General features: G+C 49.2%; 4 protein-coding genes and 1 pseudogene across 5 annotated transcripts; 3 read left to right on the top strand and 2 right to left on the bottom strand.

Annotated features, from left to right (window-relative positions):
* Nucleotides 1-2,496: 2,496 nt before the first annotated feature.
* On the top strand, nt 2,497-9,055 carry SLC35E4 (solute carrier family 35 member E4). The gene is made up of 2 exons (XM_016198569.2): nt 2,497-3,679; nt 8,087-9,055. The coding sequence occupies exons 1-2, from the start codon at nt 3,061-3,063 to the stop codon at nt 8,518-8,520; spliced, it is 1,053 nt and encodes a 350-aa protein (XP_016054055.1). The 5' UTR covers nt 2,497-3,060; the 3' UTR covers nt 8,521-9,055.
* A 9,428-nt stretch (nt 9,056-18,483) lies between these two features.
* Nucleotides 18,484-22,279, bottom strand: DUSP18 (dual specificity phosphatase 18). Of its 2 annotated transcripts, none has more exons than XM_016198567.2 (2): nt 22,178-22,279; nt 18,484-19,169 (listed from the first exon to the last, which is right to left on the bottom strand). In XM_016198567.2, exon 2 carries the CDS (start codon nt 19,097-19,099, stop codon nt 18,533-18,535), a length of 567 nt encoding a protein of 188 aa, XP_016054053.2. In that variant the 5' UTR covers nt 19,100-19,169; nt 22,178-22,279; the 3' UTR covers nt 18,484-18,532. The 2 variants fall into 2 exon arrangements, with proteins under 2 accessions (XP_016054053.2, XP_087684804.1); XM_087828678.1 differs by lacking the exon at nt 22,178-22,279 and adding an exon at nt 21,913-22,103.
* Nucleotides 22,280-22,474: 195 nt separating this feature from the next.
* Nucleotides 22,475-29,208, top strand: C20H5orf52 (chromosome 20 C5orf52 homolog). Its single transcript, XM_016198640.2, has 3 exons — nt 22,475-22,743; nt 24,812-24,920; nt 29,029-29,208. The coding sequence occupies exons 1-3, from the start codon at nt 22,475-22,477 to the stop codon at nt 29,206-29,208; spliced, it is 558 nt and encodes a 185-aa protein (XP_016054126.2).
* Nucleotides 29,209-34,832: 5,624 nt separating this feature from the next.
* OSBP2 (oxysterol binding protein 2) lies at nt 34,833-128,031 on the top strand. Its single transcript, XM_087828728.1, has 14 exons — nt 34,833-35,476; nt 47,031-47,239; nt 101,685-101,941; nt 111,246-111,441; nt 111,581-111,698; nt 113,889-113,940; nt 114,141-114,287; nt 115,435-115,680; nt 118,145-118,265; nt 118,551-118,654; nt 118,729-118,824; nt 118,905-119,089; nt 126,155-126,386; nt 126,501-128,031. The coding sequence occupies exons 1-14, from the start codon at nt 34,833-34,835 to the stop codon at nt 126,639-126,641; spliced, it is 2,748 nt and encodes a 915-aa protein (XP_087684854.1). The 3' UTR covers nt 126,642-128,031.
* LOC148090801 (charged multivesicular body protein 1b-like) lies at nt 91,030-94,067 on the bottom strand (annotated as a pseudogene).
* Nucleotides 128,032-136,835: the final 8,804 nt, after the last annotated feature.

Below are 136,835 nucleotides of genomic sequence, written 5' to 3'. Positions count from 1 at the left end.
ATTTAAAAATTCTTTTGTATTGAAACAAACATCAAAGTATCAGAAAGCCAAATGACAAAGCAGCCTCTCTTAAGGCGAGTTGTCTGTGCCCAGAACCCAGGATGCTTGTTCACTTGTCCTTCCTTTTTTTTTTTTTTAAATATATCTTTATTGATTTCAGACATCAATGATGAGAGTCATTGATCAGCTGCCTCCTGCATGCCCCCGACTGGGGATTGAGCCCGCAACCCAGGCATGTGCCCAGACGGGGAATTGAACCTCGATCTCCTGGATCCTAGGTCAGGGATCAACTGCTGAGCCACGCCCGGCTGGGCCACTTGTCCTTCCTTATCACTGCCTGGTGTACATCCAGGAGGATCCAGGACCTGCCCTGTGACTCTTCCCTTTACAGCCCCGTCGCAGGAGAGTAAAGACTCAGAGAGGTGTGCAGGTTGCCTCAGGTCACACAGTCTGGAAGTAGCAGAGCCCAGACCCTCATCCATCGACTCCAGCCCTCAAGACTTTCCACTACACCCCCCTGCCGCCTCCCCACTCCTTGAGACACCAACTGAGAAAGCCACAGACCCCTCCCATACTTGATTCCTTTCTGTCACTGAGCTCTCTGTGGCACCCAGCTCAAGGAGTAAACTGCAGAGCAGATGGGATGGAGCCCTCTGTCCCTGGCAGCCAGTGGTGGTATCTTTCTGCACCCTGGCCCTTCTGGACTCCCATCTGGGATCATCTGGTGGGTCACCTGCTTTGGGTTCTGTCCTCAGCCCCCCCCCTCCACCCCCAAGTGTGCAGCTCTTTCCATCCCATCAAGGCACCCATGCCTCGTCTTGGTTAACCTTCATTCTTCATAGCCCACCCCTCTCCAGGCAGAGCAGGGGCAAGCCACTTGTGGCAATCTCAGAGCAGATGTAGACAGATTTTTCACTGCCCACCACTCCTCACCAGTTCAGCTCTGAGAAGGTCTATTTTTTAAAAAAAATTTTATTACAGTTTTTTATTAAAGGAAACTTACTGGAAAACTGACAATCCCACAAAGAATATAACCCTTAAGGGACCCTGATTCCTCCTATTCAGAAAATGGGGGGAGGGGCATGCTCCCTGGACTGGCTCAGTTTCCCTCCTACAACCCCTTCTGAGAAACCCTGTCTAAATACTCCCATATTTTTGTCCTTGGCCTGGCAATCCCCTGCCCCACAGTGTGGGATACTCAGCAGTGATTTGCAGGCTCCGGCGGGCGTCAGAATCACCAGACACAAATGTAAAAATGCAGATTCCTGAACCCATATCATAGAGCGTCTGATTGCAGGCACTTCTAGTGAGGCTGGGGCTTTTACATCCAGATCCAAGAATTGTTAAGGGCGCTGGGCACACTTGCAGTCATTCTGGGGTCTGACCACCAGAGGGCGCCGCGGCCCGGGCTAATTAGCCGCCCTGGGAGGCCTTGTGGCTCCGTACAGGTTGCTGTCATCACACAGGCTAGGGATGAGCTGTGTCCAGTGGGGACGCAGAGAAAGAAGCCCCACGTCAGGAAAGATGCTGGCAGCCGGCACTGGGCACCTGGCTAGGCTCTCAGAGAGGCCAGCGCCGAGCCTGGCATCAGATCAGCCTGTCTCGCCCTTGAGCATCCCGCGTCCAGATGGGAACGCTGAGCCCCAGGAAGGGGCCAGGGCTTAGTGGCAGCTGCTCGGCCACACAGCCAGCCCAGGGCTCTTTGTCCCGCTAGGGCTGGGGCCAGAGGGTGGACCCCAGGAATTCCAGTTATGAGTCAGCCCTGAGTGCCCAGGAGATGGAACAGGGCAGGCCAGGGGTGGATGCTGGCCAGCGGTACCCGGCTTCCGCAGCTGCGGTGGCCGCGGTGATTCAGCGGCCACTGCCTGCCCAGAGGGGCCCGCCCTGGGACTGGGGGGGGGGCGATGGAGAGGCCTAAAGGGGACCCCATGGTCCAATTCTTTTGGATGCTGAGGTCCCACGGATAACGGTGGCCAGGGAAGGGAAGGTCCCTAAAAAGGTCCTGGAATGGGGGCCCCCGGTAGGGTCCTAGAAGAGGGAGCCTCCTGTGAAGCTGGGGGGTTTTATTGTGCTCCCTCGGAAAGATACCCCAGAGTCTCCCTCCCCGTTTTGGTCTCTATGGGGGACTCGCCTTGGCTCTGAGTGAGGAGGGGTCTGATCCAACACCAGTGGGGGGAGGGCGGACAGATAGGCTGACCACTTCGGGGGGGGGGCGGCGGGGAGGATGTCAGCTGATGGAGGGAGCGCGAGGCTAATCCAGGATGGTGGCGGGGGCGGGGCGAGACCTCCCCCGGGGCTCTGGGCTCCGGGGGCGCGGCCTGGCCGGGGGCGGGGCCAGGGACTCGGCCCAACTTTCCTGGCGGGGCGCGGGCGGCGGCGGCGGAGGCGGGGCCAAGAGCGCGGGGCCTCGCCCCGGGAGCCCCGCCGGGTCTGGATCCGGGAGCGAGCAGTTGCCGGATTCACGACCGCAGCCCGAGCCGCAGCCGAAGCCGCCGGGAGCTGGAGGACAGGCCCTGCCGGAGCCGAGCCCAGCCGAGCTCACCGCCTGGCACTGGCCAGGGCGCGGGCCTGGGCACTGTCGGAGGCAGGGAGCCGCCACTGCTGGGCACCACAGGATACCACGGGGCGCAGGAGCCTGGATTGCCCCAGCTAGGCCCGGGCATGGCCTGAACACGCAGGAGATCCCGGAATCTGGACCGAAGAGGAAAAGGAAGGTGGATTTCAGCTAAGCATAGCGTGGGCACCAGGCAGGGAGAAGAGTAGAGGCTTCACCTGGCACGGGGCAGAGGGGCCCGGAGCTTACTAGGCCAGCGTGGGCACCAGAGAGCCTGGCATCCGAGCAGCCACGACCTGGGCTCTGCCCTGCCTGAGCAGGGAACGCAGCATAGCTCCTGGACCTGGCTGGCACAGGCCTGGAGCAGAAGCAGTTATCTCACCTGTCTGAAAGGAAGGTCGGGAGCTGAGAAACCAGGATCTGGCCTGGCCCAAAGTGGGGCTCTCTGGTGGCTCAGAGCTGGGCACCTGGGGAGCTAGCCTCCTGCCCCAGTCCCACTGGTACGGATGTGCCGCTGTCCCCTGGAGCATCATGACAACAGGATGACCTCTGCTGAGGCAGCGGCAGTGGCTGGTAGTGCTCGGGTGGCTGGGTCCCCCGAGTGGCCCCCCGATACCCCCCAGGCCCCTGGGCGGCCTGGCCGGGTCCGGGTGGCCGTGGCAGCACTGGTATGGCTGCTGACCGGAGCCAGCATGTCCAGCCTCAACAAGTGGATTTTCACGGTGCATGGCTTTGGGCGGCCCCTACTGCTCTCAGCACTACACATGCTAGCAGCAGCGTTGGCATGCCATCGGGGAGCTCGGCGCCCCATGCCCAGTGGTACCCACCGCCAAGTGCTGCTGCTCAGTCTTACCTTCGGCACCTCGATGGCCTGCGGCAACGTCGGCCTGAGCTCTGTACCCCTGGACCTGGCTCAGCTGGCCACCACTACCACACCATTGATCACACTGGCCCTGTCGGCGCTGCTGCTCGGCCGGCGCCACCACCCACTGCAGTTCGCTGCCATGGGCCCACTCTGCCTGGGGGCTGCCTGCAGCCTGGCAGGTGAGCTCCGGACACCACCCGCTGGCTGTGGCTTCCTGCTGGCTGCCACCTGTCTCCGTGGCCTCAAGTCCATTCAGCAGAGTGAGTGCCCGGGTCACTGTTTGAGGAGGTGGGGATTAGGGTGGGTGTATGGCCTGGGTCGCCCTGTGAGAATTATGGATGTTATCCCATTTTACATATGAAGAAACTGAGCCTCATGGTTTAGGAAGAGGCAGAAACTGTGGCTCAGAAAGAGGGAAAAACTCAGTGAGTTCCAGGCCCCAAACTTAGACTCTAGAGACCCACCTAATATTTAATAATAGTTGCCATTCATCTGTTTCCCATGTTTTGTCTCTTTATCCCACTGAATCTCCCCATATGGCCCCGATCAAGGAAATAACTATATTGTCCCCATTTGACTGGTAGATGGGGTTGCCTGGGCCATGTGGCCAGTGAGCAGCAGAGGTAAGATTTGAACCTGGGCAGCCAATTTTCATGTTGTCCAAGATGTAGCATAAGGTTGTGGCCCCAGATGGGGACCTGACAGTGGGGACCAGGGAGAGAGAAAGAGGGCAAGGCCTTGAGCTAGGATTTGGAAGGCCAGGGGTTTTGCTAAGTCTGGGAAGGGTTCATGTTTACTGGGAGCTGCAGTGTAACAGGCCCTGTGCTGGGTGTTGACCTTGAGTCATTATGGCAACCACCACCTTCACTCCCATTTTATAGATGATGAAACTGAGACTGGGAGAGGTTTGTGATTTGCCCAGGGTTACCTCACCTCTGATGAAAGGAGACAGAGGGTGGGTAGAGGTTCCAGGCCTAGACCCTGCTAAAGCACCTTCCAACTTGTTCTTCTGAGGGGAGTCTGAGTCTCAACCCCACTCTCTCTCTCTCTCTCTGCCTAAATCGAAGGGAAATATAGGGGAGGCCAGGGCACTCACTCGAGGCAGGGAGATCACACCTCTGCTCATACTGGGTGACCTTGGACAGGTCTAGGTCTTTCTGGGCCTCATTCTCCCCATCTGTTTGGTGGAGAAGGGTTGGAGTTGATGGAGTCCCAGGGGCCTCTGGCTCTCCCTCCCTCCATCTCTGAGATCCTGTCACCCAGGCCTGTAAGAAGGAATGGGTGCTTCAAGGGCACTGGGCTGGGGTTGGGGCAGCCTGCAGCCATGGAAGGTTGAAGTCAGGATTCCGCTCTGCCCTGGCATCTTCAGAGGCAGGACCCAGAGGCCCTATCCCCATCCTCCCAGGCCCTGTGGCAGGGCCAGAGCCTAGTTCTATTTTTGCCCTCAGGTTATATGAGAGTTGGTGACTGAGCTCAGGCCTGAGTTCTGGGCATGAGTTGGCAGTGGGAAACCTGACCTCATGGACACACCCACCACCCACCTCCCAACCCAGGCAGAGCCACAAGGCTGGGAAGGCTCCAGCCTTGAGGCCCACACCACACTTGCTGAGGTCCAGAGCTCCTCACCCAGAAGGAGCCCCCACCTGCAGAATGGGCTATGGCCGGCCAGAACCCAGGTACACAGGCACGGAGTGACAGGTGCCTGGATCAGGCCACTTTTTGGCCTCTGCTAGCTCCTTCCCTCTCCTGTGTCAACTTCCTGGTCCCTAAGGTGGGTTGGGTGCTTGCTTCAAGGTCCCACAGCATCCTCTGCTTCCTCCATCAAGACTCTGAATGCCCTGTATTATAGCCATTTGATTGCCTGTGTCCCATCAGATAGGGGCTCTGAGAGGCATAGACTAGGACATCTCCATGTCCCCGGGACCTGGCCTGGGACCTGGCAGGTACTCCTTAAGTGGTAGATTTATTAATGGCTCTGCTAGCAATATTGGCAGGTTGGTTAGGCTACATGGCTCAAGGTGCTCATGAGGAAACTTAGGAGGCTAGGGGGCCCCACCAACAGAGAGGGAGGCCCAGCAGAGGTGAGGAGGAACAGATTGGAGCCGGGGGTGACAAGGGTTTTGGACAAGAGGATGTTTCTACTTCCAGAGGTTCCAGAAAAGGTACCAGAGCCAGATTCAGATTAGAGTATAAATGCCCCAAACCAGCTCCTTTCGTGAGAGCAGATTCCATGGGAGCAGAGGATGCTAGTCCAGAAAGAGGAGCACCCAGGCAGCCATGGGCAGGCCCAGGGGACAAGGGGAGAGGAGTGATGCCAACTTCCCACTCACAGAAAGGCCGGGAAGTGGGGTATGAGCTTGTCCTCAACTGTACTGGCCTGCATCGGGGAGCAGCCTGACCTGATCCCTGTCCTCTGAGCTCTCAGGCTGGTGGGGAGACGCCCTCAGAAACAGAGATCACATTGGCAGGAGAGAAACCCCAGAGCCAAGGTGGATACAGGTGTGGTCCAGGCAGTTTCTTATAGGGGAGACCAGAGAAGGCTGCCTAAGGGAAGAGGCATGCAGTGGTGGCAATAACAATAATATAATAATAGTAGCAAACACTTGCTGAGCCCTCAGTGTGTGCCCATGCCGTGCCCAGCTCCTCACATAGCAAAAGCAGGAAAGGGCATTTTGGGGGCAGGAAACAGGCCATGCCAGGACACAGAGTATCAGCCAGCAGGAGCAGAGTGTGGGGGACTGAGACAGCTGCCATGGCGAGCAGTTACCACTGGGCATCAGGCCCTGCACTCAGCACCTCACATGGCCCTGAAAGGGGAGCGTTGTCACGCTCCCTGTGCTACGCATGAGGAGACAAGGCTTTGAGAGAGGGTGGCCTGCCTGATATCGCACAGCTAGTGGAGTAAGGACAGGATAAGCCAAGAGCCAGCAGAACAGGGTCTAGAGAACATGTTTGTCTGCATGGGGCAGAAGCTTGGGTGTGTTCGGGTGCTGAAACAAAAATGCCTTTGGAGAGGGAGAGGTTGAAATGGAAGATTGTGGGATGGGGAGGGGTAGAGGAAGGGTCGCTGAGGAAGCAGGATGACAAGCTGACATTTTGGGGGCCCTGGGTGGGGTGAACAGCCTCTGACAGAGGATTACTGCTCTTTCCCTGGACTGCAGGGAGGTGAGCAGAGAGCTGGGTGGGATGCAGAACAGGCGCAGAGGCTGGATAAGGTGGTTAGGACCTTCCTGCCTGTCTTTCAGAGGTGAAGTTCACCTGAAATTTTAAACACCTTCCGGTGATTGGGCCTTTAGCATGCAGGCCACAGGCAGCTCGTAATGGTGCTATATTTGGAGCGAACGAGCAGGAGGTATTTCAATTATCTGTTCATTTCTAGAAATGCTCAAGCCAGAGGGCCTGTTGCCTAGAGAACAAAGCCAAAACATCAGAATGAAATAGAGATTTCCTATTCTGAGCATAGCCTATGAGTAAGCTCCTCGGTGACTCTTTGCAAAGTGTGTGTCAGAAAATGCATGAAGGCTCAGAGAACCTCTGAATCAATTACTCATCTCTCCTCACTAAAACTTGGACAAGTCCCCAAAACATCATTGCCTTCGTGCAAATACTACCATCCGCTGGTACTGTGTCTGGCTTTGATGAGGGGCACTACTTCCTTTGTGAACTGGCTGGGTGGTAATGTATATGCACGCACACACACACACACACACACACACACAGGCACACATTCACACACATGCAAGGCAGTAGGATCCCCTCTTTCTTCGAAAAGCTGCAAGATTTCCCTTTAGTCCTGGGTTCACCTTGATGAGTTGAATAGCAAAAGATGCTGATTATCGCATGACAGCCAAGCTCAAACAATGACTTTTTTGTTCTGTGTCATTCCAATGTCAGTGGTCATAAGTGAATGAAGCAATGAGTGGACCCAACATTTAGCTCAAACAATTTATTATTTAAAAAAAATTTTTTTTTTTTTGGTAATGTAAAGCCCACATAGCTAGTAAGTGGCAGAGCTGGGAACTTCTGCTGGCCTGTCACTGCTGTGGTGGTGGGATCTACACTCTGGGGTGGTGGGTGTGTTAAGGGCTGAGATCAACAAAGGTGGGTCAGGACCACTTAGTGCAGGGCCTTCAAAGCTGGTGAAGAACCTAGGATATTGAACTAGGGCCTGGGGAGCCCCTGAAGATTTTTATTTTATTTTTTTTGGAGCCACATTTCATTTTTATTGATCATTTGGATATCACTTGTAGGTCATTGTTTCAGCTATATGGAAAGCAGTTTGAAGTGGGTGATAACAGGCCTATATATTTTATTTTATCTTATTACATTTACTGAGCACTTACCTCATAAAGGGCTTTATGTATGTTATCTATTTTAATCTTTATAAAAACCCCTTTGTATTAGGTTTTATTATCTCCTGACTTTGCAGGTGAGGAAACCTAGACCTCCAGAAGTTAAGTGCCAGGTCACAGCTAGTAAGGAGTGGATACAGGTCACAACCCCGGCAGTCTGATTCCAGATTCTAGACTATCATGAGCAGAAGCTCCTGACTCTGTGGGAGGGGTTGGGGCTGGCTTCCTGGAGGACCGGCCTTGGAGGTCATGCTGGGTTGGTGAAGTGGGGGTTTTCTCCCCACCAGGTGCTGATGTCTGCTGTCCTGGTTGCAGGTGCCCTGCTGCAGGAGGAGAGGCTGGATGCGGTGACCCTGCTGTACGCCACCTCGCTGCCCAGCTTCTGCCTGCTGGCAGGTGCGGCCCTGGTGCTGGAGGCTGGTGTGGCTCTGTCACCTGCTCCCACTGACTCCCGCCTCTGGGCCTGCATCCTGCTCAGCTGCCTCCTGTCCGTGCTCTACAACCTGGCCAGCTTCTCCCTGCTGGCCCTCACCTCTGCCCTCACAGTCCACGTCCTGGGCAACTTCACTGTCGTGGGCAACCTCGTCTTGTCCCGGCTTCTGTTTGGCAGTCGCCTCAGCACCCTCAGCTATGTGGGCATTGCACTCACCCTTTCAGGAATGTTCCTTTACCACAACTGCGAGTTCGTGGCCTCCTGGGCTGCCCGTTGGGGCTTCTGGAGGAGGAACCAGCGTGACAAGGGTCTTTGAGACCTAGGTGAGCACCTGGGCTATCTGGGACAGCCCCAGCCTGAATCCACCCATGGCCAGTGGCCAGGGGAAAAGTGGAGAGCAGGCAGCCACTGGGGCCGTGGGAGGGAGAGGCGCCTTCGGGAAAGGCCACCTTGGGGGCTGAAATGGGGTCTCCTAGAGAGACCCATCTGTCCCTACCTGCCTGTCCTCATCACAGACCCCACTCACCACTGGATGGTGGGTCCAAGCCTGGCACAGTCACTGTGCTTGTCAGAATAATTATTATTAACATCAACGACTATGCCGAAAATTGCTGGCCAAACTTTGAGAACCTCACCGTGTTCTGATGACGATGACGATTCTTAGTGGTTGCACAATCTTGACTCCAGGAAATGGGGGAGGCAGCTAGGAGGCCCAGGGAGGGGCTTCTTGCTGCTGGGCTCCCCTGGTGAGGTGGGGTCATCTGTGCCAACTCCTGGCAGCTGCTGTGGCCTCATCCCGGGGCCCCCAAATTGTGGATCTTCCATCCTCAAATAAACTATTTTTGCTTGTACACCTGTGTCATTTCTTGGGGTTATAGCCAAGGAAATATAGGGAGAGAGATAGGCCCACTGGCCTCTAACCACCCACAGAAAAATGAAGATATCTCCCTTGCCCACCGTGACCTGTCCAAACCCCAACCTAGTCCCATTCTCAAGTCCCTCCACTGGCCAGGCCATGATAGCCCATCTTCTGCTTCCTCCCTGCTCTGCTCTGGGTCCTTCACTCCAACATCCATGCAGCCCCAGAGGGATCTTTCTAAAACACACACCTTCTGTGGCTCTACTGCTATTGGGACAAAGTCAGAACTTCCTGCCCCAGACCACAAGGTCCTCAGGATCTGGCTCCTGCAGCCTCACCAGGCTCCTGTCTCACTTCTCCTCTCCTTGGTCTCCACCTTCCAGCCTCACTGACTTCCTTCAAGTCCCCCATGATTCCAGGCCCGCTCACCAGAGCCTTTGCACATGCTGTTCCCTCTCTTTGGTGTCTTCTCCCTACATATCCCCCCTTTCATGGCTAAACCCTTGCCTGGGGGAAAAAAACCAAACATGCATCTCTGTAAAAGAAAACCAGAAAAAGGAAGCCCGATGAAGAAAGGGACTTGACAAGGGGTGTGGGTGCTCAGGACTGTGGGTGCAGAGGGCAAGAAATCAGGACGGCTTCACAGAAGAGGGAGCACTCAGCAGGAAAGACCTGCTGGGCTGATCCAGGGGCCTTGCAGGGGAGCAGGGCTGTCATGTTGAGGACATAGGACAGCGGTCCTAACCCCTAGAGCTAGCCCAGATCCCCCCTGACCCACTGGCCAAACTCAGCTTCGTCACTTCTCTCACATCCTTTCCTTGGCCCTGTGCACTTAACTCTCCCCACCCAGCTGCCTCTGCTGCAGACCACCTGTTAAAAACCACAAGGACCCTGCCTGGATTAGGGAAAACGGGCCTAATCCTGCTCTGCTCTCCTCACTGTGTACCTTAGGTAGGTAGCCTCCCTTCTGTGAGCCTCAGTTTTTGTATCTACAAAATGGGGCTGATGATACCCATGGAGAGGGTTCCAATGAGGAGCCCGGTGAGCAGGGCCAGGGAAGATGGTGCCAGCTGGCTTGGTCCCTATCTTGGGCTATCATCTTGTCATCCGCTTTCTCTCAGACTCCAGGACTATCGGGAAGGCGGAGAAAGTCTCCCCCTTTTGTGTGAGGATGAGAGCTAGGCCAGGTTGGGCTGCGATCTAGGAAGCCTGGGACTCAGGGAGGAATCATTCATTCCTTCACACAGCCAGAATTCATGGAAGACTGCTGTGCCAGCCAGTGCTAAACAGGGCTGCATGAGGGATGAGCCCAAGGCTGGGGATGGAGGCAGGAAACGCCTGGGAGTCACCTGGCCCAGGAAGGACAGTTTGGGGTTTCCTGGCCTGGTCTCCACCCAGGCTGGCCATGCAGAGGGAAGTGGGCCCAGGCTGAGTCACTCACCACCCACCCTCCTTATGACTCAGAGATGCCAATGGCTCAGCCCCAGCCTTGTGTAGCCTGGATACCTCCAGGATCCATTCTGAGGCTTGGTGACATAGGACAGAGGACAGACAACTTTGGGTGGGCAGAACCTCCTTGGTACTCAGCACTCTTCCCCATTCAAGGGGGCTCACTGTCATAGCAGCAGCTTCCCTGCAGCACCCTTGCCTGGGCCCAGTGGAATACTTGGCTTAAGAGCGAGCCTCTAGTCAGATCAAAGCCAGCCCCTGGTGGTTGTGGGGCGAGGCAGGGCAGGGGCGAATTGGAGCTGTGCTTGACCTGGGAGCTGCCTTGTCACAAACTCAGGACCATCCAACATTGAGGTGATTTCCCCAAGGTCATAGTTGAAGTCCTCCCTATCACTCCTCCTAGGAGTGGACAGAAAGCCTGGATTTGACTCCCCTTTCTCACAGTGTGACCTGTCTAGTCTCTCCTGGCTTCCCAGTGTCATTGGGAGAGAGGATCACAGGGATAACTAGCAGGAGGGGCTTAGAGGGTGAATCCCACTGACAGGCCACTGTCCCTCTAGGCTTTGTCTCTTAGTAGTTCTATCGCCTGGGGCAAGTCACTTCCCTCTCAGGGTCTCAATATTTGTACCCAATCCTTGTTGCTAAGCCTCTTCAGAATAACAGATGTCACCTTCCTTGGGAAGTTCTTCCCCACCTCCACCCCTGCTCTGCCTCATGCCAAGCTGAGTTAAAGGTCACCCCAGAGACTCCCTGCACTTCTCCAGGCAGGGCCCTGGGCACATTTCATTCTCAGAACTGATTTATCACCTTTTCTCCAACAGGCTGGGCTCTGGGAAGGCTGAGACAACTGTACCGCTCACCCTTCTCTCCCCGGCACTGACATTGATGAAGTGGGCAGAAGAGAATATTATTAGTCAAGAGCAGGGGCCAGACCTGGGTTCGAATGTCAGCTCTGGTATGTCTACACAGTGTGACCCTGGGCAAGGACCTTCACTTCCTGTGCCTCTGTTTGTGAAGCAGGGACAGCAGTAGAACCTAACCCCATGTAGCTCCCGGGGGCTCCAAGTGTTTAGCAACAGTGCCTGGAACCAAATAGGTCCTCAAGAAATGTTAGTAGACTGACTCACTACAGACCCCCAGCTCCTCCCCCAGGTTTCTCATGCTATCCCTACTCCCAGCCTTCCATCGCACACTGAAATCCCCCAGAGCATGCTCCTGCTGGGGCAGAGCAGGATGAATACCCCAGCTCCCACCACCTTGCCTGGCCTTGGAGGAAGCCGGGAAGCTGGGTCTGTGCTGGGCATCCTGCCATTGTGAATTCAGAATAAAGCTGCTGCTTTGTCTCAGCCTCAGCTGCCAGGGGCCCCTCCTGCCCTCCCCAGGGGGCCCTTGGATAGATTGCCATTCCAGGGGCCAGGGCGAACAAGGACTTTTCTTGCTTCCTGCTCTGCTCCCAAGTGAGCTCAGGGATGCCAGAAACTTGCACTGTTTCCGCTTGGTTGCAAATATTTCCTGGAAACAACACAAAACACAAAATAGAGAGCCATGGAAGGTTTTGAGCATGCAAGAGCCATCATGTTTGATAAACATGTCTTGATAATGGACCTTCAGTTTGGTCTGGATCCTATATGGGGGATATATTGAAGGGGCGGGGAGACCAGGGAAGAGCTATTGTTGCGGTCCAGGTGAGCAGATGACAATGGGCACAGTATCTTGGGTATAGCATCTACTAGAATCAGTTGTATTGATTTGGTATAACAAATTATCCCCAAACATTATGGCGTAAAGCAACAAATATGAATTATTCCACAGTTTCTGTGGATCAGGAATTTGAGAGTGGCTTTAGTGGAATAGTTCTGGCTCAGGGTCTGTCATGAGATTATAGTCAAGATGTTGGCCGGAGCTGCAATCATACGAAGGCTTGACTGGGGCTGGAGGGTCCATTTTCTAGATGGGCCATCCACATGGCCGTTGGCAGGAGATCTCAGTTCATTTTCATGTGGGCCTCTCCACAGGGCTCCTTATGACATGGCGGTTGGCTTCCACCAGAATGAGTGCTTCAAGAGAGCAAGAAGCCACAGTATCCTTTTGACCCAATTCCGAAAGTCACGCTCTCATTTCTCTAATCTTGTCATTTATCATTTAATTCTAATATCTTCATTTCTCTAATATCTTACTGGTTACGGATCAACCAACCCTATTTAATGTGGGCCCTCCCACCTTTGACTACATAAGGGCATGAATATCAGGAGGAGGAGATCATTGAGGTCAACTGAGGCTGGCTACCACGTCAGTGAATGTTGAGTGACTGAGGACACAGCCTGGGGTCATGGGGCATTAGTCTGGAAGCTTTCTGCTCCAAAATGGAATATCTTGTCAGCCACACCTCTGCATCTTCCCTGACACTGTACTATAAAATCCTGGCCTACAGCGGGCACTTAGCAAATGCTTGCTCAGTGAGGGCTGAAGGCTTCTTTCTTGTTCCCCACTGCACACAGAAGAAGGCCTGAGCTCCTTGGTCTGTTATTTGAAACCCTGGAGGCTCTGCTGTCTCCATGCCCGTTCTCTGTGACTCCTCCAGCTATATGAGGTCACCCCTGCTCCTGTGCCTGATGGAATCTTCCAGTATCTAGGCCTCCTTCTGCTCCTTCCTTCCTTCTCTAAGCACTGCCAGCACTCCAGCAGGGTAGATGTTGGCCCTGCATTACCTGCTGCCTAAGTTGGGCATTTCTCTTTGTGTGCTTTAACTTTATTTGGTGGAGAAATCCTTATCCATGCATCTTATGCTAGAGCCCAATATTAAACAAGCTAAAGCAGTTGCCCTAGATAAACCAGGAACCTCCTCAGCCCTGAGGCACCTCTGCCAAATTTCCTAGGAACCTCATTTGAAAACCACAGGTCTAGTTCAATCCTCATCATATATGTGAAGAAACTGAAGCTCAAAGAGGAGGAAGAACCGAGAGGACTGTCTTAGTCGTTCAGGCTGCTATAACAAAATACTCCAGACTGGCTTATAAACAAGAGAAATTTACTTCTCACAGTTCTGGAGGCTGGAAGTCTGAGATCAGGTTGCCAACATGGTTGGGTGAGGACCCTCTTCAGGGTCCCAGACTTTGTGGTATCCTACACAGCAAGGAGGGGCAAGCTGGTTCTCTAGGGCCTCATTTATAAGGGCACTAATCAATTCACGAGAGCACCACTCTCATGACCTCATAATCTAATCACCTCCCAAAGTCCCCACTTCCTAATACCATCACCTTGGGCATTAGGTTTTTAACATGAATTGTTGGTGGACACATTCAGACCATAGCAATGATCTTGTGCAAAGAGGGAGCAGCAGGGCTAGGAGTTCATTTCCTAATTCTTGCCATTTCCTGCTCCCCACTGCCGTGAAGAACAGATCCAGGGTGTAAAGTGACGGGTTTCTTCAGGGTCTGGCCCAAGTTCACAGGAGTGCCTGCCACAAGGAGGGGACAGCTGTGCATCCCCTAGCCTAGTCAGCAAACATTTTTTTCTTCAGATGAAAGGCATTACAAATATTTTGCCAAGGGCAAGTCGAGAAAGATTTGTAAGAGGCCTTTATGTGTGTTTAAAACTTTCTTGCTTTTGAGTGTCTCTTGGCACCTCTGAGAGGTGGGCAGTCAGGTCCTCTGAGAAATAAACACGAAGATGGGATGAGAAGTGCAAGGATTTTATGAGGGCAAACACTAAACCTTCTAAGGAAGGTTCGTGGGCAAGGCCATCGGAGTTCTTGAGGCAAGGAAGCCAATCAGAAGAGGCCTGTGTGTCCCTGAAATGGGCCTGCCTTAATTTCACCGCCAAACTCAGGAACTGGCTAGAAGGAGCTTGAGGGAAGTCTAGTCTGAGCAAAACCATGGTGATGGATTTCAGAGTGCCACATTTGTGGCCCTTGGTCAGTTTTTTTTTGTAATTGGAGGCCTGAGGGGCACATTCTTAGGGCCACCACAGATGACATTGTGACTCCTATTTTACATAGTAGGGAGAATTCCAGAAAAACTCCGGGGTCCGCAAGAAGTCACATAGCAGGACAAGAACCCACAATTCTTGACTCATCCCAGGCTCCTTCCTAGGTGATATAGGTCCTCGGTCCAGAGATGGAGGCTGATGGATTCTTAGGGCTTTTGGACTTAACATCCCAGGATAGGCATGCAGGGCTGTGTGCTTCAGGGTCAAGAGCTACCTGTCACTAGGATTTGTAAAGAGATCACCATCTCAACAGAGGTCATTCAGGGAAGTCCCCAGGGCCACCAGCATGTCCCTATTTATCTGACAGGGTATTTATTATAAACTTCACAGAAACTTCTCAAACTAAATGTAATTGACTTTAACTCATCATAAAGAAAGAGACTCTGTACTTTCAGAGTGGAAAAGTTAAACGTTCATGAAGTCAAACAGAGGCCTGCGATTCCTTCTCCAAGCCAGGCTGCTGAGCTGCGAGGACCATTTTATTTTCCCGTGACAGAATTGCGTTAAAACTCCAACATGACCTTCCTTCCCTCGGTTGTCTGAGCAAAAGGCCACTCTACTCTGAGTCTGAAAGGAACAGAGTGAGCCATTTGGGAAAAGGACAAGGACCCTCTCAAGAGCTTTCCACCTCAACCTCTCCCACTTACGATATGAAATCCTGGGCCCACCACATCCAGTTCTGAATATCAAAAATATAATTTAAAAAGGAGATCCAAAATTATATTTTCTCAGCTTTCAAATTAAACATAGAAGGCAGGAAATATATCACAACCCCAAATGATGACTTGGTTACTACTTGAAGATAGTACTGTAGATGAACCATATTTGTTTTCCTTTTCCCACAAATGAGCATGTATGTTTAGAAATAAATTTCTTAGGGCTCTAGTGCTGAGTAAGAGTAAGCACAGCCTGTCCTTCCCCCCCGCATACAATGTAAACCCTGGACAGAATGTGCGAAGCAGCTATCAGAGGACTCTCAGGAAGAAATGGTCGGTGGCCTGGGACCAGAAAATCAGAATTTGAAGTACAAGGAATCCGGTGGCAAGCTTCCTGTTTTTTGTTCCTGTATCTGCTGGCCTCGTCTCGAAGGCAGTGTGAATCCAGGAACTGTGCACTACACACAAAAAGAAAGAACTGGGAGGGAAGGCCTGTCTTTGCGGGTTCGAGGAGTAGGAAGGAGGGCCCTCCCTTCAGGGCAGACAGAAGGAGGGAAATCTTTTTTCTTTCTTTTCCATCTGGCCCTGCCCCCAGGTAAACCTCACACTGAAGCTGAAACTTGGCACCAGGGTGGCAGTGGCATCTGGAAAAGTACCTGAGGGGAATCCTTTTCTCCAATCAAAAGAACTGTGGCCTGAAGGGTGTGTGTGGGGGGGGAATCCCCATTTCCTTTTTTCTCTCTTCATCTTGTCGCTTGGCCCCAGAGCAGATTGTCACAGGTTGTATGCAGGACAGCAGGGAGGTTGAAGGCCCTGATTTCTAGTTGGAGGCCTAGAGAATGAGTGGTCTTGAAAACTGGAGTTGCGGGGGTGGGGTGGGGGGGTGGAGAGGAGGGAGCTTGAGAAATAGATCTCATAAAGTTGCAATATGACCTGCTAGGCTCACATGCATGGGTCTGACCTTAAACAGTATTCCAACTAAACTTTCAGGTGGACAACCCAGATTTCAGACTGGCCCCTGGGTGGCACAAGTTTAGGACAGATCTGACTTACACTGTAAGTTTCGAAAATGGAACTGATATTGGAACTCTGGGCCTGTTAAAAAAACACACACAGTTCAACTGAGTAAATTTTTAAAGATCTTATTGGCTTTATTGAACGATTCATGAATTGAGCAGCATCCAATCCAGCAGATAGGAAGGAGCTCTGAGGAACTGTACAAAATAAAAGAACTTTATAGGCAAATGGAAGGAGGAACAAGGAAGTTATCCTAAGGGAAAAAGCAGGTTTGTTAGCAAGGTTATTGGGGATAGTGGTGTCCATCAGACAGATCACTTAACATTGTAAAAAGAATGACTCTCAAAGACATTACACTGGGAGAAGGCATATCCAGTCTCCAATGATTCTATGTATTGGAAAAGGCAAATCTGTAGGGACAGAGAAGAGCTCAGTGTTTGCCAGAGGATGGGATGGGGTGAAGGTTTGACTGAAAAGGGGCAGCATAAGGGGGGTTTTTTTGGGTGATGGAACTGCTGTGTCCTGACTGTGGAGGTAGTTAGACAAATGTGTTTAAAACACACAAAACAAGACATACAAAAAGGTTAATTTTATGGCACGCTAATTTAAATTTTTTAAAAATGAAGACAAAATATATTCAAATAAATTTCTCTTTAAAAATGCTTGAGAAGAAATTTTTCAGTGGGGTTTCTTCTAGAAAGGCTGCTTTGTGAGGGCTCTGCAACACCAGCCCCGGTGCTTGTGGGTCTGTTTGTTCAACTGTAAAACGAGATCAGTCTAAAACAGTGGCTTTCCTTCTCCCCAACCCTAAAATTGCACCCCTGGGCAAATGCACTCCTTTGTGGAAGTGAGGGTAGGTTTGGAGAGAAAGAACATTTGGCTGGCACTGAGTTCTGGACCCACAGAGCAGTTGTGCTTTTTTCTGTTTCATATGTTTGCCTAGAAACCTCTGTATCAGAATAGCTGGTCTTGAGTCAGATCCTCAGGCCCCTGGGGGATTTGAACAATTCTGGATTTCAGGGCTACTGGTGGGGCCCACTCATTTGTCCCTTGGGCACATACCCCCGTGGACCCCAGTGCGTGAACCAGACCAGGGCACTGGCCCTAATGGTCAGTGACCTAAACGAGGACTTTGGGGTGAAGCTGGAAGTGTGCTCCTTGCTTTAGGACCCCCAGGTCATACATGGATTGAACACAGTGAGAACTCCGGAAAGGTTCTGAAGTCTAGGCGTCCTCCGAGGTAGGGTCTGAAAGGATTTAAACCATTTTTCCCCCACCACACAGGATGACTTTTTGGAAGAACACTTAGTAAAGGACTATGCACAGATGGGGGAAATGCCATCATGAGGATGACTCTGCTGACTTGGACCAGCAGGACCACAGCATCATTCATGAGAACTGCCAGTTACACTAAGCACCTACCTTGTGCCAAGTACCATGCTAGAGAATTGTTGAACCTTCATGATGACCCTGTGATAAAAGGGCTGTCATTGCTTGGACAGATGAGGAAACAGACTCCAAGAGGTGCAAAATCACATGGGGAGGAGGTGGCAAGGCTGGGTTAGGGTCTGCAGCTCCAGCCTTCCAAGCCAGGGCCTGTGAGAGAAACCCTTAAAGCCTGATGTCAGGCCTTCTCTCCACCGGTGCCCAAGAGAAAACTAATGCCATCTTTCATCAAAGGCTGGTGGAGGATTGCCAAGGGCACTTTGAGACCTTATCATGTACAAAAGCACTAAAAAAAAGGTTTGAAAAATTTTTATATGGTGGAATGCTTTCTTTGAAATTATCTTGTGTGTAAATCCAATCCAGAAAACCAGAGTTGGGCCCTATGGTTGAAGGTGGGAGTGGGGTCGGCCTGGAGCCCCTAGGGTTCCCAGAGCACCATTGAAGATCACTTATCCAGTAAGTTGGCACGTACTGTGAGAAGCAAGGAGGTGCCATGATGCTTAAGGCTCTGGCTTTGAAAGAATGAGGTGGGACTGTGGCAGACTCATCCCTGGGTTAGTTGGTCTGGGGGAAGGCTGCAGGAGTCCAGTCTTGCCATATGCTTTGGGCTCTGGTCCATTTGACCCAGACACTACCTGCCTTACTCTCTCTCCACTCTGGCCAATAGCCATGACCTGTCACTCACTGGATAGAAAACTTATCTTCACTATTTTACACCCAGTGAATTTAATCTTTAAAGATATGGATTACAAGATTAAAAGCTACAGCACTCTTCCTTTTTATTGCTCTGATAAAAGGCATCATCTGTTTTTTTCTGTAGCACAAAAGTCGAATGTTTAAGTTCAGATCTTAGTGTAGCATCAACAGCAGATCTGCAGCTCTGACCCCGATGCAGGCAGGGGCTGGTACATGGCTCACAGTGGAATCATTAAACGAACCTCCTTCTCGTAGATGTCAGGGATCATTCCCATAGGGGAGTGGACCATGTGTACGGTGTTCTTACCAAACAGCTGAAACTCATAGTGGATAAGCTGCTCCCAAAAGCCGCTGTTGGGCCGGATGATGGGCCGACATGACTTGGTCCATGTGTGGGCATCCAGCAGGGACATGGCGTGGTACTTCATGAGGTAGGCGAGGCAGAGGGCAGCCGAGCGGCTTACACCGGCTGCACAGTGGAGCAGTGTACGGCCCTGCTTCATCTCGACACTGTGGATGTGGTCAGCAATGGGGTCAAAGAAGTCACAGAGACGTGACGTGGGTATGTCAGCCACAGGCACTTGTACATACTGGATATCTTCATATAAGGTATTCACCACCTCCACGGAGACATTGATGACCGTGGTGATCTGGTTGCTGGAGAGCATAAGTTTGTTGTTGGCGGCCACCCCATTGCTGATATACAGGCTACTGGTGATTTGTGAGAGGCCACTGACTGAGGGCTGTCGGAACTGAACAGGGAACGTACATGGAGATGCTGTCATCAGGCCGGTGGTTCAGTGGCCAGTGAGACATAAAGGCCGCATCTTTCTGCTAGGCTGTGTCCATGGAAAACTGCAAGGAGGGAGAGAATGTTTAGAGGGCAGGAGCCCAGCTGGGCCAGCAGGCCAACCCCAGAGGATTTCTGGGAAATGGATGGATGGGCCTATAGCAGGATTCCCCAAGGTGGTCCTCTGAGCATCACAGTACAATGACCCAGGGAACTTACTAAAAATGCAGCTACCCAGGCACTGCCTCAAATCCAGAGTAGGATCTGGGGTGAGGAGCATAAATCTACATTTTCAGCATGCTTCTCAGGAGACCTAATGTGTATTGTAGGACAAAGGACAACCCCCTGAGCCTGGCACTGAAGGCTTCCCTTGAGGGGCCCCACATTTTTAGTTGGGCAGGCTGACTTGTGTCCCACATCTGAGCCTTGGCCTAACTCTCCACCTAGGCTCACACAGCTCTCTTCTCTTCAATATCCTCTCTTTCCTTTCAGCCCCTCTAAGTGGGAACCACTCACATGGTCTCCCTCTTCTTCTGACTTAATGCTCAAATCATGAGACTCAGAACCAGTGACATGAAACCAGAGCCCACTGTGCTGAGAGTCACTGGTGATATGGGAGAGAAGAGGGTCTTAGCTTCCCTTCTCCAGGAATCATCTCTTTGAAGAGACAAAATGTACCTATGTGCAGTAGTCCTACATCATTAATTATGCTCCTAAGGATGGCCTGGCAAAGAGAGCTGCTGAAAGCTTCCTGGAGGACAGAATAAGGGGCACCACAGCCTCCCCCCCCCCCCGCCTCCGCCATGCAATGGCAAGTGCAGAGAGGCAGAGGGACTTCAGGTAAATAAGCCATACCAGTGTGATGCTGTGTATAGCAGCATCCCAGAGTGGGGCAGGACCCCCTGCCTCCTCTACTTGAATAAAACTGTAAAAATAGCACATCTTCACATGTTTCACTGAAATAGGAACATTCAGATTTAGAGCACACCTCTCAAACGAAATAGCAGACTTTATCCGGCACAAACATATAAGGAGCTCAAGTTCTGTTCTCTTGCTTAATATATTTCAGTGGCTACCCACTGTCAGGAGATGGAGTCCCTTAGCTTAGCTGTCAAGGCCATTTACACCCTGGCTGTTGCCCCTCTCTCTAGCTTCCTGTTAGCCTTCCCTATGTCCTGAAGGGCCTCAGCTGGGCTGAGCCACTTGCAGTTCCATGTAGACATCTGGTCCTCTCTGGCCTTTGCTGCTCTCAGTCCCTTTTCTTACAAGCTTGTCAGATCCTAGTCTGTTACATTCAGCAGAGGACTGGTGAGCCTGTGTTCTTAGCCAAGGGTCACTTCCTGAGGGAAAACTCGCAGGATCACAACCCTCCCCTACATTTGATTACGTCCCTGCTCCAGGCTTTCTAAGCCCTATATGCTCTCCTTCCTAACTTCCTGAAGACGTGGTTTTGCCTTGATCTGTGAGTTCTATTGGGACATCACTGTGACTATCTTCACTCCTACTGTGTAACCTGTGCCAAGCTCTATGTCTCCACAAGCAGGTGCTTGATAAATATTTGTTGAATGAGGGAATGCTTCCAACAACCACGACTCTGCCTTCTGAGAAATCTGGAAAGGATGAGTTCTCTGGCTATGTTTCTCTAGAATTTGGAGGAGGGGCTGGGTGGAGGTGAGTATGGTTCCTAGGCTGTTGGAGAGGAAGGACAAAGACTGCATAGGCAAATCCTACCTGCCAATGCTCCAGAATCAAATGCATCAGGCAGGTGGGGCTGGTTTGTTCTAAAGGTCATGTGCAAGCAGGGAAAAAGCCTCCCTCTCCCAACCCAGTTGGAAGTCTAAATATTCTGAATCCTCCTCAACCAAAAATCCAGAGAGAAGTGGCCTGAGCCCCTTCACCCCCTTAGTGCTTAGTGGACAACAGAAATACGGGAGATTGCTGTTCTCATCACAGTGACAAAAAGTTGCAGAGGAAACACTGCTCTTGAAGGTGAGGGTAATGACCAGAGGAGAGTCATTTTCATTAGGTGCTGGGGATACCGAAATGTACAAGACTGCAATGGCTCTTCTCTCACAAAGCCCACAGTCTAGTGGGAGAGACAGACATTAAACAGGCAATTACAGGGACAACAGAGCTGGAAAATAGACATAACAGTGCCAACCTTTTAAGGATCTTCTGATGATTAAATGAGGTAAGCCAGGTAAAGTATTTAACACAGAACCTGGCATAGAGTGAGCCCTCTGGAAATGATAACTATTCTTGCTTTTGTGAGGGAAGTTAACATGCAGGGCATTAAGGAAGCGAAGACTAAAGGGATTTACTTCCAGGGCTAGGAAGCAGCAAAGATCGCCTGAAGAAATGACACAAAGATCTGAAGAACGTTTAGAGAGGGAGGGAGGGAGGTGGAGAAACGGCAGCTCCACTGCTGCTCAGGGTCACGGTTTTATAGCCTACAAAGCCTTTGGCTTCCCTCATCTGGTTGGATCTTCAAAGCAACATAATAGACCCATGTCCGGAGTTAATATATACATTTTACACATGGGGAAAGTGTGACAGAGAGGGGGAAAGGACCTGTCTAGGGTCACAAAGGAAGGTCCGAAAGCCGGTCTTTCTGGTCTCATTATGTGTGGGAAAAGTCAGCAGACACCGCGGGGCGTTTGTTAATTCTGGGTTAGAAACGAGGAACAAAGTTCGCGGGTTGACAGGAGCGAGGCGTCCCTTCCGGAGTAGAGCCCGACAGGTTTCCTTGTAGCTGGCATTGTAATGGGATCCCTCATCTGCTGGGTATCCAGACCCAGATGGTCTTACCTCTCCCGCGGGCGCGAGGGCAGGTTCGTTCAGGGGGCAACCATGCCCGAAGCCTAAGACCAGGGTCTGGGGGAGAGAGATGACCGATCACAGCGAGGGAGCTACGATCCCCCGATCACAGCAAGGGAGCTACGATCCCCCGCGGCCCGGCGCCCTGGTTTCCATAGTAATGGTCGCTCTTCGCGGGGAGAAATCGCAGTGCCGAGTCTGCGGAGAAACCCCCGGCCTCGTCTTCCCGCCCTGGAGCTTCCCCATCCCGACTCACCCGGTTACCCGCCCCACGATCCCGCGGGGCCCACAGCAGCCTTAACCGAGAAGAAGTAGGGTTGGCTCGGCGCTCTCAGCCCACGCCGCCCACAGAGCTCGTCTCCATGGCAATGCGCCAGACCGCACAACGGCAGCCGCCGAGGGACAATCGTGCTGCGCTCGCGGCCTTCCGGGCACAGCGCGCGCACCGTCCTCCTGGTCCCGCCCCCCTCGCTCGTCTCGGAAACGGCGAGGCGGGCTCAGCCCACTGCGTCTGCGCAACAGCTCACTCCACGTCTGCGCGCGCCCGCCGAGCATGGCTGCCTTCCCCGCAAGTCTGCCTCCGCCGTCCCCTAGTGAGGAGAACGCGGCTACCCAGCAGCACAGGCCCTCGGTCACATGGAACTTAACCTCGCCCATGAGTAAAACGGCCACCGCCAGGTCGAGCACCAGTACCGCCATTTATCCGGCCTCAATCGTTCTCCGGCGCCATAGGCTCGGCAGCAGCCCCGAAATCAACTTAGGGACCCAGCCGCAGATCTGCTTCCTGCAGCCGCGGACCTCGCAGCCGCTAGTGCTCTTCAGGTGCGGTCGGGTGCCCAGAGCGTTGGTCAGACACCGTGGCCCTTGAGGGAGCGCGAACTCCCTCAGAACTCCCTCCGCCGGCCCCAGAGATCCTGGCTTTGTCACTCCCAGAGCCCGGCTTTTTCTAGACCCCAGGAGAGTCTCGATTCCTCACAGACCCGGGACCGGCTCCTTCCCAGTCCAGCTCTTCTCAACGCCAGGAGCCCGAATCCCCAGACGCCAGGGAGAAACAGGGAATCCCAGCTCCAACCCACAGACCCACCGAATCGTCCCAGCTGTGTAGTCTCCCTGGGGTGATATCATGTAGCCCGGGGGGTCCCCAGCGCCGAGCCTTGAACTTCTTTAGAGCCTGATGAGGCGCAGGTCCTCTCAAGCCTGACACCCCTCTCCTCAGCTTCTACGTTCCCCAGTGGCCCTGGGAAAACCCCCAGTTCCCTCAGCCTGGCCTCAGTCCCCACGGCCACCTATTTCCCCTCCCCACTTCGATTTCACACCCCCTGCCAGCATTCTCCAGGCGCCCACAGAAGTCTTGCTTTGGAAAACAATTTGGTTCAAAATGACCTTTTATTACTTGAGAGGAAATATTTCCAGTCACTGCCTTTTTTTCTTCCTTCCCAAGAAGTATTGGTAAATTTGGTGCACCACTGAATGGGCGAAGAGTGTTTTATGTGTCTTTAAGTATTTTAAGCCTTTTTTTTTTTTTTAAACACCAGGATTTGGGGAACTTTTGCATGTGAGCATCCTTTTTCATCACCTCATGCCTTTGCTGTCAGGAAAATGTAAATGGGAGATAGCAACCATTTGTTTATTTCTACTACTTTGTGAATATAAAAACATTCATAAAACCATGGTTCCAAATTGGCTGAAATGAATTAGAAAAAAAATGTTTTAATTCTTCAAAATGTTTTCTTTTAAAAATTGTCTTTTTTGTCCTATGAAAGTAGTATACACTTATAGAAAAATCAGGTAAGACAGACAAGCAAAATGAATGGCCAGAGACAATCACTGTTAACATTTTGATGTATATTATTCCAGATCCATTAACACATATGTACTATAACATGCTTGCACTTTTTTGGAGGAGGGACGTCACCAAAAAGCTCACTTATTTTTGTAGCCCTCTTTCTCCCCATCCAATACACGATGAATGTCTTTTATTCATAACTGCAGAGTATTTATTGTAGGACCTAATCACAATTTATTCAGTTGCTTCCCTACTGTACATTTAGTTCCCAAATTTTAGAAAGAAAATATGAGCAATTATTTTGAAGTAGGCAAAACCATTTAAAGGTACATAATTGCAAAATCACTTCATGGTGTAACCAGATTATCAAAAAGTGAAAGGAGAACTCAGTGCCTGGTATTATCCATTTTTGACCAATTCCTCATTTTGACCAAATCATTATCTCTAGTTTTGCCTTGCTCCAATTCACTCCACCCTACCCCACCCCACAGCATCTTCTACCTCTCACCCTCCAGATTCTCCTCAAATGTTTGTCCATAGTTCCCTTACTTTGACTTGTTTCAAACCCTTTTCTCTTAGAATTCCCCTATTAAGCAACCTAACCTCTGTCCAAACTCTTTACATTTTCTTTTCCCCTGCTTCCTCTGACCCCTCCCCCAAAGATCCCCCTTAGATCTAGGCTCTGGAGCAAGTACCCCCACTTCAGCTCCCCTCAAATTCAGCCCTTTGAACTCTACAATACAACTTCTCTTCTTCTCTAAGACCCCTGCTTCCCATTTTGTCCTGCATTTTCTCCTTAAGATGGCTGCTCCAGCAGACAGTTCTGAGTCCTTGTTGACACTTCTCTTGTGGACTGCTCTTTCTACATCCTTCTCAGGACAGCTTTTTTTCTCAGCATTCAAGGAACTACCCTTTTAGTGCACATTTTCCACAAGAAGAAACCTAGGCCTCCTTTGCTTCTCTGACAATTATGACAGAACTGTGCCTCTCCCAAGAAACCTGGGGAGGCCTCAGCTACTATCCCAGGACTCTGTCATATCAGGCCCTTCCCTAGCCCTGGCCCCAGCCATCTCAACCTGTACCACCTTCCTCTGCCCCCTCCAGCTTAATGAATTCCAGTGAAGCAGCCGTGACAAAATTTTTACCCAAGAGCCAGTTATCTCGGGTGATTATTCGTGACAACCTCAGTGCACAACGAATCTATGAGATGGAGGTAAAGTCCTCACAAGCTTTTGTGTTAGAGGGTGTTAGTGGCTTGACCCAGGTTCATGTCACTCTCCCTTACACCTTAGGGGAGTTCACAGGTCTTAGAGGTGATAGGGAGCCACCAACATGCACTAATGCAAGTCCCATTTTATAGAGGAGACTGAAACCCTGGGTTACTGATTTGTCCAGGGGGGTCACAGCTGTTCCTATGCTGAGGGAGCCTAGGGGAAGGATTTTATGTTTTGACTTGTGGCATTTTTTTCCCCCCTCAAAGCACATTACTTTTCTATTTGGGGAAGCTGAGTGGATTCCTACTATCTCCCATAAAAAGAAGTCTTGGGTCTTAGAGTTTGAAGTGGCATCAACACAGTTTGGTCAGTTTTTTCCCTTGGGGGTTATCCCCCATTTTTCATATGAGAATTGAGGTTCTTCTGCTTTTTGCTTATGGACAACTAGGGTTTGACCTGCTTAGCTGAAAGCCCCCAGAAGAAGAGGGAAACCACAGTGCCATCACTCCACAGACCCTGATTGATGAATTCATTAAGTATATCTTTAGGGCCTGCTTGGGACAGACACTGTTTTGGGGAATGGGAAGAAATGAATGAATATGACAGATTCCGAAAATGTACTCATTTCTTCAAGTAAAGCAGGCAGCCTGGGATTGAGCTGCTGCTTCCTTGACTGTTGAGTCTCCCTCCATGTTCCAGGGCCAAATCTGGATGGGCCCATGGGATTCTGACATTGAAAAGAGGAGGCTTAAGAGATGGTGCCAGGCCCTGCCAGGCGTGGCTCAGCTGTTGAGCATTGACCTACGACCCAGGAGATCTCAGTTTGATTCCAGGTCAGGGCACATGCCTGAGTTGCAGGCTTGATCCCCAGTCAGGAGCGTGCAGGAGGCAGCCAATCGATGACTCTCTCATCATTGATGTTTCAACTCTCTCCCTCTCCCTTCCTCTCTCTCAAATCAATAAAGATATATTTTAAAAAAAGAGAGAGAGATGGTGCCAGATTCTCTTAAGGGCCACAGAGACCAAAAGAAAAGTAGAGGCCTGGGTGTTTCTCCCACTGCTAAACTTCCAGTGGCCTGCTGTACTAGAAACAGGATAGACTTGGAGATGGGCAGGCCAGCTTTGTGTTACCTTGGACAGTCACATTTCCTTCAGTATGCTCTTTTCTCCTTTGTAAAACAGGATCTATTAGGATTCTCTCAGTTGTAGGTACAACAAACTGAACTTGAACTAGTTCAAGCAAAATAGAGAACCATGAGTTTACATAATCTAGGATGGGTAGGGCAGGGTCACCAATGTTTGGGATGAAAAAAGCCAGGGGCTCCAACTCTCCCTCTTCATCTCCTTTTCTGCTTCTTTCTGCGTGTTCGCATCATCATCAGGCTAGCTGTCTCTGGGAGCATGGCCACAAGAAACTATGGCCTGTAGCCCAGAAAGGAAATGGAGTGCTTCCTCTGTTCGAGTTAGACAAATCCTAGAGAAGGACTCCAGCTGGCCCAGGTTGGGCTATGGGTCTATCCCTGCACCAATCACTATGGCCAGGTGGTATGGGCTATTCTGACAGGCCCAGGAGGGTCTGGTCCAACCCCTATAACCAGTGCTTGGGGGATGTTGTACCTCTGGCAAGTGGGGTGAGTATCTCTGAGAGACTAACTGAAAACTCCCCCAAGTTTTATATGTACCAGAGGGCTGTGCCATCCTCCAGTTATCCAGAAGTCCTTTTAATGTTGTCTTGAGCCCTTAGTATTTTAGGTACTCAACATCCAGTATGTATTACAGTGGTACCTCGGTTTTCAAACGTCTCTGTTGATGAACATTTCAGTTTACGAACACCGTAACCTGGAAGTAAATGCTTCGGTTTTGGAACACGCCTCAGAAGTCGAACATGCCCATGGCTTCTGCTGAGTGCAACATCCTGAGGCCTAGCTGTCGTCTGTTGATCCCTTGGTTTTCGAACATTTCAGAACTCGAACGGTCTTCCAGAACAGATTACATTAGAAAACTGAAGTACCACTGTATTACCCCATTTAATAGTTCAGGAAACCAAAGCTCAGAGAGATGAGTAACATCACTAAGGTCACAGAGTGTATCACTGCCGAGTTGCAAACCTGGGCCTGACTGACCGTGGTGTTAGGATGATCTCCCATAAGGACAGGGACTTGTTTGTTGACCCAGTGGCTGGCTGAGGGCCCAGCTTGTAGGAACTCAGTGGATTTGAAGCCTGAGTGGCAGCGTGGCAGTGTTTCTGTCTTCTCTGAAAAAGTGATCTCTTTAGGGGAAGAGGCAACTTTGACTAGCCAGTGATTTGTAAGGACCCCAAGGAGGACAGCTAAGGTCTAGTGTCTAGGAATCCCCTGAGCACACTCTGAGAACAATGATGGCAGATATCTCTTCATTTATTGCCACAGTTCTCAACTAGGGACAGTTTTGCCCCTCAGGGGACATTGGCGATGTCTGGAGACATTTTTGGTAGCACAAGTGAGAGTGGGGTGGTATTACTGGCAGTTAGTAGGTAGAGGCCAAGGATGTACAGTACAGCTCCCCACCACAAAGAATTACCTGGCCCCAAGCATCAGAGTGCCAAGGTTGAGAGACCCTGATCCATAGTAAAAGTCAAGCTCAAGCCTTAGCCAGTTTGACTCAGTGGTTAGAGTGTCGGCCTTCAGACTGAAGGGTCTCAGGTTCGATTCCTGGTCAAGGGCATGTACATTGGTTGCAGGCTCGATCCCTGGCCTCAGAGCCCATATGGGAGGCAACCAATCGATGTGTCTCTCTCACATTGATGTTTCTCTCCCCCCCCCCCTTCCACTCTCTCTGAAAAGCAATGGAAAAAATATACTCAGGTGGGTATTAAAAAAAAGTTAAGCTCAAGGTGAAATCACTAGCTTAGAGAAGCTAAAAAGCTTGCTCCCAAGGGGATGCACTAGAAAATAGTGATATGAAGCAGCCACTTAACTTCTCAATGGCTATATCAGCATTATCTCAGGTACATAAGAAAAATATAGATTCCTGGCCTCGATCCAAACCCTACTAAGCAAGACTCTCTGAGGGCTATGTTTTTATCAAGTAACTGAAAAGTTTCTGATGCTCAGCTACTGATTTGAACTATGTCTTTTAGTGTCCATATTTTCTGCCATCCACCCTCCCTCTTTATGCTTTATTCCCAAGATCCACTCAGTCACTAACTCTCTGTGTCAAATAATTATGGCAACATTGACTGGCCTTATGGAGCTCTCCCTTGCTTACACTGTACATATTTTGAGACAATGTCAGTGCTTAGAATCCCCAGGAGAGTTTATTAAAGTGTAGACCCTCAGGATTACCTCCCACCTGGTTCTGTTTCAACATGCCCAACATTTCCCCATCATTCAAAACCCAACCCCCATAAATTAAATAAATAAAAATGTAAAAACCCAAAACAACAACAACAAAAAAACAGTCCCCCAATTTTTATGCCAACTCTCCACAAGGCTTTCCTCGCTATCTCCCTTCTTTGAACCCTGCTTTTAAAAGGGATATATCGCTCTCTGCCTTGCTTAGAAATATTTGGGCATGTGGCCCATCTTCCTATCTATGTTGTAATTTCTGTGAAGACATGCAGCTGATTTTTCTTTGCGTCCTCTCTGCAGCTAGCTCACTGCAATAAATAAATGAGCAGGTAAGATAAAGGATGTGCCTTCCCAAAGCGCATCGTCTTGTTGGGGACAGACAAAAATGATGTACTAGAAGAAATAGAGTTCAATGTGATGTAGGAGATGTCACATACAGTATGTGGGAAGCATCAATGAGTAATAGGGACAGGGTGATAGAAGTTAAAGAATGGGGAGGGGAAGGAACAAGATGCACCTCTTTCTGACCAGTCTTCATATAGAGGCATTGAGGCCAAAATCAGTGTCCTAGGCTGCAAACTCTCAGAAGGTACCATAGGAGTTATCTAGCTCAATGCCCACATTTTACAATTAGGGAAACTAAGAGTCCCTGTGAGTAAAATTATTTATGGAATATTGGGCCCAGCTGGCACATTTTTCACCCCCATATCAGCAACATAGATGCCTCTCTTGTTATGAAGTAGTTTCTTCATCCTAACCTCATTTGTTTTTCTGTAAGACGAAAACTTCAGAAAAGACCAAGAAAAAGATGAGCCACTTGTATGACCACCTGAAAAAAAAGTTCATGATGGACCAGCTCAGAAAGCTGGGGCGCTGGAGACAGGAATCCACGAACTTCCGGCAGTACCTGAGCAGTATCCGGGCCTTCCATTCTAAGAAGAAATCCAGACCACCCTAGTCATCGCAGATGATTTGTCCGGGGCCATAACAACACTAGACTGACAGGAGGAGAAGATGTAGAAGCTAGCCAGCCAGTACCACCATGGAACAACAATAAACCGAGACCAGTGAACAGTGGAGCACAAAAATCCTAGCAATTCTAATATTCCTTGCCCTGCCCCATTCATTCCCTCTGTTCTGGTGAAGGAGATCCTGATAGTCCCCTAGCTGCCTGAGTGGAGGAGCTTAATCAAACCAGCTTTCATGGTTAAAGCAAAGATCGATCTTCGGTATCCACGTGTCTGAGGTCAAATGCCAGGCCAAGTGCACTGAGGCAGGTGGCTAAGAAGAATTGTCACCCATTCTGGTATGAATTGGCTGTTAGGGAGAGTTAGGCTGGGCTCTCAGAGGTGTGGACGAGAGAGATGTTCACTCGGGAAGTGGAAGAGTGGAGCACAGGAGTCTTGACCACTGCCCATTAGCTGTGAAAAGTTGTCCTCAGTTTTGCCCTCAGGAAATCTTTGTGGAATATCTTTTGTGTCTGAAGAACTGTGCTGATGGCAGGGGACAGGCGAATGATACTCTCTTTTAAAGGGATCAACTATTTTTGAGCATACCTTTAATTTTTGCTGAAAATACACTTCATTTCCTCCCCACCATCACCAAATGCATGTCACTGCTTTAGAGTTACTTAGAAAAACTTCTTAGTTTAAAAACCTTGCTGGGTACCCAGTGGGCCTTGTTCCTTCCCTCTTCATAATTTCTCCATGACCTGGAACAAAAGGAGGGAACTTCTATTTACTGAGCACTTGCTACATGCAAGGTATTTTATATCCTACCTCATTCAGTCCTCACAACAACACTTGTCAGGTATCATACACATCTTTCACGTGAGAAAACCAAGGCACAGAGAGGCTAAGAAACATGCTCAGAGTCACTAGGTTTGAACCAGTCACCCTGGTGATCCTCAGCTTTACTGTGAGCACTGAAAACAACTTGAGCCATTTTTGGTCACAGGAACTGCTCTGAGGGATGTCCATGTTTCAGGCCTCCTGTTTATGGCTCTTGCCCCTGACTTTTTCCTATGCTACCTCTGTTGACCGCAGTGGTCATTGACACAGCAGGGAGGAAGTTTCGAGTGAGGACTCATTTCTCTTATCGCAGGTCCGAGCTCCAGGTTGTCAGGTGGGGCAGTGGCTTTGGAACCCCAGCAGGTGGATGTGGAGTAGTCTATCAAAGGGCTAGGCAGCCCAGCTGGCATGGCTCAGTGGTTGAGCATCGACCCATGAACCAGGAGATCAGGGCACGTGCGTGGGTGGTGGGTTCCATCCCTTCCTCTCTCTGAAATCAATAAAAACATTTTTTAAAAAAGGGGAGCTAGGCAGCTGGAATTATAGAGGCAGCTGGCCAAGTAGCAGGGGAGGTAGGTAGCTGCTCCAGTTGCAGCTAAGAGTGATCCTAGTGTTCTTACATATCTGCCCCATGTATCCGTCCATCCATCCATCCATCCATCCATCCATCCATCCATCCATCCATCCATCCACTTACCTATACATTTGTCTATACGTCCCTTCAGCACACAAACAGAACACGAAGGTGGAGGAAATGATTTTCTTGTTTGCTGTAACACCTCTCACTTTTCCTGATCAGTGTGGGTGGAAGTGGGGTGACCTGCCAACAGGGAGTATCTCTGACCTTGGGAAAGTTACGTCTCCACTCTGAGAGTTTGGGGAAGTGGAAAAACCTTAGAGCTGCCTTGTCCAGGTCACCTCTCATATTTCACCAAAGGATGACTGAGGCAGGGATTGGGGAATTGACTTGCCACCGTCAGATAAGGAATTGGTAGATTTGGGACTGCATCCCAGGGCGCTGTGACTTATTTGTAAAGTAGGAATGGGAATCCTGGTTCTCCTCACCTCCTTCCCATGAGGTCAGTTGTGGGAAAGCGCCTTGAGAAGTGAGGTCATAAGCGAGAACACCCTAGAGGTGTAACACAGACCTTTGGCTGCTGGGCCAGGACAGATCCCACAGTGACCACAAGGGGTCAGCAGATGTTTGTGTGCTCAGCTAGGATCTGCTGGAAAGGCAGATGCCTGTGTGTCCTGGGTCTGGGAGGGAGGCCAAATCATTTAACTCCTAGGGACCCTGAACACAAACAACAAGCAGGGACACATCCTGGCCCACCCCTTGTTGAATCAGGAAGCGTTACTCTGGGTATATACAATTTACAACTTAGTCCAACTGCTGACTTTGGAACTCTGCAGGACTGGGGGCAGAGCCAGCACAGGCCTTGAACCGGGATCCCCTACCTCCCCCAGTAACTTTTCTCTGGGCTTCAGCTCTCCTACCTGCAACTGGGGTGGGTGCTGGTGGCTGATTTCCTTCCAGTTCTCAGAACCCAAGATGTGGCACAGAACTTTGCACACATAATGCTCCATAAATATCTGCTGAGTGGATGGAAACAACTCCTGCTCTGAGCAAAGCCAGTAAAATCCAGGCTTACACAAAATGATAATTTGGGGTTGAGTTTTGCTTTACTAATGTATCACTTGACAAGATGACTCCTGATGGAATTCCTTTGGCCAACCTGCTCATTGGGAGCATTTCAAATATTCTTTCATCAAATCACTGTCATTCAAATACACGTCCCACTGGGTTGAGTTGGGTCTTTCAGTTGCTGGAAGTACCCCAACCCAGAAGCTTTGTGTGATGGTCTTTCTCAGTTCTCCCTGTGGCTCCCACTCTGGCAGATTACTTAGACCTGTCATGAATTTATTGCAGGAGTCAAAACATATCATTAAGCATTTATTTGCTACTTGGCTTCCCTCCTCGGGGGTTGCAAACACATCTAGCACAAACAGCAGGCACTGAGTTTTTTCCATTGTTGCGGCTGTCAGCCACGAGTGTGTCAACCTTGGTCTCATCTCTTTCTTCTCTGGCCTCTGTTTAATTCATTTCACCAAACTTTTCACAGAGCATTCTTTAGTTTAATAACTAGAGAATATTTACTGAGCACCTACTATGCCAAATGTGCTTTACATACATGTTTTGATTACTTTTAACCTGTGAGGTAAGGATTATTATTCTCATTTTACAAATGAGCAAGAGAAAGCTCAGTGAGGTAGCTGAAGGTCCCACAGCTAAAGAGTGACTGGGCTAGGGCTTCCATATTAGATTTGACTCCCAAAGCCCAAGATTTCCCCTTCATGTCACTGTCCATCAACATGTGGTCCATGATCCACCCACATCAGAAATGCCTAGGGTACTCATTAAAATGCACGCTCCTGGCTTCCACCTCAGACCTACTGACTCAGAATCCCAGGGAGAAGGGGATGGAAACTAAATTTCTAATAAGTTTCCCCAGAATGATTTTAAACATTTTTTTTTTTTTTAAAGCCTGCAACCCAGGCATGTGCCCTCACTGGGAATCAAACTGTGATCTCCGGGATCCTAAGTTGACGCTCAACAGCTGAGCCACGCCCGGCCATGCCTAAACATTTTTTAAATAGTTCCAAGGTTCAAAAGGGTATAAGTGGAAAGCAAACACCCCACTCCATTCCCCAGTTGCCCAGTTCTCTTCTACCTTGCACCCAGATACAATCGCTTTTTCTTGGGGTGTTTGAGGACCACCTTTATACTTATGGGACAGACCAAGGTGGGCGGGTCTGAGATTCCAAAGCTCAAAGCAAAACTGCAGGTAAGACCACATTCAGGGGCAGGTGCCCCAGGAAGGGGTCCAAAGTTACCAGCAAAGATGTCAGGGACTTCTGCTTAGGGGAGTATCTGTACCTCCTAAGATACTCTTGAATCTAGAATCTCCCAGTCTTTTCAACTCCTGCCATCACTTCATGTGGGAGGCTGGTCCCTGTGTTAGTGGTGGAAAAATGGCACCAGGTGTTAACCTGAGTTCAGCAACCTCAGTCCTTTAGTTCTGGCTAAGAGGAAGTTTACTTAGCAAGTCAAAGAGATGGAAGAAGTGGGCCATAAAAGGAATAGGCCCTTGAAGCTTCAGGGAAAGAGAGGAAGGGAGGGAGAAAGGGAGGGATAGAAGAAGAGGAAGAGGGAGAGGAAGAGAGAGGGAGGGAGAGACATATGGAGGTTGCACAAGCACACCCTGGGGAAATAAGGGGGGTGGGGCAAGGCATGCTTTTTTATCTGAGGTCTCTGGAGGATCTCAGTAGAGTATTCATCAGCTATCCCCCCCCCCCCTCCAGGTCATGGTCTCCACTGATTGGTCAGCCTGGGACCTGGTTATTAGTCATGGCAGCTGGTGCTGACATCACCAGGGCAAGCTCCGCCTGGTGTTGCTGCTTTTCTGGGCCTGGAGTTCAAACACAGCACAGGCCTAGATGTCATCTCCAGGGGTTAATGCTTAAGGGAGTGGTCCTTCAAGGGCTTGCAGTTTTGCACGTTGCTAGGCACCTGGGGCTCTCCACCCTGGTGACCCTCTGCACCTGGCCCATCCTCTGGCTCTGCTCATGCCTATCTAACTGCCTACTACACCTGCACAGGCAGTCTTGTCAGGAGCAAAGATTAGGAATAAACCCTGGGTAAGGGGAGAGTAAGAGTTGGAATGAACAGAGGGGAGCCTGCCTGCCCAGAGGGCTAGAGCTGGAAGGGTCTGGGCAGAAGCTCAATATCCAACCTTTCAACATGTATTTTTGATGTGTGGTAACCATTGATCTTTCCCTTTAGGGTAGATTCTTTTAAAATCAGTGATGTTTAACCTTTCTAGGATCACAGACTCCTTTGGGATTCCCATAAAAACTATAGACCTTCTCCCCAGAAAAGGTGCACAGACACGCAAAACTCCTCAGAGTGTTGCAGAAGCATCACAGACCGCCAGCCAAATTACTCGGGGATATCTTGTAGGTGCAAGCTAAGGATCCGCTTTTAGACAAAAACTCTTTCTATATTCGTTTATAGAGCCGAACTATGTTGCCACTCGCAGCGCCCTGGCACGAACCAGAGACCAGCTGGCCCAGGAAGTGAGCGAGGCGGTGGCTTTGGGCCACAGAGTCTGGTCGCCGAGGAAAGGACCCGCAGGCAGGTGATGGCTGCCGCGGGGGGCGGGGGGCGTCCTCCTCAGCTTTTAGCGTCATCCGCCAGGCCCCCGCGCAAAGGGCGCGTTTACTGGTCTCCGAGCGCAGCACCTGCTCCCCGCCCACCTCATCCCGGCTTTCCCGGGTTTCCGGAGTGAGCCCCTCCCGGGCGGACGGCAGGCGCTGGGACCCGCGCGGGCAGAGGCTGCGCCGGGAGCCGGCGGGCTCCGCATTCATCGTTGTTACCCCGGAGCCTGGCACGGGTTGGGGCGCAGGCAGGGACGGTGGCCTGAAGCCGTCCCTTCCCGTCGCCCGCCCTCCAAGCTCTGGCCCCACAGGTGTTTCCAGCGCGCCTTCCAAGTGCCAGACCCTGAGCCGGGTGCTGGTGACGCTAGAGAGACGCCGGAGTCGAGTCCCTCCGGCCGAGCGCGAGCAGGACAGCAGCCAGCGGGCGCCGGCGGCACGGGGCTGCGGGCACCGCCGAGGGACCCGCGCACGCCGCCGCCTCGCGCGCGCGCTCGCGAAGCCCCCGGCCCCGCCCCCGCCTCCCGCTGCCCCCTCCCCCCGGCTCGGCCCGGCCGCGCTCCGGTCCGCTGGCTCTATGGGGAAAGCGGTCGCTCTGTGCCGAGGCGGGGGCTGCGGCGGCCGCTCCCGCGGGCTCTCGTCGCTGTTCACGGTCGTTCCCTGCCTGTCGTGCCACACGGCGGCGCCGAGCATGAGCGCTTCCACCCCCGGCTCCAGAGCGGAGCCGAAGCCGCCGCCGCCGCCAGTGCCCCAGCCCGAGTGGAAGCCGGTGTCAGAACAGGTGGCGGAGCCGGGGCCGAGATCGCAGCCTGAGTCCCAGAAGACGTCCTCGCCGAGGCCGAGGCACAAACAGGAATCGGAACTGCTGCCGGGGTTGGGGACGGAGGCAGGGCCCCGGCAAGGGACTGGCTCAAATGTAGGGGAAGGGCACTTCGCCAAGGCCTCGTCTGAGCCGCCGGCGCTGGGGCCAGTAGCGGGGAACATGCCCTTTACCAGACCCGAGTCAGGGCTGCAGCCAGTGTCCAAGACCCCACCTCTTCTGCGACCAGGACAGGTGAGGATGGGGGTTCCAATGTCAGGGACTGGCACTACCTCCAGCGCCCCAGTGGCCTTGCTGCCTCTGGACAGCTTCAAGGGCTGGCTCCTCAAGTGGACCAACTACCTGAAGGGCTACCAGCGCCGCTGGTTCGTGCTCAGCAACGGCCTGCTGTCTTACTACAGGTATGGAAGTGCCACCGTGGGCCATCTGAGTTTGGAGGGTGGTGATGCTGCAGTGATGGTGACAGAGGGCATCCGGGGTTGGAGGACACCACTACTAGCCTAGGGATATTTGGGAACATGCACTCTAGCAGAATGCTTTCAGCCAACCTCCCAGGGCTGTGGGCCCTGACTGCTGGCAGGGGAGCCCCCTGTGGACATGACCTCTGGCAAGCCAAGTGGGTTTAGGGTGTGAGCAGAGAGGTGACCTGAGGGAGTGAACTGGGGCCTCAGGGCCCTTCTGGTCTTGGTAGTTGTGGGACATGGGGCAGTTAGCTAGTCAGCCACCCAAAGTCCTTGGATTAAGGAGCTTCCTGGTTCAGGAGCTAAGATTATTATATTAGGGATTGAGGGGGACAGTAATCTTGTTTGGTCCTTGGGACCCATTCATGGTTCCCTCCTCAGTTGGTCACTCTATTTCCCACCTTTCCTGATGCCTGCTAGTTCCCAGGCCTTGGGCTGGATATAGCAGACTCCCAGATGTATGAGACACAGCCCCTGCCCTTCAGGAGCCCGTCTTGGCATTCTGTGGAGACTCAGGAAGCATCCTGCTTTGGCCTTTATTATTCCAGAAGCAGCATGGGATTCAAAATTGGTCAGTAGTGGGATAGCTAACACTGAAATGGTTGAAAAGAAAAAGATACTGAATGAAGGCTTTCTTTCCTTTCTTATTGGCTATTGTCTCGACATGTTTCCTGGAGATGGTTGGTTTAAACTTTGAGATCTCAGATTACTCTACATACCATTGGTTCTTAAACCTGAGTGAGCATCAGATTTCCCTGAAGAGCTTGTTGAAACACAAGGTGCTTCATCTCCCCCCCCCCCCCCCCCCCCACGTTTCCAATGCAGTGGATCTAGGAGGGGCCTGAGTTTTGGAATTTCTGACAAGTTCCAGGTGATGTTGCTCCTGACCATAGTCTGAGAAGCACTGCTCTATTTTCATTGCACACAGGAGGGCCCTGCCTTGCTGTTTGCTCACTTTACTCAGCCAGGCAGTGTTCCTTCAGGTCACCCACCATAGGGCTTATATGGTCTTGCCTAGCCTTCTTGGAACACAGCTTCTAGAGGATGGTTGAGTCTATGATGCCCTGAGAATTTGGGAACTCCACTGAACTTAAGTGATGGTTCCCACTCCAAAATGGAAATCATTGTCTTTAATTCCTGGCAGAGGAGAAAGCTGACATGTGTTTCTAATATTCCCTTCTCATGTGGCGTATTGGTGCCCCTCAGGCAGTCGGCTGTACTAATACACATCAATCAGAACATAGTGTTCTTGGAGTTAGGCAGCTGAGCAAAGAGAGATCCTTTCCCCTTTTGGAAAGATCACTCTCTAATTTTTTGTAAAAACTAGGTGAAGCCCGCTGTTTGGAGAAAATGTGGGTACATATTTCTTGTGCTCCTGCCCCCATTGCATCCACCAACCGGCCTCCCTGCAGAATAACCACCATCCCAAGTCCTAGTCACCATCCCCTTTCTTTCCTTTTTATTTACATCTACATGCAATTAAAAAAAAAAAAAATTATTTCAACCATCTTTAACTTTTTTTTAAATCCTCACTCAAGGATATTTTTTTCATTGCTTTTCAGAGAGAGTGGAAGGAAGAGAGAGAGGGCCGGGGACGAGCCTGTAACCTAGGTACTACGTGCCCTTAGCCGGAATTGAACCTGGGACCCTTCAGTCCACCAGTCGATGCTATAACCACTGATCCAAACCAGCTAGGGCATTTTATTTTTGGAAAGGGTATTTTACAGCATAAGATGTTTGGGGACTTATTTTGACAACTTTAAACAGTCCAGAATGTGAGTGTACCACTTTTAAGTTTTCTTCTTGATGGGTGACTACGAAATTTCTTGGACACTCTCTTGGGCGAATTTGCTGGGATGTAGACAATGTGAATGTTCGCCTTTCATAATGCCAAACTTTTCCAAAATACTTGTACCAATTTATACTCCCACCTGCAGTTAATAAGGGATTTTGTGGATCTATATCCTTTGCAAAACTTGATATTGTCAGCATTGACTTTGCCAATCAAATGGGTATACTGTGGCATCTCACAGTCTTGACCTGCATTTCAATTTGCATTATTTTTATCTTAACAGAAAATCATTAGGGGTTTGGATTAGACTTTCCTCATTAAGTGTGGCTTCCTGTGGTACTTCTGACCTGGATGTTGCTTGAGAAACTCATTTGATCACTTAAGCTTATTCTAAGGGAGAAGCTGGTCTTTAGTAATATTTATATTATCAGGAATAAAACATGCTTTTTGTAAATATTGCCACATATAGAAAGAATTTCTGGGAAGAATGGGTAATTGTTAGCAGGCTTTTACTTCTCAACAATGTGGTAGGAACATAAATACAAGAGACGAGCTGCTCATTCCATTGCTTGGCATTCTTAATCACCTGTCTATTTGGGTACCAACAAGGAGAATATGGTTTGGGGCTCAGCTTTCTTTTTCTTTTTTTTGGTTGTTAGTTGTCATTAAAAAAAAAAAATCATCCCCAGTTCTTATCTTAGAGGGAACATGTAGTTACATGAAATTGGGGGGAGGGGCGGATCATAAATGGTGTGGAATTTTCAAAAGTATTCCCTTCAGCAAGTCATTTTGGAGAGAGTGTGCCAGACATAAGCTTTATCCATATTAATGACAAAATGGATTCAGTTAAGCAAAATTTTGTTTTATTGTATACCAGTTGTCTATTTGGTGACATTATAAATGACATTTGTTTACCAGGAAATAATTTCAAACAGAAACATTTGTTTTAATTAATTGATTGTTGAGATTGATCTATAGATAAAAGCCATTTAGCAAGGTAGGCCTGAAAGTAATTTGTCTGGGTCTGTAAGAAAGAAGGCTGCAGGCAAACGAAAGTAAATTTTGGAAGTCTGGAAAACCACTGGACATTTGGTGAACTGGACCCCTGTGTTTTTTTTTTTGTTAATCCTCACCTGAGGATATTTTTTCCACTGATCTTTTTTTTTTTTTGTAGAGAGAGTGAAAGGGAGGGAGGGATAGAGAGAGAGAAGCATGATGTGAGAGAGAGAAACATTGATTGGTTGCCTCCCACACACACCCCTGACTAGGGCTAGGGACCAAACCTGCAACCCAGGTACGTGCCCTTGACTAGGAATCGAACCCATAACCCTTCGGTTTGCAGGCCAATGCTCTAACTGGATCCTTTCTGGGGTGTTGGCCAGGTAACAGAAGATGACACAACAAGATATCGTTGCCTCTAGGATGGATAATGTACTCATTCTTCTAGTGAGACTGGCTCTCAAAGGCAAACTCTCATGGAGACTGTGCACCAAAAGATAGTGTTTTCAATGTTAGTTTAGGTCAGCGGTGGGGAACTTCGGGCCTGCGCACCCTATACTGCCTGCAAAATCCTTTGGTCTGGTCCTGCCAAGGCAACTGCCAGTGGAACTCGAAATTCAATAAATCTGAGAGCTTTTTGCATAGCTAATTTTTAAGTTGATAATTTTGTATGGCCCACAAATGATGTTCTCAGTACCCAAATGGCCCTTAGCAGAAAAAAGGTTCCCCACCCCTGGTTTAGGTAACCCTTGAAGGATGGAGATAAAAAAGACTATCCAGTTGCAAAGTGTCCCTGAAAACTTGAAACTGGGAGTGCAAGTCTGCAGACTAGGCCGATGGGGCCTCCACCCTAAAAGGTGCCCTTATTATATTGGATTCAGCTTTAATTTGAAATATCATTCAGTGTTTTATACTGTGAGACTATTAGGAGGCTGAAAAGGAATGCACAGGTTGAAAATATGTAAACATTTGTTTGAAGTATATTTTCTTAGCATATAGCACAAGGGTGTTGCAAAGAGGTCATGAGTGGACTAGCAGCATGTTTTGGAGAAGCACAACGCACAACAATGTTCTTAGCAAGGTCTAGTGACACAAACTGTAATTTTCCCCATAAAACCTGCTCCTCCTAACTTCTCTCTTTCCATGAATAGCTGAAAACCTCTGAGTCATGCTTGCTGCCTCCTCCCTCCCTCATCCCACGTCAGATGGAATTGCCACACCCTGCCCGTCTCTTTCCTTGGTCTCTCCTCTCCGCTCCTAGTGCCGCATCTGTGGTTCAGGTCCGCCTTCTGCTTAACTGGTGTCCCAGCTTCCAGCTTCTGCTCTGGACAGTGCATCCTCTCTATTGTGCCTGCTCCCCACCGATGGCCCTGAATTCTCTTTCAGTAGTTCCATGCTCTGTGTTAGCTCCTCAGCTTGGATTTCTCCCATTTGAAATACCCGTAGTGGCCCTTGACTGATCCAAGAACCACTGGGAGTTTACAGGAAGTATATGTAGGCATCTCTGTAGACAGCTTTGTGCCAGTGGGACACCATGGCCAAGTTTGGTGGTATCTTTGTGTTCTGCATAGAGCCTAGCGTGGTGCTTTGCCACTGATTAGCGCTCGGTAGCTTGGTTAGTCTGAATGGATGAGTGAGTGAATGAAAGAGTTGCCTGTGAGTCTGTGGGATTTCAGAAAGCCAAGTATGTTAGTGCAACTTTGATTTTTCTTAATTTGTTTTCAATTACCAAAACTTGTTTGCTGAAATAAGTTGGAGATTGCTGGCTTAAGCCAGGAGTGCTGGAAAAGAGTTATGCAATGCAGATTATCTGGGTATTTCATGTTGACAGATTTGAATGTGTTGAAATAGCTTACTCTGTGAAGCAGTAACCTATATCTGTGGTTCTCATTTGTATTTAATAGGGTTGCAAGAGTCTGTGCATGTGGTCTGTATAGACCTAGCTCTTTAAAGTGGTTTCACGTGTGCCTGATGGTTTCCTTGCACATGTTAAGTATTAAAGACCCTGTGGGAGGAAAGCCATGGGTCAGAGGTGAGGCCTCCACCCTATGTTAGATCCAATCGGCTAATAGGCCCTCACATCTGTGGGGTTCTCTGCAGGTGTCAGAGTGATTTCTAGTTTGCAGTTTTGGTGAGGAGTGAAGGCTCTTCCTTATTTTTCTGTTAAATGGAGGAAGAAGTGGGAGCTCATGGGCAACACTGGGACTCAAACAGCCTTCTGATTCAGCCAAGGTGTCCACCCACCACACATCGTGGAGACTCCTTGCTGGGGTCCTCTGTCAAGGTCTCGCAGACTAACCCCAGGTTCAGTGACCACCAGGACTCCAGGACTCACCCATCAAGCTGTGCTCACAGCTGTGCTTTATGACAGCAAAGCACAATTAGCAAAGGAAGGGAGCCTGGGGTAAAGTCTGGGGAAACCAGGTGCTGGCTTCCAAGGGTCCTTTGCCAATGTAGTCACACAGGAGACACTAATTCCTCCAGCAACAAGTTGTGATAACACAGGTGAAATGATCGTTAGACTCAGTGCCCAGGTTTTCACTGGGGGCCGGTCACGTGGGCACCCTCTGGCACTTTGCCAAAGTTCAGACTTCCAGAAGGAAAGCAGGTGTTCAGCATAGACCACATTGTTTGTACTAGCAGTTTAGGTGCTGTCAGCCACCCTTCCCATTTAGGGAAGGGGTGTGCTCCCCAAATTCAGACCCCCAGACTCCAGCCAAGGGCCAAGCTTGGACACAGGCCTTTCAAAGGATGAGCAGTCTCAGGCCTGCTGGGTGAGTTCTTTTCTGCACAGGTCTGATGTTCCTCCTTGCAGATTTCAGTGATGTCGGTCAGGGATACCGGCTGACCTTCACTGTGGTTCAAGGAGAGTGAGTGTTTACACCTGGCTTTGAGTGGCAGAGTGGCTTCCTAGTTTCCTATCAGAGGAAGCACATGCCAGCCTTGCAGGGTGTCTAACACACCACAGGGTCGGCTGCTCCGTGTGCTGAGGGCCTTCTCTGTGGACCATGTAGTTGGCCCTTTATTACTTCTGAGATACTTTTCTGATCTCTACCTTCCCCAAAGCTTTCAGTAGCTCGGCTTTTGCATATGACTGGGGTACCCTTGCCACATGGACCTCTTTCATCTGCAAGTACTCTTGTGACTTCAGTGGAATGTCTGGTGTGAGTTCTCCAGCCTATACTGACCCTGGCACCTTCTTTAGGGAGGGTCTGTTAATCCAAGATTGGGACATGATGAGCAGTCTGGAACATTGTGAGAATACACTAGCTTTGGTTGGATCATTTATTGAGGACCAACAGTGTACAAAACAGTATGGGAGACAGACATGCATATCACTGCTTGGGAGAGGAGGCATCCATCCTGGCCACTCAGTAAGAGGCCAGCAGGTTCGGGCGAAGTGCTGTCGGGGAGCTCCCAGGGATCTGGGTGTTCAAGCCTCCTGTAGCCTTCGGGGATGTAGTTGGCAAACTACATCAATAAAGAAAGACCTGTGAAAAGGGTGTGAGGTTCCTTAAACCAAGATCAGTATCTGCTTATTTCAAGGGGAAATGGAGGAAATGGGACTGCTTTCCTGGACAACTACAGAGACTGACATGTGGGGAGGAGGAGATGGTAGGAAACACTCTGAACAGAATTGAAATTGGCAGCTTGATGTGTGGTGAATCATATACCAGGTGTCGCCACGCAGAGATGTGGCTTTAATCCTACACGCGAGGCAAACTGTCACTGAGTTTTGAGGTCATGCTGGGTGCTATATGCTTTTTTCTTTTAAGTGCGGCTTTTTCCTGAGTCTGTTTCCATTTTTAAGAGGTTTCAGAGTTCTGATCACTTAGCTTCACTCCTCTTGACACCTCATCACATGCTCAGCCACAGCCCTGTGCATTTAATGCTGATTTAACAGTCTTGACTCACACCATTTAATCTGCGTTGCTGGGCCATTGCCTAAACCAAGAAGAGGGCAGATGGTGTTACTGAGCTTGCATAGGGAACTGCTAGATAGTGTTGTCCTTTGAAGCAGCAGTAGGTGTTGTCTTCCTAAAATGTGGTGTGTGGCTTCCCTGGGCTCACCGCTCTCTGCCCTTTCTGGTCAGGCCCCTCCTCTCATCTGCCCTGTCTCTCCCCTTCCCCTGGCCTCGGTCCTTCTTCCTCCCAGCTCAGCGTATTCCTCCTCTGCAAACCACATGCCTTTCATTCTTTCCTCTAGATCTCTGCATCTGCTGTCCCCTCACCCAGGAGGACCCCTTCTCATTGCGGCAGACATCCAGCAGGGCAGTCTTAATTCCAGGTCATCTCAGCATTGACCTGCCTAGATTCCCCTGCACTGAGCCGGGCTGGTGGAACCATCCTTCCTCTGACACTCTTGTGTGTTATGTTATTTGGGCATGCACTCTTGTTAGCTGGGATGGTTGGGGAGCCTTTCCTCACTGTTGCTTCCCCACCTGTTACCTTTATACAGGACACTCCCTTGCCTGGCTCACCTCTCTTCAGGATTGGCTCTGCAAGTGACCATGCAGTAGGACTGCTGGCTCTGGAGGCTTCACAAGAAGCTAGTTTTGTTCCTTTGTGATCAGATGCTTGTCAGACACTCAAAGAGCTGGCAAGGTCAGCTGCCCATGTACACTAGGTTTATCAGTTATCTATTGCTCTGTAACTTTTGAGGCTTAAAAACGATTTTATTATCGCTCATAGGTTCTGTTGGTTGGAAATTCAGAAAGGGGTTGACTCGACAGTTCTGGCTCTGGCCCTCTCATGGGGTTACAGTCAGATTGGTGGCTGGTAGTGGAATGGCGGAGGCTGGACCATCTGGAGGCTGACTGAACATCTCTCTTTCTCCATAGAGTCTCAGGGCTTCTCCCTGTGCTCTGTGCACATGGGCTGTGCACATGGGCTTCCTTCTTGCATGGTGGCTTCAGAGCAGCTCTAGTGGCTGGCTTTCCTCAGAGTGAGCATCTCAGGAGAGTAAGGTGGATGTGCACGGACCAGAACTGACCCAGAGAGAGAGATTTGATAGAGTAAAAATTAATTTTATTGGCAAAATGGGTCATAGGTATATATTAAAAGGGGGCACATACTGTTTGGTTCCCTCTTTCTCTCTGACAAGCTTTCCACTTAATCTTAGGAACAACCATTAATGTCACTGGATGGTGCATGGTATTCTGATATTTTGATGGAGCCACGAAAAGGATCTGATGAATTTTCAATGAGGAATGTTGGTGGGGAGAGGTGTCGTTACCCTGTTATCCCACCTTCAGTATGTGAAATCAGCATACTGGGGGAGGGCTGGGTCACATCCTTGGGTTTGTTCCACTGCTGTGTAGCACCCATGCATTGGTTCACTCAGCCGGTCCATCGCCTCTGAGCTTTCACCATTTGTCAGTTCTGAGCTGGGCAGGGAACATGTGTTCTAGCTCGCAAGCAGCAAATATAATTACCAAGTAAAGCAAAACATATTTTCTAGTTGGATACGCCAGTATTCTCCATGGAAGGAGCCCTGTGCTGGTGGCAAAGAAACCCATTTTCAGCTCCGGCTTTGTTATTTACCAGTTTTGTGGACCGGGACACATGATTTACCTTCTCTTGGTCTCTTCCCCTCCCTCCCTCCTACAGGTGCCTGACATATAGGATATGTTCGATAAATATTTGCTAAATAAACCAATGTCTGTTTGCTCACTTCATGGGCCCTTGTGAGGACCAAAAGAGTCTGTTTGTGACAGACTCTTATACAAAGTGAAGTATGACCTAGATGTAAGTTGTATTGCTAGGTGTGCTGTGCTTTATAAGTTACTGTATCGTTCTTCATCTGTGTAAAAAATGTAGTAACATGAATTTCAGTGCCCGAATGGCTCCCAAGCCTCTTTTTATATTTTTATTTTTAAACTTACATTAGAAAAATCCTTCCTGTATAGTTTATAGTGACATTTATTTAACATTTCTCAAGGGAAACTTTAAGTGGCAAAGAATGAGGGCAGAAGCAAAATAAAACGGTGTCAGGTCTCATAGTGACAGCCCCCTCTCTGGGAGCAAACACTGCGGAGAGCGCATGCTTCTGTTTGACAGGCCACCTTGGATGTTGAGCGTTTTCTGAATGCTGCCATCCAACCAACTTTGAGGACTTTTGAGAGTACAGATAAAACCTGGGGGACAGATCCATGCAGCCTGGTGGGTAAGAGGCAAGGCTGAGGGTGGGTGGGTGGTTCTGGCTCTAGTAGCCTGGTCCCCTTTGGGACCTCCAGTGAGCTGCCTACATCTCCTAGCCTCAGCAACAGGGATGTCACCTTCCTACCTTTCTTATCACATCTTAAATGGTTAATCCCTGTGAGACACTTCTAAGGTAAGCTGCCAGGATATAGCAGTTAGAATGAATAAACTGAGCTTCCTTACTTAGTGGGTCTAAGTAAGGATCCTTCTGGGTGAAGGATCCTAGCAGCATCCCTATGGCCTGAGAGGCAGAAGAACTGAAAACTGCTGCTTCTCCTGCCTGTGTCTCTTGTAAGATCTCCTTCAGTGCCCCCCCGCCTTCCGACATCCCTTCCTTCTGTAGCCACTGCCTGTGTGTACCGGTAGGCTCTTAGTCGAGAACCACAGAAAACCAGCTCTGGATGTTTTAAACAAAAAAAAACACACATGCTTGTTAGGAGCTCACAGGATCCCTGAGAAGGCAAGAGGATGGACCTTTCAGGAGAGGTGAGAACAAGGCAGGCTGGGGAACCAGATCCGTGACTAACGTCAGGTTACAGAACCATTCTGGAGAAGACACTGCCCCCCAGGCACCACTACCTCTGCTGCCCCTGGGAACCAGCCATTGCTGCTGCCACCACTTCCAGGGAAGATTTCTCCCCATCCCAGTTCTTTTTAGATATAAACTTTTAATGAACTACAATATTCACAGGGAAAAGTACGCAAGTAAGGGCACAGCTCAGGGAGCGTTCACAAAATGAAAACACCAAATAACCACCACCTCCGCTGAAGAAATAAGACATGACTAGCCCCCCAGGAACCCCTTCTAGTTACTGTTCCCCCAAGGGTAATTGCTGTCTTGGCTTCTCACCCAGAGCTTAGTTTGCCGGCCACTGTACTTTCTATAAGTGGAATCACACAATACATTCTCTTTGTGTCTGGTTTCTGCTCAACAATGTACTTGTGAGCTTCTAACAAGTTGTTATATGTAGTTCTAATGCATTTATTCTCATTGCTGTATAATAGCCCAACATTTGGAAACCACCAAATGGATAAACTGCCTTGCGTTTAGCCACTCTAGTGTAGACAGACATGTGGGTTGTTTTCAGTGTTTGGCTGTCAGGGAGAGTGCTGCAGAGCAGACATTGCATACATGTCTCCTGGTAGCCAGGTGTACACATCTTGGATGGGAAGTTGGTAGGAGTGGAATTGCTGGATCATGGGGCATATCTGTGTTTATTAACAACTGATAAGGTTGGGCACTTTTTCATATGTTCATAAGCCATCTGGATATCATCTTTTGTGAAGTGCCTGTTCAAGTCTTTTGCCCATTTTAAAATTGTGTTGTTAGTTTCTTTCTTACTGATTTTAGGAGTCCTTTGTCTTTTCTTGATATAAGTTCTTTGTTGGGTATATTTATTGTGACTACCTCTCCCAGTCTGTGGTTTGTATTTTCCCAGCACACCTTTTGCATCTCTATACCCAGATTTAAAAACCTCTGCAAGTGCGTGGGATTGGCCTGTGTGTGCCCTGGTTGCCAGGGATCCCCAACAGCAAACATCAAACCTTGTTTGCAGTCACAGGTGTCCATTCCAGGGTGATGTAGCCTCTGGGGAGGTGCCTTGGCCAGGACTCAGCTGCACACAGCAGAACTGACGCTGGCTAGTGTTAGCAGAAAGGCTGTGCTGTCAGGGTGAGGCAGCTTCCTACCCCCTGGTGTCACCAGCAAAGGGGTTCTTTCCCCTCCCCAAAGATAGAAATCAAGAGAGGAAGTGAAACAGATTCAAAAGGAGTTTTACTGAAAACGATGGAGGGAAAAGAGGAAGGGAGGGAGTTTCATGCATCACATAAACCGAGGGAGCACACACTAACCGAGAGTATGGCTCCCTAAACTGCTGCAGGGGTCTGGCTTATATAGCACTAAGTTTCTTCACGCAGGTGTAGAGTAGATTTCTTTGTAACCAGCAGAGGGTCAACAGTCCCTTGTTATAAGGTAGCATGTGTTGGCTCAGCCATTGCCTTCACTGTGAAGCTAGAGGAGAATGGTGGCGTCATGGCTCTGTGACTCTCAGTTCCCACGTCACTCCCGGCAGGGGATGCCTCCAAGTCCACCTCGGGAGTTCTGGGTCTCTCGTCTCAGTTTTGGTGGCAGGTTCCTACCCCGCTCCATCTCTGTGGTTCTGAGACTCAGGAAAAAGCCTGCGGTGACGTTAGAGGTCTGCGCTGCCTAGCAGGACCCTGGGCAGTCACCCTTTTCCATTTCTTGGTGTCTTCAGAGGCTCAGACTATAGCACGCATGCCCTGCACATGGCACCAGAGGCCCTCCTCCCTCTGCCACTCTGAGAGCCCCTCAACCAAGTCTCTTAGCAGTCAGTCCCAAGAGGCATCATCTCCCAGCTCTGACTTCAGGGCCTCTCCCAGCTCCAGGGGTCTGAGACTCTGAGAATTTGCCCCAAGGCTTTCTTCAGTCTGGAGCTTTTGAGTTTGGGAGCCTCAACCCATACCTTCTCTTGCATCCTACAGAAATCAGGGTGAAATGGCCCACACCTGTCGTGGCACCATCAACCTGTCCACCGCGCACTTTGAAACGGAGGATGCTTGCGGTATCCTGCTGACCTGTGGGGCAAGGACCTACCACTTAAAGGCCAGCTCGGAGGTGGAGCGGCAGCAGTGGATCACCGCCCTGGAGCTGGCCAAGGCCAAGGCTGTTCGCATGATGAACAGCCACTCAGGTAGCGAGTGCTTGGCGCAGTGGGTGTCTGCAATGTGGTAGGTCTGGAGAGAGTGGGATTTGAAAGCATTTGGGGGGATTGTGGTGACCCAGTCTACTCCAGCCCAGCCCTGGAAGGTTGAGGTGTGTGTTGGCGCTTCCCACTTAGCTCCGTGCGTTCTCAGCCGTGAGATGCTTATGTTGTTGGGGTGGCTGGCAGTTCTAAGGATGGAAATACTTGTGGTGGGCGAGGCTTGTGCCCCTTCTTTGGAAGAGTCCGGTCCCTACCTTGAGGAGACCCTTCAGATGCTGCGATGGGTCAGCTCCAGAAGCAGCAGCCAGGAGTGGGAGTCCAGGATCGTGCCCCTGTGTCTCAGGCCAGACTTTCTCCCAGGTTCCGTTGTGGAGGCTGAAAACCGTTTAGCCAGAGCTGCTGCCTTTGCCAAGCTGGGTGGCCAGCTCAGATATCCTGAGCAAGACATTTTATTTTTTACTTTAATTTATTTAAAAAAATACATATCTTTATATGATTCATAAACCAGTGGCTTCAAAAGGATATGCAGTGAATTCTACCCTTGACTCAGTCCCCAGACACCCACCCTGCCTCCTACCCAGAGGCAACCAGAGCTACCAGTCTTGTGTCTTTACATATGTATTTAAATATGTATTTATGTTTTAAAATAAGTGCAGTCTTCCGCTTTGCTTTTTTCCCATTTAGCAATATATCTTGGAATTTTTCCCTGTCAGTACCTAAAATACAACAGTACAGGATTTCATTACATGGATATACTATAGTTTATTTAGCCTAGAGCCTATTGATGATCACTGTCTCGAGATGACCTACCTCCAACAATATGTATTTCCCTCAGATGTGGTGCAGCAACCCCGAGGGCTGTGTCTCTTGGAAGGCAGCCGCCATCCCCTCCTGCTGGGGACATACCACCGGTAGATTCAGAGGGATGGGCCATGGTCATCCTGTGGGGTGTGTCAGCAACTCCTGATGGAGTGTCCTTATTAGTCAGGAGTCTGTGTGCTGGGACACTGGCCCTTCCTTCCTCTGCCGGTCGTACCCCAACTCTGAGCCCTCTGCGGAGCCTGGCAGCACTCCTGGAGTCCACCCCTAAGCTGCAGCCATCCAACTCTGCTCCCTTTGGTAGTGACTATCCCCTTGGGCACCTGAAGTTTGGCCTTTTGAGGTTTTCTAGCTTTATATTTGTGGCCTTAACTTGTCAGTTGCCTAAAATGGGTAGAAGGAAGGAACACCTCATTTCCAGGCCACAATTTTTATTATATAAGAAAATTACCCCTGGTAGACCTCTGCACCGTATACGTTCTTGTACATTAAACTTTCAGAGGGAATGAATGTCATCCATTCAACTCAAACTTCATAAACAAGGCATGGCAGCTCCCACAGAGGTTAAAGTGGCTTTCAGGTGAATTAGTCCAGTGTGAGGTAGGAAGCTGTCACTGCTGGCGTTGGGGGAGGGAAGGACACCAGGGAAGGCTGCTGTAGGAGGTGAGACCTGAGTTGGGCTTTGAGGGATGGAGGTGAGTTTGAAACATGGAGATGGACTGAGGAGGGCAGGAAGAAGTAAGATTGTCCAGGGAATGGGAATGGCTGGAGCAAAGGACCAGAAGTGTTCAGGGACGATGGGCATCCTCTGGGGCCCAGAGCATTGAGTGCAGTCAGGCTGCAATGTCTCTCAGCCCAGAGTCACCAGGGGAGGCTAGAGACCAGCCTGGTTGGGGAGGCCACCTTGCTTCCTCTCCCTCAAGGCTGGGGGGGGGGGGGGGTCCACTTGAACTGAGAGCAATAGAAGGCATGGGCCCTAGGGTTGGGGTCCACCCTGATGGCATACTCTGACCCTTGCCCCTTACTGACCCAAGGCCACATGACTTACTTCTCTGTTCTGTTTCCTGGCCTTGTGGCTGCTGTGCAATAGGCAGCCTGGCCCTAAGGCCGATTGTGCTTTCTGAAGATGCCTTAAGCGATGAGGTCAAAGGTCCAAGACCCCACGGGACCAGTTCCCGCCCAGGCTGGCTGTCCTGGTGGTTTGGAAAGGCCTGGAGTCTGCAGGCACTGTGAGCACCTGGGCCACCGCCCCCATGGGGCTGTTGTCCTCTGTGTCCACATCACGGTGATGGCTAGCGGAGCCTCTCATGAATGCTCTGCTTATTTGGACAACTACCGTGTTTTTGCTGGTTGGTTTTAAGTTGAGTTTTCTTTTTTATCATCCTCACTGTTTCTTAGGAAGACATGAACCCACAAGTCCCTGCTATTTTAGCTACTGTGCTCTGTTCCTCCATAGCGCCAGAGGGGTCCTCCCTCCCTAACCTTCCTGTGTCCCTCACCTCACTCCACCCTGGTGTGTGGCAAGGCCATCTCCCCTCATGCCTTCTCTGGGGACACTCTCATGGCCTCAGGGAAGCCTGTCTCCTGAGTGTGCCTGACTCCTCCATCTGGAGCTGCTCTGTGGGGCTTGGGCTGCTCACCTCTGACCTCCTGCCACTGTGCTGAGGCTGCGGGTACCTGGCCAGCTCCCAGCTGCCAGTTCTGGGTTGGCTTTGGCCATCTCCTAGGGCTGCCCACGCCCCACCTCGAAGCCTCCCATTGACTTATTGCCATTTGCCGCCGCATCTTCCTGTCTCCATTGCTGATTGTCCTTACATCAGTCTTCCAGCTCATAAAGACCCTCATCCCTTGAGCCCTCTCTTATTCCTGTCTACCCACCCTTCCTGCTGGGCAGCCCCACTGTGGGTCCCCCGTGCAGCTTGTCAGTACCTGTGCCCTTCTTGGCCTCTTGCCTTTAGTAGCACATCCACCTGCCAATCCCCAAGCCGGAATCAGCCCACTTGTACCCTCCTGTGGGCCCCTGCCCAGCTGTGGTAGAGCGCCAGAGACAATATCTACACCAGCATAGGCTATGGCCACTGCACAGTCATGCTTTCCACCCCACCCAGCATGCCAGGCCTGGGGAGTCTGGGAGCAGCGAGTACATGGAGCTGTGGGGTGGCTGATGGCTGGGGCCTCAGGTGATGTCCTGGGCAGCTGATCAGGGGACCTTTCTGCTGGACTGGCGATGGGCAGGGCCCAATGTTACCAAAGAGACTGGAGCTCACAGGGGGTCCACACAGCTTTTCATGACAGTTCTTTCTTATTTGTGAATTCACAAGCCCTTTCTTGTGTGTTATTAGAGAAATGCATGTGAGGTAGGGTGTGGAGTTTTCTGATATTCTGATGAGCAATCAGGACTGGATGGTTTGCTATTTAAGTAGCTTCTGAAGTGTGAGATTTGATTTTGGAAAGCTTTATTTGGTGTCCACAGCTGCCATCTGGTGGCTGAATCAACGCCCTCTGAAGGCATACTGGGCCTGGTAGGGCTGGCTCACATAGGTGTTTGCTCCCTCACCTATCTTTTTAAGGTTCCTGTGGGATTATCAGGATGGGGCACCTTTGGTAAGAAGAATGCAGACAGGAGAATGAGCTTCCATTTAGGCAGCCCCCGCCCTCTGAGAAGGGCAAGGGACCAAGGCCCAAGGTTGTGCCCACCTCCAGCATTTTCCTCCCATGTCACACATTCATTCAAACCTGGGAATCTTGGTGACTCTGCGGGATTGCTCCCTACCCATCTCAGCCCTTAGGTCCACCAGGGTCCTTGGGCATGGAACTTGTCCTAAACCCTGGGCCTTGTCCCCTGGTCGGCATGCCCATGAATCTTCAACTGTGCCTTGACACAGAGTATCTGGCCCCATATATTCTGACCTTACCAGGCCCTAGCGCCCCCCTCTGGGGCTCTCATCCAGTAATCTGAATATCAGAGGCTGGCCCTTTTGTGGCCATCCCAGCAGTGGCCCTCCCAGGACCCTCTAGACCTCTCTGGCTGCTCCTCCAGCAGCTGCCTTCTTTCTTACCCTTCTTTGCTTGGCCTGGCTCAACCCCTTGTGCACGGTAGCATACAAGTTACCATGAGCAAGGCCTTCCCAGAGCCTCAGATTCCCCATTTGTCACTCCACTGGAGGCTTTGGTTATGTACCTCTCAGTGTCCTTCCAGTTCAAAGATTTCTAGGTCAGTGGGAGCTGGCCTGCCTGTGTTCAAACCATGGCTCCCTGACTGTGTGACCTTGGGTAAGTTGCTTGCTGTCTTTTGGCTCTTTCCTTTATAAAACAGGCTTAATAATAGAACCAACTCTTAGAGATGCTATGAAGATTAACCTAGATAATGCAGAAAAAGAACTTAGCACATGACTTGACATTTGCTCAAAAAAGTTAGCTGTAGTTATTGATAATGGCAGTTTAAAAAGAACACAGGTTTCCAGGTTCCCTTGCCCTCATAAATCTGAATGAATGAGAGCAGCATTGGGGGTCACCTGCATTTAAGAAAAAAATCTCCCTGGGTATGATTGCCAGATTTAGTAAATAAAATAAAGGTCACCCAGTTAAATTTGAACTTCAAATTCACAACAAATAATGTTTTTGTATAAATGTGTCCCATGCAAATAGTTGGGACATACTTATACTAAAATTTATTTATTGTGTATCTGAAATTCAGATGTAAACGGTGTCCTGCATCTCATCTCCCTGCATTTAACTATATCCTGAGGGGTCTCGACCACCACCTCACTTGAGGGCTCTTCTCCTGACTCCAGGTGGGGTCCAAAATTGAACTTCCCAGTCAGAAAACGGCGTATCCTTTCAATTGACACACGGGGGAGCTAGAGGATGGTTCATTTGCTCTCTTTGCTCCTGAATTGATGTCTAAGGAAGCACCAGCAGGTTGGCTAACTAGCTAGCTACATACCTCTCAGTACTTGAGAATTATTTTCAGATCTTCAGGTTAGCTTCCCAGCGGGGTGCTGGGGGTTGTAAAACTGAAATACAGAGCTGACCACCTCTCTGTCTTGAGCCTTACTTCAAGGGGTAATCTAGCCCCTCAGGGGTTCTTTCTCTCCTGCCTGCTGCCCCATGCTGGCCTGCCCCCACATTGATGTCATAGCCCTGTTCTGACATCACAGTCCAGTGCTTGGAATGTTCCCAGGCAGCCCAGATTCTGCCCTTAGAGCAATCAAGGCTCATATCTGTGCAGGGGGTGAGCGGGGCTTGGGGGGCTGGCTAATGGCCCTGGGGGCTGACCCTAAAATATATCTGGGCCATCTTATTGCTCCAAAATGAAAATCCTCTAAAAGGTAGGACTTCAAAGGCTTTCCTCCTGTCCCTGTTGGTCGTGGTCCCCCAAGGTGAAAATAAATTCCTGGGGAGCGTGGAGTTGTTCTGGCTCTGTAAACAGCTCCCAGAAAACCTGCTGCTTTTGTGCATTGCTATGCAGGTGGCCCAAAGAAATGGTGGTCTCCTTGATCCATTCAACATCCTCCCCTTCCCTTTTGAAGGAATGGCTTCCCAAAATGCAGGGTTTCTTACTTGTTGGGGGGAATTGCTCCCTAGTCCTTGGAAAATGCCCGCAAGTACTGAGCTATGGTGAGTTCTTCTGTGGCCACCTCCTTACTCTCTGGGCAGGGACACGGGTACATACTCTTCTTAGGACAAAAGGAAAACATGTACCTCTCCTACCCCTCAGTGGCAAGGAGAAGCCCCATCTGCTTAGCTTGTCAGAAGGTATAATGAGGTCTCTTGTGAGCTTATTAAGGTAGTAAAATACTGACTGGCATGGATTAAACAACATAATAACTTTTGTCTAACTTTGGTGGGCATGAAGTCCCCTGGGGTGAGCATGTTAAAATTCTTAGGGAAGGGTCACCAAGATTCTGATCTCATGGTCAGATGGCTCCCAGGAGCCCCTATTTTAATAAGCATCCCATGCGGGGCTCATGCCAGCCCCCTGTGGATCTCGTTTGGAGAAACATAGTCGGCTCAGACTCCCTGGATTGCCTACAACAGCTGGCTTGGTTCCCCCATTTACAAATGCCATGCTTTCCATGGAATAATGGGAATTGTTTGACTGTCATATACTTTTTTAATGCACTGGATCCAGGGAGACAAAAAGGACGGTGTAGGATGTTCACCAGGTGCACTTGCATCCAAAGTCTTAGCCCCTGTCTTCCAGGTGTAGGTGCAGCAGTTTTTTCTTCCTAAAACGAGGGATTGTGTCTGTATTGGGAGTACTATGTCCTCCACTGATCACAGGCAATTCATGGTCTTCACCTGAATGGAGAGAGTGGGAACATGGGTGTGAATTATTGGTCAATGAAACAGATAGTGGTAAAGGGTGTTGCAGAGCAAAGGTACTGGCTTCTGGTGGCCCCGGGTTGGACATTTAATGGTACCCAGAAGGGCAGCCATTGCTCCTGGGTGGGTCAATAGTTCAAGGTGGAGTGCGTATTCCCTGCCCACTTTGGCTGTGAATTCAAACTTCACCAAGAATGCCACACAGCCTTCAGAACAAATAAATGTTATCTAAGCCTAGTTTGGAGGGGAAATTGGTTTCTGGTTTGGAGCCCTTTGGATTAGGCAGTGCTCAGTGTCCAGGTAGGTGTTTAGGCCTGGAGCCCCTGGTGGTCTCAGTGCTTCCTTCATGCTTCTGGTCCGGGTGTGAGGCATGGCATGTCCTGGCCCTTGGTCCTTGGCCCTCAGGTTGCAGGCCAGAGGGATTGACCTCACCCAGACCCTCCAAAATGTGGACGGGCCAGGCTCTCTTCTCAAACTCTTCTCTGTCCTCACTCATACCTGGGTCAGCACTTGGTTTTACTTTGCAGCTTCAGCAGATCGTACGTAGTTGTTGCTCAGTAAACGTGTCAGTTGAAAGAGGTAAACAGGTAAAAAACCTTAGGTAGGACAGGTGGATTCAACGATGCTGCAAAACCTGGGGATGGGATTTAAAAAACCTTCTTTGTTGTTATGGCAAATTTAAGACATAAACGGAAGTGGAACAGAAGTGTCTCAGGAACCTGTACATACCTGTCGCCCAGTTATCAACTCAGTCTTGTCTCTATGCCTCCACCTTCTTCCCCCATCCTGTATCGTGCCGAAGCCAATTGCAGGCATGTCATTCCATTTCTCTATATTTCAGGATATATCTTTAAAAAAGATAAGACTTCTTTTTTTAAAAAAAAAAAAATTTAACCAAAGTACTGTTATGACATTTAAAAATTTAACAATGCATTGGAATGAGGTTTATTTTAGAGGAACCAGTACTTTCCCTGGTGTCCTAGAGGATGCGAAAGAATTGGAAAAAGGAATGAAGGGGCTGAGAAAGGGGGACATGCATGTGCTTCCAGCAGAGAAGACTGGGCTTTATTGAGAGTCTGAAGAAACCAAAGAGGGAGTTAGCATCCCTCAGCTGGCAGAGAGTTCTTCCCAGAGAAGCAGGGCTTGGCATGGAGCAGGAGGCCACGGAAGGATGGAGATTTCTGATGGCTTGGTCTTCATCCTGCAGGGTCAAGGATGGGACAAGACGCCCGGCCGGGCGTGGCTCAGTGGTTGAGCGTCGACCTAGGATCCAAGTGATCGGGGTTCGATTCCCTGTTGCGGGCTTGATCAATGACTCTCTCATCATTGATGTTTCTATATCTCTCTCTCCCTCTCCTTTCCTCTTTCTGAAATCAATAAAGATATATTTAAAAAAAAAAAAAAAAAAGATGGGACAGGAGCTGGCGTCAATTCTCAAGTGTCCACATTAGCAAAGGCAAGAGCACCAGAAGGGAGCTTAGCAAAGTGATGGAATTTTGTTCTGTAAGAGGTGTTGACAGTTTGGGCTTAGACATGATCCTGTGACCCATACAGATGGCAGCGGCTTACCACTGAGGGACCCATATAAATCAGTGCCAGTTGAAAGAGGCTCAGGGTGAGTGAGTCACCGGTGAGTTTGAATGTATGTGCAGAATTCAAGGAGATTAATGCTTGGTTCTCACAGAAAATGAGTTGGATTTTCACAATGAGGATGATAGGCAGTGTTTGTTCTGACCTCGAGTCTTCCCATAGGACCCTTTGCCTGCCTAGCAGTGGCTCCCTTATTTCAGTAGAAAAATAGGCATTCTGAAATGCTCTTTTATTGGGGGGATTGCCCTTTATAAGAGGATTAGTTAGATCAGTAGGTCAGAGTCATTTGATGAGAAAAAGTAGACATAAAGGTCAGTCTACATGTGATACATTCTTACCATTAAGGTGGTTTAAGTATCATTTTCCTGCCAGAGCAATTACCTTGATTACTAATTGCTTCCTTGGTAACTAAAAGGGCATAATTGCACTTTCCTTTGTAATGATCAGATTCAAAAGGCTAATGCTTTGTTGCCATTTAGGTGTTAACCTGCTTGTGGATCTGTAGGCATGAGCTCCAGGCTCCAATGCAGGTGAGGCTGCTGGCGTACTATGTCACTAATTCCTGAGGCAGGAGGTCCTGGGGCCAGGTCAGAATGTGTGACCTAAACCCAAGGCAAGTGGGGCAGGGTCATCTCCCTGGGTACCTCCTGCATTCCACTCTGCCAGTTAGAGCTTTGATATGGAGATAAACTTTGAGAGGTCAGGGCTAGGTGTTCCGGGCTATGGAACTTGAAGGCTGGCTCTGTTGCGTGCCACCCCCCTACCACCGCTGGCAGTCGTTGAGTCTCACTAGCATGGTGGCGTGAAGGGTTGTGGCTTAGTAAAAGGGATGCAAAATTTGGGATACTGGCTTTGCCCTGAGTCCCTTTGTGACTTTGGAGAAGGCCCCCAGTCTCTCTGAACTTCAGTTTCTCTGCCCATCAAAGGGCAGAATAAAGTCTATCGTGAGATGGTTGTGAGGATAAATAACAAAACAACAACAATAATAAAAGAATCCAAAACAACTCTAGGTGAGAAGGACCCCGTGGTGCAGGTGACAGAGAGGCCAGTCGTTACACCACCCACTGCCCCTGGCTCTTCAGGCTGAATCCCTAGTTGACAACAGATCTGTGTTTGATGGTCTCCTGCATGTGGGGAGGTCTCCTAACTGCACTAGAAACACCCTGATAGGCATGTACCTGTTTACTAATTTTAAAAAATTATTATTTTGTCATGGTTTTCTATTCAGGGTCAGTTAGTGGCAGGGAACAAAAACCCATTCAAACTGTCTGAAGTAAAAGTAAGGGGTTACGCTCAGGGTGCGTCCTGGAGGGATGGGACGGGTCGGCAGCTGGTCTCTGACTCTTCCATTTCTGGTTCTCTGCCAGTGTCCCCTTCCTTTCCTTGCCTTCTGCAGACTGGCTTCTTTGTTCCTCATTAACTTTGTTCCTGACCTGGCCTGGCTGTGCCTGGCCTCGTGCTGATGTCTCTGTGCCCCAGTTTTATATTCGTGAGTGAGAGGCTCCAGTGCAACTTGGATGCAGGTACCCAGCCCTAGTCCCGTCAGGCGTGGCCAGAGGCGGGCAGGGTCATGCCTGAGGCGCAACCTGAATGTGTGTGTCTAATGAGGGAGCATGAAGTCCTGCTTCCCTTTTGGGTTCTCCTGAGATGCTGTCTCTTCTATACTCTTCCCTGACCACCTCCAGCTTCCATCCAGTGGTCCCCGATTGCCCCCACCAGGAGCAAGTAGAAACAGGAGGGCAGGCAGGAGCTATATGGGCTTCTTGAACTCTGGTTGCCCCTTGCCCATGCTTAGCTGAGGCCAGGGAACTGTTGTGAACTCAGACCCAGCTCTGGAAGGAGGCCAGGCCAGCAGGCAGGTAGAACAGCTATGAATTGTGGAAAGGACAAGTCCCTGGAGGCAGGGGCAGGAGGCACAGAAGCTTCTAGAGACTCCTTACAGGCAGTCTGTGTGGCCAGGGAGGACCAGTGAGTTCAGGAAAAGCTAGACCCAGTAGAGGCCACGCAAGGCACACCTGGTCACAGTGGCACCAGCAGCCCAGGGCCTTAGAGTGAGCTGTTGTCTTCTTCTGGAGGGGCTGCTGATGGGTGGGGTCAGCTCCCACTCTGTCAGCTTAAGTAGCTTCTTTTGTTCTGTGTCTGGTCGTCTCTGGTGATGGATGTCTGTTTGAAAAATGGGTTCTACTGCAGAGGTTTTGAGAACCATTAGTCCAGGGCTTTCACCTGAGCTAGGGATTAGCTCTCAAAACCAGGGCTGAGCCTGAGGATGGCAAGGGCTCAGGCAAGGGGCAGGCTTGGTCACTTTCATGATCTCCCTGCTCCCCAAGCCATAGTCCCCCGCTCCACACAGGAAAGGAAGCGGGGCAACTCCCTGGGAGGCTTTACATACCCCGGCCAGGGTTACCCTTGCCCGGGTTTAGCTGGCTTAGGATAGAAGCAGCAAAATACATGCCTGAGGGAAGGGAGTGTGGGCATGCTCAAAGAAGAGTTCCAGCTGGCGTTCTTTATCCTGAGGGCTTTCTCTCTTTTTTATAGGTGGGAATTTTAGGGGAGGTCCCAGGGGAAGATCTCAGCAGAATATTCATTAGGTTTCCGGGTGTGTTGTTGAGTATGCCCATGTATCAAAATGAGTGTAGAGTGGTGTCAGGGGTCATTCTCTGGTTAGTTTCACCTCTATCTGGGATTAGTTTGGCTCTAATTGTTTTTTATTTTGTTATCTATCTCCCTGACTAAGGTGATTTAAACCATCTGCTCTTAGGCTTCTTCAGTTGGGGAGGATAGGGTCTTGTGATTTATTAGCTGGTTGTTAATTAATTGCTCAGCGGTTCCAGTCCTTTGTTCAGCCATTTGTCTCAGTTTCCTCCTTCCATCTGCCAGGGAGTTTTCCTAGTTTTTACTAACCTGCCCCATTGTGGACGTCCACTTCCAAACCTTTGTATAGACATAACGCATTCTGTTCTCTTGGGTAAATATCTAGGAGTGGAATGGCTGGGTAACAGAGTAGATATATGTTTAACTTTTAAAGAAACTGCCAAACTAGCTCCCAAAGTGGCTGTACCATTTTATGTGGCCGCCAGCAGTGTGGGAGGGTCAGGGCCGGGGGACACCAAGTCAGCCATCCCAGGGCAATCTGGGGAAGTGTTCAACCCAGGTTTTTCCTGATGAAAAAGTACTCATTTTTGCCTTTTAAAAATGATTTAATGTTTTCTCAGGTATCGCAGTGTCTTTCTTATAAGTTATCTTTGTGAAGAGTAGGGAACCGTGTATTTGCTGGAACACGGGGAGAATCAGCGAAGTTAGCTCACTGCAGACACAGGCGCTGCCTGTTTTCATGGGATGAAAACCATGTCTCAGAGGCAGGAAGGCTTGTTCTGAGAGCATATTTCTGTCTAAAGGGAAAGGAAGAAGAACATTACTGCTAATACTGCTGTTCCTCAAATCTGACATCATGGAAAATACTTGCCTAGGGGAATGTTTGCATAAGAATGCAAAATTTGGGGAGTCCTTAGTTTGGAAGGAGAAAAACCACGACACCTTTACACAAAATGTGCCTCTTCTCAACCTGATGTTCCTCACCAACACTGCCCCTGGGCCCCGGAAGCTTTCCGGAGCGGTGCCAGGCAAGTGATGGAGAGGGAGAGCTTGAATCTCAGAAATGTCCATCGTCATCACTTGGTACTGTGTTAACTGAAAGCTGTTTTCATCATGTGAGTATCTGCGGAATGACTGTTTCATCCCATGATAAGGCTTCAGAAGCAGGGACAGCGTTTTTAGAGTTGATATAAGGCGTCTGTGGTTCAGTCCTGAGTGGGTAGTTTTAGAGCCAAGTGTGTGGTTACCTGTTAAAATGCAGTAGGTGAAAATCCTTGGTTTTCATTTTTAAAACCAGAATGGCATTTCCAGAAATAGATTTATGTATTTATGGGAATTCACTTAGTGATAAAGGTACCATTCAAATCGCTTGGGAAAGAAGAGACATTTAATAAGTGTGCTTTAAATTATATCCTTCTGGAGTTTGTTTCTGTGCAAGGTTTGAGGTAGGCGTCTAATTTTATGTTTCCCAAAAAATATATCTGATTTTCCCGAAAGAATTTTTTCTGTTTTAAACACTCTGTTCTCCATTGATCTCTTTATCAGTTCCTGTACCTGTATCCCACAGTGTAATCACTACAGCTTCCTGGTGTAGTTTGGCAGTTGGCAGGATAAATCCTAACTCATTGCTCCGTAATTTCAAAACTGTATTGGTATTTTTTTCTCTCTATGCAAATTTTAGAATCAGCTTAAGTTTTATTTAAAATACCCCATTGGGATTTTGTTTGGGTTTGCATTTTAATTGTAGATTAAGTTTTGGTCTCTAACTGTGCAATGTGTTTTGTTCTTTGGATAATTTTAATCGTAGATCTGGAGCAGCCAGTGCCATGCACATATTAATGCTAATATTTCTGAGTTAGAAAACTTGCTTTCTAACTTAATTTTATAGAGATTAGTATATTTTAAGTCAGTATACAATAAATAGTTACTGCACAGTATTTATTGTCTCTCTGTGCCAGACAGTGCTAGGAGGTGAGCATTGAATGGAAAACAAAACCAGCCCCAGCTGCCAAGGCCCTCACTGCCTGCTGTAGGGAGGCAGACAGATTAACAGGAAACCACAGTGAAGTGTGTCTGATCCTTCACTCTGGCAAAGGAAGCACAGAGAGAGGCACCTAGCCCAGTTTGGAGGGTCAGGGAAGGCTGCCTGGAGGAGGCGATGCACAAACTAAGACCTGAAGGACAAAAAGGAATTAGTCTAGTGAAGGTGAGTGGAGTCCAAGTGAATGTGAGGCCTGGAGTGGGGGAGAAATCATGGCTGTTCAGAGAGCTAAAGACAACTCAAAGGTAGCAGGAGCAGGGAGGGTGGGGTGGGGTGGAATGTTCCAAGATGAGGTTAGAGAGATCAGCAGGGGCCAGATCATAGACCATGAAAGGCCAGGTGGCTTAGTTGGTTGGAGCATCGTCCCTTACAGCAAAAGGTTTGGGGATCGATTCCTGGTCAGGGCACATACCTAGGTTGTGGGTTCAATTCCCGGTTGGGTCACATACCTGGGTTTTGGGTTTGATCCCCAGTCAGAGTGCATATGGGATGCAGCTGATCGATGTTTCTCTCTCTTTCCTTTCCTCTCTCTCTAAAAAATCAATAGAAACATATCCTCGGGTGAGAATTTAAAAAAAAAAAGGAAAGCAAGGCCTTCATAGCTGGATTCTCCACTGGATCCCAAGGGCTGCCAGTTGCCGCCTGGTACTCCCAGCTTTGCTTCTCTGGCTGCAGGGTAGAGAATGTATCAGAGTGAAGCAGGGCGGTGGCTAAGGGACCAGTGGATCCAGGTGACAGATGGTGCTGGCAGGGGGTGGTCTCAGTGGGGAAGGAGAGAAACAGCATGATTTGAGGGAACTTCAGGGGACAGAGCCAAGCTCGTATCCAGTTTGTTACTCATGGTGTCTGCACTAACGTAACCCAACCAAACTGACATTTCAGCTGTGTCACTTTCCAGCCACATGACCTGGGACAAACCCAACCCCCACCTTTCCCAGTTTCAGTTCCCTCATTTGAAGAATTCAGCTGTTGTGAGGATGTGTAAAAGGTCAGCACTGTGCCTGGTCCCTATGGCATCAGTACAAGTGGCAGTGATAATGGTGGGTTGGGACAGTTTGATCAGCTGCAAAGTGTCCCCTATTGCTGAGTGAGAAAGGGGAGCAGAGGGGGGCAGTTTCCATTTCTTTATTTACTGTTTCCCCAGTGCCATGTTAATCACTTTGAACTTGTTGCAAGGCACTGGGCACAGAATCCCATCTAGTTCCCGTGGAAGATTTTCCTCCAAAGATAAACCTTCAGTGAAGAGACCCCAGCCCTTTGCAGGGAGAGTTGGTGGTGGATGGTGTGCACAGAGCTAGGTCCTGGCCTCTTAGCCGAGTTACTGCCCCTTTACTGGGAGTCAAAGTGCCAGATGTGCTCTGGGGTGGCTGACACACCAGCCAAGGCCTTTGTTATGATTTAATCTGACAGATTCAAAGAGGAGCATAAAATGATTTTGCTGTGGCTCAGACTTGCAGAGCTCCTGCAATTACACGTCTCTTTTCATGTAAATTAGATTAGCACTGTAGCTCCAGTGTAATGAGCCTTTAATGCCAGGGACCGTGTTAATTAATAAATTGTAAATGTTGACTTTTGATTCAGGCCTTCTTTGGGTGTGAATAATTAATTTTAATAGCTTTTGACAAACCTACATGCGATGTCATGAAAGGGCAAAAAATCCCCCCCAAAAACAAAAAACCCAGGCTGGGCATTATCCGTTTACGGGTTTTCCTGAACTGCCTGTTGGCCACCTGAGAGATTGCGCCACAGAGGAAGAGATGGGCATGAAACGTTTGCTTCTGGTGTTGAGAGGTGGAAGTATCAGATTTTAATTGTTGCACCATCCTGGAAAGAACTGCACTATTTTTAAGCTCGAATGAAGGTTCCTGGAGGATTTTCTGTGCCCTCTCTGAGATGCATCCTAGAGGCTGCAGAGAGAGGTTCTAGAAGGATGTCCAACCCTGACCAGAGGGAGAGGGCACGAGTCTGGTAGTCGGGGAGGAGACATGTCATCTGCTCATTCAGAAGCCAGGACTCCAGGGCAGTGAAATCGGCCTCGTTTTAAAAACAGGGTCTCGCCCACCTTTCCAGGTTGCATATCTTCCACTGTTTCCAGGAGCCAGGAGCTAACACAAGTCAGTGAGATTTCCTCTCCATGGACCCCACCAGTGCCGCTCAGATACTTGTAGAGAGAAAAATCAACTTAGAGTGCATGAAAATCCAAAAAACGGAAAGAGCCCCAGGACAACCTAGTGTCCCGCTGTGGGGTTTGCCACATACAATAAGCAGTTGCTTAGGCTCCTGAGTCTGCTGGACGACCTTTGGGGAGAAACTGTTTAATGGGAGATGGTTTGGTGCAGCCTTTCCAGGCAGCAGCAGCAATGACCAGAAAGTGGACAGACTTCTGTTCTAGCCCCAAAAGCACACAAGAGAGTGAGATTTTCTCTAAAAACAGGGTCTGCCCTTGAGATTCTTTCTCTGTAACAGCTTTGCTGCCTCCTCCAGTGGAAACTCTGTTCCCATTTTAGAGTACAGCTCAATTTTATTTTGTGCCATGTTATTTGGGGACAAGAGGAATGTGAATCTCATTGAGAGCACGTGTTGTTTTTGTGCACCTCTTTATATACATGACAGGGAAGGGGGTGACTCTGTCTCCATGCTACAAAGCGACTGGGCTGCGAAAGGAGTATGTGAGCCCTTGGGGTTGGCAGACATGTAGTTTCGTTGCAGTGGCCCTTCGTGTATGGCATGCTTGGGGGCAGTGGTTGGCTGGATGACACATGGGGCTTAGTCTCTGTGTCCACTCAAGTTTTACCCTTGGCACTACTGTTGACCCCCTTTTTAGGGAAACAGAGAGAGAGAGAGAGAGAAAAGATCTGACAACTTGAAACTGCATCACCCACTTTGTAGCGGTTTTGGCTGCTTGTCTAGTTTCCACACACATGTGATCCATGACGGAGCAGGGGACAAAGCCAAAGGCTCAATGTTAGTCTTGAGAATTCAAGGAGGTCTCAGTTTGAGTGCTGGATTTGGAGCATGGGTGTGGGTGTACATGTTCCAAAAATTTTCTACTGCTGCTTGCTCTCATAACCTGTGTGCCCATATCTTTTAGGCAATATTTCAGCAGGACTCTAAGCAGAATGCAAAAAGCAACCCCAAAGGTTAAATTTATTTATTTTTTTTGAGATACAACTTGCTGATAACCCACTGGCAAATGTGGATAAGGGTCATTTCAAGACTGATAAGCTCTTGGATCAACAATTTAAAATCAGTTAAGGGATGTTTCTTCCATTATCTGTATGCCTGCCTCATTGTGTCCCATGGCTATCCTGAAACCAAGGGCAATGGGATCTGTTTAATTAGTTTTTAAGTTCCGTTGCTTGGAAAGACTTTGACAGTCAAGGCCAATGGGCTTCCTGTTTCAAATATTGCCCTTTTCCAGGTTGCAAGGGTTTATATCTTTTGTTCTAGATATGATCAGTCCTGTCTCTTCACCATATCTGTGCCACAGTCTTATGAAATACACTGTCAGTCGTAATTAATTCTACTTTGTGGATAGGAAAAAAACAAATTGTGGAATGCCAGAGTGCCTGAGCTAGTACAGAGCAGCAAGACTGAGAGATTCACAGTCATCTCCCAGGGCTGGGTCTAAGCCAGTGGGGGTTTCAGGAGCCTTTGCAGTAAATAGTTTGATTGAGAGCCCAGCTAGCCACCTACCCTTCCAAAATCAATAGGTAAATAGATAAATATCACTAAAATATAGCAATAGAGTCAGAGAGTTCATGATTTAAAAATCCATAAGCATTTATCAAAACAGGAAAAACCAAGTATTCAGGAATTACATACAGAATCTTCAATCACCGTGTTTTGCATAATAAGAAATAGTTTATGAATGCAAATATTTTTTCATCAGCCATCTGCAGTATTTTTTACTGAAGAAACTGAGGTTATAAACCTTCCTGCAAATGCTTCCTGCATATATCTACTTGCAAGCCCATGAGTAAAAAGTTTGCATTTATATTTCTAAATGAATAGTCCCTTTTGGAAGATTAATTAGTCATTGTGCCTATGCATGAATCATTCATAATCTGAGTTTGCCATCAGCACATGACAGTTAAAATCAGATGAAGAGAAACAATATTTTCAAGCAAAATGTAAAATACTCTTTGGCCAATTATCATGTTATTGGTTGATAACATGTTTTATAGAGATAAAAGTTGATTGGCAGTTGTTTTGGGTTGTCTTCTTGTCTGTTGGGTGAAAAGCACAAGCTTCAGGTATTTTCTACACTGGCATGTTGAGGGCCGGAGTCTCTAAGGCTCCTCTCGGCCCACCTGACATCAGAGAGGTGCCCTGAGCTCGTGGCAGTAACATTAATAATTCCTGCCATGTGTGCCTGGTAATTCTATATGCTTTATGTGTAATCCTCCAAGGAACTTGCCCATAGCCACTGAGCTAGTAAGTGGCAGAGGCCAGCTTTGAATCCAGATCTATCTGACTTAAGGTTTTTTGCTTCATTCTGTCTACCGAATTGTCTGAAACATGAAGGTAAAAGTCACTAAAGTTGTATTTCAGCTAAAAGGTTTATTTAAATATGATTAGGTTTGCACCAGTGTTCATAGTATAATTCACAATAGCCGAAAGGTGGAAATAGCCCAAGTGTTTACCGACATATAAATGAATTAGCAAAATGTGGTCTATCCGCACAATGGAGTAATATTCAGCCTTAAAAAGAATGGAAATTCTGACACATGCCACGGCTTAGATGTTCCTCCTCTTTCATTTTCTAATTACATTTTAATCAAGCATCTTTAATGACTTCATTCTTTTCCTCTATTCACTCTTATTTGTACTGTCTTTGATTCTTTTAATAAGAGATTACAGTAAGACTCTTTGATGTGTTATAGTTTACTTTAAATTAGTACTTTTACCACTTCTCAATTTAAGAAACCTCCAAGTTAAATTCCATTTATCCCCTCACTCATATTATTTATTATTATTTATTTTACTCATATATGTTATAAATTCCAAAAAGCATCATAATCATTGTTGTTTTACACAATACTTATATTTAATTACATTTAAAGAACACTTTCAATGATCTTTTATGCTCCCATCTGGAACTATTTCCCTTCAATCTAAACAACTCCTTTGGTATTTTTGATGCATGTTTGCTTACAGTGAATTCTTTGCCTTTTGCCTGAAAAACTCTTTATTTCCCTTAATTTTTGAAGGACCTTTTTACTGGGTATAGAATTCTAAATTAGCAGTCCTTCCTTCCTTTCTTCCCTCCCTCATTTCCTTCCTTCATCTCTTCTTTTTTAAGCTTTAAAGAGCCTGTTGTCTTATTTCTTCTATATTTTATATTGAAAAGACAGCAGCCAGTCTTATTTCTCCTTTAAAATTATATATATTTTTTTCTCCAACTGCTTTTAAGGTCGTTTTTTTTCCTTTCTATGTATTTGATTTTTAGGATTGACCATTATGTGCCTAGGTAAGGTTTGTTTTATATTTCTTCTTTTGGGGGCTCACTGAGTTTCTTGAACCTGTGGGCTAATGTCTTTCACCAGATTTGAGAAAATTAATGGCCATTATTTCTTCTGCTTCTAATCTATTCTCTCTTTCTCTTCCTCTTGTGGGACTCGAATTACATGTATGTTAGACTTTTGACTATCTCCCACATGTCTTTTATACTCTGTTCTGTCTTTTCCATCTTTTTTCTCTCTGGGTATTTTCAGTTAACAAGGGTTTGAGTTCATTAATCCTGCTTTTTGCTTTATCCATTCTTCTGTGAAACCTATTCAATGAATTCTTAATTTCAAATATTGTATTTTTTTAACATTTTATTTTTTAATTAAATTTATTGGGGTGACATTGGTTAATAAGAACAGATATTGTATTTTTAAATCCTAGAATGTCTGTTGATTATTTTTATAGATTTACAGTTCTGTTGAAATGCTCCATCTATGTATCCATTTTGTCATTTTAAAAAAACTTATTAATCATAGTTATTTGGAAATTAGCTTCTCCCCAATCAAAGCTGCTTAGGACATGCTATATCTGTCAAGTGGCTCTTCTCACTGGCTCTTGACATTTCGGCCATCTGTATTTTTGAAAGTTTACTTTTCTCTTCGTTAGTGTTTTCTTTGGTTTTCCTAACTGCCCATGGCCTTCAGGCAGAGAGAACATGAAGTCTTTGAGAACTTCCCAGAAGCTGTGAGGACTCAAGGGCCCACATTTATATATAGATGTGGCTGCTTGGTGACTGCTGAGGGAAAAGCTAGTCTCCTGGGCTGGACCTACCTGACTCAGGGCCCCTTGGCCAGCCAAGGCTAAAAGGATGGCCAAGGAAGTGCTTGTGGAACCTGGGGGTGCCTGGTTATGATGGAGGAAGAGGGGACATGCTTGTGTTTTCAGGGCATAACAGAGGAGGCAAAGCACAGCTGAGCTGAGAGGGCACAGGGTAGATCTGGTTGGGATTTAACAGCAACATGGGTAGTAAAGGTGGCATTTCAGGCAGGTCAGGGTTAATTACTAGTTGTCAGCAGCGATGGCAGTCATAGTCTGCCTACCAGGATGAGAGTATGTAGTAAGGTCAAAGAGCTGGACCTGAGCCCTGGGGCAGAAGGGGAAGGGAGCCTGGGGAAGAAGTGTCTTCCTGCCTTTGTGGATAAGAATCGGTGGAATGTGTTCCAGTTTTTAGACTTTTTGCAGAACCTAGAAAATAACTAAATATTGAAACTGAAATTTAAAATCTTGCTGTATGGCTTGGATTGATTCTGTTAGTTCCATATTGTGAACCTTTTGGGGTCTTCAGTATAAATGTGAGCATATCATGTCACTAGAAATTCTGACAATGTAGCACAAAGCTAGTGAGGGGGGTGTGTGTGTGTAAATGGGCTTCACTGGTCTCCTGGAAGGTGAGGATGCAGACAGCTGGTGATTGCTGAATGTGCCATAAGTTAGACAATTAAAGGAATTAAATGGAAGGAATCCTTTGTCACCAAGAGCTCAAGAAATTCCATTCCAAATGAGAAAATGCACAAAGAAAGACTTGAGACCCTCCTTATAAGTGTCAGCATGTCCACTTGGCAAATGTTGGGTGTTTGGAAGGTGGTTGGGCACCCCATTCTCCCATCTGATGCCCAGGACTGTTGCAGCAGGAAGCCCACATACCTGGTGTTTCTGGCGCCTGACTTGTTTCTTGTCTTTGGATTTTGATGGTATGCTACTCAAAAAAAATTCTTGGAAGTAATTTTCAAAGGAGAAAAAAAGATGTTAAAAGACTGTGGAGGTTTTGTTTATTTTTTAAGTCACCACATGCAGATTATGATTCTTCTTCCTTGATGTGAAAACAGAAGGAGCCCCTGTCCCCCCGCCTGCCACATTTCCTGAATGGCTGATGCCCACTCCAGTTCCCACTGTGCCCTTTGTGGATGTTTCAGCTCTGGGCTCTTTGTGTAGTAGCCATGATCCATGGGTATTTGAGCAGAGTCCCTCATGCCTGCTTGGGCAGCAGTTATTAACCTTGGCTTGAGTTCGTTCCATTTGGTCTTCTGCCTTCAAAGTAGGGATTCAACTAAATGGTAAAAATGAAGATGTCTTTGAATTAATGAGACATAAAAGTTGCGGCTGCTTGAACAAGACTTAGGCAGGAGTTGCTACTTCAGTCCAGTGAAGAGTCTCCTCATCTTGGATTCCAGAAAGGCCTGAGAGAGGCCGTGAAATGGGTAGGCCCTGGGGTGACTGACTGTCCAGTCTGTGGATTCCCCTCTGGAATTAGAGGGTGCCCCACTCTACCCCCTTGGTCCCAGAGGAGAAGCTGAAGTTCACTGAGGGCCTAGGTGAGGGTGACCGAGGCCCTGTTTCTGTGCTTTGCCTGAGAGGCAAAGTCAGACTCAGGACCCTGTCTCAGTCTGGGACTCTCCCGGTTGGAAGTGAGGACCAGTGGGAGGGATGTGAACAGAGATGAAAAAACGTGGAAGTGGTTCTGCATGATGTCACCAGACTCCAGCAGTGTCATCTGTTGGTTTATTGACACTCTGGCACCGAGGATGAGGGGGAGGGAATTGAATTTCAGGTGGGAGTGGGACCTGAATGGCCCTCCCCACCCTAGCTCCTGAGACAGACTCTAATTGGTTAAGTCCTTGCAACCCCAGGGCATAGGACAGTGGAGAAATGAGGGCCTGGGCCAAGGGCTGCCCGAGGGCCAACCCTCGCTGGCCGTGATTGGGTCGAGATAGCGCCCTTGGTGCTGGGTCGGGTTTCCAGCCACTCGTGCATTTTAAGAGGCTGGGCCGTGGTGCACCCGCGTCCCTCCACGGAGAAGCTGCCTTTGTGTAGGCGACAGAGCACTGTCCCCGCTCAGGACGGGGCTGAAGGAGGCGGTTCCCGTCCTCCTGGGACTGGCAAGCGGCCTGTCGCCGCACCCTCTGGGAGCGGACCCTTGAGGGACGGAGGCGGCCTCCTCGGGTGGGCGGGCAGGAGGCTGAAGGAATGAGGGCGCGGGGCGCGGCGCCCGTGCTGCGCGCAGGCTGACGGACCGGCCGGGGAGCGGGGCGCGCGGCTCCTCTCGGCTTGGCTGCGCCCCGAGCTCGCGGGCTGGCCGCTGTCCGTGGTGCTGAAGGGGCGGCCGCGGCGGGGAGGCGGGCCCGGGGCCGCGGGGCAGCGCGCACCCAATCCAGGGACCGCCCTCCTCCCGGGCTTGGCACGGCCGTGGCAGCCAGCACTGCGCCGAAATGGACTGAGAGCGCGGCGGCGGGAAGGCGGCGGCGGCAGCGGCAGCGGCAGCTGCAGGAGTCCCCGCAGCCTCGGGGCCGGACCCACTTTCACACGCGGGAGCCCCTCCCTGGGGTGAGTTGGGGCAGGCAGAGCAGGGCTGGGGCTGATGGGTCCTGGGGCATGGGATCTCTTGTGCTTCTCTTTCCCCATTGTCAGTTTCTTCCAGTCCTCATCTCGAGTATCCTGGAGGGCTGAGGGTTCAGATCTCTGCCTTGGTACTTTCCCAGTCCTGGGACAGGGAGCAGGCCCCTCTGCCCTCACAAGCGGGGGGACAAAGGGTTTAGCCAGAAGTTTAAGGGCAGTCACAAGGCATATTCTCCTCCTCAACATAGGCGCAGCCCACGGCACCGCACTGGGAAAGGCTCTTTGCCCAGACTGGTGTCACAGGGGAAATATCTCCCCTTCTCCGTACAGCGGGCTGGCCCCAGGCAGCACAGCCACTGGAATTCAGCCCAGACAGAGGCCAGCCATCTTTTAGCAGGGAAGGCAGGCTTGAGCCTTCACTGGTGCTGCAAGCCAGAGGTAAAGCCCTTCCCTGCCTTCCTCCAGCCTCCTTAGGCACTGCACCTGAGCTGCCATGGCCAGGGCTTCAGGGGCAAGGGTCACTTCAGTGCACCCAGCTCTTGTGAGTGAGGTGGACTCAGGCAGAGCAGCTCTGGAGTGGATCCTGGGCAAGCACCCCCTGCTAGTGTGTGTGTGTGTGTGTGTGTTCCCAGCACGCAAAGGGGATTTAAAACTCCAGTAGTGCCTGTCACAGGAAAAGCCCTTCTCCAACCAGCTTGTGCCTCTGAGTAAGCAGTTTGGGGTCATACTGGGCAACTACCAGCCAGAGGAACCTTGGGCTTCCTCGGTCCCTAAAGCTGCCCCCTCCTGCCTTGAGCCATCCGCTGAAGGGGGAGATGTGTTTAAACTTGATGGGTCACCTCTGCCTTCGATCCCACCAGCATTCGGTTCCCATCTCCATCACCTGGCAAGGTCAGACAGATAGACCTCTTGACTCCTAGAACTGGATGGGCAGACTGTTGGGGGGCTTTCCTACCTTGACAAAGGGCTTTTGATGTGTTGGGAGGTGAGGGGGTGGAAGGAAGAGGGTGGAGGTGGAGGGAACATCCTTCAGAGCCCTGGAGAGATTTAGTTGTGTTAGATTCCAAGTTGTGCGAGGCACCTGGTCTAATCTGATGGATGTAAATGAAGCTTCTGAATCTTTACAGGCTTGTGCTGGAGGGCTGACTGGGTCTGTGTTTTGTTCTGTCTGTCTAGCCTAAGCTGTGTGCATCAGATATGACTCTGGTGGGCAGCTTTCTTAGATCATTAGATTTCTGGTGGTGCTGATGCAATGAGAGAGAGATAGAAAAGATGTTTGAGATGATATGCTGGTTTTAGGGTCAATGTGAGCTGCAATGGTGCTGCAGTGCTGATAGAAGTGCATGCCAAGAATGCTAGCATTACTTGCATACAGCAGACCACTCGGAACCCAGGTACCATTTGTCTCTGGCCAATGTTCTGTAGAAACAAAAGGTCATAAAGGTAAACTATATTGACTGCATATCTGACATATACTCAATTTACATTATTCTTGATCACTTTTTTTGCGGTCAAGAAAAGCATTTCTTTGGGGTGGGTGAGTTTTTACCTATCACATAAACACTTTGTATTTCAGCCAGATGAATAAATCTCTGTAGAGAGTAGTTGTCTGGAAGCATGTCTGACTCATAACTGTACTTTGATATCCTTGATGACTTGTTTCATAAAAATGTGAAGTCCAAAATGTATAATGGAAGGCCAGCTAAGCAGTAGGCCATTGCTTTTGTTTTGGGAAAACTGTGTACTGGAGCTTTGCATGTTGTTTGTTGTGAAAATATATTTATAGCCCAAAAGTTTTCCGTAACAAGATCAAGTTGGGAGGTGTGTGTATATATATATATATGTGTGTATATATTGGCATGTTCTACACCTGTAATGCAATCAGGCTACTTATTTTTATTCATAGTCTGAGCAACTTAAAACCTCCTCAATAATTAAGATGGACTCAAGTTCTCCTGGGTAACTGAGGAAGATAACATTTGAGGCTGACTGGGTGATACACAGTCCTAAATTCAGCTCAGTCTCTGTTCAGAGGTCCTGCACTTGGTTGTATCACATGCAAACCTGCATCTATGCACACTTACAAAATATGCATGAAAAATATGAATACCTTTCTGACTGGATTTCTCAAGGCCAAGGCAGAAACTAAAGATATGGTGATAAATAGTTAGCAATAGGACAAATTTCATTTTTATGAAAGCAGTTGATCTTGGGTTCCTGGTAGAATGGTGCTAGGGATGGTGGCAACAGCTATGTTGCGTAAAGAAGTGAAAAGGCCCTCAGCTTTGTAGATTAAAAGACCTGGGTTCAAATTCCCATTTTACCTCTTAGTAACTATTCCATGATTTAGTCTCTTTGAGCCTTAGTTTTATCATTTATAACATAGAGAAAGTAATAGCTGCCTGGTATGTAGACTAAGCATAGGATTGTAGTTGCCCAATGTTATTCTTGATATCTGTTGCCACAGTCTACCACCACCGGTGATTAGAGGAATGTTAAGACAAAATCCTCACACTTTGGTGTTTATACTCAAATGAAAGGACTCAGTAGTTTGCCTTGGGTTAGCCTGGTCCTGCTGGTGGTGGTGTTCCCAAGGTAGGGACTGTCTTTGGGTCTGCTGTCATCCAGGGACTTTGGCTGGCCAGCAGTGGAGCTGGGGCAAAAAGACCAGGGGACTATTCCCTTTAGGAAGAATGGAGCCTAAATGCCAAAGGCCACGAGGGGTCTCTGTTCAGAGAAACCTCTTCCAGGAAAGGAGAGGTTTTGTTTCAGGGAGAGGCTGTCACTGTCCCTGCTGAGGTTCTCTCTCTGGTACTGGGTGTTCCTCCAACAGTATGTGTCTTCTGTCCCACATGCACATGGTAATAGGGGTGAGTGCTTACTTTCCTGTAATAACTTCATCCTTATAGCAACTCTGAGATAAGAACCATTACCATTCCTATGACACAAACAAGGAAACCGAGGCTCAGAGAGGTTAGATCACAGGTGCCCAAGGTCTGACCGCAGCATCTGCCTCACCTGCCTCCCCAGCACAAGGAGAGGGCCTCAAGGATGAGCCAATGGCACAGAAAGTGTCCAACCCATGGGTCACCCTGATCTCCAGGCTGGAAATCCAATGCTTCATCCTCACACTGAGGTGACAGCACCCTCACTTCCAGGCCAGCCATATCATCCCAACCTCACCCAGGGATGGAGCTTGTGATCCTGCAACAGGGACCGCAGCCACAGCTGTAAGCAGAGCTAGAAGGTGGAAGGGTCCTTGGAAATTAATGAGACTGACCTCTCAGGATATGAAGAGCCTGAGGCCAGAGAGCGAATGACTCATCCCTGGTGGCTGGGGGTAGGGGTGGGTCTTTATTCCATCCCCCAGGGCAAGAACCCCTCCTAATGGACTGCTCCAGCGGTGCCTCTCTGTGAAGCCTGAGGTGTTGCTCTCGGCTTTGTCAGAAAGGGCTTTCTAAATCCAGGGGCCTCTGTGGATCCCAGAGATGCAGCTCCCTCTGCCCCTAGCTCCCCTACCCAGGGAGCAGCTCTATCTGGCCTCTGCTGGCACAAGGTTGCATTTGCAGACTGCATTGATTTCCATTTCCCTGGGTGATGAGGTAATTTAGAGGTTATTCAGTTGAGTTTCTAGTTCCTTGGCTTGAGACCTTTCTCCAAAAATGCCTGCTGCTAACATCCTGGGGACAGGCATTGATGTACTTATTGCCCATAAACTTGAATTATTTACGAAGCATGTAGGTCTCTCATAGCTGCTTTGCACAGACGCCCTGCCTCAGTGGTTACTTAATAAGTGTACCCGTGAGCTTGCTTTTTAAATTGAAAGGCATTTCATGAGGCTAACCCGCTTGCAGCTTGTGCAGGCACGCTGCTCTCCCTGGGCTGCCATTTCAGTCGCTGGCCCCATCCTCTTCTGTCTCCTGCCTTGAACCCCACTCCCTGCAAGCCTCCACTTCTTCCTCTCCTACCCCTGAGGCCATGCCCTGTTTTCCTACCACATTTTCTCTGGATTCTGTCCTTTCCTCCAGGCCTTGCTGCCATGGCCCTGATTCAGTTCCTCATTATCGCTGACTTTTTGCAATATCCTTTGACTAGCTGTCTCCTGGCATCAGCATTGGGTGGGCTCCTTTTAGACTTGCCCTTGGATGCCCCAGGCAGATTCATCTTTCAGGAACATTGGTTCTGCGTTTGTCACTGCTCTCCTGACAAACCTGCCCTGGCCCCCTGCTGCCTCCATCATGTGGGCATATGTCTCAGCCCAGCCTGGAAAGCCTTTCTGCAGGCTGGCCCAGCTCCCTGCACCGCAAAACACAGAGCCAAGGCCTCTCTTGCAGCCTGGCTCTCCCTCTTCTCCCATGCAGTGTTCCTCTTTCTGCCTGGATATGTCCTTTCTCCCACCTCCTCCAGACCCAGCTGCCTCCTCCAAGCTGTCTCCCTCCTCTGACTTTTCCCCCCTGCCTGGACCCAGAGCACGCTGGCTCAGTCAGTCATTCACAGGGATCACCTGAGCCTTGCTGTAGGTCAGGTTCAGTGCTGGGTATCAGTAATGCCAAAGTGAGTGTTGTGGGTTGTAGTGTGTCCCTCCCAAAAGATATGAAGTCCTAACCCCCCAGCACCTGTGAATATGACTTTATTTGCAGATGTGATCAAGTTGAGGTCATGAAAGTGGTCCCTAGTCCAATATGACTGGTGTCCTTATAAAAAGAGAGAAATTTGGACTCAGACACACTCAAAGAGGAAAGGTTGTGTGAAGACACAAAGGGGAAGGCCACATGGAGATAAAGGCAGAGATTAGATTTATGCTGCCGTAACACAAAGAATGCCTGAGGCCACCAGAACCTGGAAGAGGCAAGGAAGGATCCTTCCTTACAACCTTTGTGGGGAGCATGGCTCCACCGACACCTTGATTGTGGACTTTTTGCTTCCAGAATTGTGAGAGAATGAATTTCTGTTGTTTGAAGCCACTCATTTTGTGGCAGCCCCAGGAAACTAATACAGTGAGTATGACCCAGTCCCAGCCCTCAGGGTGCTGACCATTTTCAGGGAGAGAGACAAGATCCTTATGAGTCAGTGCGATGAGTGTAATGACAGGAGGTATGCAGGGATGTGATGAGAATTCTGAGGACGGACCCTCCTCCAAGTAGCCTTCCATCCCTCTCTGGGGTGGCATTGTAAGGCCCCCTTGGGGAGGGGAGGCCCATACCCCAGTGTCCAGAGATAATGGACAGCCAAGAGAAAAAAAGGCAGGTATCCCAGGCCAGGTGAACAAAAGCATAGGAAGGAGGAGCAGCAGGTGGAGCCCAGGAATAGGGAGTGAGTTGTTGCTGAGGTCCACAGGCTTAGCTCTTAGGGGCTGTGTTTTGCCAAGGAGTTTGAACTTGAACTTGCTGCTGTGGGTATCGGCAAACCATGGAAAGGAAGTGATGGAACAGATGGTATTTTCAGTAAATTGTCCCATGTTGGCACGAAGGATGGATCAGAAGGGGTAAAAGTAGAAGCTGAGACTCGGAAGTGAGCCAGGGGGGTGGATCCCCTCTGGTGGAAAAGAGGGTATGGATTTGCAAACTATTTTGAATTTATTTTGTTTTTCTTTTTTAATCCTCACCTGAGAATGTTTTTATTCATTTTAGAGAGAGGAAAGGAGAAAGAGAGAGAGAAACATTGACGTGAGAGAGAAACATCAATCAGTTGCCTCCCATATGCACCCTGACTGGGGATCAAACCCACGACCTTTTGTTGTATGGGACAACCACCAGTTGAGCCACTCGGCCAGGGCTATTTTGAAATTAATGGCATCAGAACTTAGGGACTCATTGCATGTAGGGGCCCAAGGAGAAGGAGGAACCATAGGAGCCGACCCTTAGGTCTCCAGCCTGGTGCCTGGAGGGCAGAAAGAATTGTCTGGAGAGGGAGAAGTTGTCATGAGGGAGCAGAGGAGAGATGCTGGGCTCATTTAGGGAAAGGTTGAGTGTGGGGGACACCCAGGTGGCTGTGGAGATCTGGAGCTTGGAGAGGAGGACTGTATTGATGGTATAGACGGGAAATACAAAGAGGGAAGTAGGACCTGGAGTCATGGGCATGGGGACCATCACTTTGGCTCCAGCATGGAGTGGGAAGAGCGTGGGGGTGAGAACTGACCCCTGCCTGGGAGCTGCTGGGACAGAGAAGTTTGGGGGACAATGAGTGTGTGGCAACAGCACCGGGAAGCAGGGGGTTTCAGAGAGGTGCAGTTGGTGTGACTCAGGCCTACCTGGTTGCAGCTGTATCCATTCTTTGCAGGGCCCGTCACCATGGACGGCTCTGTTCCTCCGCTTCATGGGGATTGTGTCCCGGGTGCGCCAAATGATCCAGCCCCTCTCTGATTGCTGCCTGCCAGGTTGGTCTGTGTGCGTTGATGCGGTGGCTTCTCTGATGTGACTTCTGGACTCTCCCGCCCCAAAACTCACCCATTGTGCACCTCCCTTCATGCCTGACCTTCCACCATTAGAGAATCTTTCGTAGGGTCTCATAGGTTTCAACATAAACAGTTGATTCCGGCACTTTCTTTGCAATTGTAATTTCTTGCAAGATTGTAAAATATTTAAATGACTCTAAAATGTATAACATAAAATTTAGTCATTTTTCATCACCTCCTTCCATCTCACTCCCAAGAGACATACACCATTTGTTAACAGTGGTGCTTTTCCAGATCTTTCCCCATATATTTACAGTGTCATCTACACACATACACACCCACACATAACTTACACATATATAAATGAAATCGAATCATGCATGTTGATAAGAAGCTTACTTTTCCCCTTACCAATATATTTGGAGATCTTTACATGTCAATAGATCTCTCTCATTTTAAAGTAACTCCACAGAATTGTGTAGTGTATCATAATTTACTTAATCATTTCCTCCTTAATGGACAGTTTCGTTACATTTTATTATTATTCCAGAGAGTGCTCTAGTGAACCTTCTTGTACATGCCTCTTCGTGCATGTGCGTAAGTTTCCCCATAGCATAGATTGCTAGGTAACAAGGGCAGGCCCATGATAAATATCAGCAGACACTATCAAATTGTCAGCTAAAAAGAAAGCATAAATTTATATCTCCCAGCAGTGTGGATTGTCAACAGAGGCTGCCCCATCCTTCTTTTCACTCTTTGTTACTCTGATGGGTGAATTACAAGGCATTTCCTTGTTCTGTTTTCCATTTCCCTTATTACCAATGAGACTGAGTATATTTTATCTGTTTGTTGACCAGGCAGTTTTGTGACTCATGTATTCACAGCCATTGCCATTTTACTGCTTAGATATTTGTATTTTTTTTATACTGAGTTGTAGGAGCACAGTCTAAGTTCTGGTTATTTTTCCTTTGCCAGTTATATATTTTGCAAGTATTTTCCCTCTGTTGCTTATCTTTTAACTCTGGTTATGGGGGCTGTGGTGCTATGGAATTTCCAAACGTTTATGTAGTAAGATCCATCAGCCAGAGGCTTATTTTTTAGTAGTGGGGGAAATGGAGGTTTAAAATGTTGCCCTCTTGACCCTTCTCTGGACTGTACTTGCTCTTTGACTTTGAATAAAACCCCTTCACTTCACTGAATTTCAATTTTGCCAACTCTGTCAATCCAGCTGTCCAACCTAACCCCTATCTGCCTTAGGGATCGTGGGGAAAGCTTTGACAAAGCCTAGCCATTCTGAACTTCTCAGTTAAATGAATTTATTGATGGACATTGAGGTCCACTGTTCCAGCACAGGTCCTGTCTGGGGCACTGGTTTTCGGGGCATCAGCGCCCTGTCCCAGACATAGTTCACTCTTCCCCGGTGTTTTTTGAGTGTCTGCGTGTGCTGAGGATGTCATCTCATGGCTCTGCAAAGGGAAGTGTATCAGTTTGCTTGAGCTGCCATACAAAATACCACAGACTATGTGGCTTTAACAACCGAAATGTTTTTTCTCTCACAGTTCTGGAGGCCAAAAGTTCAAGATCAAGTTATCAGCAGGTTGGGTTTCTTCTGAGGCCTCTCTTCATGGCTTGTTGATGGCCATCTTCACACTGTCTCCTCACATGCCTCATCTCTTGGTCTGTGTCCTAATCTCCTCTTCTTATAGGACATCAGTCATAGGGGACTAGGGCCGGCCTACCTGCATGACCTCATTTTACTTTAATCACCTCTTTAAAGGCCCTATCTCCAGCTACATTCACATTCTGAGGTACTGCAGGTTTGGACTTTAACATATGAATTTGGGCGGCATATAACAGGGAGATAGCACTCTGTCTGGGTGAGAATCAGGGAAGTGATTCTACTCTTGTAGTTGCTTTCAAGTCATCCAGTGAACGGGTTGCAGATCTGGACCCAGGACCATGTATTTGACCCCCTAAGCCCAGGCCGCCAGGCAGCCTATCTGATGTTAAGACTGTATTGGTTCCACTGCCCTGACTTCCTGCTCACTGATCGCCGTCCTGTGGCCCCATAGCTCACACTCCCTGAACAGGGTACCTACCTTCAGCTGATTCTTCTGCACCTCCTTGGGAAAGGGTTTCAAATAATTCAACCGATTGAATGCAGCTTGTTCAACTGTTGTTTTTGTGGGAAAGACTGCACAGTAAGATAAAGAACATTTGGAATAGAGGATATTCCCCGGGCATCTCACACCCTCACAAAACTGTTTTGGATTTTTGCACCGTCCCTTCCCCCTCAGCACATACACTTGTTATTTCACATCTTTGGCATCACATTAAGCATGGCACTTCATGCTCTGCCTTTTTCACCCCCCAGTGTAGCTAACAGTTTCCTGTCTTTATAATGATCATTTTAATGGTAGCCTAAGAGTTCACTGGGTTGATACACTCTCACGTTTTGACGCAGCCTCCAGTTGTTGAGCATTTGAGTCTCCCATTTGTGCTCTTATAGATCATTATGCAGTGAATGCCTTTGTACGAAAGCTTTTTGCTTCTCTTGAATTATTGTCTGAGGAAAAGTTCCCAGGAGTCAGGTTACTGACTTAAGGGTGGCAGCAGCCTCACAGTACCTTGATGAGCTGTAGCACCTATTTATGGAGTTAGCAAACGGATATTGCATGCCATCAACAAGCAGTGACCATGTCAGCGTCACTGTACTGTCACTGGCATCAGGTGTTAATACATTTTTGACCATTTTAATATAGTTAAAAGGGGACCTGCCTCAAGGCTGCTTTCATTTGTACTACTTAAACAACCAACAAAGAGGGAGAAGTGTTCTACAACAGATTTGCATTTTCAATTATTTTTGTTGTCACTTTCTTTTAAAAAAAAAAAAGTACTTGAAGTCTAAATGAATAGTAATCCCTTGGGGATCTCAGCTCTTTGATTGTCTTGAGGAGTTTGTTGGTGAAAGTAATATTTATTTATTATTATTTTTATTTATTTATTTATATATTTATTATTTTTTCCATTGCTTTTCAGAGAGAGTGGGAGGGAGAGAGAGAGAGAAAGAGAAACATTGACGTGAGAGAGATACATCAATTGGTTGCCTCCCGCACGTGCCCCAAGTGGGCCGGGGATCGAGCCTGCAACTGAGGTATGTGCCCTTGGCTGCAGTCGAACTCAGGACCCTTCAGTCCATGAGCTGATGCTCTAACCACTGAGCCAAACCGGCTAGGGCAGTGAAAATAATATTTAGACTTCAACAAGCAAAAGGCCTTTTGGTCAATAACAGACATAAGTCATAGATGGGGCCATCTGGGCCTGCCACTTCTGGGAGCAGATGTGGCTGAGAAGAAGCCAGAGTCCTCAGAGCTGCCTGGTAGGACCTGGCACCGGTTCTTTGTGGGTTTCTTCAGGCGACTTGGTTCTCAGGCAGAGAACCACATGTGCAGGGATACAGTACAGCCCCTGGTTCACTTCAGGGCAAAGCCTGCCAGCCTCAGCTCCCAGAGAAGCGGTCTCCACCTCTCCAACTGCCCTTAGCAGCAGAGGGCACATATGGGCAGAGTCAGGCCTAGGTATCATCCCTAGAGATATCTGTCTCATTTTTGCCTTTTTGCAAACTTACTTGAATGGTGCCCTCTCCCCCATTCCATTTTTCTGATCTAAAATAATCAACAATAAATTGCTATTTTTCCCCCTTTGGAAGTTTATTTTAATTGCCTGGCAACACATTATCATAAATTGCTCTCAAATTAATTCTTTGGCTTTGGTGCAGAATCATTTACTAATGATGATAGCAGTCAGCATCTATGCATGGCTATTCTTAGAACTCTGCTATTTTAAAGGGCTGCTTCTTAAGATATTTCCACAAGGAACTTGTAAGCTTAACAGACCCTTGGAGAGCTTAATTCATTAGACAACATAGAGAAGGTCAGTGCCTCTTTTCTGTGGGCCCAAGCCTCTTATTAGTAATGAGCCTGAAGCCCAGAGGAGGAACCAGTGTTTCATTCCCGCAGTGATAGAGGGCTGTGGCCAATTGGGGTGAGGAAGCCACTATCAGGTCTTGGCCCTACAGAACTCCCCAGCCTGTGCTCACCCCTGTGTGGTCCAGTCAAAGGCAGTGGTGCAGAGCAGAAAGGGCTGTGTGGTATTGTACACAAGAAGGGTCAGGAAAGGGGCAGTGATGGAGGACTTGGGAAGGCAAGAAGGTGGTATGGGTGTGTAGGCTGTGCCAAATCGGGCTTCTGATGAGTAATTAGGTTGCTTTCATCCACTGATTCATTAATCAATTGATTGATTTGTTAATTCCTGCGCTCATTCATTCAGTGCACACCTACCATATGCTGGGCCACACGGGAGGCTGAGAATAGTGAGGAAAGACCTCAGTCTTTGCCATCAAGGAATTCACAGACGCATGGGAGGTAGGCAAGTAAATAGGAACCTGCAGCAGGGCGTGCTAGGTCTTGGAAAAGAAAAAAGCCCAGGGCATTCCTGGAGCCCAGACTCGAGGAAATTTGCCCATGACCCTATTATTTTAACATTTCTGCAGATGCATAGTTTTCACACAATTATGCTATATTGTGTGATTTGCCTTTTTCCTGTCTGTTTTGGTTTTAAGCACAGTTTCTTATTTCTGCAGAGCCATCATATACATATGTTTAAATGGCTCTGTGATATTCATGAAGTTGATAAAATAAGCATTCGCCTACTGTTAGACTCTTAGGTTGCTTCTAGGTTTTTGCAACAAGTGACATTGGACGTAGAGCCCTGTGCTCCTTTCCCATTGCGCACCCTGGGCTGGAGGGTATGGACATGCTTGTGGTTCTACCATGTGTCCTCCCCACCCCAGCCCGCCTGGCTTTGCACTAGTTTCTGGTACTGGGATGGGCAACAGATACACCCACCCCTGACACACATATGGGTATGTATAAGTGAATTTCAGTTGAGTGTGTGCGCGTGCCATATTATTGAGCAAAGGAGGGAAGATACTGGAAACTGAGTCTGATGAACAGTATTTTGGTAGCAAGTGGAAGTGGGGAGGCCCGTCTCTAGGGAGGCTGTTGCAGCAGCAGGCGCCAGGTGGAACCTGACCAGGGAAGTGGTCACTGTAGACATGAAACCAAGGACTTTGAAGTAAACAGCTTCTTTGGTCGTTTCAGATATAGCTTGGAAGGAGGGTTGCAGCTGCCTTCAGGGTTGCCAGTGCAGGGTGTTTGGAGTGAGTGGGCCTGAGGAAGGTTGCAGAGTTGGTGCATTTGGTTTTAGGTCATTTTAGAGTGTTGAGGGTTGTTTTCCTAAAGTTGTTCAAAAGATGTCCTCCATGGGTACATGCAGATTGGGGGCAAGAGAGGGGATGGGGTTCAGACTCACCTGTATGTGGACAGGAGGGCAACTTGTATGGGGCCCAGGGCAGCCAGCAGAATGGTTGGAATTATGCACCGGTCATCATAAGCTTGGTCTCTCGGCTTTCTTGCTGCTGGGTAACTAAGACTTTCCAGCTAGTGTATCTTCTTTAAGGACAAATTGGCACCCTTTTAGGTGCCTGCTAAGCTAGTTGTAAATTTTTAAGTACTTCACATGAGCATAATGTGGTCATTGTTTGATGTGACTTATAGCGTAAAATAGTTACATAGAAAGAAGAAATTGTGTGTGTTTGCCTTAATAAGACTGCATGATCTTCTTTTATGTTTTTCTTTACTATTTTAGTTTCCTCCTGGCTGTGTGTTGTTCCCTATCCTCTCCATTACACGGCTCTCAGGCAGCCATGGCTCTGAGTGAGGGTGGGGAGACAAAGGAAACAGTGTCAGTGACCCCAGCGTGAACTTGCTGTGAGAACAACACAAGGCATTCAGCCCCTCTACCCTCCCCTTCCTCAGTCCTGAGACAGAGGGCACGATTTTGCATTCAGAAGATTCTTCCAGCTTCCATGATACTGCAAGTATCTCATTAAATATGCTGGGTTGGATTGATTCTTGCATGCTTAAGTCCTGTAAAAATCATCTCTGTGTGTATGAGCATTGAGGACACTGCTTCAGTCGCACCTCATTTTTCCTCATGAGGTCCCCTGCAGCCCAGGGAGCAGTCTTTTGATTAAGGGACCCCCCAGCGCTTGGTTCAGAGTGTGGTCTCCAGGGCCAGCCAGAACAGGCCGGTTCCAAGCATGCTCATCCGAGGCAATTCACTTTACCTCTGAGCCTCAGTTTCTTCATCCGTAAAAGAGGGTCTTGGTGGAACCTACCAAAAAAGCTCTTCTGTGGGGATTAAATGAGGAAATGCAAGTAAAGTTCGCAGCCCAGCGCTTGGCACTCAACCAGCATCCTACCACTGGTAGCCAAAAAACCAAGGCCCAGAGTGGCTAGATGGTTTGTATCCCTTGGAACAGTGAATCTAACACATTTGCTAAGGAGTATTTTCTGTAGGTGGAAGGAATTCTCAGTTGCTTCAGAGGCCTGGAAGGGAAGTATTGACCGAGCACCATCTTGTATGAGTCTACTACATGTTATTACAGGAGCTATTGTCTATATGAAAGCCTTTCAATTGGTGAAAATTGATTCAGTTTTAGTAAATTACAGTTGATAAATTCCATTGACTGAGCCTCCTGTGAGGTGGTGGTATGTGGCAGGGAGCTTTGTTGGGGATGGAGCAATGGCTAAAACCTAATCCCAGGGCTCAGAGTCCATAGTCTAGTGGGAAAGACGTAAACAGGGCAGAGTGAGGTAGAGGCCAAGGCCAAGGAGTGGGGCTGGTCCCAGCTTAGACTGCTATAGCTAGTGTATGGTCAAGCCAACATGTTAGTGTGTGCCAGGTGGGGCGTAGCTCAGTGGTTGAGCATTGACCTAGAATCCAGGAGATTGGGGTTCAATTCCTGGTCAGGGCACATGCCCGGGTTGTGGGCTAGGCAGCCAATCAGTGACTCTCTCATCATTGATGTTTCTATCTCTCTCTCTCCCCCTCCTTTCCTCTCTCTGAAATCAATAAAGATATGTTTAAAAAAAAAAAAAAAATGATGTTAGTGTGGTCAGAGCAGGGGAGGGGGGAACAGGATGGGCCTGCTTGTAGGTACATGGAGAACGCAGAGGGGAAGAGTGACAGAGTCTGACATACACTGGAACCAGGGTCCCTGTGGCTGTTGTATTGAGCATACACTGAGGGGGAGGGGGCAGAGTGGAAGTGGGAGACCTGATGGGAGGCTCTGGAATAGTCCATAGGTATGATGACTGTTTTAGGCCTAGGTGGCCGCAGTAGGGGGTAGAGGTCGGTGGGGTGGGGGGTGGGAGGGTTGGGGAGAAGGGAAGGGATCCTGGTTATATTCTAAGGGTAGAGCTGGCAGGATGTGCTGACCAACTTGGAGGTGGGTCTAAGGGACAAAAAGGTCAAAGATGACTCTAAGGGTACTGTCTGGAGCAAGTAGGATAGCACTGCTGCTAGCTGAGGTGGGGAGGACTGTGGTAAGGGTGGGGGCATATTGGGAGCTCAGATTTGGAGAACTGGGTTTTTGATGCCTACCAAACGTACCATGGAGAAGTCCTGTAAGCAGTTAGACAGGCGAATTGTGTTCACAGAGGTGTGGGCAGAAACAGACGTTTGTCCCCAGATGCCCGCAGCCCTGTGGTAGCAGAGCCAAGGGAGCCCGGTTCCCTGGGGCCCCGCCTGTTGCCTTCCTCCGGGATAGTGGACAGGTGCCTGGACACAGGTGCACCGGCCACCGCAGCTGAATCAGAGGTGACCTCGATTTCCTGGAACCATCGTCAGGGCCCCAGCCATCTCTGATTTCCCACGTGCCCCTCGGCTCTCAAGGGCAACCTTTCCTTTGAAATAAAGCGACGCCAAGCCTGCTGCTGCAAGGGGGGGGGGGGGGGGGAACCTTCGCTTGGATTTTCCCATTAGAATGTGACGTTTAACTGGGGAGCCCGCCCGGAGACTGGGGTGCCCTGGGGTTTGCTCTGGCTGGGCAGAGGCTGCGCGCGCTCTGGGGAGAATAAGGGGGCGGCCGCGGCGCAGCTCGCGCTCCACTCGGCTCCGCGGCGCCGACGGGGTTAACGGGCTCGTGCACCGGGTAGCGGGCGGGCGGCAGTGGTGCATTGTGGTAACGCGGCGCTGGGACCCGAGAGCACCTGCCGCCTCCGCCGGGCGGCCCGCCGAGCTGTTCGAGCATCCGCGCGAGCCCCCCGGGGCCCAGAGCCATGTAGCGCCCGGCTGCTCGGAGGCCGCCCCGCCGCGGGGATGAAGGGACGCGGCTGCTGGGAGACGGCCTCCGTACGCTCCTTCTGCAGCTCCGGCTGCCTGAATAAATTTAAGAAGGGTTAGTGTTGCCCGGCTTCCTCCCGGAGGCCCGGCTCCCCGCGCACGCACTCCCGGCGTGCCGCTGGCTGCATGATCAATCCACGCGAGCCTCTGATGTCACTCCCGCGCGGCGTGGGGAGCGCAGGGAACCTCGGGGAACCCCTGTCCCGGTACCCCGCCGGCGTGCGCTCCGCGTTCGCCTTACGCGCGGGGCATTTTAGAGAGGGGGCTGCAGCTAGAGACGTGTTGGTCTGATAACCTTTGTAAAAAGGAACCAAAATATAATCCAGAGCTTTCTGAAAAGGGGGAAGCTGCGGTCCGTGTTTAATCCACCCACCTAACCCTCCTTACCGAGTCCGTTTGGGGCCCGCATATCCTGGAGCTTAGGCAGAATTGCTGCTTTGCCTTCAACGGAGGCTTTGTCCTGGGGCTACCTGAGGTGTCGGCTGTGCTCAGTGCATGGCCCAAACCCCTCCCCTTTGCCCTTTGAGCTAGCTGCGACAGATCAGGAAAGTCACTGTAAGTGGCCACCTGGGTTGTTTTGAGCAATGGCCAGCCCTGAGGATACTGCCCCCAGGGACGGTGGTCCTGAATGACAGCCCCAGGGTGTGCAGGAACGATTGCCTGAGAGCCCCTTGTCAGCATTTGGGGAGTTGGGGGGTGAGGGTTTAGCTATTTAAGATTCAAGCAAATTTATTAAGCTCTGGCTTCAAATTCCTGATGCTTGAAACCTTCATTACTGGAGATTTTGCATGAGTGAAGCTTGCTGTGTTTATCTTAATGAGTGTTTGTATTGTAATTTGAAAGTCTGGGGGGGGGGGGAATTAGGATTCTTTGACCCTGTAGACCTAGCAGACATAGAGGCAATTACTTTCATTTACCACTGATTTATTAGAAACAACTCCTTTTAGACATTAACGTCCTGTGATCTGTAATATACCTTGTAATTAATTTTGCCTGCTGACTGGTCACTCTAATGGCTTCATCAGGCCCTGGTCCTGTGCAGGCATCTTTGAAGTTGCAGACTCCAATCCCTGGAGTCAGGTTTCACCATTTTAGGAGACTTAACCAAATTCTCCTGAAAAAACATCTGAAGCCTTAGGGTGTTTGTAATTGTAAGCATTGGAAATTTATTTCATGGGAAGCTGATATTATGGTTCTATCTTAAGAATCCTTGGTGTGGCTCAGTTGGTTGAGCATTGGCCTGTGTACCGAGAGGTTGCAGGTTCAGTTCCAGGTCAGGGCACACGCTTGGGTTTCAGGTTCAATCCCCAGTAGGGGGCGTGTGGGAGGCAGCCTATCCATGTTTCTCTCTTTCTTTCCCCCTCTTTCTAAAGTCAATTTAAAAAGGAAAAAAAAGAGCCATAGCCTGGTTTGCTCAGTGGTTAGAGCATTGTCCCGTGGGCTGAAGTGTCTCACAACCAGTCGAAGTGAGAGAGATCTTTCTCTCTCCCTTCTACTCTCTCTGATAAGCAATGGAAAAAATATCCTCAGGTGGGGATTAAAAAAAAAAAAAATCCTTTAAAGAAACTTGCAAGTGGATTTTGTCCAAAGTATAATTGGTCTTAATTTCCAGTATTCATTTTGGATGTAGTGTCATATCTAATGCAGTTATGTTCTTTATGCAAAGTTGAAATGATGTTCCTGTTGTTAGTTTAGATGGATTTATTCTGAGGGTGAAGTTTGGAGTTAGAAGAAAAAAAAGTATGCATCATCAGTTAGGCGTTAAGTTGTTTTTTTCTGTTGATTTTCTTGGTTGTGATTCTCTAGAAGATTTGCTGCTAACAAGAAGCACTGGGCCTGGTATCTACCTGCTTTCTGCCTGGTTGTGGGAGGAATGCTCACCTTTGTTAGGTATGACCAACGCAGTTGTACCTCAAGAGCAGTGACAGGGTAACCAGTTTGATTGTCAGACCCTCCTGGCCAGACCTTCCTTCCTACCCCTCTTGCCACTGTCTCACTCTACGCAGTAGGTCTGGGGATGAGGGATTCAAGGAGGTGGTGTATTGGGCATGGTGCTTGGAACAGGGCCTGGAGCAGAGCTTGCTGTGTTGGCAGGAGGAGCCCCAGGAGCCAGTGCAGTGATCAATAATAGTAGCAAGAACTCAGTCTTAGTATCAGAGGCCCCAGGGCAAACTACAGAGTGTCTCCGTTGGGTGTCCTTTGTGCAGGTGGGCCGAAGGTCAGAATGGAGTTTTCAGGGGAAACTGGAAATCTCTCAGTTTTTAAATGTTGGCCAAAAGACATTTTTTAAACACTCAGGCAAGCCAGTGCCTATGAGCCTTGCCAGCTAAAGAGAGGAGTGAGAGAGGCAGAGATGAGGGCTACAGGAGGTCTGGCTAGCTGTCAGCTTTGGGAGGTGGGAGCCTACTGGCCCCTTACACTGTGGGTGTGGCAGGCATGGGGGTGGGGCCCTCATCTCCAGCATGCAAATGGGGTGAGACTGGCCTCCTCTTTTCAGACATATTGAAAGGTATTGAAATGAGAGGTCACTCCAGACAAATTTCCCCTTAGAACAGGGTCCCAGTGAAACTGTGTCACACCCCTGAGCCCTTCTTTGTGCAGGTTGTAAGGGAGCTGGGCTTGCAGCCTGCCCTGGGGGACTGGGGACTGAGGCCCAGCCAGTGACCATTTCAGTGGGAGGACAGCATTGGGCCTTACAGAGGTTCATCACATGGACTGTTACTCTGGGGGGGTCCTTCAGCATAGCTGGGGCATCAGGGGACCTGGGTTCTTGTCCTGAAGCTGCAGGGCTGTGTGGATATGAGCAAATCCCTGCCCCTCTGTGGGCCTCCATCCCCCATCCCCATAAATAAGGGGAGGAGGGAGTTGAGAAGGACTGGCCTCCACCCTGCTCTCAGACCTGGGCACATGAAAAAGCCCTGGGGACAGGTCTGTTGATAGGAGGCTGCTCCTCAGTGGGCAGTGGCATGTTCAAATTGCTCCTCCACCATCTGCCTGACCTTCAGCTAGCTTCTTAGCCTTTTTGAGGCTCACTTCCCTCATCTAAAAGACGGTGTTAAGCCTACTCTACCTGGCTGGAAAGTTTAAATGAGATAATATGTGTACCTATTTATCTATCTAATCTATCTATATCTCTCTCTGTGCTTCAAACAGGGCCAGGTGCCACAAATGGAGAAATGCCCATTTAGAGTCCCTTGTAAGCTCTGAATCCAGCCCTTGGCAGCTCACTCTTTTGCCTTTGTGTGTGTGTACATGTGCACGCACACAAATGTGTATAGGACCTCTGCATCTTTTCTGGTCAGAATGTAAGGCCCTGAAGTTGCAGAAAATAGGGACCCCCTCACCCTGGCCTTACCAGAGGTCGGGGCCAGGTGGCCTTGGGCAGCCCTGCTAAGGTCGCCACTTTCTCATTTGGGACCTCAAAGAGCCCCTGCATGCCCACCAGCCAGGCTCCATCTTCTGACTGGCAGCAAGTTTTGTTATGCAGATTGCCAAACTGAGCTTGGCAGAGAAATGAGGGGATCAGGGATGTGAGTGCCAGATACTTGACTGTTCTGAGGGCCTGTGGTTTTGAGGTTTCTTGCAACTTTGAGGCTCAGGATAGGTGCCATTCTCAGAGAAGAAGCCTCATGCATGGAACATCAGCTGAGACTTACCATAGGGTGTAGGGTCCTTCAAAAAGTTACAGGTAGGCCTGGCCGGCATGGCTCAGCAGTTATGCATTGACCTATGATCCAGGAGAGCAGTAAATGGTAAGAGAAGACAGAAGAATTAGTCTCCTCTGTTTAGCAGAAAATCTGGCCAGTCATTCACTCTGTGCTAAGAAGTATCCCAGCAGCTGTGAGGGGCACACAGTGTCCACAGCCAGGTGACAGGAACCCAGAGGGGATAGAGCCTGGCCAGCATCCTTCTGATCTCCCCACACCAGTGAACAGATGACAGGGCACAACTCTGGCCAGCCAAAATCAAAACTCAGGAGGTGCTGGTCACGCCATGAAGAGATTTGAGAATGTACACACAGCCTGAGGTGTGCAGGAGTCCGTGAGCTCCGAGGAAAGGTGCTGCCATTGGCGGAGAAGTGGGCATGGCGTCCAACATGGAGCGCCCTCTGTGGGCAAGTACCTAAGGGGGTAGGTGGGGTGGGCTACATGCAAGGGTGTCCTAGTTGAGGGAGCAGCATGTTGGAGGCCCTGAGGAGGACCACACATATACATATGTATGGGTGTCACTGTGTGTTAGGGGCAGGCTGACAGTAGGGGGAGTGGAGAGCTACAGGTAGGGTGAGTGGAGAGCTAAAGGCAGGAGAGAGGGGGAGGAGGGGGGGAGGGAGAAGTGGGCAGAGCAGGCCTCTTCCAGTGCTTTGGATTACCTGTGCTGTAGCTCGCCTCTGCAAAAGGGCTTCATATTTGTGCCAACTCGGAGCCTCTGGGTAGCTAGTGGACCCCTGTGGTGAATTGTGAGGGCCCAGAGAAGAAAGAGGGCCATGATCAGGAGTGACCTCCACCTTGGGGGCAGCTGAGAATAGGAGCTGGTCATGCACTCACAGGCATTCCCTCAAGCCACAGTGTGCCAGTGAGGAGGGTATTAGCAGCTTGAGGGTGGCAAGGCTGTGATGGGCCCTGGGCTGCCTCGGCCAGGGATCCGTTGCCATCAGTGGACCTAAGGAACCTGGAGAATGGAGTGTGCTCCGTAGGGAGCTGGTTCATTTGTTCACAGATTGGTGTGCAGGGCTGTGATAGCCCCAGTTGGTGCTCATCTTTAGAAAAGGGCATTCTTCCTCAAGACCCTTTACTCCCACCTATCCTGGAACTGTTGTAATATACTGACTTTGTCAGAACAGTATTCTTTCATTTGTTGGACATGTGTTATAAAAAACACAAATCTACAACGTGTATTGTGAAAGGTGCCTCCTAGGATTGTGCAGCGCTCAACGTGCTCAACCATATGCAGCAGTCCTATTACTATAAACATTTATCAGGAGCAGTGTTTGGTGGGTCTTGAGGATTGCCAATGAGCTCTGTCACCTCCAGGCAAAGAGAGAGAAGACTGCCCATGTGCCAAGCTAAGAGAAGTCATCCTGCAGGGGGCCTGGCACAGGCCAAAGTGGGAGCAGGACATGGAGAGGCCCTGGGAAGCTGGGTGGCCATGCCTCAGGGTGGTCAGCAAAATGGGGAGAGGGGCCTCTGAACCCCTGTGGAGAAAGGGACCAGCTGAGTCTGGCAGTGTAGAGTCAGGCCTGAGCCCCAGGCCCCTCCTGCCCGGGACTGACAGACAGGCTTGCTCTAGGTATGTCTTCCTCTGACCTCATCAAGGAGTGTCATACAGCATGCAGCACTGCCCTCCGAGGCCATGAGTCATTCATTCCCCTGACACCGGGCTTTGCTGTAAAGTGCCAGTCAGCTCAGACTGGCAGCAGCATCTGATCAAATAGATGAGCAATCTGAATAAAGATGAAGTTATGGGCTTCAGGCTGCCAGAGATGAATTTCCTTCTACATACCGCTTCCCTCTGACGTGTGTGTTGAACAGTGACGCCTGACGCACATCTTCAGAAACAGTAGCTGCCCAGGCTGGGCGGTGCGGTGAGGCGGGACGAGGCCACAGGCTCGGGGCACAGAGCCCCACCTGGGCGGTGCCCTTGGGCAGTCCTCCGTGGAGGGTATTTTCAGATACCTTTTGGTTATTGCTTTCTCATTTAATTCTCTAGTAGCCAGAGAACATTTTATTTTAAATTTTAGACTCGACTTATGGCCCAGTATGTTCTCTGTCTTGGTGAACAGTTCATGTGTTGTTGAAAAGAACGTGTGTTCCACCACTATAGGGAATAGTGTTCTGTGTCAATTAGGTCAAGTTCATTGATAAAGGATACTTGGAAGATTCATGTGTTCTAAATCCTAATTTGTTTTGTCTACTTCTGTCAATTGCTAAGAGAGTATTGAAATCTCTAGCTATAATTGTAGATTTCTCTTTCTCCATTCGTTTCTGTTTTGTTTCATGTATGTTCAAGCTCTGTCATGAGGTGCATGCACATTCAGGAATTTGTGTCATCGCGATGAATGGACTTCTTTTGTCATTATGAAATTTCCCTCTTTATCTCTGTCCTCAGGCCTCATGTTGGATGTTAATAAGGCCAATGCAGCTTTCTTATGATTGCTGTTTTCCCTGTTTCTTTTTTAAATGTTTTTCTTTTAACCTATTGGTATCTTTATATTTAAATTGCGTTTCATGTAGAAAGCATATGTTTGGTTATTTTATCTATGATTTTATATTTAAAGGAGTTTTAGGATAGGTAGAATATAATGAGCTTAGCTTTGCTTTATTTTTTTTTCTTTTTGTTGTTGTTGTTGTTAATCCTCACCTGAGGGTATATTTTCTCCATTGCTTTTTAGAGAGAGTGGGAGGGAGGGGGAGAGAGAGACACACACACACATCTATTGGTTGCCACCCGCACGTGCCCCAGCTGGGGCCGGGGATGAACCTGCAACCCAGGTACTGCCCTTGACCTGGAATCGAATCTGCGACCCTCCAGTGCGAAGGCCGGCACCCCAACCACTGAGCAACACCAGCCAGGGCTTGCTTTGCCTTTTTATCTAGTCTGAGATAGCCTCTGGCTTTTAATTAGTGTTGAGACCATTTTAAGTTAATGTCATTATTGATATAGTTGGGTTTAAATCTACCATTTTGCTATTTGTTTGGTGTAACCTGTTTGTGTGTATGTGTGTTTTCTCTTTTCCTGCCATCTGTGGTATTTTTAGTATTTAATGTTCTTTTCTTTATTAGCTCATAACTATACATCTTTCTTTTCTTAGTGGTTGCTCTGGGGTTTACATTATGATCTTAGTTTATCACAGTCTTCCTTCAGGTCATATAGCATTTCAGCTATAATCTAAGAACCTTACAACAATGTACTTCCATCACCTCCCACCCTTTCCACTGTGTCCTGTTTTACTTTTGAAGATGATATAAACCCTACAATATACTTTTTTCTTGCTCTATATAGACAGTTGTCTTTCAATGAAATTTGAAAGTGAGAAAACCAGCATCTTTTATAATTACTCACACACTTATCTTTTCTATCACTCTTTACTCCTTTGTCTGGATCTGACTTTCCATTTGGTACCATTTTTTTTCAGCTTGAAGAACTTCCTTTAACATTTCTTGTTAAAGGTCAGCTAGACACAATTCCCTTAGGCTTTATTTGCCTGAATATACCTTTATATTAAAAAATTTTTTAATTATATTTATAAGTTAATCCAAAAGCAAAACTTGGTGTCTATCAAAGAGCAATATTTTTAAAAAACAAATCCAATATGGCTGTTAAACAAAACTATGAGCAGTTATGTTTAGATCAGAGCCATTTCTATTTCTAGAGTTAAGTAAGCCATATTCACAATCTAACAATTTTTATTGAATTCCAAAGAACAGAAGCTACAATTCCCACCAATGGAAAATAAGAGAACTCTATTTCATAGATATTTTAGTCAGTAATAATCTCTTCTATGCCTCCCCTGGATGTTCCAATATAATCAAACTTGCCCTTCATGTAGAAAGGACAAAGCATCAATTATAAACAAAAGGGAAGACTACCACGTGGAGGTCGAAGCATACAGTCAGGTACCAAGAAAGTTAATAGGTTTAACTGAAACTTAGCAAAAGAGTAATTTCTTGCCTGGCCGGTGTAGCTCAGCGGTTGAGCATCGACCTATGATCCTGTAAAACCTGTCAAGGTTTTGGAAACTCTCTGGAATTTCTTAAAGTATTGGAAAGTACAGCATGGCAAAAGAAAGCACTATATATAAGTAGTGTTTAAGCATTCTGTAATACATGGTGTTGTTAGTGTAACTGGAGCTCAGCGTATCTATATAGTCACACGAAATATTTCAGGAGCAGGTGAAGTAAACCAAAGCGTCAGTTCTTTAAATTACGCTTGACCACCTAGATGAGTGAGTCTCTGTGGCAGCCCATCCTGTGCCCTGGAAGTGACACTGGTGCCAACAGATCCTGTCTGACCCTGCGGTAGTTCCACGTTGAGATCACGGCTGGTTTCGCCTGCCATCCTTGAAGCGGCCTGTCCGCTTGGGTTGGTGGTGGTGGTAGAGTTGCAGTCCTCATTGTGTCTTCCGTTTGTTGTGTTTGAACATCCAGGGTTTCGAATTGTTGTTCAAATTTGTCCATCAGGGCAGAAATCTTTCCAAGGTCCACACTCCTCAACGCGGCACTCAGAGACTTAACTACACCTGCCGTGGACTTGGGTACCTTGCCCACTGTTGCTGCAGCTGGTGCCCTGGCGCCGCAGCGTCGGCCCTGCGCTCATTCTCGAGAAGGCGACTGCCTTCTGGCGGACTGCGTGTTCAGCATGGGTTCGCAACTCCTGGAAGGCCTTTAGGAATGGCCTTTTTAATCTTGGCCTTTCAGCCTTTTATTCTGTACCCCTTTTCTCCTTCATTGCATTTCTCGGCATTGCTGTTAAGCTCTTTTGCAGCAACTTCAAGTTAAGTAGGTGTTTCTCTGTATTGGTCCCACGAGAAACCTGGGAGGCAGCTGCCCGGGGCAGTGGCATGGGCTTGATGTGAGGGCGCTCAGAGTTGCGTCCCAGTCCCGCCCGGCGACTGGCCCGGCGCCTAGGTTTGTGGTCCCACTTCCTGTTTCTGCACAAGGCCAGCTCTATTTTAGCTTTATTTTTGAAAGACATTTTTATGAGATACATAATTCTAGGTGGTTGTTTTTTCATCACTGTAAAGAAGCTGTTCATTTTTCTTCTGGATTACATGCCCACTGCTCCTCCATCCTTTCTCAGGGCCCCAGTAGCCCAAGTCCAGAGTCAGAGCTGCCCACAAGATGACTGTAGGCAGGCACCTCACCTCACAGAACCTGGGCACCCCTGACATTTAAGGGGAACAAAAGTGGAATCCACAGCACAGGGGTTTGATGACCCCCAGGGGGCATGTGGGCAGAGTGCTTAATGAACTGTAAAGTGACTTTCTGTTGTCAGCAGGCCAGGGCTGCTTTTGGTGCCTGGGTTTCTGCCTCAGCCTCACCTGCTCCAGAAAAGGGGCCTTTTGTAGGACACAGCCATTGCAAGGCCCCGAGGCCCTTTGGTCCTTAATGGCTTTTGAAAGTCCTCAGCACAGCCCCCCACTACATGCTCCATCAGTCCTGGCTCCTTCCAGGGTGGATCAACCTGGTACAAAGACACCAGAAAGTTCTCAGCCACAGAGTGACCTATTTAAAGGGAGCCCCTCCAAGCTTCTGTAATGGGTCTTGGGTGGAAACTTGGCCCGAAGATGTTGGTCTCTGCAGACTGGTTGTAATTAAAGCCCACCTGACTGCGTGGCGTGTGCATCTTTGGGTGCATCCAGGTTTCTTTCTCAACCTTCTGGCATGTGTGAGAAGTCCCTGTGCACGAAGTGTTTCCGCAGTTGAGGGGAGGGTCCCAGCCTGGCTCTGAGGACCTGGTGTTGCTGCTCAGGCTGTGAGGAGCCCCCCCATGGGCTCAGAAGCACCTTCTGTGTAGTAGAAGGTTCCTCACAAGTGGACTAGAGTCCATTGGCACAGCCCAAGGTGGATAAGTGGTCCTCCTTTCAGGCTTTGCTCTGAGATAAGGTTCTTCCTTTCCCATGCTTACCCTCTCACCTCTTCTTCCCTCCATCTCAGCCCACTCTTCTCTGCCCTGGCATCACAGTAGCTCTCATCTCCACCATGCCCCAGCCCCCCAAGGTTCCCTAAGGCAGTATTTCCTGGCCAGGCACAAGCTTCTAGTCACCAGGACTTGGCAGTTTGAAACAGCCCCCTTCAGTTTTTAGGAACAATCACCTGTAGTTTCTTTCTTTTTGAGAGAAGCGGGGGGGGGGGGGGGGGGGACACACACACACACACACACAGACGACACGACATTGATTTGCTATTCCACTTATTTATGCATTCATTGGTTGATTCTTGTATGTACCCTAACCAGGGATCAAACCCACAACCTCATTGTTAGGACAATGTTGGGACAATGCTCTAACCAACTGAGCTACCTGGCCAGGGCTCACCTTCAGTTTCTTGACAAATACTATCACGTTAGAATTCCTAATTTCCATTTCTTTTAGAAAATAAAAACAAAACCAGTTTACTAATTTACAGTAAGAAATGTAACTGCCAAGAACCTGAGAATGAAGCTTGCTAGCCTGGTAGAAAGCAGTTCTCTGAAGGAGGCTGGGCAATCAGGTGGTCAGAGCTGGGGCTGGGGAGGCTGGGCCATGGGCTTCGCTGTCAGCCTCTCAAGGAAAGGACCAGCTCAATCCCACCTCATTTGTCTTTGCCCAAGCTCCTCTTACACAGCTTCCTTCCCAAATATGGACTTTTCTGGGGCCTCATTATTTTCAGATTGATTTCTTTCTTAGCAGCAACTGCTCAGATAGCTTTTCCTCAAGCTTTGGAAGCATCTGCCCCTGGTGGTGTTTGCACTGGTCCTGCTGATAGGTTCCCCCTGAGCTGTGGGCAGTGACTGCAGGTCAGCAGGTACGGATCTGGAAGAGAGGGCCAGGGAGATGATGGTGGATACGGGCAGGGGTACAACCTCCCTGGGAGCTGCTTCCACACTGACGGACCGAGGAAGGAACAGTGCAGTGGGGATCAACCAGGCAGATGCAGTCCTTGTCCCTTGAGGGCCCCATGGCTCCTGGGTGGTGGGAGCCCTCTCCCCAGCTCGGCCCCTACCTCAGCTCACTCTCCTTCATTGATGCCAAGAGGCAGCTGCATGTGGAAAGTTCTTCAGTGTGATTACATGGGCATCAGATGATTTCCAAGGATAAGTAGCCGTGGCTGTCTTCAGGCCAGGAAAATGTAAATTAGTAGTTTCCAGTGACCTGCTCAACAGTGCTGACACCGCCTGGGGCAGATCAGTGGGTTCTCATGCACGGGTTGCCAGACCGTGCTGTAGAATTTAGTCCCACTCACTGTGGCCTTGAGACACATGTTCGTGCTGAGCAGAAGGGGCCACTCACACAGCTCCTTGTGCATTAAAGGATCCTCTCACTAGTCGGGGATCAAGGGCCCCGCCCAGTCAGCCTAGTGATGTGTCCTAGTGGTGCCTGGTGACTTGATGGGAGAAGTGTGAGGTGGGGTCTGAGGAGCTGAGCTCTGAGTTGGGCTAAGGGTGGTGCCTTCCTAAGTGCCAACAAAGGCAGAAAGAGCCCTTCTGCGGTGTTCCCACCACAGACCCAACAGTCAGTGCCATGGGGAGGCCACGGCTCATAACCCAAAGAGACAGCTGCTAACAAGTAACCAAGTCATAGAGCCTGGGGAAAAGCTTATGGACTAATAGGCGAGAAAGCAACACATAATATTGAATTTGTGTTATGTGGGCAAAGGCTAGTCTTCAACATAGAAACAGGGAAATTATTTCATTTCCTGAATTGTCAGATTAAGGAGAGAATTTTTTTCCTTTTCTTTGGTTACCTAGCAGGCAGCACAGGGCACTGGAGAGAAGGAGCCACTGGTCTTGAGGTCAGCAGGTCAGAAGAAGAGGGGTGTCAGTGCTCCAGCTCCCAGCCCCTCCCGTGCCCCTCTCCCATCAGTTCACAGCAGGGTAGTGGGGTGCAGTGTCACGGCTTCAGCCCGGCTGGCATGCGGGTTGGCCCTCCTGCACCTGCCTTGGGTTGGCTAGGGAGCAGCCCACCTCTGCGCCTTGGTACCTTGGGGATAAGACTTAAAACTGGACAGGGCAGGTGAGTGAGCCCAGAGGCCCTGGGGAGGGGCAGCTCCCTGACGTGCTCGATCCGGGATGGGCACCCCCACCCCCATTCACTCAAGGAGCCCCCATGGAAACCTCAATTAAGGTGGAAGCTATAGGTGGGCTGGGCGCTCTGCCAGCTGGAGGAGGCTGTGGGCTGTAGGTTTTCTTCAGCATCACAGCGGATGCCATAATTGGAGCACTCGCCTCTATTTTTATGCTCCATCCCTGCCCCTGCGCCAGGGTTTGTGTCCCTGGAGGGAGGTTAGCCCTGCTCCCAGAGCCATTAGTCATCCTGAGGACGGACGCCGCCGTGTGGCCGCGAGGTCACAGCCTTCAGTCGAGGAAAGGGACACCTGGTTCTGTGGGCCTCCTAACATTGTTCATGCACTTATTTTTCATCCTTCTTGTGGCTGGGGCTTTGACCCTGCGCGCCCCCCCCCCCCCCCCCCCCCCCCCGTGAGAGGAAAGGAGGTGCGTACCTTTGCCCTTTTAAGCATTTGCCCAGCCTCCCACTGCGTGCCGACCCCCCAGCCGGCCAGGGGCCTGGAGAGTCTCTCCCTGGAAGATGAGAGATTCAGCCGCCACAGATAGAGCCGCACAGATTCGTGCTTGTGGGATGAGGATTTTGCCCCTGCAGCTCTGCTAGAATGGAAGCCAAACCCAGTTTTCATGTCAGCCTGGGGTACCCATCCCTGAGGCTCCACCCTGTCCCTTGTTGGTAGTTGTCCCTGGTTAGGGTGCAGCCCCTGCACCCCTCTCCTGGGGAAGCTGCCCGAGAGCCCAGTGTGGGCGCACAGGTTCCCAATGCCCTCACCACGCCTGTGCTGATCATCAGCGAGAGAGGAGGGCAGATGGGCCACAGTGGGGCCATGAAGATCAAGATGATGCTGATATTCTGGCTCGTGTTTTCCATCTGCCTGCCAGGGTTTCACAATTTATTATTTATTATTATCTGATTTTCCACCAGATTAGATCCTGATATGCCTTCCAGTGTCCTCAAGGCCCAACTTCTCAGCATTAATTCACCTACCTCCTTGGGGGGAGGGGTGTCATCCTTTTTTCCAGAGTTTCTTGTTTTTTCATCACTGATTCCTATTTTTGCAGAACCCCCTGCAGGATTAGCATCCAAGGGGAAGGATTTCCTTCTGGGTTCCCCAGTCAGGAAGGGTTGGCAGGGCCTCAGGGGAGTGTCAGTGCTCCAGTTGGCTGGAGGCTGGTCAAGAGGCCCAGCTCTCGGGAGCCCAGGAGAGAGCCTGAGGGGTCAGGGCAGCTGCTCAGTTGACATGACCAGTACTGGGCCTTAGGGGAGGAGCCATCTGCCAGGCAGAGGAGAAGAGGAAGGAAATCCAGGGATGGCGCAGAAGTGGAAAAGCACTGGGGCGAGAGGTCTCCACCTGTGTCACTGGATGGGCTGAAGAGCCAAGGAGGGGAAAGGAGATGAGATGCTGACAGACACTGTGCCAGGCCTTGCTGGGTACGGGACATGGGTGCCTTCTTGGCACCCGGACATGGATGAGCCATCTAAATGTCCCTCCCTGCACAGAGCCCCACTGGGGCTCCTGTGCTTGTTCCTCCACCCCCATAGGCCTGTCTCCTTCCCCTGCAGTCCTGTCTGTCTGTCAGGACCCATCTCAGCACCCACTCCCCTGAAAACTTGTACAGCCCAGCACCAGATGTGGGTGCAGATGGAGTGAGCACTGGGTTTCCCCATCGCCTTGACCTTGTCTGCCCTAAGGCCCCCCCATCATCCATTGTTCTCATCTCCAGCTGTGGTATGTCAGAAGAGGGGACCCCCCCAGTTATCCTGAGTCTTAAGCCCAGGGAGGCTGCGGGCAGATGAGGGCAAAGCCAGTTTCCCCAGAGAAACCAGCAAGAGATGTGCAAAATGGGGTGGCCACAGAGCCTCTGACTCCCACCATCACGTCACCACCCTGCCCCCATCAAAAACTAGTCTGTGCAGCCTTTTGGCTTCTGGGTTTCAAAAAGCTGCCCCCTGGCAGGCCTTCCCATCCAGAAACTTGATCCATTTTCCTCCAAAGATGTAAAAAAAACTCTACTTGTAAAAATAGCTCACCTGGCTCCACTGAGCTGGCTGTTTCCACAGCAACCCACTCCTCCCCCGGAGTCCCCACAGGAAGACGGTCCCAGCCCTGTGCAGGTGCCCAGTGGGCTCTTCAGTCAGAGCCGGCTGTTAAAGGCTGCAAGGAGAGCCCCAAGTGGGGAGCAGGGGTGGGGGCACAGCCGAACACAGGGGCTTCCTCTAGCTCCAAGTCATTTGTGATTTGAAGTAAATTCAAGACTGATTATGAGCAGAAGTGAGCTGTGCTGATGAAGGTGACGGATATCGGTGGGCTGATGCTAGTAAGTCCCAGCTCTGCACTGGTCGTGCGCTGGATGCTTAATGTCCTTTTCCAGGGGAGGGATTAATATCCCCAGTGTATGGATGAGTGCACTTCACCAAAGCCACATGGGGTCGAAGCAGGACTGCCGGGCCCAGAACCACCTCCTCCCTGACCAGTCAGGCGGTGTGTGTGCCAGGCTTTGAGGGGAGGACGGGACTTGTGAGGTCCAGGTAGCGTCTCGGTGATGAACGAGAGAGCATTTGGGGACCACCTCCTAGGCCAGTAAATCAAGTGTCTGATCAATGACAGAGTGAGAACACAGCTTGGTGTTCAGCTCAGCCATTATTGGTGTGGTCACTCAATAATGGCCCCCAAAGATGTCCGTGTCCTTGTTCCCAGAACCTGTGAATATGTTATGTTACATGGTAAAGGGACCTTGAAGATGTGATTCAGTTAAGGATCTCGAGATGGGGAGATTATCCTGGATTCTCTGGGTGGGCCCAATATAATCACGAGGGTCCTTAGAAGAGGGAGAGAGGCAGGCAGGCAGTTCAGTCAGAGAGAGAGGTTGGAAGATGCTACTCTGCTGGCTTTGAGGATGGAAGAAGGGGCCACAAGCCAAGGAATGCAGGCACCCTGACCCCCCGGGGTGGCCTAGCGGCCCCCTCCTGAGAGCTGCTCAGTGCGCTTAATCCTGGCCTTCACGTGGGCTTCGAGGAAGAGGGGCTCCTTTGTGCCCTGGAGTGTGGCTTTGTCTCAGCCCTAGATTTCAGTTGCTGCTATTCTTGTATTAATATAGTTGTGAAATTTCTGTAGGATTTTACCTCTGGCGATAGTTCAGTGTCTGCTGTATTGTTGCAATGTGGATTGTTCTTGTTCCTCAGATGCTCACTGTCAGCTTAATTTTATTCCCAGTGGGAAGTGGGAACAGAGAGTATATTTAGGGTAATAAAAGCTCTAGAAGCCCCAAGGCCATAAGCTTCAAAACTGCAGGCTTTAACATCTTCGCACATACAAGTGTTTTCCTTCCTTTGCACTAAATCTCCTACCCGGAGAGTCCTTGTCAGAGGGGAAAGTGGGCAGTGGAAGCCCAGGAGCTATTTTCATGGCTCTTGGTGGGAATCTGCCAGTTTGTCCTTCAGAAAAAACAAGCTAATTTAATGCCATTCATTCTGTTCTCCAACTTGAGGAAGGTCACATTAAGTAGTTTTACTTGCATCTCTAATACTGAGCTTCATCTATTTTGCCAATGTGGGTTTGCTTCTTGCAAGGACTGCTGACCCCAAACTGAGACTTGGGGACTGGGCATGGCCAGAGGTCACCATTTGGGAGGCAGAGGCCCCTTCATCGTTCAGCTCTGCTTCTTCCCAGGCTTGAGGGGGTGTTCACCCTGCCGTACTCCGCGCACATCTGAACAGCCTGAGACACTGTGGGAACATGAGAGGCTAGGCCACATGGCAGCTTTTGAGCGACACCCACCCCTTGCTTCTTGACTGGCGGGGTATAGGGACTGTGTGGGAGCAAGGCTGTCGCCACTTGTTCATGGCCTTAGAGCTGGCGAGTGCTGCCATCAACATGTCTGGGCTGGGTTCAGGGATCCTGTTCTCTCCAGCCCCGGGCCTCCTATGGCCACCCCATCCCCAGCCCTGCCACGCCCCTGGCCTCTCTGTCCCTGCTGTCTGCCCATCATGCGACTAGCCACCAGTGTCATCTGCCTCAGTGGCCTCTGCTCAAATGCCCACACACTCCCTTCTACCAAGGATGAAGGCCCGGTCTCCTCGGCTATGTCAAAGGCCCTTTGCCATCTCCACTCTCCATTTAGCTCCTCTGTGCACCACCCCTGCTTCTCACATCCTTCTCCAAATCCCGCCATCCTGTATGTGACCTGCCACCTCTGTGCATGCCACTGAGAACTGACGGGCCTGGACAGGCCTCCTGTGATGTGCCCAAGATCACTCATTAATTCACTCACCCACTCACTCTGTTTCTTACCCCAGCTCCACACCCCCCTCTCCCTCCCTCACTCTCCTGATCTCACTGTCTGTCTGGGGGAGACTCTCACTGCCCATCCCCAGAGAACAGACTGCTTGTCTGCAATTGCTGACCTGTGTATTTTCCCATCCCAAACCCCAATGACATTGCCAGTGACTTGGGAGCAGAACAAGCACATCCCCATGTCCCTGGCAGGTGGACTTGAACTTGGATCCTGAGAGCTGCTTCCTAAGGCGTACTGCTTAATAACAAATTAAATAGAAATGTGGTTCCCCCCTCCGTCGCCTGCCTTACAGGAGGATGCTCAGAGTTAGACCTCTCATTGGTGCTTGCCTAGAGCATAGGGGCTCACAGTCAGGCTCACCCACAGCCAGCATGCCCCGCATGGCCCTCCCAGTGTCCAGCAGCAGCCGTTCTGACTGGTTGGTGGCTGGCCATTCTGGTTGTTAGACATTTTGAACCTGGAAAGGTGATAGGAAGGTTGCATTGTAACTAAGAGCCCAAACTCTGAAGCCAGACAGATCTGCATGCTCCAGAATCCCCTCACCTCGTGGCCCTAGGCAATTTCAGTGTACCTTTCTGCCCCCAGATCTACCTCACTGGGTTATTAACCTGCAGTAACAGGGGCAGTGCCCTCACCCAGGGGCCTGGCACCCAGAAAGGCAAGGTACACATTAGCTATTGGAGCCTTTCTAAGGTGATCCAGGGAGAGGAAAGGTCTTCCATGCAGACCAACCTCGATTGAGATCCAGCTCTGCCTCCTTGTCACAGGGCCCTAAACTGGTGGCTTATCTTTTAGGAACCTGCACTTTCTTGCCTACAGAACAGGAAGAATAGTCAAGGTCTGCTGACCACCATGAGGCTCAGCATTCACATTAATAAAGCCAGAGGCCAAGAGCCTGGCCCAGAATATGTGGTCTCCAGACACTGGGTCATTGCGGGGCTGAAGGTGGGCTGGCTATGGGGAGAGGCTCCTGCCCCCCAGCCTGGATGCTGGCCCAAGGCTCCTTATGGCCAGCAGGGACAGGGTGTATAGTGGATGTTGCCACCACCCCTCCTCAGTTGGGCCCCACGTCACTGGCTATCCTGGCACTGCCACCAGCTCAGGGCGTGCTCAGAGCAGTAACTCAGCCATGGCCACCCACACACATCCTGCCCACCGTGGGAAGAAATCTGTTCTCTCACAATGCGCATCTTTTAAAAAGTTTTGTATCTTGGGTTATAGATTTCCCTTCATCTAAATAAAAAGTTTCTTGCTGATTCTGAAACAAGGCATTTCAGAAAAAACCATCAGCAGTTATAAGCTCTGGCACCCACAGGCCCATGTTAGCCTCTTGGTTGTCCTGTGCTCGGCATTAAAGCAGCAACAGGGCTCAGACCAGCTGCCCACTGACCCCCCCCCCCAAGGCCCCCACAGCTCTGTGACTGCTTGGCTGGCAGTGGGCCAGGACCTAAGGCACCCCAAACTCCCAGAAGGGGTGCACCGAGAGCACCTGGGCAGCCGTGCAAGAGGTGAGAGGAGGTGGGAGAGGGAGGAGAGTGAGTATGCACCTGGCTGGTTCGTGGAGGCCCCAGCAGCCTGTTGTGAAGAAAGTGGCTCTGGAGGCAGCAAACTAGCTGAGTGGCCCAGGGCATGACTTCACTTCTTTGAGCCTCAGCTAACCTCATCTGTCCCCTGGGGATAATACAGTTCTACATTAGCAAGGCCATTTAGAAGCCACAGCCAGTGTCCACAAACAGAAGGCATTTGGTACGCGAGAGTGGCCTTACTCCTGCAGGGGAGATCTGCAGCAGCACCGGGTGGGGCGAAATTAGGAATAGGGAGCCCTGACTTTGGCCTTGGGATCTTCAGGCAGGCTTTGAAGGAACCATGGCATTGGATGGGTAGGGGTGAGACCTCTGAGGAGGTGGGGGAGGTGTCCTGGCTGTTGGACCTGGACTTGGACCCTAAGAGCTGCTTACTAGGATGTACTGCTTAATAGGAAGTCCAAAAGAGGTGAAATGGGGACGTTCCAGGCAGTGGGAACACAGTGGGAAACGCCCCCAATTACGGGCACTCACATGGGAGTGTGATGTGGCTGGGGGTAGGCATAGAGAGCTTAGTGAGGCTGGCGGGAAAGTGTAAGTCTGTGTGGGCAAGGCCTGAAATTCGGGGAATGAAGCTGGGCTTTATTCGGGGTCTCTAGCCCTGGGATGAGAGCTGCTCCCACACAGCAGTCTCCACCTCTCCACACAGCACAGCCCACCCTTGCCTGCATGTCACGGCTTAGGGGGCTGGTGCCCTGCACGCAGGCATGCCTCTAAGCCTGCCCCTGTCATGCAGGCTGGTCCCCCTTTACATCCCCTCCCACTCGCCCAGGAGGGCCAGGGAAGGCTGGTGGACACCTCACCCTGGCTGGGAGCAGGAACCGGCACACTCTAGGGCACTGTCGTTTTTGAGTAGTGCTACCTACTCCCCCCTCCTGAGCCGGGCAGGCCTCTCATGCTGTCAGTAATAACCACAGCAACTGTTTCTCGCCACAGATGACTCAGGGGACGACGACGACCAGGCTGCCTCCCCAGCTGACAAGAGTGAACTCCACGGCACCATCAAGAACCTCTCCCTGAAGTTAGATGACCTCAGCACGTGCAATGACCTCATCGCCAAGCATGGCGCCGCGCTCCAGCGCTCCCTGAGCGAGCTGGACTGCCTCCGGATCCCCTCCGAGAGCAGCGAGAAGCTGAAGGCTGTGAATGAGCGGGCCACCCTCTTCCGCATCACGTCAAATGCTATGATCAACGTAAGTGCCCACCGCACTGCTGCCCCGCACGGGGCTCCCCGAAGGGAAGTGCCTCCCTGTCACCAGCACCTGAGCAGGTGGCTGGGGTGCTTGACAGACCAGGGCTTCGTCTCAGGTGGCTTTAGGTCGTTTCCCAAAGCTGGCTCCTTCCTGCGCTCGAGATCCTCTGCGTCCTCTCACCCGTGCAGTCGCTGGGCGAGGACATTCTTTTCCGTTGTCTGGTGGAAACGAGTTGGGTGTGGAACCTGGTTGAGGCTGCAGGCGGGTCAGGCCTGGCTGAGGCCAGGGCTCCCGGCTGAGCCGCTGACTGTGCCCACGCAGTAGGGGCATGGCCGCCTCACTGGCCCACAACGGCTACCACTGCTTTCCCCCAGATACAAGGCAGAGGCAGCAGGGTCGGGACCGCGGGGCGTGCGTGTGCGGTGGCGGTGGCGGTGGCGGTTCCATTAGCCAGAAGAGCTTTAGAGCTGAGGCTGCCCTGCGCCAGGCCAAGCAGGCAGTAGCCAAATGAGTAACTGCAGTCTGTAAACTGAGAGGCCTGTGACACGGGGTTCTGGAAGCCACACTGCTGTGACAGGGAGGAGGGTCTCTCTGCGGTGGGAGAGAATATAACGCTTAGCCATGCTTCCAGACCCTCTTTCTGCCTGGTGAGTGTTCCCCAGAGATGTGTGCACTCGCTCCTTCAGGCCTCCACCCTCCAGAGAGGCCTGACTGCTACAGCCTCCTCCCAAGGTCAGCCCGGGCGTATCCTGACCAGGGGTGACATGCTGGGAGCAGGGGGGTCAGAAAGGGGCGGTACGGGGAAATGGAGGCCACACAGAGGTGACGGCCCAGTCCAGAGAACATGGTTTAGGCAGGCCAGAGACAGTGGGCAGTACTGGTGCCCAGGTGAGCACCAGGTGGGGATCCAGCCTCCAACGCAAGGGGGTGAGACCAGAGCAGGGTGGGGAGTGGGGACCAGGCTCTTTGCCTAACACCAGGAAACCCAAGAGTAGGGGGAAGATGGAGGCTGGAGCCCACCTCAGGCCAAGATCCCCAGGCGAAACCCTGGGCATCTAAGGCTTGCCTCAAGCCTGCTTCACTGCGCCTGTGGGCAGCATGAGGCAGGGCTAGGGGAGCACCCCAAATCTCCCACCCACCCTGCTCCCACCATAGACAGACAGGCTCAGGCCTGGAGCAGCCTGAGATACAGGAGGAAGCCTTAGGAATCCCCGCCCTGGAGCCTGAGGCTGAAGAGGTACACCCTGTTCCCAGACTTTGGGAAACACAGCCCACAGGTCCTCAGCCCAGCAGGTATGAGGACATTTGTCCATAGTGCTCAGGGGTGTGGTTGGTGCCACTTGCAGAGAGGCTGCTGGGCCTGAGCTCTGGGGCTGCCCTGTGTGTGGGCCCTGTCTTCAGTCTGCACTCACATTTTCCTGTGACCAGCCTCTCTCCTCACTGACCTCCTTACAGCCTGACTCTAGGGTCCCAGGTCTCTGCATTCTCTGAACATATATTAAGCATTTAACGACACGATGTGTTCATGTTTCCCCACCTCCCCAGAGCCACTGCCGCCCGCAGCTTCCCTGGCACTGTCTCCCCACCCACCCGGGCGGAAGCCACTTTGTCTTGAGGAAGCAGTTTTGGCTTTTCCCAGATAATGAGCTGCTCAGCTGGCGTCTCTAGCGAAGTGTTTTATCAGGCATCAGGGGCTCATCTGTGTGAAGCCATAGAAACAGCTCACCATCTAAGTGCGTAATGAATTGTTTGGTGGGAAGCACAGCCCCTGGTGTTGATGATGAAGCCTGTTTTCAGTTCTGGCACCGGGAGAGTCAGACAGAAGTGACAGGAGAGCTGTGCTCTGGGCTGGGCTCTGCCCACCTGCTAGTGGGAACCTGTCTTCCTGATTCTAGGACCTTCTATAGCCTGCTGCCTTGTAGAAGAGAAATAAACTCATCCCTCCCTTGAGCTGGGGTGGGAGAGTTGGGAAACTTTCCCCTGCCACCCCCACCCCCACGTCCGTACTCCACACCGCTGCTGACCGTCACCCTGTCCGCGGGTCCAGCATCTCATGCACTTTTCTACTGCAGCACCTTGGCAGGTCCTCCCTGCAAGGACAGGACAGTCTCCCTTGCAGTCCCAGCAGCCCAGAGGTTCCACGCCTGGCACTGTGCCCAGCATACGGGAGCCTCAGCGAACGACTGAGCGCACGCAAGCTGGTTGTGAAAGGACGCAGGAGCGAGTGAATGAGTTGCTTAGTGTCTGGCAGAATTCCCTAGTGGGTGATTCTGTGTCTGATCAAAGGCAGCCCAGCAGTTCCCTGGCTGGATTACTGCTTGGGTAGCTGTGAATTAGCCTGTCACTTAGGAGGAAGCTCACGGCACTAGAAATGACTGGTTCTTGGACCGAGGCTGAACGCCGCACGCCTGTGCAGGTGCTGCGCCAGCCTGGGTGTGGGACCAAAAGCCTGGACCCAGGTTGCGCCTGGTGTGGTAGCATCGGATCAGTCACGTGGTTTAAGGTGAAGAATGATGGAATTGATATGTTACCCTCTCATGTTACCCCAGCTTTGAGTATTAGTTTTATAAAGTGAAAAAAATAAATTCAAGTTTTGTTCTTTTTCCTATAACTTTATCTTTGGTGAGGCAGAGTGAGAGCCCCTGTTGCAAGGACAGGCCTTTGGGATGGTGGTGGTGGGACAGGTGCCCGCCCCACTTTCTTTCTGTTCCCTTGTTTGCTTTTGGCAACAGCCGAGAAGTCGGTGTCATTACAGCTTCCTTGCCATCATCATTTGTATTATTTAGGTGCCACCCTGAGGCCCAGAGCTGGCATTTTGCCCAAGGGTCACAGGCCCAGCTGCTGCATGAGCATTTGAGGTCACAACCATCGTTCCCTGGGCTGTCCCTAGTGCTGGCCATAGGGTCTCTGCAAAAGGCCCAGGGCTACAGCAGCTGTCACCAGGCTCAGCACACTGGGGCTCTCCCGGTTCTGGAGTTCTGGCCTCACGGCCCCTGTCCTGGGCAGAAGAACCCACAGTACCGCATGGTCACTCTGGGGGCAAGCCTGCCTTGGGTGGTGTGACTGAATCCCTCCCCCCATGCCAGGCTCCCCTTCCTGGCCTGAGGAAGCAGGTTCTGTCTGTGGGCCCAGGAAACTGCTGCTTCTGTGACTTTCACTTCCACTTCCCTGCCCCCTGAGCCCTTGAGACCTCCTTAAGCCACTCACCCACATCTCCTCTTCCTCTCGCCACAGTCCCAGTTGGAAGGCACTGAGGGCCTCCCGCGTGGCAGGTGGTGGTGGTGGTCTCCCTCTGCAGTGCTGGGCCCCCATTGGGCTTGCAGCCTGTGGGCTCGTTTCCCCCCAGCTGCTCCCTCGGCTCTAGAGGTGGGGCTGAGGAAGGCGGACTGCTCCTGACACGGCCCCAAAACTGAGCTGGGAGAGGCTCCTCAGAGTTGGTGACTCATGCAGGGCCCAGGACGAGGGCCCCTCCAACCACATGACCCAGTGGCCCTTAGGAGCTGTGAGTTCAGGTCAACCCAGCTCACCCCCACCCAGCACTTCGCAGCAGGGCAGCGTACGGCTGCTGGTGGACACTGAGGTATGGGAGGCCCTCCGTGATCCCTCCGTGGCCCAGCCAGGTCCTGGTCTAGGCCCTGGGCATACAGTGAGCAAAGCCTGGAAGCTGTAATCATGGAGATGACAGGGTGTGTCAGAGGTTAAAAGACCTTCAGAGGAAACAGAGCAGACTGGTGGGTGGAGCAAGAGGTCATGGACTCGGACTGGCTGCAGAGGAGGGGAGGTATGGGGAACCTGGAGAGTGGGGAGAAGAGCCTGAACCAGGCAGGCTGGGGTGACTGGGTGGGGGAATTTGGGGGAAACAGGAACCTGGTCACAGGAAACCTTGTGCATGGTCACTGAGAGCACTTTGCCTTCTACTCTGAATGAAGCTTGTGCAGCCAAGGAAAATAGTCCAACCCGCATTTTAGCAAGAGCCTGCCACTGCTTGGGAAACTGGCTATTGTGAGGCAGGGGCAGGTAGTTGGAGCTGTTTTGGAGTTTCCTGTTGTCAGGTAAGGGTGAGTGGCTACTTGGCCTGGGGGAGAGGAGCTGGAGAAGTAAGTAGTGGCTGCAGCTGTGTTGAGGGAAGGGCAGCAAAGTTGCTGTGGGGGTGAGAGAACAGAGCCCCCAGGAAGGACTGCAGGGTGTGGGCCTGAGCCACTAGAAGAATCGGGGGAGGCTTGCTGAATGACCTGGCCCCAGCCCTCACATGCTGGACACAGGCCCACTGATCGTCCCATGGGTTTGGGCAGGATGCAGATGGGCCTTTCCCAGGAACAGGTTTTGTGCAGCCAACTGGTGAGCAGAGCTGGTCTGTGAGCCACCAAAGACGGTTGAGGTGCCTGATGGGGGCAGAAAGCAGCAGGGGTGCTGGCCAACAGAGGGAGGTTGCCCACCAGGCCCACCTCAAAGGGCCCAATGGGATAGTCACTGCACTCTGCGTCCCTCAGTTTACAAAGGAAAGTGCTCAAGGGTCATATTTTGGTGCCTGCAGTAGAGCTGGTTGGGCAGGACAGGGGTGTGGATCTTGACAGTAGGGACTTGGAAAGCCTGTGCAGGAGCCGTCCCCAGCACAGCCAGACTGGGATGGAGTTGAGGGGAGCTGCAGAGCAAAGTGCTCAGAGGCATGGGGGTGGGGGAGGTGCAGAGGCCAGAGTGGGACACAGGGACGGGGCAGGTGGGGACAGGTGGGGACAGGCAGGGGGCAGGTACATCAGGTTTGCAGATGCAGAGGCAGCAATTCAGACCCAAAGCCTCAGATTTGGGGCATCATAGAAACAAAAGACCCAGATCAGAAGGAGCTGTTTACTGCTAGAAACACCCTGAGGCTTCTCTGAGCCCCATTTGGAAATCACGTGGGACTCCTTGTGCCCACCCAAGTGGAGCAGGGGTGAGAGCCCCAGAGCCACCCTGCCTCTTTCTTCCGGGGCACGTGGGAAGGTTCCTGTCCAGCTGACTGCTGTTCTGCTGCTGGCAACTTGCTCATTTGGGTTCTGGGGAGATGAATAGAAATAGATTCTAGAACTATCTAAAATCAGTTGGCAAACTGGCGGACAGATGGTGCTGGTTCCTGTGAGCAAGGAGTAAACTATTCTGAAGCTTGTGCAGAATGTGGAAAGGGCTATTTTAAAGTTTGAATCAAAGTGAAAAGCTGCCTCCCGCTGCCATGAGTGAATCACATCAAGGAGAAGCTGTGACTGTCCCCTCAGTGCTGGGGAAGGGCTGGCTGGCCCCTGTGTGCTGGGCAGCCTGTGCTGGGTGCCACGTGAGGAGTAGGGAGGATGCCCAGCCCTGAGAGCTGCTCAGCCTTGGGCCAGGAGGGTGGTGGATGTACAGTATGGTGGCCTGGCTTGTCCTGACCCAGAGGGGCCCCCCATCTGAGCCCAGCACTCCCATCACAGCTTCAGGGTCCCCACTCTTGGTCTTAGGGGCCTGAGATGGCCCGTGTTGCTTTTAGTGTGGCAGCCTCCGAGCCAGGCAGCCCTGGCCTGACTCAGCACACTGCCCCTTCCTCCTTCCAGGAGGTATGTACTGAGCTAGCCTGCTTTTCCTCAGTGGGAGGGGACGAGAGACCCTGTTGACCCCGTGTGTCCCCTAGTGAGAGTTTCTGGCCATGCAGAGGGGCTCAGGGAGACTGTGTCTCTGAATGATTTCCTCAAATTCTTTACCTTTAGGGCTACAGGCCAATGAGGGATAGGTCCACAATAATGCCAGCCATGTGAGGATCAATGTGCTGGGGTGGATGGTGGGTGGGCAGCCTCAGCCCCAGCAACCCAGAGGGCAAAGGGTCCAGCCACCCACCCACTTGGGATCCCCAAAGCCTGGGAGTCGCTGCAGACCAAACATGGCAGTCAGCCTGGCAGGTCTGGCTGGCTGCAGGTGGAAACGCAGCCCTTTCTCCCATCCTCCCAGCATCCAGGGTAACCAGACTCGCTGTGTGCTGATGGCTGGAGAGCCAGTCACCAAGCTGTCAGCCCAGGGAACCCTGCCACCCCAGCCTGGAACCTCTGGGCATTTGGCTCATCTCCCACCTGCTCTGTGAGTCCCAGAGCTGCCCACCCCAGTGTCCAGCCATCCTCTAGTACCTTTCTCATGCCGCTGGCTAGGAGGGCAGTGACAGTGCAGGACAGTGACTGATGGTTTCCAAGTAGCCACTGAAGGGCAGACCCCAGCAGGGTCCTGGCTCTGCAGACCCTCCTGAGAGCTTGAGAGGCTTCCCTGGATCACACACAGGATGGGCAGGGAACCAGGCCAGCTGACCCCAAGCTCTGCCTGCCCACATTTGGGGAGTGGCGAGTTGTCATCAGGATTAGGATTAGGAACAGCAAAAGTGGTAAGTTTGTCCTTCCTCCTGGGCACAGCTGGGGCAGAGGCTTCCAGCTTAGGAGGCTCTGCGTGACCAGCAGCAGCTTCCCTTGACGCTCACACACCTCTGCCCCAACAATTTCCTCTGAGCGGGGAGCTCTCACAGTGCCTTCCACCAGGCCAGGCTTCTGGGAAGGGGACTCCATGGTGGGCAGGCAGGGCCTGCTGGCCCCCAGCCTGTTGCTGAGCAGAGCCTGCATGTGGGGGCCGCATTTCTGACCTGGGCTTTCTGGTTCTCGCTCTGTTTTGAGCAGCTCAGTAGGCTCCCACCCTCCCCACTGAGGTAGAACCACACTGCCTGCTGCCCCCACACCTCTTCATCTCAGGGACTCTCTCAGTAGCCTTGAGGGTGGAAGGAAGAGGCAGGGCCGGAGCCTGGAACCTTGTTCCCATCCTGAGGACAATCACCCTGACTGGTCATAGAATTGGGGACTCCATAGGGGTCCTGGGGTTCAGTCCTGTGTTCATACCATGAGGATGCCAAGGCCCAGGAGGTCAGGGGCCTGCCTGCCCAGGGTGGGCAGCGAGGCAGTGCCCATGAGCGGCCTGATGCTGGACTCCTTATTCTGTCTGCTCCCTGGCCCTTGTAAGTGTCGTGTGGGTAGGGGGCTTCCAGGTGCCCCAGGCCCTGCTCCTGCTCAGGGCTAGGCAGGAGTTCTCTGAGAGTTGTGGCAGAGCCTCAGGGCAAACGTGACTGTGGGTTCAGAGCCTGGATCAGCCAGGCCCTCCCTGGGAGCCACCCCCAATCAGCCCCCCTGCTGGCCCCCAGGCCTAATCCAGCTTAGTGAGCAGATAGTAGTACACAGCCCAACTCAGCATTCCCCAGGCGGGTGGTGCGGCCAGGTCAGCGCCTGCCTGTCTCTGTTGTGTGGCCAGGATGGGGCCTGGAGAAGGGTGGCAGCACCAGAGGAAACTCTGGGAGTTGGGGATGGATACCAGGTAGGTACATTGGGGTCAAGGGGATGGTCAGGCTCTCCATAGCCCCCAGGATGACCAGGGTAGCTCATCTGTTGCAGATGACCCACTCCCACCCCCAGTGACAGAGGCAAAGGCCCTGGTCCAGCCACATGAGCCCCTAGATATTGCGGTATAGCAGCCTTAGCCCCAACCCCCTCTTCAGGCAACTGTGACACTCTCTGATCCTCTTGTACCTAGCCCAGCCACATGTGGCCAGGATTGAGGCCACAGCTGTCCTAGGGATTTCATTTCTTGTCCCCTTGCTGCTTTGTACCAGCCTGTCCTGCAGTGGCAGCAAGTTGAAGGTTATCAGCCAGAAGCTCTGGCCATGTGGACAATGTCCCCAGCAGCAGGAACAGGTGCTGGGAGGCAGGCATGACTGAGGCAGGGCTGGGTCCTGCTGCTTAAACAGTTATCCCCGACATCATTGCTAGTGCGCTTCTCCCAGGGCCCTGCTCCAGTCCAGAAAGGCCACGGGATCCACACCACTTTTGCCCTCCAGGGGCATCCAGCCAGCCATAAAAATCCCACCTTTACAAAATAGTGACATTGCTGGTCCTGTGCTTATCCTATTTACAGCTGCATCTATAAAATACTGTGCTACATTTAACATTTAGCAAGAATAACATTTAGTAATAACATTTAGAACTGCCCAGGCCTTGGTTGACCCTTGTTTTGTCTAACAACATTGCCATCATCTTTCACACTCTGCTTTTGCAGCTGGGAAGCCCAGAAGCCATATAGCACACTCTGACATGAGTTCATGGGAATTATTTACCACATCACAAGCCAGGGAGTAGTAGAGTCAGGCCTGGAGCCAGGTCTCCCTGGGCACACTCAGGCCCACCTCAGGGGTCCCCAAATTGCATGGTAGTGAGTGCAGCTCCACATCAGCAGATAAGCCTTAGAGAGCCATAATTTGCAAACTCAAAATAGCCCCAGACTTGCAACTGCCCTGGACGCAAGGCTCTCCTGTCCCCAGAGGCTGTTAAGTGCATAAGGAGATTTCTTTCCTTCCCTGAGAAGGTCTCCCCACCCCCAACCTGTGCCAGGACACCTGTCAGTATAAATCCCTGCCCCTTTTGGAGAAGTAGGTTAGTGGCTTAGGTGTGGCCACACGGGTACCGGCACTTTGACCTTTTAGGGAGGGTGGGGAGGCCCTTGAACTTGAGGTGGAGTGAACATACCTCCTCCCCAGGGTCTTGCAGGGGAGCTGCTGGGAACTGAGCCTGTTTCCTTATCTGTCAAATGGGGGTGATCCCACTCCTACCTGCCAGATTTTGCTGGGTGAGCTGAAACAGGAGCCATGAGCACAGGATCTGTCAGACAGTGTCTCACAGGACACTGCTTAGAGGGTAGAGTGGCTTGTGCAGGAACCCAGGCCTTCCCACTCCTGATATTGTGCCCCTTTCCACTATCCTTTGCTGGTTTACTTGGGCCTCCATTTCCACATCTTCAGAACGGGGGCAGGGGGAGGAGCCCTTGCTCTGCCCACTCTGCATGGGTGCTGGAGGGTGAGATGAGATGGAGGGAAGGTCCCCGGAGGAGGGCTTGTTAAAGGAGTGATGTGCCTGAGCAGCCACCCTCTCAAGCCCCTGGCACAGAGCCATGAGAAGCCTGCCCCTCGATGGGTGCTGGTCCATCCCGGGATACCACCCCACAGGAGGCTGCTCACTCATCCAAGGCAGCCTTGGCCACACCACCCTGGGTTTGGTGCTCTCAGATGGCATCGTGACTGTGGGATGCCGACCTGAGAGTTCCTGGCCTGGCTCTGAGAAAGCCAGGGCCCCCATGTCCCCATGAAAGCCACAGGGGGCAGCAGAGGTGTTTCTAACCACTCAGGGAAGGGGAGGGGAGACAGTACCCCAGGTCTTCCTCACTGCCCTGCAGGGGGTTGGTGGCAGGCAAGCTCTGTGCTCACAGGCCACTGCTCCCTCCCCAGGCCTGCAGGGACTTTTTGGAACTAGCAGAGGCACACAGCCGGAAATGGCAGCGTGCGCTGCAGTATGAGCAAGAGCAGCGCATCCACCTGGAGGAGACCATCGAGCAGCTGGCCAAGCAGCACAACAGCCTTGAGCGGGCCTTCCGCAGCAGCGCCTCTGGCCGGGCCTCCGACCCCACCAAGAGCTTCAGCCAGGGTGAGGGGCTGGGGCTGGGGGCAAAGAGAGGGAGTGTCAGAGTGTGTGGGGGCCCTTTAGGCTCTGGACTTCCTCAGGCGGGTGAGACGAGCTTTTGTGAATTCACAAACTGAGGCAGCAGCTCTGTGCGTGTCCCTAGGAAGCCTCTTGACTCCCAAAGGAGAGGACAGTGAGGAAGATGAGGATACTGAGTACTTCGACGCCATGGAAGACGCCACATCCTTCATCACCGTGATCACCGAAGCCAAGGAGGACAGGTGGGCTCTCCGGTGGGGCCGGCTGCCCTGGAAGGACCCTCTCCCGGGCCAGCCGCTCCTGCCTGGTCCTCCCCACGCGTGCTCCGTGTTCCTCTCTGTACCTGGGGTTTTCTTTTAAGTCTCTGTCCGGATGGCACTTTGCTTAGATTGGTTCTGTTGTTCCTTAAGTCAAAAATGCCCAAATCGAGTTTGTATCAGGGTTTCATTTTAAATGGACATGGAGAACAGGGCACTGGCTGGATCCAGTTCCAGCCTGGGGAGGGGGCGAGGGCTGGGAGCTGAGGGTTGGGGCTCCCTCAGTTGCGCCGCAGAGCTGCACAGGGTCCCAACCACCCCCTACCACCCCCTCCACCACGTCAGCATTCCAGAACAGACGAGAGATGCAGGAAGTCTCCAGTTCCAAGCCTTTGTTTCGTTTTTAATAAAAGCCTAATCTTTCAGGGTGTTTCTCAAAACACACAGTAGTAGCTGGGACATCAACTGTCTGTTGTCAGACACTCTGGGGACCCTGCTGGTGCACATGTGTAGAGGGAAGGCATTAGCCAGGTGGGCAGGTCTCCCACAGCTGGGCTGTGGCCAGAGGAGCACATGCCAGGGCTGGAATATCAATTTAATATAATTAGTTCTGTCCTCATTAAGATCTTCATTCTCATCAAATTGCTCAAGGTCCTAACAATAGAAGGGTTGGAGACAGGGCAGGGGTTGGGGGACACAGATGGCAATGAGCTCCACAGGCATCTGGGGCTCCTGCTGTAGCCTGGAAGGAGTTGAGTGCTGGGAACAGTGACATAACTGACTGCAGCCTGTGCGGCCCTCCGCCACCCTTACCCGTGGAGCTTGCCCAGAAGTGGATGAGGGACTGCAGGCTTCCGGCGGCCTCACTCCCCCATCTATTCTGCTGCCCACCACACGCCATCTGCCTTCCATGGGCCCCTGTAGCCCAGTCCAGGGGAGGGGACTGGTGAGGACCCTGGCCACTCCTTTGTTGCCTCCTTGGACACATGTACTTCACTACCTCCCTGTTGTGGTTTCTTCTAGGGAAAGGGCTATATGGATCCCTCTTACCCCTCAGGTGGTTTCCAGTCCCATCAGCAGTGTATTTCCAGCTCAGAATCATTTTCCAATTCCCAATATTTTAAAATTGTTTATATTGCTCTCAAAATGAGCGTGGCCTGGCCGGTCTGAACTTCCACTTTATCACCCAGCAGTGGCCCCCTCTGGGCTCTGCAGCCAGAAGGGTCCTGCTCAGGCTCCCTGCCCACCCTTTCTGCACCTGGAGCCCCCAGGGCCTCAGGCTTAGCTTCCTTCATGCCCCCTTCCAACAGCCTTCCATACCTCAGCCACAGCCCCAGGTCTCTGCTCCCATCCAACCTGCAAGCAGGTGACTCTCCTGCTCAACACCTCTTTGGCTCCCATGGCTCCTGGCATGGGGAGGCCTGCACTGCTGCCCCTCCCTCATGCTGTAGCTACACTGGGCAGTGACAGGTCCTCTGCCTGTGTATCCCCTCATCTGCAGCCCCACCTACTTCCCCCAATGACCTGGGCATAATATCCTTCACATGCCCTGACTGACAAGTGCCAGTCCCCTACCCCAGCTGGCCTAGGTCACCCCTCCTTGGGGCTCCCTGAGAGCCTGGGGCCATCAGCCATAGTGCCCCAGCTGCTCTGGCCAACCATCTCCCCACAGGTGTTCATGGGCACAGGGATGCATCCGACCCACATCCTGCCCTTCCAGAACCCATCTAGGGTAGGAGTCAGGCCAGTGGACAGAGCATAGTCAGGTGTGTCTGTGAAAAAGGGGCCATGGGACTCCAGGAGGCTCCAGAGGAGGTGCCCACCCCCTGGCCTCATCTGGTCTTGGGTCAACCAGGCCTCAGGAGGCTGTGTAAAGGGACCTCAGGTGAGGGATTTGCTGAGTATTTGCTTCCACAAAGTTTCAGTGCGTGGAAGCCCCTCCAAATCGCTGCCCTGGGTCCTGCAGCCCCAATTGAGTGTCCCAAATTGAGAGACCTCACTGGAGAGGAAACCTTGGGTGGGCTGCCCCTCGGATCTCACTGCAGCATCTATATAAAAGGTGGCCAGTCTTGGGGACCCCCCGAGTTTCACTGTACCTAATGGGGCCTTGCAATGCCATCCTGGAGAGGCCTCGGGATTTGTAAACAACCTGCCTCTCCTTTGTATTTCCTGCAGAAAAGCTGAGGATGGGATTACAGGCCCTGTGGACTGGACCTCGGCAGACAATGTGAGTGAGGGGGAGACCCCAGGGGTGGCTGGGGGGGGTGGCGGGCACTTTGAGCTCGGGGCCCCTGGGATGGGCCCAGCAGCCTGGCTCCCTTTGGTCCTCAGACTTCCCTGGGTCAGAGGTGAGGACAAGGCCAGAGGGCCGAGGGCCAAGGGTATGCTCTGGCCTTTGCTGATGTGCACACTCTGCTTCTCTGGCAGGTGCTGGATGGCGCCTCACTTGTACCCAAGGACACCCCCAAAGTCAAAAGGCGTGTCCGCATCCCCAACAAGCCCAACTACAGCCTTAATCTCTGGAGCATCATGAAGAACTGCATCGGCCGGGAGCTCTCCAAGATCCCCATGCCGGTAGGGCTTAGGCAGGGTAGCCTCACTGTCTCCTCTGGGGCTGTTTTCTTATGTGTGGATGGGAAGTAATGACCTATGTGAAGCACAAGCAGCTCTGGGGGTCTTTTTTTTTTTAATATATCTTTATTGATTTCAGAGAGAGGAAGGAAGGGGGTGGGGGGAGAGAGAGAGAAACATCAATGATGAGAGTCATTGATCAGCTGCCTCCTGCATGCCCCCTACTGGGGATCGAGCACGCACCCTGGGCATGTGCCCTGACTGGGAATCGAACTTCGATCTCCTGGATCCTAGGTCGATGCTCAACCGCTGAGCCACGCCCGGCTGGGCTGGGGGTTGTTTTCTTAATGACACCTGAGGAGCATGCACAGTAACAAATTATTGTGTTCATCAGCACTGCTGCAATCCCCCAAGAGCGGAGTCTCAGGCCCTGAGGGAGGGGCTCTGCGGGGATCAGAGACTTGGGGACCCCCAGAGCTTCACCACACCTAATGGGGCCTCATGATGCCCTGACTGTCCTGGCCTGTGTCGGTAGGAGTGGCAGGATTGGGCTGTGTGTGTAGACAGGTAGGCCCTCCTCCATGCCAGAAGCTGTTCCTGGGGCCCCACCAACAAGGTCACACAGTAGGCTAAGGGCAGAGCTAGCACCCTCTTGGAGGCTCCAGGCCAGACTTGGTTTCAGTGTGAAGTCCCTTCACATTCAGCCTGTGTCCCCATATTGCCAAAGTGGGGAAAGTAAAAGCACCCACTTCTGAGTGTCAGGGAAGACCCTGCCCGATGCTTGGCCCACGGTCACAGCCCTACTGAGGCCGAGATGGGGGCCCCTCCACAGGAGCTCTCAAAGAAAACTTGCATAATAGCTCAGCATATGAGAAAGGCCAGACCCACTTGGTCCGTTATCCACCGATTCCTGTGACTCAGTGTTGAACAAGTCAAAAGCCCTGGCCTTTCTGGTGTTTACATCCTAGGGTGGGAGACTGACAGCAAACAATGCAAGTGTGCAAGACAGAGCAGCAGGTCAGGAAGGTGTTGTCTGAGCAGCAGTGTCCCTGAACATGAGAAAAGCAAGGGTGCTGTGCTGACCCCAGGTCTGTGCTGGGAGCAGCTGTCTTAGCTGGACAGCCCGGCCTAACCCACCACCTGCCTGCAGGTCAACTTCAACGAGCCCTTGTCCATGCTCCAGCGGCTGACAGAGGACCTGGAGTATCACCACCTGCTGGACAAGGCGGTGAATTGCACCAGCTCGGTGGAGCAGATGTGCCTGGTGGCTGCCTTCTCTGTGTCCTCCTACTCCACCACTGTGCACCGCATCGCCAAGCCTTTCAACCCCATGCTGGGGGAGACCTTCGAGCTGGACCGCCTCGATGAGATGGGCTTGCGCTCCCTCTGCGAGCAGGTGAGGCCTGCTCACTGGCCAAGCTGCTCCTGCCAGGCCTGGGGGTCGGAATGAGACGAATGGGATGCAGCCTCTGACTCTGACGTGCCCATGCCCAAGGAGCCATCCAGCTGAGGTCTAGTCAGGCAGCTGGGACTCCTACGGCAGGGGCAGGCCCAGGCTTAGGGGCACACTGTCCCAGGAGGCATCCTGGACATGGTGAGAGCCACTATGGGAGGAAAGCCCAGTGAGGTATGTGTGGAGGAGGGGGGACTCCTCTCCTGGCCAGGTACTGAGGAACGGGGGCTCTGTGGGGAAGTCCCAGTAGGTTGGAGCATGAGGTAACCACTGAGCTGGCAAGAGGGAGCCTGCACGCTGTGGGGCTCTGGTCAGTGATGATGGAGGCCTGCATTTCGGGGGGCTCCAGGGGTCCTGCCCTGGGCACGGGGTCAGCTCACCTCCATCCCCTCCATGGCTTCCCTGCAGAGATGCACAGTCTCCCCCTGGGGCAGGGCCAAAACCAGGCCCCACAGGCTGGGAGCCTCAGCAGTGGCACCTCAAACTGATCCATGGCATCCTTGTGGGAAGAGGGGAGAGTCTGTTGGTGTCTCAGTGGGTGCTGAGAGGACCTAAACAGGTGCGCAGAAAGGTGCCCAGAACAAAGCTTCCAGGTTGGCTGCTGCCGAGTGTCTCCTTCATGCTGGGCATGGCTCTGGGCCCTGGGGTTGAGCTCAGAAAGCAAATTGTTCACAATCTGGTGGTGAGTTTAAAAGGCAGGCTCTGCTGCTCTGTGGACCTGTAGGAGGCAGCTGTGGTAGCTGGACCAGGGTGGGTCAGAGCCCGGGCATGTTTAGAAGGTGCAGCCTAGGGATCTGCTGATGCTCTGGATGTGGGGAGAGTGGGGGAAGCAGGGAGGTGGCAAAAATGGTCCCAGGTTCTTGGCCTGAACTACTGAGTGAATGCATTACTTTGTTCAACAGTGTTGATCAAGTGCCCATGACATGCCAGGTGCTATTCAGGCATTGAGGGTACAGCCAGCTGGGATGTGACTTTTCATGGGGGTAGGGGATAGGACTGTGTATGTCAGATGGTTCTGGCTCTTTTTGCAAGAAGCTGGTCAAGGAGTAATTTGGCTGAGTGAGTAAGGGAGGGCAAAGAGGAAGCCAGGCAGGCAGCCAAGGGACTCTGGCACCTGGAGGAGGCATGACACCCTGACTTGTTTTATTGGGGTCCCCCACTTGCCATGGTGTGAGTGGAGCACAAGGCATAAGGGTGGAGCAGGGAGGCCTTTGCACCATCCACTGTGGCCTGGGGACATAGGGCAGGAAGAGGAGGATTCTGGGTGCATTATGAAGAACAGCCAGGATTTGCTTAGGATTAAATTAGGAACATGAGGAGGGGCCAGGGCTGACTCCAAAGCATTTGGTGTAAGCAGCTGGAAAGACCAGATTGCCTGCTCAAGAAGATAGTGCGCTGACGCAGAACCCCAGGGCTAGCCCCTGGGGTTACATCCCTGAGTTTGCTAGCTGGTATGTGGGGCAATAGGCAGGCTCAGGGACACTCGCCCATCCCACAGGAGTGGTAGCAGGTTTGGCCTGTGCTTCTGAGATGTAGGAAGGAAGTGGGCAGGCGGGGGCATCAGGAGCTCTGGTCAGTTTGAGAAGCCATCTGAGTGGAGTTATCCAGTGGGCAGGTGGAGGGCACAGCTGCAGTTCTGGGGCAGGGGCCTGACTGATGACGTGACATGGGAATAAGGTGCCCTGGGGAACAGCTGAGCCCAAGGAGCTACAGAAATGAGGAAGAAGAGATAGGGAAGGTTGATGGTGTCCTGGCAAGGAGACAGTGATCAGGGGTGCCCAATGCTATGAGAGGAAGGGGTGGAGGTGCTAGGGGCCCTGGCATGGGTGGGCAGAGCTTGCACCACCAACTGGGCCCACAGCAGGTCACCCACCTGGACTCCCACCCTGAAGCCAGGCTGGCCAGATGGCAAGGCCCACCTCTGCCCCTCAGTTAAAATGGCTTCCTCAGTCTGGGCCTCTTCAGTGTAACAGCACAGTAGACATGCCCCTTTGTGGGGGAGGTTAACTAGAAAGCAGGCACAGAAGCCATCGGTGGAGAGGAATGGTTTCACTTTATCAGCCCTGAGCACAACCTATCACAGGTACCATGACATCCCTGAGGCGCAGGCTCTGTCATCAGTCGCCACCATTTCACAGCCCGAGAGTTAGGCATAGAGGCGCCCCAGCCCTTGTCTCACAACCATAGCACGTTGCTGCACCTGCTGCCATGCCCTTGCTTTTCCCCTTGGAACACTGTCCCTTCTGGGGCCTTCCATGGGTCTGTGGCCCTAGAGGAGCAGTCAGGCCTGCTGTTGGGGCCACAGAACTGTTCTTACTGGGACAGGACAGGCTGTCTCTGGCTGGCTGGGGGGACAGGCCTGGGCCCATGTCCAGAAGACACTCAAGTCCTGTGGGTCTGGTCTCAGGTGAGCCACCACCCCCCATCAGCCGCGCACCATGTGTTCTCCAAGAACGGCTGGAGCCTCTGGCAGGAGATCACCATCTCCAGCAAGTTCCGGGGAAAATACCTCTCCATCATGCCACTAGGTGAGCTGGCCCTGTGCTCTCCCATGGCAGAAAGACTTTCTGGATGAGGGGGAGGGTTTTCCCAAACCCAGAAGTCAGCTTGGCATCTCCAGGGGTGACATTAGTTTCCCTGCAGATGTTCCCTCCCCCACAACCCCAGGCTTCCTGGATGCTCCCTGGCCTGTGTGTCCCTTCCCGTCTACATGAGTACTGCTCCACTTCTCAGGACCCTGGGACTGTGGGTGGGCAGGCTGGCTGGGGTCCAGCATGGTTTCCATGACATCTGACCCCGTATCTCGCCTCTAGGTGCCATCCACTTAGAATTCCAGGCCAGTGGGAATCACTACGTGTGGAGGAAAAGCACCTCAACTGTGCATAACATCATTGTGGGCAAGCTCTGGATTGACCAGGTCAGGGAGTGCCCTTAAGGAGGGGGTGTGTGTGGCCTGGGGATAGACCGCTGACCACTATCCTCTCTCACCAGACAGGGGACATTGAGATTGTGAACCATAAGACCAAGGACCGGTGCCAGCTGAAGTTCCTGCCCTATAGCTACTTCTCCAAAGAGGCGGCTCGGAAGGTAAGCAAGGCCACCTCTCAGCCTTGGAGGGCCGACCCAGAGAAGGCCTGTGCCCATGCTGGTCCTGCCAATATCCACAGGTGACAGGCGTGGTGAGTGATGGCCAGGGAAAGGCCCATTATGTGCTGTCAGGCTCGTGGGATGAACAGATGGAGTGCGCCAAGATCGTGCAGAGTGGCCCCAGCAGCCCCAGCTTGGAGGGGAAGCAGAAGACGGTATACCAGACGCTGCCGGCCAAGCTGCTGTGGAAGAAGTACCCGCTGCCGTAAGTGGGGCTGCAAGGGATTTCTGAGGGCAGTGGGCAGGGTGAAGCGCAGATGAGGAGAGGAAGGGGAGGCAAGTGGGCAGTGGACAGGCAAGCCACCCTGCCCAGCAGGAAGCAAGAGGCACGGGGTCAGAAGGGGTCAGCTCACATGTGGGCAGAAAGCAGTACTGTGTGGTTGACATCCCAGCATGGGAGCCAGACACCCAACTGTAAGTTAGTGACATTATCCCAGGGTAGTAAGTCCTATGCAGAGACTTCAAACAGCTCATGGTGCAGAGTCCCCATAGTCCAAGGACTGAAAACCAAGAAACAAACTACAAAAAGTGGTACAACAGACTCCAAAGATGGAAAAATAAAATAACTGAAATTGAGAACTCCACAGGAAGGTTTAATGGAATCTATCAACTGAATATAGGTCAGAAGAAATAATAAAAAGCCAAAACTTGGAAGAGAGTTAAGAAGCTAGAGGAAGAAGGCTTACCACGCAGTGACTCAGACAGTCCCGGAGCCCGTGTGAGTGCACAACCTCTGTCAGATCCCCAGGGCAGCCCTGTGGACGTCTAGTGTGAGAGTGTGTGCTAGTCTGGAAGGGAAGAGACTGTATCTAAACAGAAAACAGAATTTTCCATGCATAAATCTATACAGTGAAACTGCTGAAACTAAATAAAAAAGAAAATACTAAGCAGCCAGATTTTAAAAAGAAATTACTTCCTGAGGAAGAGCAGACTGACAGCTGTCACCTCATCAGCAGTAACGGGAGTTTGAAGACAGATGAGATCTTCCATGTGTGTAGACTCACTGCTAGAAGTATACACCCATCAGGAACATCTTTACAGAGTGAGGTTCAAACAGACATTTTCTGACAAGTAAAAACTTATTTTGCCACCAGCAGACCTGTACTAGAGGATATAACTCTAGCAGAAGGAAACTGACAACAGATGGAAGATCTAAGATAACAGTGAATAAACACACACAATAATGAGGGATTTAAAATTTAAACATAAAAAGTGACTGTGTGATCATGTACGTCAAAGAGGGATAAATGGAAACTTCTTGAAGACCCATCTGCTACCTAAGGGAAGGGTCAAGATGTGCGTTAACTCTGACTGTATGAAGTATGCCTATTCCTAGAGTAACCACTAAAATAATGTTTAAAAATGGAGAGGAAAAATATTTAAAGAAATCATGGAGATGAAGTCAGGTTGAAAGGGCCTCTAGAGTTCCAGAGACAAGAGGTAAAGAAAAACTTTTCCCTAGACCACACTATAATGAAAATTAAGACCACCAAGGAGAAAATTCTCATAGCTTCCAGAGAGGAGTGAAAGGTTTCAGTCAAGGATGAGAATCAGACTGACATCGGATTTTTCAACAGCCAATGTTGGAGTAATATTTTCAAAGTAATGAAGAAATTAGGTAAAATTTTCTATTCAGCCAAGCTATCATTCAAATATGAGGTCATGATAAAAATATGTCCTTAGGAAACAGCCTCAACAGGTTTAATACCCCAAAACCCACAATGAAAAAGGTATTTGGATACAGGACAAAAAAGGGGGAGAAAAAAATCCAGAAGATGCTGCAGTATATACCAAAAGAGGAAATGTCCCAATAATCAGAATTGAAAGTATAGATAACCTGTGTAGATATGTTAACCTGATGGGGTTTGGAGAGGTTGAGAAGGACACCAGGGATGTGAAGAAATGCTAAGTTCTTATTAGAAGGAAGAGACATATATATTTTTAATAGTAAGAAGAGATTAAAAAGAAGTATAATAAATAAAAACAGTAAATTAACACAGTAGAAAAATGTCAAAAAATAAGTAGATAAAACTCACCAGTTAAAAAAGCAAAATACTGACTGATAGGATTTTTTAAAATCCAGATACATGCACCTTCTAAGAGATATCCAAAACATGATGGGCAAAGGTTGACAGTAAAAGATAAATATATCATGAAAATACTAACCAAAAAAGCTATAATAACTGTATTAATATCAGGTAAAGTAGACTTTAAGACAAAGGCATTATTAGGGATAGAAGAGTTGCTAAATGTTAAAAGGTTGAGTTCTTCAAGAAGATATAGCAGTTTCAAACATTGTACATGTAATGAAATGGCCTCAACAATGTACCAAGCACATATTGGTAGTAAAGGGAGAAACTGATAAATCCATCACCACAGTGGGAGATTTCAATACACCCCTCTTACATGTTGATAGGTCAATGGGGGAAAAAACAATTGGAGATCGAAATAACACAGGATATACACAAACTTACAGTTGCAACAATCAGAGAACATACGTTTTACTCAAGTATTCATGGAATGTATACAAAAATCAATTGTGTAGTAAACCCTAAGTAAGCTTTGACAAATTTACAGCAGGTAGCATACAGGCCACAATCTATGATAAGATGATTAAGTTAGAAGTTATGAACAAGATGACAAAAAGTCCCCACATATTTGGAAATAATTGTAAGTCGCTAAATAGATCATAAAATAAATAAATTAGATAAAATAAATTAGAATGGAAATTTTAAATACCTAGAACTGAATGAGACTGTGGCTGATGTAACAAAGGCAATGCTTTGAAGGAAATGTATTGCCTGAAATAGGTAAATAAGTTTATTAATTTTGAGGGGTTTTTTCTCTTCTGAGTTTCCGTTCTAAGGAGGAGGTTAAACATATAAAACCAAGGACAGAAGAAAATATACTTTAAAAATAAGAATAATAAAATAGCAAATAGTAAAATAAAGATGTTCAAAAGCTGCAAGTTGATTCTTTGAGGGGAAAAAAACTGACAAAGTACTGGCAATATTGATCAAGAGAAAATATAGAAATAAGTATTAATGAAAAGAGTTTCTTATGACATACAAAGTATAAAGAGGTAATTCAGATGAGGACGAACTCTTTAAAAATAACTTATAAAGAACTGAGTCTAGAAGAAATAAAAAGCATGAATAGTCCTATAATAACTTAAGAAATGGAAGTAGTTTAAAAATTCCCACAAGGAAAACACAAACCTCAGATAATTTTATAAGTGAATTCTACCACATTTTCAAGAAATATCCCTATTTTATATAAAATCTTTCAGACCATAGAAAAAGAAGAAATATTCTTCTGTCTTATACTGTGAGGCCAGGTAACCCTGATACCAAACCAGGCTAAGAGAATAGTAGGAAAATAAGTTTTACCCTGTTTCACTCAGGAATATATAAGCAAAATTCCAAAACAAGACATCAGAAAATCCAACAGTGTATAAAAAAGATAACATTCTTCAATTATGTTGAGTTTATCCTGGGTATGAAAGGATGATTTTACATTAGAAAATCCATAAGTTAATTCATCACAATAAGAGATCTCCATAGGCTCAGAAAAAAGTATCTTAGATGCCTCAATATAAGATTAATACACAAAAGTGACCTGCATCTCTACACACTAAAACAACACAACTAAAAAAATATAATTTAAGAGAAAACACCAATTATCCTATCAAAACATTAAGGACCTTCTAATAAAATGTACAGTCAAGGTTTCTATGCTTTACTGAGATGGCAAAGAAAAGCTAAACAGATGAGAAAGATACCATATTCATGGATAGACTTAGTATAATAAAGATCTCATAATCCAAAGAGTCAGTAGATCAAATAAAAATCCCAATAGTGACTTTCATGGAACTTGATATGATTTTTAAATTTATAATGAAGAGTAAAGGGCCAGGACATTTATAAAGAAGAAGAATGGAGAGAAAAAAGGATTTGCTCTACCAGATATCAGGACTAAACTGAAGCTATAGTGGATCAGAATAGTAAACCCATGGGCTTATTTATCTTTGGTATATTAACACGTGGCCTATCAGATCAGGTGAAAGATGGCACTGTTCACTAAAAAGATTAACCGAATCGTCCCCTTACTTTATAACAAAAATCAATTTGGGATAAAGGACTTACAGTAAGTATTGTTTGACTTGCTGTTAAAGAATAAGTTAAACTCTAAGTAGAAAATATAGATGAATACCTTTCAGACTGTGTCTTGTTTAAGATATATTTCCTTACAAAGAACCACTGATGCATTCAACAATATTAAAAAGAAATTTTACTCATTAAGACAATTTTAAAGATTTTTAAAATTGATTTTAGAGAGAGGGAGGAAGGAAGGGAGAGAAACATCAATCAGCTAACTCCCACATGTGCCCCAGCAGGGGATCGAACCCACAACCTGGGCATGTGCCTGGCCCGGGAGTCGAACCCACCACCCTTTGGTGTATGGGATGATGCTCCAAGCAACCAAGCCACACAGGCCAGAGCTAAAAAACAATTTTTAAAAGTGAAAATACATGAACTTGGAGGTGGTGATCACAATACTTATACCTGACAAAGGATTAGTATCAAAATACATAAAAAGTATTTTACCACAATTAAAAATATTTTTAAAAATATAAAGAACTTCTAACCAATAAATAAACAAAAACAATCCAGGGAAAAAGTGCAAGAGTCATGAACAAGAATGTCAAGAACAAGAAAAAACATGTATGGCCAGTCATATGAAAATGATCAACATCATTGATAACCAGGGAAATGCAAATAAAAACCACAATGAGATACCATTTTACCTTCATTTAATTTGAAAAAAATGAAAGTCTGCAAGTACTGAGTGTTGAAGATGATGTGGACCCACAGTATCTCTTACACATTGCTGGTGGGGGTGGGAGTTTGTACAACCACATTGGAAAGCAGGTCAGCCTTACCTCCTAAAGAACGTTACAGACTCTATAGCCCAGCAATTCCACTTCTAGGTATGTACTCAAGAGAAACTCTTGCAAATGTATAATAGGAAACATGCATAAGATAACTCCACAGTAAAAATTTGGAAACAACCTAAATTTATTGATTGAAGAACTAGTATATTCACAGGAGAGATTATACAGTAGTTGAAATAAATGAACCACAGCAACATGCAACAATATAAATGTAAGCAATATAAAAGTAAAAAAAAGAAAAAAAGAAAAAAGGAAGTCCCAGAAGGTTAAATACATCATGATATTCTTTTTATAAAATTAAAAATAAGAATGTAAAATAGCCCTGGCCAGTGTCACTCAGTGGTTAGAGCGTTGGCCCCTTGCACTGAAGGGTCTTGTGTTCAATTCCTAGTCAAGGGCACGTACCTGGGTTGCAGGTTTGATTCCTGGCCCTTTGGGGCGCATGTGGGAGGCAACCAATCAATGTGTCCCTCTTACCCCCCCCCCCTTCTACTCTCTCTAAAAAAATCAATGGAAAAAATATCCTTGGGAGGATTAAAAAACAAAAAAATGTGTATGTATTTTACATATGAAAATATATGTATTTTAATACACATACACACACACTTATGACTTTAAAGATACAATAAAATTATATTAAAAGGAAAGCAAGGGACTGGTGAACCCAGGAATCTTGCTGATGGCTACTTGAGAGGGGATGGATTAATGAATTTTCCATATGCTTAGATGTAGGTTTTGTCAGGATTATACCTTTTGTTTCGGGTGGCGAGGTTGCAGTAATACAAGCAGGCCATAGAAGGGCAATAAAGAGAGGGAGTCATGTACCAAGGACTATAACTAATCCCCAACTGTGCACCTGAGGTTCAAAAAAGGAGAGTAAAAAGAGAAAACCAAGATAGACTTAAATCTAACACATCAGTAATTACATTCAGTGCCCACCCCATTATAGGCATAAGATTTCAGACAAGTTTTAAAAATCCAACTATATGTGACTCACAAGAGATATGTCTTAAAATGTAAAGACTAGAGCGCTGGCCAGGTGGCTCAGCTGGTTGGAACACCGTCCCGTGCAACAGTAGGTTGCGGTTTTGAATCTGGTCAGGGCACATACCTAAGTTACAGGTTCAGTCCCCAGTTGGAGCACATAGAGGAGGCAATCGATCATTGTTTCTCTCTCTCCTTTCCTCTCGCTCTAAAAAAAGTTTTAAAAATCAATTAAAAAACACACATATATCCTCCAGTAAGGATTTTAAATGAATGAATGAATGATAGGAAAAGCTATGCCCATAGAAATACCAAACAAAACCTACTGTAGCCATATTAATATTGAAAAACAGACTTGAAAACAAAAAGACTAGAGATAAGAGGGACCTAATTCACCATGAAGATGAGTTTTACATTTGAGTGTACCCTGTATCTATCTCAACATAGTCTCGAAATATAAGGAGAAATGGACTAATCTACCACAAAAGTGGGAAATTTTAACACATCTCTCTTAGAAATTGATAGGAGTAAAAAATAAAGTCAGGAGGATAATTTCAAACAACAGAACCCACTGGCCATTTGTCTAACGCTGTACTGAACTCTAGAAAACACGTTCTCTTCTGTTACACATGGAGCATTTGCAAAAACTGACCATATACTGGACCATAAAGCAAATTTCAAGGAACTGAAATTATACCAAGTATACTGTATGACTCCGAGGCAACTATGCCAAAAAGAAAATTGACTAGAAAAATAAGTTCATAAATTTAAGAAATATACTTCCGACTAATCCATGGGTCAAAGGAGATATAACGGAAATTAGAAAACATTTACAACTGTATGATTGAAAGTAATACATACCAAAAATGGTGGGATTCAGCTAATGCAGTACTTGGGAGTGAAATATAGTCTTAAAATGCACATTAGAAAAGAAAAACAGATGAGCTAAGCATCCATCTCAAGAAGTTAGAAAACTTCTGACCTGAGTTGAGCGTAGAGGGAAGGCTCATAAAACCATCACCACAGATACAGACAGGGACGTTGTTACGTCACAGACATTATAGCAAATACTAACGAGGATATTATGAAACAACTTTACACTGATAAATTTGGAAAAGTGGACAAAATGGGAAAATTCCCAGAGAAGTATAATGTAGCGAAACAGATGTAGACAGTGGTGTGGGGAGTAAAGAGCAGCTGAACGGAGCAGCGGGGCTTCGCCAGCTCATCAGGGCTACACTCTGGAAGGGAGGTCGGGCGGAGCAGGGGGTCCTGGCTGCCTAGGGCCAGCGGAGGGGCGTGGGGGTGCTCATGCCGTGGCCCCTGCCGCAGGGAGAACGCGGAGAACATGTACTACTTCTCGGAGCTGGCCCTGACCCTGAACGAGCACGAGGAGGGTGTGGCGCCCACTGACAGCCGCCTGCGGCCAGACCAGCGACTGATGGAGAAGGGGCACTGGGACGAGGCCAACACGGAGAAGCAGCGGCTGGAGGAGAAGCAGCGCCTGTCCAGGCGCCGCAGGCTGGAGGCCTGCTCGCGGGGCTGCAGTGTGGAGGACGGTGAGGCCGGAGGGGAGGAGGGAGTTCCCCAGGGAGAGGGAGGGGGTGCCGAGGCGGTGCCGGGGGGCTCCGGAGGAGTCCGCCTGCCCACTGGCCGCTGCTGTACCTGCCCAACAGAGAAGGAGGCCGACGTGTACACGCCACTGTGGTTCGAGAAGAGGCTGGACCCACTGACCGGCGAGACGACCTGCGTGTACAAGGGCGGCTACTGGGAGGCCAAGGAGAAGCAGGACTGGCACATGTGCCCCAACATCTTCTGAACGCCACCCCCTCCTGCAAATACAGGCTCTGCACAGCCTGGTCCACCTTTTACCGAATGCACTCAATTTACTCCTTAATGGCCCTCCCCCCCCTTCCCCCCCCCTTTTTTTTTAAAATACTTTTTTTGGGCTCCCACCTTGGAAGGAGGAAGTGCTGACCCGGTTCTCTCCAGCCCCCAGGTGCCCCGGGTCACCTGTGCCCCTTCATTATGGACTTGGGCTCCATCGGGACCCCAGCTCCCAGTTACCACAACTCAGGCAGGCTGGCCTGGGCTCTGGACTGCCCCGTCACCAGCCCCACCCAGGGAGGAACTGACCCCTCCTAAGGAGCCGATTTTGACTTTTTTAGAAAAACGATCTCCACTTCTTTCCAGCCAAGATGTTTAGTAAATATTTTTAGTACAGCACTTAGTAGACAACTTTCTAAGTGTGCTTTCTTGCCACAAAAGTGTCCTGGCAAGAGTCCCTTCTTTTTAAGACATCAAGAAGCCAGACAGACCCTTTTGAGTCCAGAGTATTTTGTAGCTCAGCATAGCAAGACTGTCCCCCAGGATCCCAGGAGCCGAGAGAGAAGGGATGGGAGGGGCCTCTGGGCGCAGGAGAGCACAAATTGTCTCTGGAGCTACAGCCACCATGGGTGAGGAGGGCACTGAGGGGCCCCCATGTAGATTTGAGGGCAACCTAGCCTTGGCCATGCAGGGGCTGCTCCCCGGCCCCAAAGAAGCCAGGAAGGGCTGGGGGCAGGGCCGGCAGGTGCTTCTGCCCCAGATCCAGGCCCTAAATCAGCAATAAGAACAAACCCTCAGCTCAGCCTGGGTGGTGCCCTGGGCACCAGAGACCTAGTAGCATCTGGCCTTGGCTTCAGGCACCTCTGGGGTGCCCCATCTCAGTACCCTTGAACTCTTTATTTGCCTGATTTATTTATATAATATATAAATATATATAAAATAGCTATTTTGCTTAAATTTGTATGGTATGTGGAAATGAAAAAATGATGAAGACAGGGCACTTCTGTCTGAGTTTGGCCCTTTTCTCAGCTGTGCCCTGCCCTCTCCTTGGAACCCACTTCCAATGGCTTCTGCCAACAGTGAGGGACTTGGGCCACTGTCCCAACCCCTAATACCTCCCACTCCAACCCTTCCCACTTCATTTTGGTCCTGAAAATTCATCACAGGGTTTTTCTTTCTACTCCAGGACTGGTTTTGTTTTTTATAAGGAAAAAAAAAGCGAAAACACCAACTTGTGAAATGCCTTAGGGTGCCCACTCAGGAGAGTCAGAGGGCAGGTGGCCCCACTGGGCCTGCAGTAGAGCTGTACAGTGTACCTCTTCTCCACGCTGTGTGGTGAGCACCATCTGACTGGTAATAAAAACCTTGGATTTGGAGTTTTCCATGGCCCTGGCCCTGAATCTGTCTGTGACTCGGTAGAGCAGGACTAATTAGAACAGGTAATAATAGCCGGCAAGGTGGCATGGGGAAGAATGTGGGGCTTTATTCTGCTTGCTCTGAGCAGGCAGCAGGTGGTTGGTCTGGATGCGGAGGGGTGGGATGGAAGACCTAGTGGGATGGGGTCTGGGCCAGAAAAGGCTTTTCTAGAAAAATGTATAAGGGCTGAGTCAGCATTTAGGGATGGGGTCATAGCTTTACCTGGGACTGTTTGGGGCCAAGCCTCTTCAAGGGAAGTCCCACCCTAGTGAGTTACACAGGTGCTTGCAATAGTGCCCTAGCAGCTTCTGTTGCCCAGGCTGCCAAGCAACCTGATCACTAGCTACCAGGACTGGGCAGCTGGTCTGGCCCAGTGGGTCCTTTTTCCACTGCCACTGCTTCCAGGTGAGAGGATGGGATGGAGCAGGACACCACAGGGACATCACAGCCAAGCTCTAACAATCTGTCCTGACACCTGGGCATTGTACGATCCAAGGCTGGCCTCGCACAACTCCTCCTTTTCTAGGTTCTTGCTTTCCCATGTGGGTGGAGGCAGGTACTAGTGAGTCCCGGCAGAGGGGCTGGAGGGGCAGTTCTCACTGGATAGAAGGGCCGGGGGGCACTGAGGCAACTCCAAGATGGACCTGACCCGGGGGCAGTGGAGGGGGGTCTGTCAGGGTAGGGGATGGGCTGCATGGGCAAAGGCCAGTCTACTGAGGCAAAGTGAAGAATCAGAGAGCCTGGAGTGGAGCCAAACAGAGCTCTGAACAGGGAGTGATACCACGCTGACGTTCTAGAAACCACTCTGACCAGCAGGACAAAAGATCAGCCTATATACTCAGTGGTCTATCCACCAGCCATCATTGAATAGAAAATGTAACGGAAAGATTCTGCAACATAGAACATAAGGGGCCTCAGAATACATCTAACAAAAAGATACAGAAGGTCATCATAGATGAACTTTAAAATTTTCCTCAATGATAAAGACTTGAGTTAACAGGAAAAATGCCATCTTCATGGATTATATCGGTGCTTCCCAAATCTACAAATTCAACATGGTCTAAGTAAAAATTCTACCGATATTTTTTTAAAACTTGACAAATTGTGAAATTTATATGGGAAAGTTACTGCACAAGAAATAGCTAAGGCAGCTCGACCAACACACAGCTTCTGCTTCCTCCCCTGCACGCTGGCACATCTGGCATACCATACATTTTATTTATTGACTGTCTTCCCGACCCCCAGTGGACTGTGAGCTTCATGAGAGTAGGAATCTTGTCTGTTTTATACACTGTAGCATTCCCAGTGCCTGGCATATAGTAGGTGCCCCTTAAATAGGTATTGAATGAATGAATTTCAGGCCAGGAAACCATTAGAGCAAAGGTGCAGGGGTACACCCTGGGGCAGCTGGGGAGTGTGGCTATAGCCTCAAATTGTGAGGGCCTCAAACACAGAACTGGAAAGAGCTGAACCTAGAACCCAGGAAACTCCTGCTTCCTCCCAAACTCTAGAGTCCGAATCATTGCTCCTGACAGGAATGAGGCCTAAGGCTCCTGTATCTCCCTGTCCGGGTGGGGCTTGGCATGAGGGAGGTGGAGGGGAGAAGACACTAAAGAGAAAAATTCAAAATGTGATACAACAGGGCCAGAGACAATAGTATTCTTTTTACGAAGCTAGCCAGCGTAACTTTAATGACAAAACCCGATAAAGGCAGCATTAAGTATATAGTTCAATCTCACTGAAGAAAAGAACTGTCATATTCCAAATATGACACTAGCAAATAGAATCCAGCCACCATCAAACTGGCAAACCTCGGCCCGGGGTGGGTTTACCATAGAAATGCAAGAATGAGTCAATGCCAGGAAGCTTTTCATCGTAAATCTTATCACCCAGTGCAAGGAAGACTTCCCTTTCTGGCAATGTGGTAGACCAGGTGCCTGAATAGCCCTCCTTTGTGGAAAACTAGACGTGCTGGATAAAATTTTAAAACACCTTAAATGCATAACAAGTACTCAGGCCAGAAATCACATGGGAGTGGAAACCTGGAGAGAGAGAAGGGCTCTGAAGTCCGCTTCTCCCTCATAGCCATTTACTGAGTCCAGTGAGCCAAGTGGTAAGTTTCATTGCCTTGAATGACCATCCCAATGTAGGGCATCCGAAAGGAGATGTCTCCCAGAAAGCTGGTCACCCAAAAAGCTATACCTTCAATATAATGGTGAATAAAAAATAAAATCCAAGGAAAACTGCCTGTTTTAATAATTGTTAGTCCTAAGCAGAGCAGGAAAAAAATCCCCTAATAATTTGTAATCAGGAGTGGGCCCCAATTTGGTTTTGTAGCCAAAATACATATTACCTCTAGCAGAGAGTTGAGCATGGTCTCAAATGGGCAATGTCACCAGTCACAAGAGAGAAGCAAAGGAATCTCTGGAGGATCTCCACTGCATTCCAGGCCTTAGGGAACCCCAGATGTGAAGCTGCAAGAAAAATGAGTTCACAGTATCCTATCTCTAAACACACAGACACAGCATACAGGCTGGCCCAGGAACAGGCAGGGGCAGACTGAAATAACAGTAAGACATAAAATTCCTCCATATAATGAAATTACCAGACGATATAAAATGAGTTGAGTACAGTATTCAAAAAATACTAAAGAACATCCAGAAATTGGAAAAAATCAGTAAAAATAAATTTAAAACAGATTACACAACTAAAGAGAGTGACACAGAAGTGAGATCTGAAGTATCCAGAATAACAGACACAAAGAGGTAAAAAAAAAATAAAAGGGAAGTTAGAGACATGGAGGAGAAAGAAGTTCCCACTTGTGCCTAATCAAAATGGAGCAGGAGCAATCTTTGAAGAGTTAATGGCTAAAAATTTTCTGAGAACTCATAAGAAACACCACACACACAGTCAATCCCAACAAATCCTAATCCGAGTAAATAAAAAGACATCCACAGCTAAATACAATATAGTGAAACTGCAAGGCCCTTGAAACACCAAAATGCCAAAATCTTAAAATTAAGCAGCTGAATTAGGGAGGGGAAAAAACAAAATTACCTTCAAAGAGCATCATCAACCTGAGAGGTGACCTCCAAAGAAAGACAACAATGAAGTGGCATCTCCAAAGCAGAGGAGAAAATGTTAGCATTCCCAGTGAAAACATCTTTCAGGAGCCAAAGGAAAATAAAGACATCAACAAAAACTTAGGAAAATAGTATTAACAGTGTCTTGTGCAGTTAGTCTTTGAAAAGTTAAATATTATATAAACTGTCTCCGAATAATCACTAAAGGGACAGGAATCCTAAACTTCCAAAACAGAGGAAAACATTGAATGTGAGGGAGAAAATTTCTATCTAAAGGCAGGCAGGAAAGGAGTAGACAGAGGAATACAGATAAGGGGATAAAAACTACAAACTAAGAGGACAGAAATAAGTCAATGATCAGTGCATCAATTACACAAAATATAAGTAAATGCTTCAGGTAAAAACTGTATCTGAAATAAAAACATAATCCAACTATATGCTATTTACAAGAACACACCTAAAATATAAATGCAGGCATACCTCAGAGAGATTGTAGGTTCAGTTCCAGACCACATCGATAAAGCAGGTATCACAACAAAGGGCATCACACAAAACTTTCAGTTCTCGGTGCCTATAAAAATTATGTTTACACTATACTGTTGCCTATTAAGTGCATTACATCTAAAAAAATGTACATACCTTAATCTAAAAAAATACTCCCTTGCTAGAAAATGCTAAGTACCATCTGTACTTTCAGCTAGTCGTAATCTTTTTGCTGGTGGAAGGTCTTGCCTCGATGTTGATGAAAATCTGTGAAGTACAATAAAGCTAAGTGTAATAAAATGAGGTACATATGCCTGTATACAGACAAGACTTTAAGGCAAAAAACAGTACGAGATGCCAATTTCTAGAAAGAAAATAGTCACTTTATAATGATAAAAGGTAAAATTCATAAAGTTCTAAAATTCTTATGGCACCCAATAACATCTCAAAATAATGTAAAATGAATAGTCACAAGGAGAAATATATAAATTCACAATCATAATGGAAGATTTTAACATCTCTCAGTAATGAGAGCTCAGACAAAAGTATCAGCAAGGTTTCAAATAACACAATTAACAAACTTGATATTATGGAAACAGCATTACACATAACTGCAGAATATATTATTTTTAAACACCCATGGAACATTTATGAATATTAACCACATATTTGGACTGGTCATAAAGCCTCAGCAAATTTCAAAGTACTGGTATACAGACCACATTCTTACACCAAAATGAAGACATTTAAAAGTAAATAACAAAAAGATAATTAGAAAAAACAGTTTTTGACTATTAAGAAATACAGTTTTAAATAATTCATGGATCAAAAGAATAAAATAGCAAATTAGAAAATAGATAAATATTAAAATACCATATAGCAAAACTTGTAGGATACAGGTAAAGGAGTACTTAGAGGGAAATTTATAGCATTAATAGCTCACATTGTAAAAGAAGAAAGGCTAAAAAATAATGAGCTAAGCATCCAATTTGAGTAAGAAAATACACAGGATAAATTCAAAGGAAGGACAAGAAAGAAAATAAAGGTCAGAAATTAATACAACAGAAAACAAACATAATAGAGAAGACCAAGAAAGCTGGGTTGATTCTTATAAAAACTAAAACTGACCAACTTTTTGATCAGCAAAACAGAGAAAGGGAGGAAGAGAAGGAAAGAGGGAAGAAATGAACCAAAAAGCAGTATTTGGAGTGAAAAGAGGAAATAAATACAGATGCTACAAACATTTTAAAATGAGGATATTATGAACTTTGTGACAACCTGTTTGAAAACTGAGATTAAAATCTTAGAAAAACATAACTTAAAACTGACTAAAAAAAACCCCACCAAAAAACAAAAAGCACAAAAAAACCTGAATAGAATTATAGCCACAAAACTCCAGGCACTGATTACCAAGAAATAACCAATCTTACAGAAAATATCACAAGAAAAGAGGGACTTCTCCCTAACTCATTTCTTAAGGCTAGTGTACCTTGGTCACCAAAACCTAACAAGGACAGTATGAAGAAGGAAAATGACAAACTAGTGTCACTCAAATGATGGTACAATTCAAAACCTTAACAAATCTTTGCAGTGAGCTAACAGCTGCCCCGCCTAGCCTCTTTCTTACTGCTTCTACCCTAAGCCCTTCCTTTGTTCCAGTGTGCCAAGCTTTAACAAGCATACTACCCATGGCACACTCTTGCTAGAGCATGCCCACACTTTATATTTCTTCTCTTTCTCCTGAACTCTAAGGGACCTCACAAGAGTTGCAACACAAAGCAACCTATAGATTAAATGCAATTCCAATCAAAATGCCAATGGTGTATTTCACAGATCTAGAACAAATAATTCAAAAGTTTATATGAAGCCTCAAGAGACCCTGAATAGCCACAGCAATCTTGATAAAGAACAAAGCTGGAGGTGTCACCCTACCTGATATCAAACTATACTACAAGGCTATAGTAATCAAAATGGCATGGTACTGACATAAAAATAGACACACTGATTGATGGCACAGAGCAGAGAGCCCAGAAATAAACTCATGCCTATTTGGTCAATCAATCTATGACAAAGGAGGCAAGAATATACAATGAGGTAAAGACAGTCTATTCAATAAATGGTGTTGGGAAAACTGGACAGATGCATGCAAAAAAATTAAACTAGAACACCTTCTTACACCCTACACAAGAATAAATTCATGGATTAGAGACTTAAATGTAAGACCTGAAACCATAAAACTCCTAGAAGAAAACATAGGCAGTAAACTCTCTGACGTAGCTCTTAGTAATATTTTTGTTGACATATTGCTTCAGGCAAGGAAAACAAAAGAAAAAAATAAACAAATGGGACTACATCAAACCAAAACGTTCTTGCGCAGTAACAGAAACCATCACAAAACAAAAAGACAACATATTGAATGGGAGAAGGTATTTGCCAATGATACACCCAATAAGGGGTTAATATCTAAAATTTATAATGAACTCATACAACTTAACACCAAAAAAATAATCCAATTTAAAAATGGGCCCAGGACCTAAATAGACATTTCTCCAAAGAGGACATTCAGATAGTCAATAAACCTATGAAAAGATTCTCAATATCACTAATCATCAGAGAAATGCAAATTAAAAGTACAATGAGATATCACCTGATATAATCAATAAATCCACAAACAAGTGTTGGTGAGAATGTAGAGAAAAGGGAACCCTTGTGCACTGTTGGTGGGACTGCTAATTGGTGCAGCTACTATGGAAAAGAGTATGGAAGTTCCTCAAAAAATTAAAAACAGAACTACCTTATGAACCAGAAATTCTACTCCTGAGTATTTATCCAAAAAAATCTAAAACACAAATTTGAAAAGATATATGCATCCCTATGTTCACTGAAGCATTATTTGCAATAAATAGCCAAGATACGGAAGCAACCTAAGTACCCATCAATAGATGATTGGATAAAGAGGAGGTGGTACATATATACAATGGAATATTATTCAACCATAAAAAAAAATGAAATCTTACAATTTGAGACATGGGTGGACTTAGAGGGTATTATGCGAAATGAAATAAATCAGAGAAAAACAAATACTGTATGATTTCACCTATATGTGTAACCTAAAGAACAAAATAAACAAACAAAACAGAAACACTCATAGATACAGTGAACAAACTAATAGTTGCCAGATGATGGGAGGGGGGTTGGGAGGCTGGGTGAAAAAGGTAAAAGGATTAAGAAGTATAAATTGGTAGTTACAAAACAGTCACAGTGATGTAAAGAACAGCATAAGTAAAGTTATAACACTGTAATAACAATGTGTGGTGCCAGGTGGGCACTAGACCTATGGGGGGATCACTTCATAAATTACATAAATGTCTAATCATTACGCTGTACGCATGAAGCGAATGTAAAATAACATTGAATGCATCTGTAATCGAAAAATAAAAAACAAACCAACGAAAACCCAGCAGGAAACTATTTCCACACTTTAAAGGCCATTTTCCAAAACCAACAGCCAATATCCTGCTCAACTGTTAACAGGTGATTTCCACCCACATCACATGCAGATTTCAATCCACACCAGAAACAAGACAAGGATAATTATTCAACATTGTTTCAGAGTCCTAGCTAAAGCAAACTAGCAATTAAATTGGTATACTGGAAAATCGGCAGGCTGTATCTATAAAACACAGGTTTATTTTTTTAAACTACCAGAGTTCATAAGATAGAAAACATTATATTAAATCATTAACTTTTCTCTGTATTAACAATCAGGAATAGAGATGGAAAAAATATCCCATTCACAGTAACAAAAAACATAAAATACTTAGGAATACATTTAACAAGAAAGTTATAGAACCCATATAAAAAATTTAAAAATCCTATTGAAGGACCTAAAAGAAGTCTAACAAATGGAAACCATTTTTATCATCTGGGGAGCTTTAGGATCATAAAAATGTCAACTGTCCCAAAACTTACATCTAAATTTAATGCAATTATTTAAATCCCAATAGAATTTTTGGTTTTGGCAAGAATGAGAAAGACTTGAATAAAGTGATTTTAAATTTCATGTGAAAGAATAAATTCTAAGAATAGCCTGGAAGAGTATTTTGAAAAGAAAAATAGATGCTGATGATGCCCAAAATTTTAGTTTCAGCTAGGATGTCACCCCTCATATCAGAATCACCTGTCCAACTAATAACAGGATGTCTCCATTGGCATGTCTAAGGGGCACCTTAAACCCAACAGGCCCAAAATCAAATAGAGTGGGATATAAATAATGACCAAGGTAGTTCATTTAATAAATGAAGCTGGCACAAGTGAATTTCCACCTGGGGGGAAAAAACACAAAACTCGACTCCTGCCTTACCCGCTTATACTAAATATAGGGTAGCTCAAAAAAATGTATACACACTTTAACAGCTGGTAACTCTCTTAATTTTCACTCAGGTTTAACTGACTTGAAATAATGGTGAAGCGAGACTAAGCTTTGAACATAGAAAATTTATTCTAAGGTGCCACTAGACAGTTTTTTAATGGGGATACATAAAAGATAAAGCTTATGGTACAAAACGGGCAACAGTCAGTGAATTGAGGGCACACAAATACCAAACGAAATGATTCTTGATGTTTGTGATTCCAATTCCACTGCTTCGTGTTATCCGCAGTGCCTGAACAGTCATCAGTTTGAAAACAGGCACTGACAAAAGAAAATTATTCATTTCTACAGATTCTTTTAAATTTTGAAAATGAACTGTATGTTAATAAACACTGACTTTATAATCATTCACAGTGTGTATACATTTTTTGGGACACTGTATATTCCTCGGGGAGTGGAGGTTGACACAAAAATCGAAAAACACTGCAACAAAATGTAAGAGAATGTTTCAGGGTAGCGGGCGGGTGGCAGGATTTTTTTAAAGCATGATAGGAAACCCCCAAAACCTAAAAATGTTTATCTTTCAAGAAACACCATACACCAAGCCAAGGACAAACCAGCAGAAAAGGGACCAAAGTTGTGACACCAACAGGCCTCAAGTGCAGAGAGAGGCCCACAGGCTACAAGCAGGCTGGACCTCAAGAAAAGTACCTGGAGGCGGCTGTTTTAAAACGTAAAGCATGCAGCTTCCTTTCCAGGTCCTCCATTTTGCAGATCTGAGAGCACCACACCATAAGGACAGCCAAACAAAAATACTGTTTTCTGTAGTGAC

Source organism: Miniopterus natalensis, chromosome 20 (assembly GCF_054644295.1).
Source record: "Miniopterus natalensis isolate mMinNat1 chromosome 20, mMinNat1.hap1, whole genome shotgun sequence".
In the NCBI taxonomy this organism is placed as follows: Eukaryota; Metazoa; Chordata; class Mammalia; order Chiroptera; family Miniopteridae; genus Miniopterus; species Miniopterus natalensis.
This window is presented reverse-complemented; position numbering and strand designations above follow the sequence as displayed.

What these genes read in the sequence shown, in the direction of transcription:
- OSBP2 (XM_087828728.1), top strand. Translation starts at nt 34,833, where the DNA reads ATGGGGAAAGCGGTCGCTCTGTGCCGAGGCGGGGGCTGCGGCGGCCGC. An exon ending in TCTCCAAGATCCCCATGCCG is followed by an intron (nt 114,288 to 115,434) that starts GTAGGGCTTAGG and finishes ACCTGCCTGCAG; the next exon opens with GTCAACTTCAACGAGCCCTT. An exon ending in CCAAAGAGGCGGCTCGGAAG is followed by an intron (nt 118,825 to 118,904) that starts GTAAGCAAGGCC and finishes CAATATCCACAG; the next exon opens with GTGACAGGCGTGGTGAGTGA.
- C20H5orf52 (XM_016198640.2), top strand. Translation starts at nt 22,475, where the DNA reads ATGGCTGCCTTCCCCGCAAGTCTGCCTCCGCCGTCCCCTAGTGAGGAG. An exon ending in CAGCCGCTAGTGCTCTTCAG is followed by an intron (nt 22,744 to 24,811) that starts GTGCGGTCGGGT and finishes TGCCCCCTCCAG; the next exon opens with CTTAATGAATTCCAGTGAAG. An exon ending in AACGAATCTATGAGATGGAG is followed by an intron (nt 24,921 to 29,028) that starts GTAAAGTCCTCA and finishes TTTTTCTGTAAG; the next exon opens with ACGAAAACTTCAGAAAAGAC.
- DUSP18 (XM_016198567.2), bottom strand. Translation starts at nt 19,099, where the DNA reads ATGACAGCATCTCCATGTACGTTCCCTGTTCAGTTCCGACAGCCCTCA.
- SLC35E4 (XM_016198569.2), top strand. Translation starts at nt 3,061, where the DNA reads ATGTGCCGCTGTCCCCTGGAGCATCATGACAACAGGATGACCTCTGCT. An exon ending in CCTCAAGTCCATTCAGCAGA is followed by an intron (nt 3,680 to 8,086) that starts GTGAGTGCCCGG and finishes TCCTGGTTGCAG; the next exon opens with GTGCCCTGCTGCAGGAGGAG.